This window comes from Amblyomma americanum, chromosome 6 (genome assembly GCF_052857255.1).
Source record: "Amblyomma americanum isolate KBUSLIRL-KWMA chromosome 6, ASM5285725v1, whole genome shotgun sequence".
NCBI lineage: Eukaryota > Metazoa > Arthropoda > Arachnida > Ixodida > Ixodidae > Amblyomma > Amblyomma americanum.
This window is the reverse complement of record NC_135502.1, coordinates 76,611,789-76,726,142: the sequence shown is the minus strand read 5'-3', so window position 1 is coordinate 76,726,142 and position 114,354 is coordinate 76,611,789. Positions and strand designations below refer to the sequence as shown.

At 47.9% G+C, this 114,354-nt stretch overlaps 1 protein-coding gene across 1 annotated transcript; it reads right to left on the bottom strand.

Moving 5' to 3' along the window:
• Window positions 1-23,505: 23,505 nt before the first annotated feature.
• LOC144093740 (uncharacterized) lies at window positions 23,506-104,217 on the bottom strand. The gene is made up of 8 exons (XM_077627419.1): window positions 103,680-104,217; window positions 49,794-49,884; window positions 48,052-48,915; window positions 44,850-44,932; window positions 40,993-41,099; window positions 37,133-37,407; window positions 26,016-26,170; window positions 23,506-24,062 (listed from the first exon to the last, which is right to left on the bottom strand). The coding sequence occupies exons 1-8, from the start codon at window positions 103,773-103,775 to the stop codon at window positions 23,904-23,906; spliced, it is 1,830 nt and encodes a 609-aa protein (XP_077483545.1). The 5' UTR covers window positions 103,776-104,217; the 3' UTR covers window positions 23,506-23,903.
• Between the last annotated feature and the right edge of the window lie 10,137 nt (window positions 104,218-114,354).

Genomic DNA, 114,354 nt, shown 5'->3' with positions numbered 1-114,354 from the left:
CGCTATCCGATATGTTGCGAAAGAACTGCACTTCAGTTTCGGACACGGTTTCTTGTCTTCCTCATGAGGCAGCATTTTCGAACTTCGAAACAATTCAACGCGCAGCGTTCACGGCGAGCATGGCGTCCTGGCTGGCATCCTCGTCTCGCTCCGGCGCTACTTCAGCAACGGCCAAGTTCTCGCGACTCCGCAGCATCGACACTTGGCTTTGTAAATGCAAGCGACATCTTTGTGTGAAAAGGTGACGTCCGTTCGTCACGTTTTAGTTCGGCCAGCGGCGATTGTTCCGCCCAGCCCGGACTATCGATAGGTGCCCGCGTGTAACTTCCGTTTTTGCTTTCAGAGCCTCGGTGAAGGTACCGGTAACGTTCTGAACGACTCCGCGCCACCAGAAGTGCAGCGGATCGAGTATTTTTCAAGACGGCCCGGAATCGACCTTGGAACTGCCCTGCGAAGTTGCGCAAGGTGTGGGCGATTTTTTTTTTATTTTACTGATCGTAAAAAGTGTGCATGCATGCAGAGTTCTGTAAATTTGAATATCATATTTTATTCCCCTATTTTCTGACTGAGTATACCGAATATTTTTTTTTGAATTTCTATGCGGGTCACTCAAATTTTTACAATAGATTTTTTACCCCGTAGTCAATAGGAGGTATTCACATGACGTCATCCGCAAGGGGCGCTAGTGGCCGGCGCGGCATTCGCCATGTTGGTGGTCGCGCGCGCGGTAGCCGCAGCATTTACCTGGCTTGTGATGTGTGAAATGTGAGTGTGTTTAGCGTCTCGCCGCAGATCATTTCTGTCCGACCCGTAACACCGTGTGACTAAGTGGATACGCCGTGAACTGCGCGATGCAGAAAGAGCGGGCACGCTGAAAATGTTACATTTTGTGAAAACGTCGACCCGTAGGAAGGTGCAGGTGCCGGCGTGGTGTGCGACGTACTACAAGACGGCTGCCGTGCGTTGACTTCACCGATATTGAGGTCCGCCTTGTGCACGGCGTAAGTTTGCCGACAGGCCGAGGAATTAAAGTATGCGAATCTATGAGAGGAGGCAATTGCTTGACAAGCGGTCGAGCCGAACATCCGTGCTGAGGGTGCCGACGGCCGAAGTGCCGTTTTTCACCTAGGTGAGTAGTTAAACGTGTATGTTCGTTTAGCTAGTTAAACTTGTCATCTCTGTCTGCTGAAAATGACGTGTTTCTACTGAATGTAGCGGAACTGCTGCACATCGCGTTGCTGCGAACCGGCCTACAGATTCTTGTGCACTGGAAGCAACGCTACGTTTCTACAATCAAACCTGCAAAACATTATTGCTGTCTGCCATTCGTGCTGCGAGTGCATGACAGTATTTGCTCGACCATTTTGTCGCGTAAACAAAGCAGCTATGACACAATATGCCTTTTTGCTGAAACAATGAGTATTCGGCGGTTCGCGGACTACAGCCGCTGGAAATATGAGTTTCTGCAGCGTCAGTTTAGGAATATGGGTAATTAATGATGTGCTGTGTTATTCACTGTGTGTGCTGCATGAGTAGCTGACAGTTATGAACTGATATTAAAAGATGCAAGTCGTTTACATTCTTGCGTGCAATGCAGCCGGCCAGTTTTGCTGCCGAGTTGCGGCACGCAGCTCAGTTAAATTACGGCACAGAATTCTGCCGCAAACTTAATGCACAATATGCGTTCCACAAAGAAAATTGGACGTTGACGCATTTAACAACGTGCAAAGACGTTACGGATCACTAACAATTCAGGCCGGATACCTCACGGCGTACCGTGACACTGCGCGAGCTTTCGTGAAACGACCACAAACATGGCGCGTTTGCCGCGGCGACGCTCGCGCCGTCTGGTAGCGCGGCCTCAGTGAATACCTTTTATACATAGCCTGTTTATTTCTTTGTCATTAAAAAAAGGTGTTCTAACTGCATTACAGTGTCCTGCGATAAAGCAAAGTTTTAAAAATTTATTGGTGCATAAATTTTTACGCACACTGTTGCAAGGAAAGAGTTGACTCTACTCAGGAACGAAGTGCCAAATGGTCTTCAACGGAGGCCCGCCGGCGAATGGCGCCAAAATACTTTCATGATGTCGGTGCGGGCAAGGCACTATCTATGGTCTTCTTACTTTTCATTGCTCATCCTAACGAACGTCACGAGGTCACTTTTAATCCACGCTAAATCGTCTTGCACCTGCTTGCCCCCTGGGATGTCACACTGGCAGGTGCAAAGTGATCATCCACGACATCATGGCAACGACGACACTGGCTGGAGGGCCTCCTTTGAGGGACATTCGCCACTGCATTCTTGAGTTGTATCCGACGGAAGCGTGAAGACAAGCGCCGCCCTCATGAGCGATCATGTCATGATCGATTTAATTCTTTTGATAACTACCGGTGTGGTCGAAGCTGTTCAGGTTTATTTATACTATTCATGCCGCCATTATACGCTAAGAAAGCAGTTAATAGCAGGATGCTATGCGAGGAAGAAGCCTAAGGCAGTTCGTGGACGAGACTCGCTTCTGGCTCCAGCATCGGTAAGTAGTAATCCGTGTCGTCATGTCTCTACTGTCTTTCACTCATTACTCACAACGTAATGTGTCATCGGCATTTTTAGGCCCGTGCCGGAACATGCCGCTCGTCGAATTTTGAAAGCGAGGTACGAAGTATCTAGTGCTTTCGTTGCGGGGGTTTCGCAACGTTTCAAAACCTGAGCATCTTCGAACTGCACTTGATCGAGTTGGAAATTTTGTTGGGGTATACTGGAGCTAAAAACCTGTAAATTTAAGCATGGTCACGCTCGGTTGGCCACACCACGTACCGTGGCCAGATGAAACAAAGTGCTCTGCAGGAACATTTTGCATTTAGATCAACAAAGGAATACGCACGGGTTCCACATAGTTTGAGTTGCTGGCCGGAATAACCTGCGGACTTTTATCAATCGCTTCAGTTCTTTTCACTTTCGCGAAAGCTGCGCGCGCAATTAGAATTTCAAACAAGACCCGGTGCAAGCGTGAGAAGGCCTCATGTAAAGCGTGTCTGTATGGTTCAGGTGTTTACAGTCGAGTTCACTTATAACGGTCACAGTTAGTTATTACGAGCGCTCGCTTGTTACGAACGAAGGCGGTGCTGCCGTCAAAATATGTATTAGGGCAATGGCAGTGCGTCTCAGGTACAACGAACACCTCTGGCTACGCAACTCGATTACGGCGAACGAGGAGGCGCTGTAAACTTGACCCCGCAGTCGAAACTTGACTCCGTGTCACATTCTTCCCCCTTTCTATGGAAATAACGCGGTGTTACTGAAGGGTTACTAAACGGCGTGACGCCCGCGCTAATCCCTTTCGGCTCGCCGCTGTACGCTTGCCGCCATCTCGTGCAGATACCTTATCGCTGCCCCCGCACGCTGATGGCCGTCTCGCCGTCTCGTCCCCTGCCGACCGGCCGTGCACGATGAGTTTCTTTTTACTGCCAGCGGAGACAGCAGAGCCGATGCGTGGGCGCCTTGATGGCGCCTTGATGGCGCCTTATGGGTTGCACATGTATCGAGCTGTGTACGCGGAACCACGCGCCCTGCACGTTCGAGGGGGTTCGGGGCTCCACAGAGTTGGGCTCTCGCGAGCCATGGGCCCCGCCCTTTTGTATGTGTGGTGCCGTTGTGCGGCTATGGGGAACTTGCGCTGAAGTTTGCGGTGCCGATTGCAGCGCCATAACACACTGCCTAGCGAGAAGAGCTAGCAGTTTTGGGTAGTACTCTCAGTAGTTTTCCGCGTCACCTTCAGGCGATTATTGGCGTGAGCCTCCGTGCTCTGTCGAAGGCGCACACGCCGTGCGTCATCTATCTGGGCTGCGCCGAGAGAAGCTAGGCAATGAGTGCTGTCAGCCAAACGCGGGTATCTAATCGCGCAGAAGTTGTTCTCGCGTTTGCAGCGGCCCAAGCGGCTGACGAAAGCAGTTTTGAGTCACCGAATGGAAAAATTGCAGTGCCACCTTGGCAGCGCAGGTTCCCCATTGCTAAGAAAATTGCACGAGAACGAGAAAGCGGCGAGGAAAGCTTATACCGAAGGCAAGACAATGAATTCTTGTACTTCGTAATGCTGCGCTGGTACACGATGCAGGTAGCGGTGGGTTGTATAGGCTGTACCTTTTACAGAGAATTAACTGCCACTATGACTTGCAATATATAGTGAAGTTTTATTTCAGTAGCTGTGCGCTACAAGCGACCACAAGGTGCAGCTCTTTATGACATGGGTCCGTAACTAAACCGGAACACCCACTCCGCAAGGTCTGGCAGCTACTCTGACAGCAGCGATGCCTGTTTGCGTCCATAGTTCAATGCTGTTGCGCGCCAGCAGCACACCAACCGCACAGCAACTGCACGTCGAGAGGGCATCAACAGCCCTCTGGCATCGTGCCGAGAGCAGTTGCGCACCCGGGGAGCGTCAGCAATGTGGGGAATTAATCGCTGGCTTCGTCAGATGTAGGAAACTTAATTCCTATATATACCATTGCCCAGCCAATCCAGACGTCAACGCCAATTCCTGCTGTAGCGGTCGGAGAAAAGCCAACTGGAGCGTCGTATTGCTTTTATGGAAACGGTATCCAGCTGAAAGAAAACTTTATCCCTGAGCAGGATTCGAGCCACCACCAGCGATAAGAAATCAGCTTCCTTCCCCGGTGCTCGGCCGCCTGCGTGCGTCATCATCATCATCATCATCATAATCATAATCATCATCATCACAAGCCCGACTACGTCCACTGCAGGACAAAATCACCTCTCATATCTGCCCAATTAACCCTGTCCTGTGCCAGCTGTGGCCACACTATCCCGGCAAACTTCTTAATCTCACCCGCCCACCTAACATTCTGCCGCCCGCTGATATGCTTCCCTTCCCTTGGTATGCACTCTGTTACTCTTAAGGACCATCGGTTACCTTGCCTTCGCATTACGTTCCCTGCCCAAGCCCATTTCTTCCTCTTGACTTCGACTAGGATGTCATTAACCCGTGTTTGATCCCTGACCCACTCTGCCCTCTTCCTGTCCCTTAACGTTACCATTTATCATTTTTCTTTCTCATGGTCGCTGCGCTGTCATTAAACTTAAGTTGAAACTTTTTCGTTATCCTCCAAGTTTCTGGCCCACAGGTGAGTACCGGTAAGGTACAGCTGTTATATACTTTTCTATTGAGGGACATTGGTAAACTGCCATTCATGATTTGATAGAACCTGCCTAATGCTCGTCACTTCATTCTTATTCTAATAGTTATTTCCCTCTCATGGTTCGGATCTGCGGTCACTACCTGACATGAGCAGACGTATTCCTTTACCACTTTCAGCACCTCGCTACCAATTTTAAACTGCTGTTCCCGTCCGAGACTGTCGAACACTACTTTGGTTTTCTGCGTATTAATTTTTAGACCCACATTACTGCTCTGCTTGTATAACTCTTTGATCATGTTTTGCAGTTCATCTCCAGAGTGACTTAGCAAAGAAAGATCATCAGCGAAGCGCAATTTACTAAGGTATTCTCCGTTAACCAATATCCCCAACTGTTCCCATTCGAGGCCTCTAAATATCTCCTGTAAACAGGCGCTGAATAGCATTGGCGAGATCCTGTTTCCCTGCCTGACACCATTTCTTATTAGAATTCCATTGCTTATATTATGGAGGAAAATGGTAGCTGTGCATCAGCTGTATCTTCTAGTATTTTTACATAAGGCTCTTCCACACCCCGATTCCGCGTGCATGTTCACGATTTATTTTTTTCTACATCAGGTTTGCTTCAGTCGCCAGGTGTGCTGAAGTACCTGAAACAAAAACAAACAGCAGTTTCCTACCCCTGCTTTGTTTGCTGAGATGAGAGTGCAGTCACGACTTATTAGGCACTACTCGCAGTCAATACTCGCATGCAGCCGGTCAGGATGCAACCAGTCAGGAGCAAATTGCTCACATTGAAACACGTTGCTTTCTCATTTATCACAAATGCCGGGACGCTTTGCGTCTATAAGAGGGCCGGGAGTGGTCTCGAAGGTTCCCATGAAAGGGTTCGGTTGAGGGGGCTGAAGACGTAATTGCAGGTTGTCATCATCGCCTCAAGAGGCCTAAATGCTTTTTGATGACACACGCATTGGGCTGCAGCAGAAAACGTCCCTCTTTGAAGAAAGAGGACGTCCAAGTGCAGTTTGTTTGGGAGCTTTCGCATTCACAAATGCGTTCCAAATTTAGGTTAGGCGTCACGGGAGGAGAAGGCGACGCAGTTTTTAACCGAATGCATGGAAACAGCCCGAAAGATGGGAGTGCACTTCCCGTCTGGCTTTCGGCACAGTGAAAACGACGCTGGCGGCTTTCTTTTTCATCTCGCGATCGGGATCTCAGACTTTCTTCTAAAGTAAAGCTGCTCGTCGAACGACCTGCGTAGAGAACAAGCAAAGACACACGTGACTCCTAGAGACGCTGCCTTAAGTAGAAAGAACCGGAGAGAGGGCGAGGAGATAAAACAAGGTGCGCGAAACGGCGCAAGCGGTGCACGGTTCGGCATGAGACACCGACAAGATCTGCATTTGCTCGTTCCTTGTGCGTACATTTCTTCTTCTTTAAACCCAGCTCCTCTACTGCGCCCTTCGGCAAGACACCGCAGAACCTGCTTACTGAAGAGGCAAACCGGGCGAGCTCTTGGTCTGTGGGTCCTTGCTTGTTCTTTCGTCTGCCTTTGCTACTTTTAGAACTGCCGCTTCTCGCGGTGACCGCCTTGTTTGGAAGCCGGTATTGGCCTTTCATGTTTCCTTGAGTGAAGAGCTCTCCATGGGGTTTTGTGCTGCGGAGGCACTCATGTCTTTGTGCTCCTGCACTTAGGTGGCTGCCTGAAGAAGGAACGTGGTTTTAGGAAGCCCATACCAAGAAAGCCAGCGCGTGATCTGAAGACAAAGAAACCGATACAAAGAAACACAGAAGGAAACCACACCTGTGCGGTTACACAGATATACATGCCTTGTGGAATGTGGCAATAGCGACATTACTTTTTACTCTGTTGTTGTCATCTAGCGGACATATCACTTCGACGATTGAGAATCCGTGAAAAACAAAACATGTATTGGTGTATACTGGTCAGATTGTACCTTGGGCACTCGCCCATGCTGAGACTGGTTGATTTATTTGGAATGCTATCGAAGCACATCCACCAATGAGAACATGAAGGGACGCTCCCTGCCTCGCGTCTATAGACATGTGGGGAAACTCTGTAGGTTTGTGCTCCTGTCGGCACTCGTATGTGCAGCATTGTGAAGAGACCTTGGGGATAACCTGAGACGATAATAATGAAGGGATAATGAGGCGATGTGCTACTGCATTGACAAAGCTCGATCAAGTCAATGATATTCCTTTCATATGATTAAGGCAAAGATGATTTCAGGTGTCTAATCAATACAAACTGCAAAGGCGTCTTCCTCTGCAGTTACTACCTATGAAAGTACGAGGCCTCTACAGTCGGTTACGACTTAAGTCTGTAATGAAGCCGCGCCCACATTCCGGATCGGCGCAAAGACTTCTTCCACGACAGAAAAGCAGTCCGTTGTTCAAACTTTTCTTGTAGCCTAAACAAGAAGCTAATCACAAGAAGAAATAATAAGCTCTAGAATTTTGATACCTGGCTTGTTTAATAAAGTAAAACATTAAAAAGCTGATTTCGTTCACTTTTATGACTGGCTAGCGGTGTAATACAGCTCGCCGAGGACCGTGGTCCAGTGTTACCAACTGCTGTTTTTTTAAGTTGCATCCTACTATATATCATAAACCTTTGCCTTTGTATTGCATTTTCTCATGCCTTTTGGGAAATTGCAGTCCGTGTGAAAGGTTACCCAACTGTAATTGTCCACCCAATTCAAAGTTTTCATAGAAGCAAGTAATCCTCCCCTCTAATTTCCGCATACTGTGTGCTTAATTCTCATGCAAATGCTACCAGCACCTCGTCTCGATAGCATTGCACGTGATGCTTCAGTGAGTGTATCAAAAAAGCTTAAATAATTTGAAGATTCATGCGGGAGTGAGATTGACTGATATGTGGACAAAGAGCGATCAACATAAACCTTTTCCTCTGCTTCAGAAGAAAAATGCTGTTTGGCGAGATTAAACCGGATTACTTGGCCAGGTTCAGTCTTGCGGCTAACCACCACGCAGAGCAAAGGACTCAATTCGTGCATAAATATTGCCGTTTATTATTTTTTAGAAGGTGATAACAGCGATCTACGCGAGCAGGGGGTGAATGAAATGTTTAAAAAAAAACTGCTCGTACAGTACTTTATCAAAAATTCAAAAGTAAACAGTTACTGGATATTCTATGAGGTACATTTCATGAACTAAGTGCAACTTCTGTTGCTTCCCTATATCTTGATATTAATTTTGGCTAACTTGTTTCTCTACAGTTATGCGCTACCAACACTTATGGTGAGGGGAATCGGGTAACAGTAATAGATGTTGCACTTAGGTTTACGCAGGGACCGCTCAAGCATCTCGCGCAGAGGACGAAAAGGTTCGCAAGTTTCAGGCTGCCCCTGATCGGTAAATGGAAGCCATGCAGCGCATGGTATGCTTTGCTATTTCTCAACTACGCATGCGCACAAAGTGGAAGTCATAATAATACTTCCGAAATCACTGCTGAATGCATACTGAACTTGACCACGCATCAAAGCAATGTAAACGCTCGCGGAAAATGCCTCCTCTTCCTCTTCCATAGCGTGTTTTTCTCCTAAGGTCGGGAGCAGCCTCTTTCGCTGTCTATCCTCCTCCTTTCCGCCGCAGTGAACGCGTTAAGAAGGAAACTGCGCGCATCGCAGTGCAAGCAATCCACGAAGACCGCGCAGTGCTTCCGTAGGCATTGGCCTCTTCGCCTTGCTCTTAAACCAAGACGCTATAACAGAGGCTGCACGGCCTTACCACCCCCGGAGGGGACATCGGCTGTGCATCAGTGGGAAAATGACCTCTGGCCGAACGGGACTGCCTGCAAAGGCGGCCTCCCCTCCTCCTCCCCCTTCTTACCGCATGCTGGCGTCACGACGGCCCAGGGGGATTTCCGCACGCACGTGAAGTTGGCGCTTTGGGTCATTGCTTTGTGCGCCCCCGTTATTCGTGGCGATTTGTTCTGCTGCCTCTCTCTCTCCCCCTCCCTCTCCCACCTCCTCCTCCAGAGCTTTCAGCTGGCCGCGGTGGCTGTCTTTTTCTGTTCCTGCTTCTTGCGGTCGCAGCGTCAGGCGGCGGCTGAATGCAAGGTCGCGGTCGGTGAAGGACGCCCTCCGGGGTCGCTCACCTGGAGACGGACGACCGTGACCCCGTGCTCTCGCTTTCTTCCGCCCCACGGGCAGCCCACTTCCGCCTGCTGTCCAGTTCGAACTGTAAAAGAACTTGTAGAAGGATGGATAGGCGGTCAAGTTGAGGATAGTTCACTGTGGGTGGTATACAACGTGAAACAGACGAAAGACAAAAGACAGCTCTCGTCTGTGTGGTCTTCCACTTTTGTGTCTTTTTCGCTCTGTATACCACCCACAGAGAAGAATTTGTTGCAGGACTTGTTTGCACATACATAAAATGAGGGTTCAGGCGCAAATAGGCGCGCACACAGCGCAGGAGACACATGACCCCTGTCCCTGGAGGACAGAGGACGAGAGAGTAAGCACCGCCGTAAACAAAAAAATATCGCTCATTCCAGTGGGAGAACCGGAGAAGAGATGTCAAGCCCGTAGGGAGAAATAGAGGGAGGGAGGACTTGCACTGCCAAAGGAAGAGTCACTGCGCTCCGAGAGCATGCAGTAAATGCCTTGTGACCACGCTTGTTTTCTCATCCTTCTAGGCGTGCGTGTTCGCTTCAACGTGACCGCCACCTACGTTTTTCAAATATGCTGGAGTTGGAAATCAACCTTTGCCGAAGACGAGGCCAAACTTGAGTCCTTGTTGAAAATTGGAATAATGCTGCCAAACTCATTCTCTATCAAACTTACCAGTTCGCTACCAAACGCATCTTCGCACTTCATACTTATCTGCAGAACGACAGCGGTTCGTCGACGTCATTGTGTCGCCGGTGCGTTGCATTTTCTCCAGCATTTCACCCCTGAAAAGCTGAGCACCAGGCCAGGGGCAAACATGCACGAATTAGACAAACAGTGGGTACCCAGCGGCCCTGGTGATCGTGCCCCGAACCTCCCGCATGGGAGGCACATGCCCTGAACAACTAAGCTGTCGCTGGGGTTTTATAAGGAAAGAACCCCTGCTGGTGCACTTGTAGATAAAAGCGCTTCCACCCGTACAAAAACTTCTTTAGACGGTCTATAGATTGTCTATTGACTTCTGTCTATAAAGTTTATAGACTAGCCTTAGAAAATTCCTAGAGAACAGCCTATAGATAATAAAAATCTTAGTTTATAGACAATCTATAGACTTATAGCCATACACTTTTTCTAGGCTTTTGTCTATAGACAATCTATAGACTATGGGTAGACAAAAAGAAAAATCTATAGCAAGGCAATAGAGTCCACAAAAAGTGTGTATGTAGACCATTTACATAAGGGCATGACCCAGTTCATCTACAGTAAGGCGCCCGCTCTCGCGAGAGCACTTTTGGGTGTTCTGTTAATTGCTCCTGTTCCGCGGCTGGAATACTCCACTAGTGTGGACCATAAGCATACTGTCCATAAGAACACTGTCTCTCTAGTGCCAAAAGACCTGGAATTCGTCGTGCTCATTTTTGAGAAACTACTTGTTTCAGTGATCACTGCCCTAACGCGTGCATGTTGTCCGTTAGTCTTTTTTTTTGCATCCTTACTTTCGAAAGCTAAGTAGTGAACTCCTTTTTGAGTGCATAAATCATGGAACTTGTCAAAGCCTTCTAGTGTTAGCTATGCTGGAAGGTGTCTTCCTCATTTCCGGAAAAAGACCTGCATGTCAAATGTCGCTACTGTAGCACGAATGTCCCCGATCCTAATCGCTTCCCTCTGAGGCCTGCGCTTTGGGTCTAATAGAGAAATAATGCTCTGCAGGGTGAGATATGGAAGTATACTTGCTAGAAACTGCAGTTTATGCAAAGGATGAAACTGTCTAAACTCGGTTTTAAGAAGTTTAAGGGAACTTAGAGTGGTAGTCCACAGAAGGCCGTGTAATTTTCAGTTTGAGGTCTCTTGGACATCAATTTTAATCGAGGTAACTGTGGAATATTGTGAGCGGCTGTTATGGAAATATTGAAGGTGATGGTCCATACCTACCATGCGTAGCAAGACTTTTCTTAAAGTTTGTACATCGCTGGCATCGAGTAGCTGAGGACTGCCATACAGAACCAATGGGGAACGTTTTTCACGATAGCAAAATACGTTAACAGCGAGACGTGCAAGCCTGTCGAGGAAATATCTGCATAGATATTGATTACAGAGGCTATGTTACGCAGCCATTCACTTCAAAATGGTGGCAACCAGTCCTCCCCGGTGTGAACGTCGTGAATTTAAATCCAGTGGCGGGAAAAAGTATAAAATCAACTTTCTGCCATAAACGTTTTTTTCTTTTATTTTTCCTGCAAGACTAACGTTAACATACCCAGAGAGAGTCATATAATCAATCTTTTATTAAGATCAATAACTAAATGGGGTTGTCCTCGGTGCCACTTTGAGTTATTACGCAGTCTTGCCGTGAATACACACGAATTTTGGTCCGCAGGCACTAATGCAATCGTTCTGAGCCTATCGGCGCGTGAAAAACGCAGGATCCAGACAGAACCCTGCACTGTTTTGCTCCTTGTCCCGCTATAGACTATGTAGTTGGATAAAACACGAGAACGAAACTGCAGATGCCAGTCATATGAGTCGCTCCAACCATAGGCGTGGACATATTTTCATGACGCCACGCTTAATCCCATTTCATCAGCTAGCCCCTGGGATGTCACGCAAGCAGTTGTAAGGGTATTTATTAATCGCGACGCCTTGAGAATCGGCCGACGCCATTGGCTGGAGGGCATCTTTGAGGGGCAGCTATGGCTTAATTCTTGAGTTGTATCCGACCAGTTATACAGCCCGTCTTTGCCTGTACCCTTGCTACGCGATCCTCTAGAACTCCCTGCCTCTTCCCTGGCAAACATCTCCGTTTGTAGTTTCACGGTTGTTACAAGGCCTCCCTGTCGAATGGACTTGCGACTGTAGGTTCGATTCCCACGGTACCTGGCACCTTCAGACATGAGTGTTGGCCAGACCGAAAAGAGCTTGTTCCATTGAAAATGTACTCTAGAAGTAGCACCGTAAGAGTAAAAAAAGTGCGCCTCCGAGTTTACAAAAAAACTCTGTGCAGGCCCTGCCCCTAAAATTCCCTCACTGTCTATACTGTTCTGTCGTGAGCGTCGTGAAACCAAAACGCTTGGTGGCCCCGGCGCTGTTTGATGCTCTCTAGTGCTTTCTTCATGTCTTCGTCGCGCCACTCGGCGATAAATGTTTTCTTTTTTACGTTCAGACCATCTTACAGAACAATAAAACGAGGTTAGGAGTAGGTAATAAATTAGTTATCGTTACTTTAGGCCCTAGGAACACCACAATGTTGCCCCACGTTTTTCCCCACGTGTAGCTTGCTGCTAAAACTATTCATACGTCATGACGTGCCTAGCAAATATTCTTAAATTTTGCGTGGGATAAGACAAATAGTTATAACCTTGTCAGCTTTAAGTTAAATTGCACTGGAGATGCGGCGGGCCATCTCAGCTGAATATTCAGTTAATGTGGTCGCAGGTTAAAAAGTTAGTGGCTCTAACAAAGTGTTGCATTTTGTTTGTATCGCAATCTGCCCATCTCGCCCCTAATTGGCCGCAACCTCTCCTTCCTCGTGTCTTCAGTCTTCGCGCTTTCATTCCTCGCGCTTTCAGCCTTTCGGAGAAATTTTAGACTTCATTTTTGCGAGGTTCATCTGTATCACCATGTCAACTTTGTTTTTCTTTTCTTCGCTGTGATCAACTTATTCAAGTGCCACTATAGTTTTGCCCAACGGTGCAGCACGCGTTGTATAAGTGTGGAACAGCCTTGGACACTGTTTAAAAGCGGAAACAATGGCCGGAATTTTAAGGTTTTTGTTTTGCCTAGGCACGAAAAGCAGTTACATTTTTTGTTAAATAGCGTAAATATTGAAGGCTGCCCAAGGTAGTTTGCTGAAGGGGTATACATGTTTGTTCGGTCACGTTCATTTTCTCTTTATTGACCATTTCATTATAACCAATAGTTACAGGATTAGGTCCTAATAAGATTTCTGTTTCTTTACTTTTTCTTGTTTTAGTAATAACCGAACATTAACAGCGCTAATTTCTTTGCTGCTCACATATAATTTTCTTACAATGTTCGGCCCCACTACACATCCGAGCAGCTAAACAACAGTTGTTAGTTCAGTGCAGTGCAGTGCAAAAAAAAAAAAAAGTACTGACGAGTGAAGGCATAGTATAAGACCGGCATGCCATTTTCAAGCACTAAACTGTGGTTGGAGCCTCAGTCCAACTGCTTGCTTGTATAAGATGCTACAGCCTAACACAGAAATAATAGCTGGGATGGCAGGTGGAATAGTAAAGATTAAATAAATAAACGAATGCCATGGGCAACCATAGCCGACACGCAGAATAACACATGTAGCAGTGGCGGGACTCCATCATACAGCACACCACTTGCCGTACTTTGCCGTTTTCAGCGTTCCGGCCTGTGAAACAAAAGCTTCGCCGCGGATCACGACTGCCGCATCCGAGCGTCTCATCGTCGCTGCGCGGGAGCGGCAATAACTGATCATTGTTGAAGAACCGGTTGTTTTGCCCGCGGCACGTGCAGCGCGCCAGGTCAGCCGTGACACGTCTCTGTCTTACTTCTTGGTCCGACACCTTACGCCGCGCCGCGGCAATTTGAATAGGGGTCCCGCACGCATGCGCAGCAGGTTGTATACTCCGTATCGGTCAGGTCGGCTCTGACCCGTTCTCCGTCTCATCGGTTACGTAGCAGTATGCCGTCTTGTTCGTTTCCCCCGACTGTGTAATGGACGACACTGACCTGATTTCGGGCTGCTCGACGGCGTCACATGTAACGGAAGGCAGCCTTTCCGTTCGTCTGCCTCGGGCGACGTTATTAACACGCATCTGGGCTATCCCCCCTCCCTCACTCTGCAGGGCTTCTCGCCTTCCCCTCCCGACCGCTTATTCTTCTGCTTTATTTCCGTTGTTGTTCAATACCAAGGAATGCGGGACGTCGCTGGCGCTGCTGCTGCCCCCTGGAAGGCAGTCGAAGAATTAACCCGAGGATGTGTTCTGGTTAAAATCTGACTCCCAGACTCCACGCTTTGCTAGACTTAACGGTGGTGCCCTACTTTTGCGTTCCAGACATAAGCTGCGCTTATATCGGTCCATATCTGCCTTTCTCCTTTCCTGTAGTTAGTCACGATAGCCTTTTTTGTTGGGCGTGTTATCTGTTCAGGCTTTATTATGTAGTCTTGTAATTAACCAAAGCACCACTTTAAAGCAAATAAAGACAAGACGAGGATATATATACCGTATACACTCGATTAAGGGCCACTCACGTATATGGGCTGCTTCCCCCAACTTCGGAGCCAATAATTTGAAGAAAAAAAAACGCAAAGAGCAACTGTTGTTCACGTGTGTGTAAATTTCCTTGCGCAGCAGGTTTCCCAAGAGGATGACGACAGCTTCGTGCTGTTAACCTTACTGTCATTTTATGATATGTGCCATTCATAGCACAATTAAGACGTGGCTGTACTCGAAGTGGATGGCAGTGCCTTATCATGAAGTTACGACTGTGCGGCTAAGAATAGCATCACTGCAGCTCGTGTGGTCGCGTATTTTGAATTCGTGCCGAGCGGTCCACCCGGACATTGTTAAATACTTTCGCGTTACAGAAATTTAGAACGCAGTGGAGCTTCGGCGAGTGGTCTGACGCTGGCACTCCCTTCATCTTAGAAAATTGGGTCCACGGCCCGCTGAACTATATGCTGCTCTTCGAGAGAGTTGCCGGGGTGAGTAGAATTCTCCCGTTCTCCAATCTCCTCGCAGCACACGGAAAACTGCGAGCTCTGTCTGCCAACTGTGCTCCTCTAATCTAGTTCCATACACAATCTAGTTATAGTTTTCGCCATATGATCGCATGGTTAAACCATTTGGCAGCACGCTTTTTTTTTTCTCGACGGTACCGACGTCCCACTGTTTTCACAAGGGCAAGCTGCGGAGAACGAAAGCTGAAAAATTTTCCTTCGTCCGAAAGGTGGTCATGTATTCAAAGCTTTCAATCTGACGTGCGCAATTTCCACAAGACACTTCTGTCATGTGGTGAAGAGCTGTGGCCAGTGTGCTTATGAGCTGTGCGGCGAAGACAAACAAAACAGATAATCGCGACGAAATTGCCGCCGCGCAGGCTCTTCTACAGGTGCCCGTATCGGCTTCAGCGCCTAGAAAACAGCGAAAAATATTCTTAATTGGTCTCTCCCTGTCTTCTAAGACATTAATCATCTAAGAGCGTCTTCTAGGCGCGGTAGTCCATGGGCCCGCGCATTGACAAATCTGACATATTCGGTTGGTGTACCGGCTTTATCAAATTAAACCAAGCAACGGAGTTCGCTTCTCAGCCGTTTGGAGTCTTTACGGTATTCGGCCGTTCCAGCGACGGTGGCGCCGCCACGCGGCCTCTTCCTGAAGCGGCGAGACGGTGATCACTCTGCGCGGCGCGTGCAATCGCAGTGGTTTGCAGCGTAATATACGCGTCAAAAATGAGCATATTATGTTATTCTACGATGCGCGAACATTCAAAACCGCAAACATGTTGTTCCTGCCAACACGTAAAGAGTTCAAAAGGCAGTGATTAAGTGCATTCTGTAGGTTGGTAACGAGTTTCAGCCCAATGACCCATCTCAGCGGTGTACTCTGTTGACGCCACGACACCTTGTCGTAATGTATTCCTATTCGGTGCTTTGTCCATGCGACCAACGTAGCGTATTAAAGCTGCATGAAAGCAGTGCTGTGCTTATGCACTGAGCTGACATGAAGTGTATTGGTTATGTTAAGGCGGACGTTTGCAGAAAACAAAGATTTTTCATCAAGCTTCTGTATATTCTTTCTACGACACAGATTGACACAGCGCAACGGAACGAGGACGAGAGGAAAAAACACGAAAACACAGGACGGGCGCTGTGTTTTCGTGTTTCTTCTCGTCCTCGTTCTGTTGCGCTGTGTCAATCTGTGTCGTAGAAAGTATACACCAACTAGCCCACACCAGAATCCTTTCAGTCCATTCTGGTCTAGATTAAACATGGCTTTCTGGCCACAACATGATTGCTAAATAGCGATATGAATGGCGAGAACTTCACAAATATACCTGCCTTTCTCGAATATGATGCGCAATGCGGATGAATAACCGCGAACGCTTCTTGGAAACTGTCGTCTCCTCACTCGATCACAGCGTTTTCCCCCGCTAGTCGAAGACACATTTTTAGCACTAATTTCAGCTGTATTACTCGAATGACCCCCTGGCTGCCGCTTCAAACAACAGTTACATTGCCTTTTCTATTGCCGCATATATGTGACCAACGTACGCTGCAGATGGACTGCAGAAGGACACAAATAAGTGTGCAGTAAAGCTCCACCCACATTACGGAGCACCGAACACAATTTCTCCGTGAGAAAATGTAGACCACTGGTAAAACATTTCAGTTTACCTAAACAAGCAGCCAATCACGAGTCGAAATTGTAGGCTCAAGGATTTTGATCTTCCTGGCTTGTTTGATGCAGCCCAACATCAAAAGGTTGATTCTGATCTTTGCCGTAATTGGTATGTGCAGTTATATTACGCCGCGGACCATGGCCAGTGTTACCAAATGCTGATCTTCTTTTCAATTGTGTCCTTATAAGATCAGCGCGCAATTAATACACATACCGTATTTATGCGGGTAAGGGCCGCACTAGTGTAGGCACCAAATATAGCGTCAGACTGTCTGGGTTATTAGAGTAGTTTCTTTCTGCTTTCAGGTAAGTGCCGAAAGAACAAGAAAGTGAACGCGCAAAAAATCACAGTTCAAAGTGTTTGTCGCACTTTACTAAGCTGAGTTCGCAAGTTTCAACGGAGCTATTGCGGAACTTACGAACTGGCGATTCCATGCTCATATCGATAAAAATTTATTTCTAGCCTGTAATGCAGCCAAACTTAAGCAGACCGGGATCTTATTAATAACTAAGGATAATTTACTGCTGCTTAACTAGGCTCTAAAAATCACACCAAAAGGTGCCACAATGTCAAGAAGCCGCTTTGCTTCTATAGAGACGCACGCTATGGCATCGGCGCCATCGCCGCCTCGTCCGCCATGGATGGATGGATGGATGGATGGATGGATGGATGGATGGATGGATGGATGGATGGATGGATGGATGGATGGATGGATGGATGGATGGATGGATGGATGGATGGATGGATGGATGGATGGACGGACGGACGGACGGACGGACGGACGGATGGGTGGATGGACGGACGGACGGACGGATGGGTGGACGGATGGACGGATGGATGGGTGGGTGGACGGATGGACGGATGGATGGGTGGGTGGACGGATGGACGGATGGACGGATGGACGGATGGACGGATGGACGGATGGATGGATGGATGGATGGATGGATGGATGGATGGATGGATGGATGGATGGATGGATGGGTGGATGGATGGATGTATGTATGGATGGATGGATGGATGGATGGATGGATGGATGGATGGATGGATGGATGTATGTATGGATGGATACGGCTGAACCCTTTAAATCGGGCGGTGGCTCAAGCCACCTAGCCACCATGTCGTACAGCCGCCGCGCCACCTATAGGAGCTGGAATGACCGAATCCATAAGCACCAAAAAGTATCGAAAGACGAGGGCTGGGGTTCCTCTTACCTTGCACAGATTTCGTGCCTGGATCGTGACATTAGTAACCCGCTACTTGATAACGCAGGCCAGAGCACGCGGGACCCATGAATGGACAACGAAGCCGTCCTCCTCGCGACGGCTAGGCGCCGGCTCCCGACAGACTGAGGTAGCAGCGTGTCCTCTTTTGTGTCGGGAAAGAAGGATCCGTCTCCACCTCGCCTGTAAACAACTTCGACGTGGCGGTCACAATAGCGCTAGACTGCGTCAGCAGAACATCCGGACTGCGGTGGGTGAGCAAGGGCCCTGTTCCTCCCCGGTGCTGAGAACAGCGCGGCAAGGGGAGCGAACCGTCTTTTCCGACGATCGATTCGCTGCAAATGGTAGCCGACGACCTCGTCCGAAGCGGCGACCGTTCATGGAAGGAGGCTTCAAGTTGACAGTGGTCAGCGCCCGGTTACGGCCTGGCCGGCGTTACCTCGTGTTGAATCACCGTCGCTGTAATAAGTGCTACGTCACGGTGTCATCAACGACGTCACCATCGGAATAAGAGACCTCACCACCAGATCCGCTGCGAAGCGGAAACGGTGCCGCCCACTACGAGGCTAGAGGAAGGCAGGCATGTAGATGCACCTACATACCTGCCTTTTGCGCGATAATGCGGGAATACCTGTACACATATCACGCCTTGTAACACTATCTCCAACTCTCCGAGACTGGCACGTGTTGCGAACCTCGAACTACAAACGTGCGTAGCCGCGATGTTACGAAATCCGGAGTGTACTATAATTCGGCGAGCCCTGACGAAGTGTTACCGACTTATATAGCACTTGAACTTGCGAGCAAAAAATGCACGCAAGGCGGTTCCAACGACCTAAATGAGCACATGGCAGAGCGCCCCACTCGACCAAATTCATTGGCTTCTATGGGTCATACTGCTGGCCACTGCGCTCTTTCAGCACGGTCACGTAGAACGATACCACCAACACGTAAACACAGAAAACCCAACACTGTAGCTTCGGGCTGCACTTGTTCTTCTTGTGTAGCCGAACAGCAGCATTGGCACATGGTTTCACTCGGTTGGCGTTGTGGTTCATACGGGGGGTACAGGCCGTCAACCACCATGGGTTCGTGCGAGCCGAAGGCCCCGACCAGACGTCACCACACGTACAGTGGGGCCCGTACCGCTGCGGCGCACGCAACCTCCCTGTGGAGGTTGCGTGCGAACACTGCCGCCACCACACCGAACACTGACCAAGGCCGCCGGAGCTGTGGCATGGCGTCAACTTGACTCGCACTTATCCTAACCTATATCACAAACACTTGTTCTTCCCCTCCTCTACCCGGACAAATGTCCGGGCTGCCAAGAACATCGACCTGCATTCTATCACTCCGCTTGGGCCTGCACAACACCACCCGGCGGCGTCCCAACCATAACCCTTCCCACTCCTTCCTCTTGGGAAGATGCCCTGTCATGCAGGGAGCCGACTGACCAGTGCCGGCTCATCCAGCGTGCGAGAAAATAGCGGTGGCAATCGAGGCCATGGATTGAGCCCTTCTTGAGACCGCTCTGACCGGCACGAACCCGCAAGACCAGCGACAGATGCTCTGGCGGGCCTGCCGGATCGCAGCGGCACATGGAGCCCTGGAATGAGGACTCCGCTCAAGAGGACGAGCAGAGTATAGTTTTGTAATAAAATTTTTTCCCTCTTCCTTCTCGTCCTTCACAGGCTACAGACAACCGGCTTACAAGTCAACTAAGGAGACGTTCATTCACGCCGCCCTCCAGCGACACAAACACTGTCACCCTGCCCAGAATGCTTCGAGTATACTTGTATGTTCCCATAACACGGCCACTCAATGCTAAACGTATTGCGATGACCCCGCAGTTATGTTGACCGTTTCAGACGCAGTACATACTCGTGCTTTTGTTACTTGCCTCGTAATCCGTTCTATGCACCGGATCATTCCATATCTGACGCAGGTCGGCATTTCTAACGCCTGATTCGAAACGATGCAGGCTGAACATTCTGCAGGTGCAGAGCTCACCACGTCGTCCACGTTGTGCACGTCGTGGACGTCGCACACAGCGCTCGACAACCCATGCAGCTGCTTCTTTTCCTCTGGCTGCTACTGCACCCGTAGCCAACGCAGTGGTGCCCAGAAGACTTCTTGTACTATAACAGGAGGATGACACGGACATGTTTAATCACTCTCGGAGGTTACAAAGCCCGCTTGTTGTGCATAACGCAAATGCACTTCGTGTGGTTTTGGTAGCCCGGCGAAAGATGGCGCTTGACGTCTGGATTTTAGAGCACGCTTGAACCGGTCTTGGTGCGAGAGTATTGCAGCTTTGCAATAAGGGCTCCCTGTGAACCTCTTCCTAGTACTGTGAAAGCGGAAGCGGAACTGGTTTCGACAGTCCAGAGAAGAGGCGTTTAGACAACTTCCTCACCCGACGCAAAAGCTGCAGATGAGCCAGTCGGCGTGCGACAGTTGCAACCAAGGCCACGTACCACTGTAACGAAGCAACGGTTAAGACGAAATTGTGAGGCCCTTGGTCTTTGTGATGACAAGGTTGACCTGTACAATGTATGCATGTATGCAGTTATGTATGTATGCATGTGTACGTCACGCGCGCACGTGGTTTGCTTTTCAGCTGTGTGGTAGATCAACTGTAGCACATCTTAAATGTTGAATCTTTCTAATCTAAGAAAAAACTCGGTATCGTCTTACAAGAGCTTTTATTTTACGGGGTCGGAGGTGCCTTAAGGGCTCCACTAAGGGCTCAAAAACAAAGCCACTCAGATCAAGGCTGTACGCATGTCAACAGAGTGCAGGAGGCACAAGTGTAGTCATATCGCATCCTTTCCCTCATCCGGCTCCTCGCCGACTCACCCAGCTTGGCATTGACGCTGGATTTGCAGTGAGCAATATTTGTTGCATGTCATCATTAGCCTCATGTTCACATTTTCATCCAGCGCAAGGAGTAATACGAACCAGCAGGAACCGATATCAACATCAAAGCTGTCACGGCGTGACAAACTTGCCATCCTTGAGCGTAGGGGAAATGCAGGAATTGTTATACTTCCTCGGTAAGGTGCACAGATATATTCTCGACCAATAAAGCTGTAAGGCAACATGATGGATAACTCTCGAAACAGTAACCTCGTGGCTGCACCAGAGCATTCTGATGCTCGCGCTATCAGCTCACGCTTGCTGCCCATGAAGACGTCGGGACAGTAAATAAAGTAGGGCTGCCTCCTGAAGAGAAGACGCCCATAAAGTCATTCTAACTCCACGGTTAACATTCTTGAATGCTTTTTCTTTTAATGCTGTCCGCACCAGCGCGGCGAAGAAAAACAAACAAAGAGCAATGTAAAGATAACCAGGTTATAGCGCATAGAACCATCGCAGTCGTAAATGTTTGATGAAAAGCAGGTATGAAACATTCACGCGATTGCCGCTTTGAGCTCCTATACCATGTCACCACTGGGGTGTGCTTCCCACAAACACTTCATGTGTTACTGAGGTAAAAAGGTACTCCGTACCTTTAATGCGGGCATGTCGTTTTCACTGTTCATTTATAATCATTTATACTGCATACAGCATCGACAACATGGCGTACGAGCAAATTAATTTTGTCCGTGGGCGTCCTTTTGCCCGCGTGTACATAATCCCTGTCATTCACTAACGAGAGTGTTGACTATAATGTGCTTACTGTTAAGCGGTATTTTCTTTATGTTTTTTGGTAGTTTGCAGTGTAAAAGTTCTATTGAGCGTGTACTCAAGCATAATGTGCGCTATGTATAATTCACAGTTTATGAACGACCAAATAGCGCTAATCTTGATCATGCGCTGTACCATTTCCGTCATTCCCTGTAGAATTTCACAACTTTCTATAAAGCCTGCGTTAATAATAGTAGCTCCTATACCTCAAGCTATACCACAACACAGCACAACACAACACAGCACTATATCAGTAGCTCCTGTATGAGCGGGAACGATCACCGGCGTTCATTCAATCATTACTCCATAAGTGAAAGCGGAATAAGCGAGGGGGCGGGGGGGGGGGGGGGGGGGGGGGGGGGAGGGACGTCACCTTGATCTGGGTCACCTTGGAATTTTGTAACGGAAACTTTCGGGTTTACCCCCAGCCAGGTGGGCCAGTGACTGAGCACTCTCCAGAATGTGTCATGTGTGATCACGGCAGCTGTGATCACAGTGGACGTCCTCGTTCGCAGTGCGACGCAGCAGCCGCCTTCACCCGTATGCCCGAGAAACATCCCCTCCCCCCTCCCCCCCCCCCCCCCCCCCCCCTACAAGAAAAAAAAATTGAGAGGCGATTAATTTGATTGGTGCTGTGGAAATGCATTAGCATTCTTCTTTCACTCTCCAATCTATTCCAGTTCTGATTCTATTCCCGTTCTGAGTCCATTGTTTTTCACTCCCCAATGCACTGCAGTTGTGATTGTTTTCCAATTCCAACTGCGCAAAATGCGTCACATTGTCATATCACTGCAAGTTCTCATACTACTACCGGCGCAGTGGCGCTGCAGTTAAGTGATGCTTTTCTGCAACCCAGGTGGTTGCTTCAAACACAGCAGCCGGTGCCGAACCCAGGTTGCTCTTCCCGCTCAACTTCGAGAAGGAATAGCACTCGCAAGCCCATTTTTTAGCACAGATAGTTCATCGGGCGGCTGTATTTGCCTGCTGTTGTCCGAGTCATTTTCGACCTTGCAGAGTCATTCAGCGTCCGGTGTCTCCTTCCTCTCCCCTAGAGGAGAGGAGGGTGAGGGGGACGGCTGACAGGTGGCAGGTGGAGAGAGGCGAACCTAGCAGATGGAGGCTTCACACACACGCGAACGAAGCCAGACAATTTTCGACTTCGTGACCCTTCTAATGCCAGGACATTAAAAGCGAGGACCAGCGACGTTTTTGTTTTTCTTCATGCTCTTAAGAAATGCTCTGGCAATGTAAGAGCGTTCCGGATTTTGGTTAAGAATCCGCCGCTGGTCACCAGAGCTAGATAGATATCGATTTTTGGCATACTTTACCTTCACTGCGTGTAATATGGAAGTCCAGGTGTCGGATGACACACACGCCGTTTCCAAAGTTGCTTAAATTTTGTATGATCCCCTTTAACACGAGCATGATGCGTCTTCTTCTTTCGCACAGTTAAGAACTGATTGCATGTTAGGCTTCCCAGGGCACTGGCGAGGAGGCTACTAGAAATCTTCCCTCTATTGCCGTAAGCTCTTCAATCCCCGAGATTTTGGGCCCACATCTAGTCGGTTGTCTTTAATATCCCTGTCACACGGACATTTCGAAGGCTTTCAAACCGATAGTCTATCGACTCAACGGCCAAAGGAACACTGCTAATGAACATTGCCTGCGTGAGAGGGGCGTAAGAATAGGTTGGAGATAGTGTTCTGTACAAGCAGTGCGGAAAATTTCCTTTATTATATTAGGTTCATTAAGTTGTCGTTTACTTGATTTAGCATGACACTTTGCATGTGGATTACTTACTTGTTTGTGCGTATCCGACGTCATGGTGTTGTGCGGCAACATTCAGAAATAGAGTTAGACGTCACAACACTCGAAAGAGGCAGAAGGCAGGAAGCAAATGAAAGAACTGAAGCAGTGTACTGCGCAGCGTCGCACACGTTGTCACTCACTTCACAAGGATAAAAAAGGGGAGGCATTCATTAAAGTCACTGCCAGCAGTCCGCGTAAAATAACGAGTTCTAGAAAAAAAAAAGATGCATCGTGTTCTGACTTGCGTACGCGTGGACATGTCGAGCCCGCATCGCTCTTGGGTGACGCAAAACAAGTACGAGATGCGCATTTTGTCTCTTCACAGCGTCCACATGTTGTTCACTCATTGCCGCAGACCGGGTCTGTTGGACTCGGTCCCACACGGCGCAGCACTCAGTGGTCGCCCGATATGGAAGGACGATAGAATGCACACGGGGTCTGTGGAGGGGGCCGCAGCACCACGACGGGTAGGCGGGTCACCGTCAGGTGGTGCTTTTGATGATCCACTCCTTGAACCTCGATATCCGGGTGCAGACTCCAGGCAGGTTGGGCTCGGCACAGCCGATGCCCCACGATATGATGCCTGCCAGAAACCAGCGGCCGTCTTTGGCCTGTATCTGCAGCGGGCCGCCGGAATCACCCTGGGAACATAGTGAGAAAGCATTGGAACGTGCTTGTGCGTCGTGCCTACCGGCGCCTTTGACCTTTTGTTTCCCTATAGTGCCATCAAGCTACCAAATTCACTGTGCTTTGCTGTGCACTCTGTCATAATATTTTTGCACGCCCTGCACAGTTTTTCTTTCATGTCATGCTATGCATTTATGACCAGCAGAACGTCACCGCAAATAATTTTCGCGGGTCCTAATACTAAACCTGCCTATTTGACCCCGGAAAAGAAAAAAATTTTCCACAAATTTTCTTCGCAAATAAAATTTATTTTGTTTCTTTTGTATGCATTTGGAAAACCAAAGATACGCTTCTTGCGAAAATTATAATACTCGATTTGATTTAGTTAGGAGTGGTCCTAATGAGTTTTCAAGGTGAAAACCAGCGTTCAAGACCGAAGGGTCGCAAGAATCGGCCCACATGAGCCCGAAAAATAAATCCCGCTCCCAGCACGTTGTGTGTCCACAATGCAATAAGAACCCTACACAAGAAATTACCTTGCGCCCTTCCCGAAAAGGAAAACCTTTCTACGTGCCTGATTCACAGACTGCGCTGTAATTCTCTTGTGACCGTACTGCTATCGACAGCTGCTCATCTGTCATTGACATATTATCCCGCCTGCAGCTGGGGACTCCAGAGTAAGGTGAGCCGATCATTTTAGGAGTTCTGCAGGTCCCAACTGTAGCGGAACGGGGTTAATTTATGTCATTAAGACGGGTATTAACCTGCTTTGAACGCAGTTAGGCTGATGATACTGATATCAGTCATATGCACAATCTATTAAAAATAAATTTAATTGGGACGAAAGCCATGTTCATTTTCCCGCCACGAACGGTACTATAATGAACCCTAGTACGTCCGGAAAATACTCAAGATAAGAAATGCAGAAAGTTGGGCGAGTTGGAGACAAGAGAAGCCACGCCTGAAAGAGAGTAAAATATTCAAGCGCGAAGCTGAGTATCATCATTAAAAACAGCCAGATTGGTTGTTTTGTGGACGTTAGATTTGAGGATACTTCCTCTGCACGGAGCCTGTAGTGTGTGCACTTGGCGTCTTGTCCACAGGAGGGTTCAATTCCAAAGACTGATCTTCTAACCTTTCTCTAGGAGAAGGAGGAGGAAAAACTATTAAAGTGAAGGAGAGTTGGGCGATCTTATGGGTGGGGCCCTCATTCCAGGGCTCCACTGGCTTGAGCTGCCCTGCGGACCTGTTGTGTGAGGGCCCGTTGGTCCTCCAGGTTATCGCTGGTCAGCAGCGTCTCCCACCGCTCAAAAGACGTGTTTTCCGTCTGTAGAGTCTTTGGTTTGGCCCCACATCCCCACGAAGTGTGGAAGAGTGTAGGGCGGGCCTGGCACCAGGGACAGGTGTCGGAGTATAATGCTGGGTGTATGAGATGTAGTCTATGGAGGTTTGGAAATGTGTTCGTCTGTATCTGCCGCCAAGAGACGGCATCTGGGGTGTCTAATTTCCTATGAGGTGCAGGGAAGTGTCTCCTTTGAACGCGCTGAAACTCGAGGCGTTCGTTATACCTAGAAGGTAGAGGGGTAAAAGCGGGCACGGTTTGTGGCCCCGCTCGGTTGATGATGACTCGAGCTATAGCATGTGCCCTCTCATTTCCCTCCAGTCTCTCGTGGCCTGGGAAATGTCACCAACAGCGCAAATGACGCGCTAGAAAATCCCTCCTGATCGGCGATGCTAATGCTGGGCCATATCGGAGTACTTGGCCAGCTTTCAGGTTTCATTCAAGCTGCAAGAACAATTTCGTGTTTTAAAGGCTGATAGTTATTCATTATTAACGTGTCAAGACAAGGAGAACACGGCTGGGCTAGATAGTACACCTTGCATCGAAGATAAGATTGAACAGCGTAACACTGACGTCATAAGAAAGGAGTCATGCCTTTGAAAACCTCAACACTGCGAAGGCTCACCTGGCAGGAGTCCCTCCCTCCTTCTTCGAAGCCGGCGCACATGAATATGTTGGGTATGTACTCATGCCTTCCCGCCGCGAGGAACATGTTTTTGCACTTCTCGTTGCTCACGATGGGCACCTTGACCTCTTGCAGCACGGAAGGAAGCACTCCTCCTGCACAATTCAAGATTGAACACAAGAGGTGGTGTTACTGGGTGTGATCTTGAGTTGGTCTCACTCGATACTCTGGTGCAAGTCACGGTTTTTGAAGGTAAACAGAGAGGTCACTGATCAACGCGAGAGAACAATGGCAACAAAACTGCACAGCTTCCTAGACAACTTCACGAACGCGAAAATAAATATCGCCTGTCAGTAGTGCCTACGACTGTATGTTTAAAGATTTATCTTTCAGGTATAGTTGGGCGCGTTGTAGACAGTCATTAAGCCCTTTGTAGAGCGCCCGCATGACTGTTACCATTTCTTGCCTTTCGCTCCATACAAGCATTAAAATTTATTCTCTAGCGCGCTCGAATGGTAGCATTTATTGCGGGGCTGTGCTAAAAGCCATCTGCATCAGGGCACATGCATGGAATACGACTATTGGCACATTGGATGTGTCATATATGCTTTGAAACTGACGTATTGAATATTACACATACGCATATAGGCTTTCAACTGGTTCTTAGGAATGTTCATACTCTCGGCTTACACATTTGTTGTATATGCAAAGACTTGACCATGCTGGGCCGATGTTTGTATGCTGGGAAGTCTTGCTTCATGCTATTTATGGAGAAAACCGAACAAGGTAGATGGTGGTATCAACTGGAGGGCTCCGAAATTATTCCAGAGCCCTCCACTACAGCACCTCTTTCTTCCTTACTTCTCTCAGTCCCTCCTTTATCCCTTCCCCTACGGCGCCGTTCAGGAGTCCGCCGAGATGTGAGACAGATACTGTGCCATTTCCTTTCCCCAAAATCCAATTTCAGTTTCACTCTGTGCGATTCAGGTGTTCAACCACAGACAGAGAGAGAGTTACCGTGCCTGTCGCGCCTTTATTTCATGCAGCCACCGTCTTGGGCCCACGCTCACTTGATGAATTTTCGGAACCACTGTATACATATTATAGCCCAGGCGACAAGCAATTTCTTTTGAACTGAAATATAACTAACCGCTACTTTAGCCACTGCGCATAACTGCGCGATATGCGCAAAAAAACTCAAGATTCTTGCTGTAAGCATCTGTTTAATTCTCCAGCATCAGCAGCCCGACAAGTGATGCCCTGCAGATACTTATGTCGGCTGGTGATACGTCCGCGCAGCTGGTACCTTGCACGAGACGCGGACGAGAAGGGATGGAAACACTGCGTCGGTGCTTCCTTTCCTTCTCGTCCTTGCATCGTGTGAGGTGCTAGCCATACATAAGAGAATTATGAAAGCGTTATGAAAGCGTTGTTCTGGGTACGTGAATGTCGCCCGCAACCTTTTAAGACGCATTAAATATGCTAACAGCTCTATGGTTTGCTGCACCTGAGTGATATCATTGCCTCACTCGAATTCAGCATCCATCTCTTTCTGTACCATACAGCGATCGCTGCAAATAATATTGAAGCGAAAAAATTAATGTGCATTATCTCAGCATGTTCTCGTGCATGTTCTCATGTGCATGTTCTCGACGGCGATGGCTTTGAGGAAAGGAAGGGCGCATAACTGGCTCCTGGATATGCGGACGGCTCATTCGTGCTTTGATGCATGTGCCGGTGCTGAGAAAGAGAGAGATGTGAACTGTATGCATTAGAGCTGACAGTGTTGTGGCTGACATTCGGCACTGCAGCAATAGCTAGGCCGCAGCGTTCATTTGGTGATCAATCTCTCGCAATCAACCATTAACTGCATGCCACCTCCCAGGTGGCAGGGAGGGCGCGCTGCCTATCCAGTGTGCGGAACGCAATAAAATCAGAATTTGCAGTAGGACACCAACGCCACATACATGAAAGCGAGATTGAGGTTTCCACTGGCCCACGGAGCCGATTGTGCGCCTTTCCTTTCGTGAAAATGAACGGCCTTTGCAAAGTTGTCAACGCCAATGAGCTCTATGAACACCGTCGGCTCACTTGTTTTGTTTGGTTGTTGAGGAAAGGAAATGGCACAGTAACCGTCTCACATATCTCGGTGGACACCCAAAACACGCCGTAAAGGAAGGGATAAAGGAAGGATGGAAAGAAGAACGAGAAAACTGACAATTGAAAGTTTGATTTTGAGGAAAAGTGCTGCACTGCGCTGCGCTGCGCTGCGCAGCGTAGCGGCGGAACATCTGAGGCTCGGTACTGCTAGTGGCGCATGCGCACTAGTGACTAGAGAGAGAGAGAGAACGGAGTCGGCGGCGGCCACCTGCGCCGTGCGTGACGTCACTTGTGCTCCGACATACGCCGGCTCGCGCGAAGCGCGGTGTTGAATAGCGTAGTGAAGCTTTTCGCTTCAAAAGCTTCACTGCGCTAGGTAAAACAGTCTTCGGATAGGCAGCACAACGACCTTGAACGACTTTTAGCCCAACCAAGGATCCCTTAAGGCGCGGTTCAGGTGTCCACCGATATGTGAGACAGGTACTGCGCCATTTCCTTTCCTGAAAAACCAATTTTTAATTATAATTTTCTCTTTCTTCCTTTCTCCTTTCCCTCCCTCCTTTATCCCTGCCCTTACGGCGCACTTCGTGTGTATACCAAGATGTGGCAATTACTGCGCCATTCGATTTTCTCAGAAACAAAACAAGTGAGCCGCCGGCGTTCATTGGCGTTGACAACGTTGTAGAGGCCGTTCATTCTCATGAATAGAAAGGCGCACAACTGGCTCCCTGGGTCAGTGGGCACTCTAATCTCACTTTCGTGTAGTACGCGGTGTGGTGTCCAACAGCAAAAATGAATGTGGATTAGCTCAGCTAATCCAGGATACAAAGCCAAAGATGTCGGCGTTCATTGTGTTATTGGTGTTGGCGTTGACAACGTTCTAGACACCGATTATTTTAAAGAAAGGAAAGGCGCATGCCTGGCTCACTGGGCCAGTGGACGCCTCAATCACGCTTTGCCGTACGTGGCGATAGTGAGAGAGATGGCAGGGTGGGCGCGCTGCGTATCCAGTATGTGGAACGCAATCAAAGCAGGTTTTTGCAGTAGGACACAGGGTTCGAACCCGACCGCGGCGGCAGCGTTTTGATGGAGGCGAAACGCAAAGGCGCCCGTGTGCTGTGCGATGTCAGTGCACGTCAAAGATCTCAGGTGGTCGAAATTATCCCGGAGCCCTCCGCTACGACACCTCTTTCTTCCTTTCTTCTTTCACCCTCTTCTTTATCCCTGTCCTTACGGCGCGGTTAAGGTGTCTGCCGAGATTTGACAGATACTGCACCATTTCCTTTCCCCCCAAAACCAATTATTATTAAGTTGGAACCCGCCGCGGTGGCTCAGTGGTTAGGGCGCTCGACTACTTATCCGGAGTTCCCGGGTTCGAACCCGACCGCGGCGACCGCGTTTTTATGGAGGAAACACGCTAAGGCGCCCGTGTGCTGTGCGATGTCAGTGCACGTTAAAGATCCCCAGGTGGTCGAAATTATTCCGGAGCCCTCCACTACGGCACCTCATTCTTCCTTTCTTCTTTCACTCCCTCCCTAATCCCTTCCCTTACGGCGCGGCTCAGGTGTCCAACGATATATGAGACAGATACTGCACCATTTCCTTTCCCAAAAAACCAATTATTATAATTATTATTATTATTATTAAGTTGGACACCAGCGCCACGTACATGAAAACTAGATTGAGGTGTCCATTGACACAGGGAGCCATTTGTGCGCCTTTCCTTTCGTGAAAATGAACGGCCTCTACAACGTTAACGCCAATAAATCCAATGAACGCCGTTTGCTCACTTGTTTTGTTTGGTTTTCGAGGTAAGGAAATGACGCAATAACTGTGTGGCATATCTCGCTGGCCCCCGAACCGGGCTGAAGGTTAAGGGGTAAAGGAGGGAGGGAAAGAAGAAATGAAGAAAGAGGAAATAATAATAATTAATAATAATAATTGGTTTTTTGGGGGAAAGTAAATGGCGCAGTATCTGTCTCATATGCCGTTGGACACCTGAACCGCGGCGTAAGGGAAGGGTAAAGGAGGGAGTGAAAGAAGAAAGGAAGAGAGAGGTGCCGTAGTGGAGGGCTCCGGAATAATTTCGACCATCTGGGGATCTTTAACGTGCACTGACATCGCACAGCACACGGGCGCCTTGGCGTTTTTCCTCCATAAAAACGCAGCCGCCGCGGTCGGGTTCGAACCCGGGAACTCCGGATCAGTAGTCGAGCGCCCTAACCACTGAGCCACCGCGGCGGGGCAAGAAAGAGGAAATAAAAATTTGATTTTGAAGAAAGGCGCGGTGCGGCGCAGCGGCGGAACGCCTGTGGCTCGGTGCAACTAGTGGCGCATGCGCAGCAGTGACAAGGGACGCTTGCCCGAAATGCGCCGCTAACTAGCCTAGTGTAGCTTTCGCTACAACAACAATAATAATAATAATAATTGGTTTTTGAGGAAAGGAAATGGCGCAGTATCTGTCTCATATATCGTTGGACACCTGAACCGCGCCGTAAGGGAAGGGATAAAGGAGAGAGTGAAAGAAGAAAGGAAGGAAGAGGTGGCGTAGTGGAGGGCTCCGGAATAATGTCGACCACCTGGCAATCTTTAACGCGCACTGACATCGCACAGCACACGGGCGCGTTAGCGTTTTTCCTACAAAAACAGCTTTGATTGCTTTCCGCACGCTGGATGGCAGCGCATCCGCCCTGGCACCCTGGCAGGTTGCACTTAATGGTAGATCGCGAGAGGTTGGTCACCCACTGAACGCTGCGGCTGCAGCGCCGCGTGTCTGACACAATGTTGTCAGCGCTAATCCACGCAGCTCACATCTCTCTCTCTCACCACCGCCACGTACCTCAAAGCGCGATTAAGGTGCCCACTGACCGAGGGAGCCAATTATGCGCCCTTCCTTCCCTCAAAATCATCGGAGTCTAAAACGTAAACAACTGTGCAACATTAAACTCCACTACGCGTAACCATGTGCGCAGAAGCTTTTCGCTGAATTCCAGGGCCCCCGCCACGGTGTCTCAGTGGTTAGGGCACTTGGCTACTGATCTGGAGTTCCCGGTTTCGAACCCGACCTCGGCGGCGGCGTTTTTATGGAGGAAAAACGCTAAGGCGCCCGTGTGCTGTGCGATGTCAGTGCACGTTAAAGATCCCCAGGTGGTCGAAATTATTCCGGAGCCCTCCACTACGGGACCTAATTCTTCCTTTCTTCTTTCACTCCCACCTTTATCCCTTCTCTTACGGCGGGGTTCAGGTGTCCAACGATATATGAGACAGATACTGCGCCATTTCCTTTCCCCCAAAACCAATTATTATTATTATTATTCCAGGGTTAGCCAAGTTAAGCCACTGCCAAATTTTCCCTGGCTGCCTTATTTGTCCGTCACAGCCAGCGTACTGGACATCCTTGTTGCTATTCAATAGTGAAAATGGCTGTACAGCTTCTTCTAAGCCTCGCAGTTGCGACGGCACGGTGGATGGCATACTATGGTACGTAGGAAGCGAATAAAAACTGTCTGGGAGCGACCAGAGTTTACTTGAAAGCAGAAATTAACGTCGCTTCATGCTTATGCGCTAACTTTGGTCTTTTCGTTTTGACAAGCATGAAGAAACGTGTGCTAGAATAGGGTGATTATGGTATTCCTATATTGATAGCTGTTAAGTTTCTCAGTGATCTGCCAACCTCACTGCTTTGAATGAGCAAGCACCATTCTTTAGCGGCTGCTTGAGCACACCAACAGCACTGCGCCTTTTGCGTAAGTTGCGGTTGTTAATTAAAAGAACACTTCGCACAAACAGGAGTGTTTTCTAGCCCCAGAACACATTCAGCGAGAACGCCTTTACCAGCCGCGGTGGATTCAGTGGTTAGGGCGCTCGGCTGCTGATCCGGAGTACCCGGGTTCGAACCCGACCGCGGCGGCAGCGTTTCGATGGAGGCGAAACGCTAAGGCGCCCGTGTGCTGTGCGATCTGAGTGCACTTTGAAGATCCCCAGGTGTTCGAAATTATTCCACAGCCCTCCACTTCGGCACCTCTTTCTTCCTTTCTTTCACTCCCTCCTTTATCCCTTCCCTTACAGCGCGGTTCAAGTGTCCGCCGATATGTGACAGATAATGCGCCATTTCCTTTCCTCAAAAACAAATTTTCAATTTTTCAACGCCTTTCACAGATGCGCATATGCATAAACAGGGATGAACTATGGCTTCATCTGTACGTGAATGAGGCCATACGTTTAGGAAACTATCGAGAAAAATGTGGCGTATAACGTGTTAAACTTTGTTTCTACGGTGGATATGGGCCGCGAGCTAATTTCTCGTTTGCAGGTATTGTGTTTTATTCCTGTACACTCGCCACTTCAAATCAGAGCGAAACCTACTGGCTTGCGTTGAGCATTGCTATTACAGCGAAGACCGCGGCGAGGGCTACCGCACAGAAAAAGGCTCCAGATGCGGACAGCGCAGAAAAATGTACACGCCATTCTCGGCATGGCGGTTTGTGCATCGTAGGCTTCGCTGCGAAGGAGCTTTCGTGACCACTGCCCAGCTGCACGATCGCCTTCCGTAGTTTACCAGTCCCCTCCTATTGTGCTTTTAGGCGGCTCTGAATACCGGTGGATCGTGTACAGTGGCAAAAAAAAACGAAAAAAAGACCATGTAAGTACATTTACAGGCGCCATTGTAAGCAATCTCGTGAAAAATTGGGGGAAAAGCTAAAATAGATAGGAAGCCAGTATGTTCTGAACGAAAGCATAGTATCCCCCGAAGCAAATATTTGGGAACCTAGCGCTCGACGCAACAGCGACCAGGAAGTATGCGCTGTGGCACTGATGGCACCAGCTATACAAATCTTGTATTTGATGCGAGAGAAGTGAATCCGCATGATACATTCGTTAAAAAAGCTGGTGAGGCCTTATTTTTTGAGGGTATTTGATAATAAAAGCGGAGCGTAGGTCGAATTGTTGGATTACATATTACAGGTGCGAATTAGGGGTGGATTCAAAGGGGGCGGAGAAGGGTGGGGAGCTGCACTGAGGAATTTGTTTTGAAGAACCAAACTCAAGTCCTCCTTCCCCCCACCCCCCCCCCTTTTTTTTTCTGCGAATAAAGTTTTAAAAATGCATGGTGCAAAAATTTGGAGGACGCTTAAACTTCGGCTTAAAGAGTGAGACGCGACAGCGTGTTTCAACGTTGCCAAGGGATGCACGGAACGCCATCGCCCGTTCGGCGCGACGCGTGGCTCGTTGGACAATTTAAGGAAAGGACGCCTGTCTCACATATCTCGGTGGACACCCGAACCGGGTCGCAAGGGAAGGAAAATGAAATGAAAATTGGTTTTAAGGAAAGGAAATGACGCCTGTCTCATAGTTCTTGGTGGACATCCGTACCATGCCGTAAGGGAAGGAAAATTCCTTCCTTCCCTTACGGCGCAGTTCAAGTGTCCACCGAGATGCGCCATTTTTCGCTCACGGCCAACGCCGCCGACGTCGACGACGCTGGCTTTTCTGCGACACGAGCTGCTTAACGCTGTCGCGTTAAAATCTGCAGTCCATCTCTCTCTTCTTCGAGAGTAGGTGTGTGGAAGGCGAACCACAATTATTGGAGTCCTGGTAGCCGCGGCTGGTGAGCCGGCGGAGCGGGCTGTCGACTTGCTGGCCAGGCCGGTTGCCGAAAGCGTTGTTCTTTTCTGCGCGAGGCAGGTCACGTTCCCAGTCTCGTCTTCATCAGCGCCGCTACAGGTGTAAGCATGAAATGCAGTGCTGAAAGGCGCATCAAATTTTAAGGATGCTCATAGCTGGTGATAGACGCACTCTTTCAGCGGGTATCTGTCAGGTTTCTTGGCTGCTGGACATGTCACCGCCTTCGCCTGCTTCTGTTTTTCGAGCAGTACGCTTGGTCTCCGTGACTGCTTTCTCGGCCTGTGCAGCCGCTGCCATCAACCTCTTTCTTCCAGCTGGACAAAACGTTCACGTTCTCTCTTTTCGCCGCTCGATGCGCCGTAGCGTTTGCGGCTTCTCTCTTGGCCAAAGAGAAGCGTTCGGCTGCCCCGGATAATAATAATAATAAAAATTGTTTTTTTTGGGGGGGAAAGGAAATGGCGCAGTATCTGTCTCATATATCCTTGAACACCTGAAACGCGCCATAAGGGGAGGGATAAAGGAGGGAGGGAAAGAAGAAAAGAAGAAAGAGGTGCCGTAGTGGTGGGCTCCGGAATAATTTCGACCACCTGCACGGGGATCTTTAACGTGCACCGACATTGCACAGCACATGGGCGCCTTAGCGTTTTGCCTCCATAAAAACGCAGCGGTGGCCAAGTGGTTGAGCATCCGCCTCGCATGCGGGAGGTGCGGGGTTCGATCCCCAGTGCCGCCGGGTACCTATCGGTGATACAATGGGTACAACATTTCCCCTGCCCGGTGCTCGGCTTCTTTAGGGTGAAATGCTTGGGAAATGGGTCTTTGACCCCACCTTGAGTAATCGAAAAACACCTTGCGCCATGGCGCTCTTTGGCCACAGTTCTCCTTGCGCCATAAAAATCCATCATCATAAAATCGCAGCCGACGGAAAAAAGGAATTTTTTTTTGGGGGGGGGGGAAGAAAATGGGGCAGTATCTGTCTCACATGTCGGCGGACACCTGAGCCGCACCGTATGGGAAGGAATAAAGGAGGGACTGAGAGAAGAAAGGAAGAAAGAGGTGCCGTAGTGGAAGGCTCCGGAATAATATCGACCACCTGGGGATCTTTAACGTGCACTGACATCGCACGGCACGCGGGCGCCTTAGCGTTTTTCCTCCATAAAAACGCAGCCGCCGCGGTCGGGTTCGAACCCAGGAACTCCGGATCGGGAACTCCGGAGCGCCCTAACCACTGAGCCACCGCGGCAAGTGCAGCGGGGATTGTACAAAGGCACTTTCGGTGAATGCCCTTTTACGCACCTGGCGCAAGGCGCGTTGAAAATTTTGTCCGTTCCAGTTTCTAACTCTGATGCTTAGTGCGTGTTCTCCTGCGTGAACTTGACAATTTGATGTGCAAGAAATTGAAGCTGGATTACCTTATAGCGATCCCGAGTATAAAGTTCTGTCTACGGCTTCAAGGAAAAGCAGCTTCAACGCCCGATTACGCTTGTTGGCTAGAATGTGACAGAATTACTCTCGAAGTATCACTATCTATGCGCGCTGAGCATTTAATAATTTAATTTCAACGTGCCTGCGGCTTGAAGACCAAGCAAGAGGGCCAAAATTTTGTTCACTTCATTCTGTGTCTTACGTTGATTCAAAATGCTATTTGTGTTTCTTCAATGAAAACTGTATTCGTAATATATTACTTCTGTTCTAGGTGGCTACAAATTTACCTACTTTGGCTACCCTTAGCTGGAGTGTCCAACGCAAGTTTCGATCCCCATCGTGCCCGTACGTAACCTGATAGTACATAATGGTTTTCCTTAACTTTCTTTTGACTGGAAAGATGAAAGCCAGCGTAGTTCTACGTTGCCCCCAGCCCATTGCTTATATCCGTCCATGACGCATTTGGTCTGGGTGCCCTTACGCAACACAGCTTGCGTGAGTGGCCCCGAGCCACTGTGCGTTGTCTTTACGCCTACATTTTCTGTGTCTCAACCCGATTAGTACCCTCCTTCAAAATGTGGTCAGGTGTTCACTCAAGATAAGGTACCCTCTACTTTCTTACCAAGCTTCTGCTCCTCCGGACGGCTTTCACTATTTAGAGCTCACGCTGTCGCTGCGGTTTTTGCAATCTTTATCGCTCTACGCTGATTAGATTTTTCACAGAGGTCCAAGCAGGGCTGCGAGCACTAATAGCACTTCGCATTCTGTGCTTCACGCATACGAATACTCATTCCAGAAGGACCTACTCATGGACGAACTACCTAAGGCCCCTGAGTGGAGCCAGTTCAGCGAACAACGAACAGCTAGCTGAACTGATACAGAGTGCTGTGCATATGACAAGTACTCTCGCGATCAAAAGTTTACGGGATGCGTGTTCTTGGGAAATAATCTATTAGTGCATATTAGGGCTCTTTGCAGCTCTGCCTCGCAACCGAGTCGAGTGGCATTGTTGCCAGCGGATAGAGCACGCGCATCCCCTCATACCGTGACGTATTTTAGGAGACTGGAGTACCTGATTGCGCCGTATTTAATTTTTTCAAACTTTTCTTGCTTTCTGTAAAGGTTTTGTCGCGATACTTCGTGCCCATACAATTTCGCACTTTCTCGGCAGCTCGTTTTAACAAGAACAAGAAGCTTTGTGATTCCCTCTTTCTCTCTGGGTGTTTGTTGAACGGATTGTGTCTCATAAAGCAGTCTTATTGAAATTTGTTTGCTCGCAAAAAAAAAAAAACTGAAGTGAAGAAAGACTGCAGAAGAATCTGGAGGTGAGCGGAACTGTGAAACTGATTTTGTATTTTTGGAATATTACAAGTTGAAGAAGAGCGCCTGTGTCGTCCCCACTTTATGCTAGAACAAAAGGTGCCGCCTGGTATAGCATATGGCTTCTGTCATCATCGCGATCTGTGTGTACCGTCGTCATACAGAATCCCACCCCTGCGAACAAGCAGAATTTTTGTTTATGGACATCCCGCGCGCCTGACCTGTACATGTCATTTTTGTAAATAGAATACTTGTGTATAGTTCCCGATATCTCTCCCTCCCCCTCCCTTATCCTTTCTGCCTGTCCCCTCACCTCTTTCATTTCATTACTCCAGTCTTCCTTTTATCCATTCCGCTGTCTCAGCTCAGGTGCTTCCCGTAGCAACAGGAAATGCCGGGGCTAGCAAAAATCTTTTCCTTCCTTTTCACAATTTTTAAATAAACCACTACTATTACTAATAGAAGCAGAAGTATCCAAGTAAAACACTACCGTCTTTGCCTTATGTGCTGTAATCTCTGATTTTTGTTTTCTTGCAGTCATGTCTGAGGAAAGAGCAGTGTAATGTATTTTTTCGGAGCCTGTGCAGGTCGAAGAAACATCAAGCTACGTCATCAGCGCAATGTGGATAAGCGCATGATATATATACCTTCGCTGAGGCGTCCCCATCCGGTGACGGTGGCGTTGCGACCGATCAGGTCGTCCGACTCGTTGTCGGGCGGCAGGCAAATGGGCGCGATGTGCGGCATGAACTCGAACGGCTCGTCCACCCTGACCAACGCCAGGTCGTTCTCGTAGGTGAAGAAGTTGTACTTGGGGTGCACTACCTTCTTCTTGGCGCCGCGCTCCGCGTACGGGTACGGCTCGAGCACGCTCGAGAAGTCGTACTCGCCCACCCGGATCCGTATCTGGCTCAGCAGCAGGCTGCAAAGGCAAAAGCAGAATGAATTGCGCACACGTACGCGTGGGGATTTCACGCCAAAAAGAAAGAGCGCCTTTGAGGGAGGTCAGCGTCTTTAAATAAATGAGGCCACCCTGGTCTATGCAGTGCGCTACAAATCTTGGTACGCGGCAGGGCTCTGCATTTTTCCGTCATGAGAATGCAACCGCCTTAGCCAGGAATCGTGTCGCCCACTGCGGGTTCAGTAGGAAACGGCCACCGCGAATAAAGGGGATTGCTTGGCTCTGTTTTATATGCGGGGCTCGCAAAGCAAGTAGGACCAGGGATTTTGGAATCCTTTAATGCTCTGCTTGCGAAGATCTAGACTCACGCAGGAACGCTGGAGGCTACGTCTGGCATGCTCCTAGGAGGTTACCAATTTACAAGAAGACAGTGATCATGGTGAAAAGCTAGCATCGTAATCGTTGATACGAGGGAAAACAGTGAGAATAAATAATCACATCTGAGATGAAAGGTGTAATGACATCCGTTTCTCAAAGCAAGGCTGACGTAATTATGCGTAAGTGAAATAGTATGCTGCCCCGTCAACACGTGCGGGACGTTAGTCTGATGCCGTTCAGCTCGTCGTGTTGGCGTAGACAGGTGCTGTAGATGCGAACTGCCCGAGTATCTTTCTCACCAAGCTTCCTGCGCGCTGTGCGGTATAAGTGTTTTTGCAAGGTAGGGGTTGACCAGCGAAGCCCGACATATTGCAGTGAAGCAAATGCGGGCGCTAGGATGGACTGTCCTTAATTCCTATATTAACACGTACCGGCAAGAATATTACCTTGGTTTGCTTGCTTCTTTTAGTCCAGTGGTCTCCAAACTACAGCCCGCGGGCGACATCCGGTCCGCAGTTATCGTTTCACGACAAGTTGAATACAAGTGTTAAAAATAAGTCAAATATATTCTTTATAGCTGGGGCCTGTCATTCTTCATTATAAGTTTTGTTTTGTTTATATCTGTTCATTTATTTTCCGGACATGGTCGCCATGAAAAATTTACAATCCGGCCCTCTGGCTGAAAAGTTTGGAGACACCTGTTTTAGTCCATACTGCAGTTTGGCTTGTCTCTACATAGCGGGAAGCGCAAGGCTGATCTTTGAATGACAGCTGTCTCGCCAAGTTCCAAAGGTCTGTGAGGCGGTGCGGCAGCCATTAGGAAACATCAGTCCCGCAAATAAAATTAGCCTTAGCACGATAAATAATTTTTAAAAAATGACTGATGTTTGGGTTATTTCAATTTCAGTATCTACGCAATGGTTATGACGTCAAAGATGACTACACGTCACCTGAGTGTACAATTAAACAGCGGTGTTATACCTTTTTGCCCATCCGTTACAATTTACGATTTAGGGCAAGCTGGCGCGAAAGCCATGATGAATTAAAGTCACGAAGCAGGGATTATGTCGCTGTTTTTCAGCATAGCGCGTATGACGGTGGCAGTCAGTCCACGCTGCTGTAGCTTTCTAGTACACGGTATCGCTGCAGCTTCTGGACAGCTCTTTCAGAGTAGACTAGAGCATATTTGCATACAGAACATTTGGCATATTCTTGAAGTGGTTGTTTACCTTTATAAATTTTAGTGGCGCTGTTCTCTTTTGTTGGGCGATAATAGCAGGCACTATCAGATAACTGAGCACAGTGACTCTTGTGCACGTCAGTGAGTGCCTTCAGCAAAGAATTGAGTTAAGAGAGGCAGAACTTCTACTCAGTGGTTCCTCAGTCGGTCCTTGTTGTGTCGTTTTTCATTACTTTACAATAAATGCACACCAACTTGTGCCACTGTGAATGCTCCATCGCATAAAAAGCAGTCTGTGTTCCGCTACTGTTCGTACCACCTCCAAAAAACAAAAAAACAAACGTTGAACAGTGATCGCCAAGCGCGCACGCAGGGTCACACACACGCAGACCTCATTCCCGTAGCAAAGTCTATTGATTGTTGTTATCTATTACTAGTAGTGAAGGTCAGCATCATGCCTTGCTGTTTATGCCGATATGCGATAAATGCCCTTCACGTGCTTCCTTGCGGAGCTTTAGGACACTCGGGAGAAGACGACCTCTACAAACAGTCTACGTGCAGCTGCACTGATAAACGAGTTTTCGCGTTTTGTCACTACGTGCTCTCCTTTCGGCCTCGCTGCTCAGGCATGCATACCCAAGAAGGCTCGTTTCCTTTCTTTTCGCGCTTTTTTATTTTCTCTCTTCTTTTCCCACGCCGCTCACAGCACAGTTTTCAACCAAAGCCGCACCTTGAACGGTGCCGCTATCTCGCGGCAACCGGGAGAAACTGGAGAACAGGCGGAAAGGAACAGCAAGAAAAACCGGTTCTTCCTTCCTCGCTCCGCTTGGTCGGGGCATCGCTAGTGGCCGTAACGTGCGTGCGGTGGAGCTGCTATCTGCGCTCGGAGGAGCCGGAAACCTGTGGGAGCGCGATTCAAATCTAGGTGGTGTCAACCATCTCGCCGCATGGCTAAATGGAGAGAGAACACGCGGACGAAACGGATACCCGAGATAATGCGTAATGGATTGCAATCCGCGCTGCCACGACAGGTCGTTGGTCTCTCGGGGCGAACAGGACATGCAGCGCGAGGTGACGTCACTCGCCGCCCGGTGTAGGTCCCGGTGATGCGCCTTGCTGTACACTGTTATTCGTGTCTGGATGCCGGAACGCTTGTAGAAGTGCGCGTCTCCTAAGGGCGAGGAAAATATTATGAGAAAAAAAATCGGGTCTGAATTATCTAGCCGCGGATTAATTATGCACTGCGTTCACTGCTGGTTAGGCCCTTTGATAACTGCAAACGACGTATTCATACCCATCACTGAAGCTGTACGCGTACGTAGTTCGAGTCATTAATTTCCTCCAGCAGTTAGGGCTACGCTTGTTTCTGTCGCCTTTTTCTTTTTTTTCTAGTTGATTAAGCCATTTGCTTTCCCGAGGAATGCTTCGCTTTTGTCGCAGTGTCTACGTTACACTTAGCGTTTTCAGTCTTTCGTAGCTTTCATCGTAGTTTTATAAAAAGAAAGAAAAGGAGCTCAACTACCAGGTTATGAGGTTTCTTTATTTTTTTTTCTAGGAATACACTGCTGCGAGTCGAAAGCGCTACCTCTTGGCTACCGCTTGGACACAAAGTTCAGAACATACCACACGACGACATGGCCACCCTAGCAGACCAGATACAATCTCCGCAGCCCATGCCATCGCAGCGTACGGCAGTGAGAGCGTCCTGCTTCGAGTAGTGTAAGAGAGGTCGACGGACTTACGACGCGCAGAAGAGCAGGCTATGGAAACGACCGACGAGAAGTTGCCTCTGCACCTACATCCCCATCCTGCCTAGTTCCCTAGCAGCTGCCGAGAGCCATCCCTACCTTGCAGTAAAGACTTTATTCATTCATTCATTCTAGGAAAACATCACGATGCGAATGAAACATGTTGTGTGTGGATACAATGTTCATATCTTGTGTATGCAAGGTTCCTGTCCACTGAGCTAAATCGCCTGAGCTGGAAAAACAAACTGTAGTCCTATAAGAACGCGTTTGGGCGAGAAGATGTAATAAATGTCACAGTACTCATCCACGCAATGCCCGGCCGTGGCGATCCAGTACTTGTTCAGGATGGCGCCTCCACACCGATGTGTGCTGGAAAAGCCGAAGAAGGACGTCCTTCGCACGGATACCTGCGATCAGAAAGGCAGCATGTTTAGAGAACTCGGCGCCACTTTGTTCGGTGTAACTGCGGAGTATTGTAATGATGACCAATGTTTTTGGCCTTGGATATCAGATATCAGAATCCACGATATGAAGGCAATTAGCGTTGCTTCCGGCATCAACTAGTTGCCGATAGAAACATTTCTTAATCCTGCGGCGAGAAAGTAGCAACCTGTCACCGAGGGCGGTCCACTGTGGTGCAACATATCGCGACGAGTTAAGACACTTCGTATAAGGTTGCTCCGATAAATTGAACTCATTTAGTCCCCTCATTTGTATTTTAGTATTCGGCGCACAGCTCTGTGCCAATAGAAATACAAAACTACACTGTGTCGTTTGAGAGGCGCTGGCCGCAGTAAAGCTGAGTACAGACTTCTTAAATCTTTCGGAACCGCTTCACAGGAGACCGGTCGGGGTGCATAAATACATTTTATAAATAGATATTAAATAGGCAGGTTAATAGGTAAATCGGCACGCTAAAAGCAAGAAACTGCGACAGTTTGTGCAGTGCAATGAAAGACATACGCCAGCACGGAGTCAGCACAGAGGCCCGTGCCTTCCGCAGTCCTCAGTAGCCCGCAAAACCTCTGTTCCCTGCTCACCAGTATACACTGTTCGAGCAACGGAGGCTGTTCAACCTACGAGGCCTGCAGCGGTGGCCTAGTGAATCGTACAGAGCCAGGTCGCGAGTTCTAACTCGGCCGAAGCGACTGGATTATGTTAGGGCACTCGAATGGTAATCTTTGGGCGCGTGTTCAACATAACCACGTGGGCGCAAATATTCCGAAGTTCCCACTGGGGTGGGCTTGACAGCAGCTCCATCGGCTTTGGGACGGAAAACACCATCGACTAGTTTGGATATGCTGATTAAACCGACGAAGTGACCGGGGCATTTGAGCGCGAAATAAGAGTTTCAACTTGTGTTACAAATCCAGAAGAATGTCCTCTACCGCCTGGAGTGCGCAAACTTCTTCATTAGATGGGTTCATCTGTGATATACAGTTAATTTTCATGAAGCTTTTCATGTTGTGACAAGTTACGATTGTATGTCCGCATGGAGGCTTCGAAATGCTGCTTATGAGCTATCAACACACTTTAGAAACTTATGAGAGGATTAGGCAACACTGTCGCTTGTGTTAAGAAAATTGAAATTGTCAACCGAGTTCTAAATCTTGATTTTGAGACAACCGGCGCCTTCTGTAGTCACTTTTCCCTTCTTATTGAATGAAAGTGAAAGTTTATTTTTTCCCCCTCTAAAATACTGGAAATGTGCCTCGGACAAAAAGCTAGGAGGGAAGTCTGAGAGGTGCCCGAGGATCAGCAGGGCAAGTTAGAAAAAAAGGCAGAGCAACAGAGCATGTGCACACTCACAGGCAAACATAAACATGAAGCACGTCGACGTGACGTAGTACAGAACAGCGAAATTTCCGCTCATGAAACAAAGAAATCATAAACATGGAAAGTAATAAGCCACTAGTAACCTTCGAATAGGATGCAACACTTCGTGGTTTAAACCTTGAGGAAAATAAAGACGGAGCTGCATGAAAGAAATACGATGTAAAGTCCTTCATTGGTGTTGAAAAAATGATAGGGCTGTTTACGCAATAATGATTTAGCGTGTATGGCAAAGTGAACCGAAGGCTCTGGTTGCCATATAGTGCCCTCCTTCGAGGAACGTCCCATTCTTGTTTGCTTCTGATGAAGAAGCGTTTTTCTCTAAGCCTAACTATAACAAGAATCTTCAGGAAGTCGGATACGCATTGCGGCGAGAATATAAGGCGATGCAGTAAGTGATACCCAAATGTGGCATGCACGCGTAATATCCGTATGGGCAGTGTGGCACGCACCAGCGATAAGACTTATTGCCTCCTTTTGGAGGGCGAGTTTTATATTTAGGTTTGTTAACATGTAGTGCACCAAACAAGGTGACAGTAATTTAGGTACGATTGAAATAATGGCGGTAAATCATAAACTTATGCTTCGGAGAAAACCCACTGCGACATCTAGAGAGGAAGCCTATAGATTTCGAAAGCTTGCTTTCAAAGTTCAGGCCATCTTATGCGAGAGTCGAAAACCACGCCTAGTGATTTAAACTTGTTCACGGTTTCAATAACATTATTTTCCAGCTTTAGTTCGTTTCCTGGAGTAATATGAAAGCTAACGGGACGAAAAAGAGCCTTATTCTTGCTGCAGTTAACTACCAAGCCATTAGCTCTGTACCATTTCTGCAGCCCGCAAAGCATCAGATTCCCTCTAGTAACTAGCTCGTCAGCAGAGGAGCCGCTAAGAATAAAACTTGTGTCATCATCGTACTGAATTCAACTTACGTTATGGGCTATACTTGCGATGTTGTTTGCATAAACATTAAAGAGAAACGGACCGCGAAGGCTACCTTGTGGGACGCCACATTGAATCAAAAGACACCAGATTTGTAATTACCGACCGTAACGACTTGCGTACGCGTGCTTAAGTAAGACCGAAAATTTCAAGAGAATGACCACGGATGCCGTAGCACTCACGTTTAGAGTAGTATTTTATGATTAAGAACGTCTAAAGCTTTGTTAAAATCGACAGAAATACTGGGCGTCTTTTTCTTCGCAAAAAAGAACAAAAGGTGAGTGCGCATCTCTGCAGGCCGAGAATCTGGTATCTGCTTAATTCCATATTGCGTTCTCTTCGTAGGCTTCGCAGGCGGCGACTATCACGAGTGATGGTAGGTTGTAAACTGCAAGCGTCTAACGTCACTTCATAGCCATCCCTCCGCACTACTGAATGCCTTTTAGCGACATCAGCCCTGAGGCATAAGTCACGTAATCAAAGCTGCGCATTAGTGGACTATCGCTGATGGTATTCTTAACGTAGACAAATCCGAGTTCACAATTGACTGAAAGGAGGTCCAAGCGAGACTCTGCAAGTTAGCAGCGAATGCGAAGCCGACCAAAAAAATAAAATTGCGTTACATTACCGATCTGGAATCTCGCTGAGATATAACAACTAGAGGCATGGAGCTAGTTTCAGATGACGATACTATGAAGGAATCGGCTTGTCAGGTTTAACAGACTTGAGCTCACTTAATATCTGAGCCACGTCAACACCTCGCTTTCGTGTACAAGTCTAGGCCAGTGATGTTTCATTCAAGGAATTTTCATTTTCTGGGGTAAATTTCGGTTTAAAACACGGCAGTTACGTTGAGGTGACACTAGTTTGAGTGATAAAGGCTACGTACGGGATAGGAGTCCCTATTAGTCATTCACATGCTTGTTTCCTTTGCTTCCATAAAAAAGATGATGCTAAGAATGACCTTGACTATTTTCTTTTCATTATACTTTGTTTGTCCTTGTGCACAAGGTCACATAGGCCACTTGGATTTTAAGGTCAGCAAAATACGCTACTTCATTAAATACTTGGATATTCCAGCGAGCGAACGTCCAGTGAGCATAATACAGCCCACTTATTGAAGCGAACTGAATAGTTACACTACGGGCTACCCCAGCCAAACGTGAACAGAAAGTCGAATATACTACTGGTGCAAGTTTCGCAAAAGCATCTGAAGCAGAATTATCGGTTATCGCCCAACTGAGCACCACGAAAACAAGAGACACATATTCGTTTTCCTCCTGAGAGCACCCATTCTTCAGGCTCGCTGAACTTGTGGCGAAGCTTCAGCATGCGTGTTCCCCGTCCACAAATGGACCCACCCTGGTGGTGCGTATACGTACCTGCCACGGCCATGCTCCGAACGAGGCGCTCTTGCCTCCCACAACCTTCGTCTGCGGCAGGATGGACGGAACGCCGCACTCCCCTGTTAAAATAGAGAGAAAACGGAGTCAACGCAGGGTATACCTTAAAGAAAAATCTTTGCCGCAAAGCACCTTACCGAGACAAAGACGTTCGACAGTCATTCGCAATTACTAAAACGAGTGAGCATGCAGGCAGGAAAACCAAAATCATGAACGGCACCTTTGTTAAATCAAAAGTGGGTCTTCTGCCATTCTTTTTATCTTGTTATTTCCTTGTTCTTTTACAACCCATTCTGAGTTTCGTTTTGCTTTGCGGACGCATTATGCACCTGTCCGCAAAAAACAGCAATGCATTACAACAGCTGCGATGCTACTACACCTGGTTTACCTGCATGAGTACTGTTGAAAATACAGAGGAAAAGAAAGGAAGGTTTTTATCCATGAAAAACTACTCTTTCCGGCGTACACTATCGGCCGAAATGCGCGTGGAAACCTAGAGAAAAGAAAGTTTTTGAAAGACTAAGACTTCAAATAAAATCACGAAGATAAATGAGTCAGGTAAACAATAGATGCCAGTCAAAGAAGTTTGAAAGTGATGCATTTTATACGCTGCTACAGACACAATTCAAAGCTCCTCGAGCAGGCCAGTGTCCGGAAGGTAGAAAATGAATAGCTAGAAACGTCGGTTTTGCTGCCAAAGGCGGCCTCCTCTTAAACCTGTTTTTTCTTTACTGTGCACGCTGAGCGATGTAGCCATGGCTCCCTCGCGGTATACTGTCTTCAGGTGAAGACCTCACGTGAATATATTTAAAAGAGCCTGCCAGACTGTAAATGTAGCATCACCAAACCTGCACCCGAGGGCTTTTCGTTGTTGAGGTATTTTTCCGTTACAAGATTCAGGGGCTACATGACACGACAGTGAAATGAACATGCAGCATTTAACACTTTACCCGCAAAGTTCGACCAGCTGCCTTCATACAACACCCACGTACCAGTTATGGCATCGTTGAGCGAAGTCCTTTGGTTTCGTGTAGAACGATGTTATTCAGAATATATGTGAGGTAATATTTCTCAGAAAGGACACACCAGTGCGCGGCATCGCGTGGAGTTAGGAGCAGACTGGAGGCTACTTGAGGGACTCGGAAAGGCGGTACGCGCAGGCGATTCCGAAAGCGGTGCATCTTGCGAATAACATCAGCTTAGTTCTCTCACACAACAGAATTAGCCCCTAAAGTGGCTCGGAAATGAACTGAGAATTACAGCAAAGCTTGCGTGCTGCCACTTGATAATTGCACGTGAGAACTGTGTGAATTCTGTGGGAACGCCTCCCACACCCCGAAAGGCGTGAACGTCATGCTTGACCGCCAGACACGCCGCGTGCGTGAAAAAGCTTGCCTGCAGGCTAACAAAGTTTCGGCACTGCGCAGAAACTGAAGGAGTTGTCAAACACCTTACGAAAATATAATCACGGAAATTTCGGCGTCTTTTTTTCTATTTTTTAAACAAACAACTCAAACAAAAGTGACAAAAACGCCGAACGGCGTTTTCTTTGCAAACCAAGTCCTTCCTATAGCTGAGATAGAAGAGTGATGCCTAACAAGCAACCTCCTAAAATTAATTCCCTGAATTCAGCGCGAAACAAAAACAAAAAACGGACCAGATACCTAACTTCAGGGGAACGTACGAAAATTTCGAGGGATGGACACTGCTTCATGAACACTGCGCAACGGCTGTTGCGAGCGTCACGCAACGGCCGTTACATTTACCGCCTTGCGTGAAGCACGCTCCTCTACTTCTCACGGTCACTGAAGCTGTCTTGATACGCGGACGTGATCTGCGTAACACTGAAAAGCTTGTGGCTCGGCGGTGGTCACGTCGGATCCATTTATGCTTATTCGCAGATTACCCCCATTGTCTTTGCTGCATTACCCCGGGTTGCTGAGATTTTTCTAAGGCTACTTTTTATATTTTATTTTTCTCAACGCGTGCTTGCAGAGCGGTTAGTGCACGGGCCTACCGTTTGAGAACGCGCTCTTAGCGACGCTATATCCGTACTGTTTGTAGCGGATCTAAGTGCTTTTCGTTACGCTTGGGAGAGCGTAACTGCAGAATCTTCCTTTAGAAGTAACCGCCGTTGTTATGTGCGGTCCTCCGAAATAGTGATGTTGAGTCGTTTCTTGCTGCTTTTTACGTTACCTGCTTCTTATCGCTTTAGTCGAGGTGCATTTGTTTTATTGTTTTTTCAGCGTGCAAAACTTTGCTTCCAGCACAAATACTTTTAAGCCAGCCATTACATTCGACAGCAGTTGTAGCTGGACATCTGAGAAAACAGAACAATTCCTACCGTATAACTATAGCCAACCATGTTTTTGTGGGGCACAAGAAATTGTGGCTTACGAATGACATTTCATTTTTAGGATTTAATAATTTCGCCAAATCTGACCCCTGAGAGAGCATGACTTTGTGACGACAACTTATCCGGAAACAGATCGTTTATAAATAAAATCAAATTTCAACTCACTGTGGCGATGAATTGCAAAGAAAAGCGATTTACAACAAATTCCTTGCAATCAGAAGTCGAACACGTGCAGCACACATAACTAGAGATAATGCCGCCAAAGGTTTGCAAGCAATACGCCATTAATATGTTAAAAGTACGTCTTTTTAATTCCATTTTCCATGACTTGTTCATGCACAACCTTGGTTACGGTTGCATGAAGATGCATTAGCTTCTTCTAAAATCAGTTGGGATTTAGAATAAAAACTGCAGCTCTTTCCAGGATAAGAAAAAAAATTCTTATTAATTAAATCACGAGCGGCCGTACTAAAATTATTTTGCGCGTTCAACACGGCACCTAATTTGATCGAAACATAAGCTTTTCAAGAAAGACAATTCAACGTGAGGTTTTCTTTCTCTTTAAATTATCGTAGGTGCTGGAAATAGGATAACTAAACATACTTTCTCATTCTGGCTCGTATATCGATATCGCTTTTGGGGAAAGACCACCGGAATCGTTGTTGCTACCCCACTAAGGCAACGTTTTGTTGCTATGAAAGCTAGGTAAGGCAGAACAATGCAGTGACTTGGTTTACACCAGGCCCTAACCTTTTTATTTTAACTCGCAACACTTGCGTTTCTTTAGATGCGCCATTTTAGTGTTCTTTCGAGGAGCTTCCTCACCCTTGGGCCTCTTGTTGAGGAGCTGTGTCGGAGGTACAGGCCTCTTGGAGCCTCCGGATGTCGCCGCGTTGCTAGCCTGCGCCGCCACCGTGGCCGGCGGCTTCCTCGTCGTCGGCCTCCCGTGTGTACCGTGCGGGGGCCGCTGAAGACCCGGGGGGCGACCCGCCGCGGGCCTCTTGGTCGTCGTAGTCGTGGTTGTCGTGGTCGCCTTCGTCGTCGTCCTCCTCTTCGTCGTGGTCGGCGGTCTCGTAGGTGGCCGGCGGCTAGGCCGGAATGTGATGATGGGCACCAGCGTTGGGCGTGGTCTGAACAGCGACCAGAAGGTCGTGATCCCCGGCGGCCGGAACGTCGGCGGCCAGCGAGTGGCCGTGACCACCACGCTGGCCACCGTCGGAGAGGTCGCCGGCGTCGTGCTCGTCGACGCCGGTCGCGTCGAAGACGTCGTGCTTGGTCTCGCGGAAGGCTTGTACGTCCTTCTCGTCGTGGGCCTCTTAGTCGTGGTCGGCGTCGGTGACGTGGGCGTCAAGTAGATGAGCGTGAAGTTTCGCTGAGGGTAGCTGGGAACGGCGATGCTGTTTAGGCTGGTGGTTACTGACGGCTTGTTGGGTGGCTTGGTTTGCGGCGGTTTGGGACGCTGCTTGTGCACGGGGGGCAGCTCTGTGGACGTCGAGGAAGGCGGCTCCGGCGCCAGGCCTCCGGCTACGCTGTTTTCGCTGTCGTCGTACTCACAGCAAGAACCGTACAGGAAGCCATCGGTGCAGGTGCCCAGGTGCTTGCCGTCCAGCTTGATGCACTCCCACACGAACATGCACGTGCCCCGCTCGCCGATGGCGTTTTCGCATGACTTGGGGCTGATCTTGAGACCTGCGAAAAAGACGGCGCACGTCATGTTAAGTCTCTCGGACGTTTAAACTAGTTTCAATTCGGCACGCAGGCACGATATCTCTGCATGGTTGATGGTCAGTGAGATCTCATCGCCGAATTGCCGTAATAAAAGCTCTTGCCTTGAGATATGAAATGCAGTGATTTCCTTGTTTTTTCTCTCATGGTTCAGTCTCTTATGTGCGTGCCGCCGCGGTGGCTCAGTGGTTATGGCGCTCGGCTGCTGATCCGAAGACTCGGGTACGATCCCGGCTGCAGCGGTCAAATTTCGATGGAGGCGAAATTCCGGAGGCCCGTGTTCTGTGCGATGTCAGTGCTCGTTAAAGAATACCAGGTGTACGGCGTCCCTCATAGCCTGTGTAACTTTGGGACGTTAAACCCCCATATATAATCTCATATGCCTAATTTTGGAGTTCAGAATGTTCTGCAGGCTCAAAATTTGTAATTTTACTCGTAGCTGTAAATGAGGGTCTCGAATGTGGTGCTTTCTCTGCGATAGTGCTGAACAGTGCGTTCGTGATAGTAGTCAGGAGGAGCAATAAAAGAAGACATAGTGACGGCCAGGAGGTAGCCTCCAATGATTCGAGACGCGTCTCGTCCACAGCGTCAAAGGAGGAAAGATACGAAATGAAATAGGTTTTATAATTCGAGAAGCAAAGAAAAAAAAATTATGGGAACGCAAACACTAAAAAAAAACAGTATGAAGAAACCAGTCATAGAAGCCTACTCGTACTGGTAAAATATTAAACACACAGTGCCTTTGCCAGTGATTAGAGAGGGAAAATGTGTTTTCGAAGATTAAGTGCAGGTGTCGTTCTCTCAATGAAATGTGTTAAAAGCTTAACGCAGAATGCACGTACCTTTGGCGAGTGATATGACTGAGAATGTGAATACTAAGACTGGAAGAATCGGCGTGGCGCCGCCCGTTTCTGCTAACCGCCATCGAATGCCCTGCAAAGACACAAAGAGAGACAATGATAATGAAGCGGAAAGTATGCTTTCCAAGTACTTCACGTACACATGCACTATTATGTATTACTTAGCAGGACAACGTTACGCCAGAATACTTTAAGTACTTACGACGCTAGATATAACAACGCTGGCATTCTGATAATACCGTTTTTAGCAACAAGCAGATCTTTCACGGGAAACCGTCACGAGTATTGCGATTTCATCTATCTGTGTTCATAAATGTTTCGGTTGCAGTGGGACCTGGTGCAATCAACCCAGTCGTTGTACCAGGCTGCAGGGTTGGGCTCATCGGTGGGTACTACAGCGCTCGCTGCAGTGGTACCGTAAACGCGGTAATCAAGGAGGAGCTTATTGCGGAATACCTTGGAAGTCAGCTTATTGAATCTAGACCTGGTAACCTATTTATCATATCATTCGGTGCGGGAAGTCATGAACAAAATCAGAGGTAGAGTATGATGATGGCGAAAGTAGCGAATATACCGAAGCGTGATTGAACATGATTTATAAACCATCTCCCCTGAATTTACAGTTCCAGCGACTAATTTCGCTACAGCTGGCCTAAAGCCTGACCAGGGTATATTGAAAATAATGTATGGAACTCCATGACGGTTAGACCAAGTTTGGCCAAAGAACACAAATAAAAAGTAAAAACAAAACGCCATGTTCTTTTGAAGTATGCTGAATGTGAAATCGAGGACTATCTACAAGGCCACAAAAATAAAGATTTTGATATTATTAGAAACAATATATTTTGCAAGATAGTTATATATTTGCCGATGTGTGCTGGCGCATTGTGGCCAGCGTATACCGGTGCGTCCAAAACTGGCGTTTCGTTAAATACTTGTGCTCGCGACGGAATCGTCACTGGCCTGCTTTTACCGCGACCCATGTCGGCTTCAGCGCCGAGAAGACAGGGCCAAAAAATTTTGCAGACCTCTTTTCTTGACCTCTACAGTATTATTCCTCCAAGGGAACTAGTCACGCGCCTAAAGCCCTCTACACGAATATACCAAGCATCGCCAATGCTCGCCCGTTTCTAGTGTGGCATGCATAGGCTTCGGAGCCGAAGAAACGGGCCTTGGAGGAACAATGTCGCAGAGGATAGCGAGAGACTTACCGAAATATTTAACCCCATTTTTTTGGCGCCAAATCCTATACGGCCGAGGTAAAAGCGGCCGCAAAGCTGCGATTCCTCCGCGAGTGCCGTTTGCTTGCCTCGCCGCATGACACACGAATACACCGGTCAGTGCAGCCCAACCACACGGCTTCACCTCACGATCGCCTTGTGTTGTGACGGAGCATAGGTATATCAGGCGGAAACCTTTAACTGCTTCGGTCATGACCGCCTTTCGGCCAACGGTAATCGTCTTGAGCTTTCATTCTCCGCCGCTGGCACTCATCTTGGCCTTGTGTAAGCAGCGGCGGGAAGTGGATAGCGTTAAGCGCACGAAACACTGACGAACAATAAGACTACTTGCACTGTGATTACGAGTACTCTTAAATGGGAGTAAAAAGGCAGCAAGGACAGCTTATTCTCTTTTTCACTCCTTTAATTCTGTTTAGGGTGTACGCGTGTGACTGTGCCGAGAACACGGAAATATCACACTGCAGCTGAGAAGCGTAGCGTGCTCGTAGCGGACCGTGTGTGTAGCGAAGTGGTTTGGTGAACGGGAGAACTCCAATTACTTTGGCAAAGCGAACAGTGCACACAGTGTTGCATGACGTTGTTCAGTGTGTGGGACGTATCCGAGAACCCTGCGCCGTTGGCGTGTCGATAAAATACGGATTGATCGACAGGGTTGTGACGCCACAACAACATGAGCTCGCGGGGGTAATTCAAAACCCCACAACGATCGTTCAGTAAAACAGCGGTGACGTCACTACACAATTCCTTATTTGTCTACAGGGCAGTGACGTCTTTCCACCACCATTACTTAGTGCCTCTGAGGAAAGAATAGCAATTGTTTTGAAAAGAAAAATGGTCGAGCCGGCGCTCTAACCGTTGCCTGTTGGGTCGTCAGCCAAGGCGCTTTACCCCTCGACCAGGGTGGAATGTTCGTTCGACTTGTGTGGTCTTCGACGTGTGTTCGCCTTGTGTGCCTCGTGGTAAATTAAAAAAAAGAGAAAAAAGAAAATAAGGAACCGTGGCAGTGTCCGCGAAGTGGTATGCAAAGAGGACTCCAGACCACTGAAGGTACCTATTAGCGTTATCGCTAAGTGTGCCCCGAAGTTTTGCCACGCCGAAGCTTACGAATTGTCCAGAGAGACAACCGTACGTGCGGGCCCCGGTTGAGGCGGGAAAAGTTTTGAGGCACCTCACTGAAGAGCTAGAAACGGAGCCTAGATTGGGAAAGGTACTGTCAAAGGCTCAGGAAAGACCTGGGCGAGTTGAAGGAACTTACTGAATTCAAGCAGTATTGTGGCGCAACGACGTTAAACTAAAAGGGGTACCAGAGTCAGAGAATGACAATATAAAGCGACACAATGCAGAAGGTGGCCAAATGACTGAAAATACGGCTCTCTGCATGTGACATAGGTGTCGCACATGTAGTTACAACTGAAGGATCTGGACTGCCAAATAAATTGTGAAGATCACTTCAAGGTGTATTCACTGCCAGCGCCTACGAGATCCTTGCTGCCGTCTAAAGCAGGAGTGTTAGCCCCACAGTGTGTAAATAAAGTTACTGATGACGATGATGATGATGACGACGACGATGATGATGATGTGGGACAAGTTCTTTCAGGCAGCAAAGAAAAACCGGTTGAACACAACAATGCTTGGTATTGAGAAAAACGAGGCAGCTTTTTGTAAACGGCCACCTATTTTCTGAAAATCAAATCTTGATAGGCTAGGCCGGGTTGAAACAGGAAGAAGTGTAATCTTGGAGAGGAAAGCAGGCAATTTGAAAGTAATACATCTTACATATTGAAGATGATCTTGCAAAAATTGTCTAGTAACTCAAATATAGCCGCAGCTACTTCAGGGCTGAAACGTCACTTTAACGAAGAACGACAACGGTAGCTTGCACATGATCCACATAAATATACGTGGTATAAAAAAACGAACTTGCTGTTTGCCTGTCTTCCTCAGCACACACACACACACACACACAAAACCTCACAATGTCATTGAAATATCCCAAATATCCGAAACCTGGCTCAAAAAAGGCGAGGATGTTATTATTCCTGATTACCTAATAATTTCACAATCGCCTGATTCATTTTCGCTTGGGTTTGGTGTAGCTCTTTGTGTTCACAACAGTCGCACTTATCTGCCAAACTTCTCATGCAGTACGCTTGATTTCGAAACACTATTTAACAGACTGGACAACTCTGGGATCCTAGATTTCGTATACAGACCCCATAACGCAGCTGTAGCTTTATTTATTCAAAAACTTGTATCAGTATTCTTCACCCTAGCAGCAGAAGACAAGGAGGAGGAGAAAGAGGAAAGGTGGGGAGGTTAATTGGTAGACAAAGACCCGATTATAATTAGCGGCGACGTTACTATTGATACACGTAATGCAAAATGCAATGACTACACGTATCTATCTGCTAACAATAGTGAAAACAGCGCTAAAGAGGAAGCCGGAAGGCGAAACGAGGAAGTGACAGGAAAGAGCGCTGACTGACAACTGAATTTATTGAGCGAAACTCGCGCAATATATAGGAAGGCAGTGGCAAAGATAGTCAAATGCAGTCAACGTCACATGATGCAAAGAGCCAAAAAGCGATAAAAAACAAAACAAGATGATAAAGCCAACAGTGAACTGAAGCTCAAAAGGGGTGGTAACAAAAAGGAAACTACACTCAATGACTATACACAGTTAATGTCACATGGTGTAAAGAGCCATAATAGCGATAAAACCACAACAGGATGAAAAGGCTTAAAGTCCGCAGAAACTCAAAGGGATGGTAACAAAAACTACATGTTGACTTAAACAGTTAATGTCACAAGGTGTAAAGAGCCATAAAAACCAATAAAACATCCATAGCAGATAATAAGGGTAAAACCGATAAAAACTGAAGAAATGGAATTGTGGAAAGAATAAAAATTGACAATGTAGCAACGTAAGGGTAAAAAATTCACAGACCATAACAAAAAAACGATGCAACAGTGACACTCAGCGATTGAAACACGCGTAGTTAACAATAAAAAAATGTTTTAGGAATGTTGTTCCAAAAAGGCACGTTCACTTCCGTACAAGGATTTAGACGCGTCACTGACACATTCCAAGCCCTTTCTTTTTATAAAGAAAGCTTCCTTCAATTCCCGGGCTACACTGTCTCTACTCCTATCAAGAACTACAGTTTCGCGTAAACGAGGCATGCATTTACACTCCTTGCAATGAACCGCTGGCACTGGCTCTAATCTAGCGGTTCATTGCAAGGAGTGTAAATGCATGCCTCGTTTACGCGAAACTGTAGTTCTTGATAGGAGTAGAGACAGTGTAGCCCGGGAATTGAAGGAAGCTTTCTTTATAAAAAGAAAGGGCTTGGAATGTGTCAGTGACGCGTCTAAATCCTTGTACGAAAGTGAACTTGCCTTTTTGGAACAACATTGCTAAAAAAATTTTTTATTGTTAACTACGCGTGTTTCAATCGCTGAGTGTCACTGTTGCATCGTTTTTTTTGTTATGGTCTGTGAATTTTTTACCCTTACGTTGCTACATTGTCAATTTTTATTCTTTCCACAATTCCATTTCTTCAGTTTTTATCGGTTTTACCCTTATTATCTGCTATGGATGTTTTATTGGTTTTTATGGCTCTTTACACCTTGTGACATTAACTGTTTAAGTCAACATGTAGTTTTTGTTACCATCCCTTTGAGTTTCTGCGGACTTTAAGCCTTTTCATCCTGTTGTGGTTTTATCGCTATTATGGCTCTTTACACCATGTGACATTAACTGTGTATAGTCATTGAGTGTAGTTTCCTTTTTGTTACCACCCCTTTTGAGCTTCAGTTCACTGTTGGCTTTATCACCTTGTTTTGTTTTTTATCGCTTTTTGGCTCTATGCATCATGTGACGTTGACTGCATCTGACTATCTTTGCCACTGCCTTCCTATATATTGCGCGAGTTTCGCTCAATAAATTCAGTTGTCAGTCAGCGCTCTTTCCTGTCACTTCTTCGTTTCGCCCTCCGGCTTCCTCTTTAGCGCTGTTTTCACTATTGTCAGTATGGACCAACTAGCCCAGCAAAAAGTTCTGCTAGATTATCTATCTGCTAGTCCGTCAATTTTTAAGATTTCGATGATTATCTCCACTAGAACAACAAGCGCGTCTGCAAAGGTCATTATTGATCATATAACGTTTACAACTTCGGAAATTATTCCGGGGGCATGCAACCAACCCATTTCAGATCATTACCCACATGCGTCACGATCAAAAACATCATTAAACTAAAGCATGCCAACGTAACTACCAGAATTTACTATGTTCTACTGGGAGTGAATGTGTGCATAGATGGCGACTACGGGAGTGGAATGTACTATTATAAGTGACTGTGTGCATAGCGGGGTAGATCCGACAGGTTGTAGGACATTATTAACAGATAAGTGACGCTACGGTGGAGCAGTTGCCGGCAGAATAAGCAAGGCTAATCCCACCTGTAGCATTCAACACCTCAGCTCAACTCAATCTAACATCCAGTCAATCGGCACTAGTAACATATACCACGATGACGTTGAAACTGAATTCTTCAGCCTAACCGAAACCCTTAGATGCGTTACAATTCACAGCAGTACTAAGAAATTTGTGCGCTGATATAAGGTGCCCGTTTTGCCCGAGATGACAAATTCTAGCACTGTTGCAGCAGAAATGCTTGGGATCTTAAATGAAAACAGCATAACGATAACAGAATATAATAAATTGGTGGCAGTTATGCGCAGAAAAAAGAATTTTATATATGCCTAATCGAACATATCGCCGGTAAATCAAAAGTATGTCGGAAATTGCAAACAATATTATTGGAAAACCGCGGCAACAACAGGTGTTTCCCGGCGCCGTTGATCAGAACGTTGTCATCATCATCATCATCAGCATGACTACATCCACTGCAGGGCAAAGGCCTCTCCCATGTTTCTCCAATTAACCCTGTCCTTTTCCAACGGCGCCCACCCTATGCCTGCAAACTTCCTAATCTCATCCGCCCACCTAACCTTCTGCCGCCCCCTGCTACGCTTGCCTTCTCCTGGAATCCACTCTGTTATCCTTAAGGACCAGCGGTTATCTTTTAGGTAGGTTTAATTCATATTTTACTACAGCTGAAATTTCTTCGGCTACCAATGTAGCCAACACAGATATAAATTCTTTGTTCCTGAGTTAACTGCCAAATACATTTTTCTGGATGACGTTGAGCTTAACGAAATACATTCTGCACTGGAAACTACGGCTAGTAACAAAGCCGCAAGAACACGTGAAATAACAGTACGTACGTTAAAAGAAAGCATCGATATTCTGGCTGCTATATTAAGCCACGTCCTCAATCTCTTACAGCAAGCCACCATGTACCCGACGCCGTTCACGAAAGCCCGAGTTGTGCCAATATACAAGGAGGGAGATCGCTCAAACCCTTATAGTTATCGACCTTGGTCAGTTCCAACAATATTCTTTGCGAAAAAATGTTTGCGAATCAAATTAGTAGATTTATAGCATAATACTGAATTTACTAATTTTCTAATTTACTAATTTTCCCAAAGCAACACTGTTTCCGGCTGCATCAGCTACGTAGTCGTTAGCACAGATCATACACTTCGCTTTAAATGACAACAAACTTGTGGCTGTAGACTTTATCGATTTAGAAAGGTCTTTTGATACGGTCGACCATTCCATCCTTTTGTGCAAATAAAGGATGATGGTTTTAGAGAACGAATTTTCGAGTTGTTTTCCAGTTACTTTAATGAACGTCAACAGATAGTTGTACTGAATAATGTATCACCGTCACCACAACGGATACATGCAGGCGTGCCCCATGGGGTTTTTTTTTTTTTGCTGCTGCTTTCGTTTTATATATTTGCTACCTTCTCCGTGCTTATATTTGAGAGATATGCTGATGCATGCAGATGATGGCGCGATAACAATTAAAGTAAATCGATCGGGACGATCGAGGAAATGGAGTGTAAAGAAAAATTGAAATTGTTCGCAGCTAACAAGCAATCTGTTAACGTTAAGAAAACTAAACGCGCTGCATATTAGTCCCGTAGTAAACGAGTAGACATTAACTCTGTAAGCATTAGCGTGGTCAGCTCCCTGCTAGAATGTATTCCCTGTTATAAATTTGCCATTGAAAGCCATATGCACTTTTAAAATTATTTATTAGCAGTGGGGGCCAAGTTGGCATTCTGGAGCTATAAACTTCCACAGGCACGTACGTTCTTTGACATGTATACATATACATTACGCATTTTATATTTCTCCTTTATCGTCAACCATCTCTCACACTCTAGACTCACGAGGACGGACGTAGAACAGTTACATCGACCCAATACAAAAATTATTGTGACGATCGTCAAGAATCATAGCGCATTCTAAGCAGGATCAGCCAGCAAAATTTTGTGCTCAGAATTTTGCACCTACTGTAAAAGTTCTTTCAGCACATACATTCTTTATGTTAAGCGGTGTGCATCCGTTTTTACACTGAAACTGAACATGCACGATGTATGTTGAATATATGCGATGTTCCTTTTTGCGTTTTTTTTATTTTCATTTATGCATAATCTCTCTTCGCTCTGTTACAAATCAGCATTGTGTATGTGATGAAGTGTCCTCTTGATTGTGTTTGATTTTTTGGACCAATACCATAACTAGCCAATGGGCAAGGGTCGAAATAGTTTTTGGCACATCTTTAATGCGATTTCAAGCATAAATAAAGCATTTGAGACTAGTCTTAATTTTTACCGCTCAGGTCTTGAATAGCAGCTTATCAGTATTATTCACGATGGAAGTGTTTAATAATATCTTGTAAGCACTCATGACTGAGTCAGAAACCTGGCGGCAAAAGAAAATGGTTATGGATAGAAAAATAGATGTAATGCTGTCCATCAGTGGACGCAGTTAGGCTGATGATAATGAATGTTGAGTGATGAAAGATATCCTATCCGAAACAAAAAAAAAATGAGCGTGGGTGGAGTGCGTAATGCGAAGTAAAGATAAGCGTTGGTCCCTTAGTTAGGTAATGGAGTGGATTCCAAGAAAAGGCAAACTCAGCAGAGAGCGGCAGAGAATCAGATGGGTGGATGATGTTAAAGGGGCTCTGAAAGGGACTCCAATAAAGTTGTGGTGTGCCTGAGATGTTAGACGCCGCTTCGCGAATGATGTCCAGCAAGAATGTTTGTAATACGCGTTGTAGAAGCTGAGTTATCTGTAGTGAAAATTTGAATTTCATCGTCTTCGCGCCTTTCCCTCTCTTCTCATCATTTTTCGGCCTCCTCCGACGGCCTTATACATCAGGGTGCGGAGCTCTCTGACCCGCCGGAGCTACGCGGCTTACTGGCCGCGGCCATGGCAGCTGCCTGACGTCTGAAAGAATCCAACCAATAGCCACCTCTCAACTTATACGCAGGAGCGAGCGACGGAGGAGAATGCGAGCATGAAAAAATCACCAGAAAGGGCTCGCCAACTTTCGCGCGTGGTTGTGGGTTCTCTGTTGCGCGCAGAAGTGTATTATTTGGCTCAGGTGTTACATGATGACACAATGTGGTGACTGAGCGATTGATGTGCTCCCTTCGAAAGGTGTTTCAGTGCCCCTGTAAGGAGTTTTCGGTACAAGGAGGCCGCAGTTGGCACAGTACGAGGACACCTGGAGGGATACGGGAAAGCCCTTTGTCCTAGAGTGGACGTTTAGTTAGGCTGGTGATAATGAAACTTAGTGTGCTGGTTCGCTGGCCCTTTAACATTCTTAAACTCATTCATAACTTCACTTCATCCCCGTAAAATGGTTTACCAGAGATAAATATTTTTCAAATTGCTGGCTTTCTTTTGCAACGTGACCCTTATGCTTGATTCAACTTGATTTAAGTTCATAATATTCTGCCCTCAGTCGGATAACTGCGAAATAGTCGGCAGGCTTTGGATTTCTCCCTCTCGCTTGCATTATTGATTCCACCGCAAAGTTATTATTCCGGTTTTGAAAACATAAGTCTGCGGAATTAATTTAGATGCAGCACAAGCTACAACGACGTTAAATAAATAACTGCCCTATGTCTTTTGAACAATTAGTAAAATATCGGTGCAGATAACCTAGCTCTCGGAAGCGTTTCCGCTCGGCATATACGAATTTCCATCTCGACAAAAAACTTAGAGCTGGCTTTACTGAAGCCTTTTCTTTTAGAATCGTTGAAAACGGGTCATTCCTGTTATGACAACCAGTTCTAAACAAGGTAAGAGCCAAAGCGAGCCCATGGTTAGGTTGGCTGATTTGGAAATTTCTGCGTGCTGGATTGTAATACGACCAAAGCTTACCACTTATTGACCTGACAAGTGTCTAATGACGATAAGATTCCAATTACGCTCGAAAATTGAAGTTGCAAATTATGACGTCAAATGTATTTAATGAAATTTTCAGAGATGAGTATACTTTAATTGGAAAGCTGTATTGCTCTCCTTTATAGCCGCATGACTGGTCTCTAGTTTATTCTAATCAGTTTATTACGCCCTTACTGAAACTTCATTTTCGGCGATTCCCTCAAGCACGTTAAGCTTACACCGTTCCTACTGGAGTTTTTGATAAATTCAGCCGTGGACTGATGCCCGCTGGTCGTCCCAGTTAGCTGGCCGCTAGAACAACCCTGCTATTTAGCGCGACTACTATGTCCTCTCAATAAAAACACCAACTATCCCCGCTTTCTGCCTTAAGAGCAACCGCCCCAGAAAGGCGGTGACCATAGTGCAATCCCGTTACCAGGACGAACTTTTTTCCCATCTTTGAAGTTTTTGAGAAAAATGTGTAGCTTTCCTGTGGAGCCGCATGCGCTAATGTGGTTGTTAACAAATAATCACTCCTTAATTGCAAATTATGATTGAAACAGCCCCTAAATAGGCCGCACGTACTGTCGCGGACAGAATAATATGGACCACGCTTCCACGTTCAAACTCTAACATGGCAGTTAGGGCTTGTTGATTTGTCATGACGGAAGCGTTTAGCGCACTAATGAACCATGTGTCTTCGTCCCTTAGTGTGCTGTAGGCTTCTATTATGATGTTCAAACTCTTTTGTGGCGTTGCGTAACGGAAATGGTAAAGTTTGCTGCCTTTATGCTGAAGGCCAAAAGTAAAGTTTACTTGTATGTGCATCAAACCAAGAAATTTCTTCCTGTAAATAACGCGCTAGCAGGCTTAGACCACCGAATCCTGGTCCATATTCTTTTGTCTACGACTGTATATCGACGGCGCCTTTACAAGGAGAGTAGATGACAACAGAGTGACCTGCGTCTCCTACTTTAGCTCCCGCATGTCTTTTATTCGCCATATTCATCGATCGGTGTGCTTCAGAGACAGAAAGAGTGAGTAAACCATTCTAGTTCATCAAGCAACGATCACATTCTTTATCATTGACTGCTTCCTTCGAATGTATTCAAATGCATGTTAAAACTAGCCCTTTATTTCTCTACCCTTGTCTTTTCAATAGTTTAACGAGGCTCTCGGTTCTGGCAGTCTTGATGCCACAGGTGGCATAAGAGGGTTGTCTAACAGCTGCCGCCCTCACTGTCTGATCACTTTACACGTGTCACTTGTGTTCGTACAGGACGTTCTATGTCCGCCGCTATGGCCGAGCCGAGGGTGGCGCTGGTAAACACTCTCAAGTTTAGATTACTCGCAGCATTAATACCCCCAAAGAAGAAGGTTGGACAGCCGCCGGCGTTGCACTTGTTGGTAGAGCATCGCACAAGATATTGGAGACCATAGGTTCGGATCCCACTGGCGGCTTGTGGTTGTTTTGTCTTCGACTATTTAACCAATTAACTTTCAGGCATAAAATGATAAGATTACTAATTTCCCATTGATAAACACCAGAGGTAAAAACAAAAGAAAAATTCTTCCATGTTTTCCTTGGTTTCGGTGACTGTCGGCTTTCTTCATACGTGTGGCATAACGAGCCCTTCATTTCTGGGTCTTAACTGCTCAGATTTGTAATGTAAACCATGCTACGCATGGTTAAGCACCTCTGCAGATGGCATGTATGATTTTCAGTGTTTTATTGTACATGCATGCCTGCAGAAGTGCAGGCCAAGAGTAGAATTGGTTACACTCCAAAATATTTTTTATTTGAAAGTCTGGGATATTCGGATGATGTGCACAGATCATGGGTCATTTGATTCCTCTGGTGTGTTTTTTTGGCCCACTTACATATTTCCGTCATGGCTTTTGGTCCCTGTGTTTAACAACGGCGGCTGCTAAGCGCCCGTTCCTGGATTTCGCGTCGTAGTAGCATGTCGTAGTGATCGGCATAACCGGTGGGTGCGTTGCCATGAGAATCACCCGGAGGGTGCACGGTTACCGTGCCGAGAGAAAGGTATGACGTGAGCGGAGAAATGCGTAACCGGTGGTTGGTTACCACACGAACCAATCAGGAGAGCGGAGGGTATCCAACCGAAGGATGGTTACCGTTGAAGGAGGAATGTATGGCGAGAACGTAAGAAGGCGCATTCGGTCGGCGGTTGCCACAGAAACCACCCGGAGGGTATTTACCGTGGAAGAACGAAGAGGGTTACCATTGAAGGAGGCCGTATGGCGAGAGCGTAGGAAGGGCTAACCAGAGGATGGTTTCAACGATAACCGTTCTCGAGGTGGTTACCGTGGAAGCAGGAGGGTGTGCCGATATAGTGTATGGGGGTTTAACGTCCCAAAGCTACTCAGGCTATGAGAGACGCCGTAGTGGAGGGCTCCGGAAATTTCAACCACCTGGGGTTCTTTAACGTGCGCTGACATCGCACAGCACACGGGCCTCTAGAATTTCGCCTCCATCGAAATTCGACCGCCGCGGCCGGGATCGAACCCGCGTCTTTCGGGCCGGCAGCCGAGCGCCGTAACCACTCAGCCACCACGGCGGCTGGAGGGTGTGGCGAGAGCATGAGAACGCCCATCTGGTACCTGGTTGCCGCGGGAAACAACCGGAGGGTAGTTGCACTAGAAGAAGGGGGTTGCCGTGGAAGCAGAGTACGGCGAGCGAAGGAAAGTATGGCGAGAGTGTAGGCAGGCGTACCACGGTAACCGCCCGGAACGTGGTTACAATTGAAAGAGGAAAAAAGGTACGGCTAGAGCGGAGGAATGTAGCACGGCCCATCTGCGACAGGTGCTGCTAAACGTGCCGTCCGAGGAGAGGACCATCGGGGGTGCTGCGCTTCTACAACGGCGGACTGGAGAGCCGACGTAGATGGAAAATAACTATGTGTTGAAAACTAAAACAGCGCCCTACACACATGTGAGGTCGCTCTCATATTGTCTGCCACAACATATCGTCAAGTATAAATATCTTAATGGCTGTCGCTGAATCTCGCGTTAATCAGTGGCAGTCGTCCTGTAAATTTTATTTTTATACAAAATACCAAACAGGTTGAGCAGAGGCGTTTAAAGACTGCACAAATGAAATTCTACAACCAATATATAGCACACTTTCACAAGCAAAGAAAGCAGCATGCTCAGGGTGTCGTTTAAGTTGCACGGCGTCACCATGAACACTCCACGCCTCTTCCCTTCATGACCGCTGCAGAAGAAAACGTATTTTTATAATCTACAGCCACCTCTGCACTGCACCATGCGCGCGAGCCCTGCCCCTACAGATTGCCCAGTCTCATCGCGCTATCTCCATACCTGCCAACCTTTGGCTCTATGCCATGTTAGTAATTACATCGCCGCTGATTACATCATTTATGCGGAGCATGTACCGCCTTCGCCTATTTCCTCTTTTTATTTCAGTTATGATTTATCCTTTACTCGAGTTCGCTATCTGAACCACGACTTTCTATTCGTATCTCTTAAACCTTACGCTAGCTTTCTATTTTCTTTCTATTTTTTTTTCTATTTTCATTCTAACTTTCAATTTTCCTTCTAAAGGGAAGCTGAAATGGTTGTTTCTGAATTCGAGCTTATTCAGGAATTCGAATCTATGAAGCTTGTAGGTAAAAGCATGCCAAGTAGTTTAACGCTGGCACTTTAAATGGCGACTTAATCGCTGATTAAAACCGCGACGATGTTCAGGCTTCTCCGCCCTGCGATAGAGAAGTGCGGGGAAACTCGTGACGACGTCATTGTTGCCGAAATTTCAGTAGTCCGCTGCCTTCGCCAACAAGCTGCCGTGCGTTGTCCGGTGCCGTCAAGCAATGCATCATGGCTTCACCTTCAGTGGCATTGGTTTTATTTCTTGAAACAACTGTTTCTTCGCTGCAAACGTCGCACCGCCCTACTTCCCGTCATCATTGCGGCCTGTGCTTGTTGCTGTGCACAGCAGAGAAGCCTGAACGCCGGCGTGGTTTTATTCGGCGATTAAGCCATCGTTTCAAACGCGAAAACAAAGACTTCGCACGTTTGACCTGCAAGTTTCAAGCATTCGGCCCTTTAAGCTCGTCAAATTCTAGCACCTCTTCAGTTTCGTTTAAGACGTCGCTGGTTAAGTCTGGGCGTTTGTTTGCATCTCTTATTGGGTGTCGTCAGATCTAGCGGACATTGATTTGTGTCCCGATAAGGTGGGATAGCAGTTGAAGTAGCTGCGGGCTTAGCAGAAGAAGCAGCGGTGGCGAAGTTTGCGTTCTCTGCATGCAGTTATTAAAAGGTTGTTTCCTGAACCGCCGCACAAACGGCCGAACAACGCCGGCCTCATTGATGCCGCAACGCGCTATTATTCGGAGAGATAGGCACGCACACATACGCGGATATGTATTAACCCATGTGTTTAGGCATTTTTGTCATTGTACTTAAGGTCTTGCATAATGCAGGGCGCCGTATGAATTGAGAGGTACGACTGCTACGTATAAACATGAGGCGATACCTAGAACGAAAGCGTGGCGAGCGGATGGGAAGGCAAACATCCGGAACTCGTAGTGCGTTACAACTTGCGTCCGGCCAAACCATATTTGTGTTTTCTTCGCCGATCAGGATTGGGCCGCTTTGTGGCGGATTCGGTTGCTCCGGTGCGGATTCAGTATCCTGCTCCAATTAGACCAGAGAAATGTTTCATTAGAGATACGGGCCTATAGTCGATAGGCAACCGGAAAAATAGCACTAATGGTGGGAAAAGTGCACTTGGGGTCGGTTACATTCAGTGTACAGGCATTAAAATCTTACTGACCACTAAAAGCTACAGCAATGAGAGTTTTCTAGCAGTAGTGGCGGACATTATGCGTTCTTACTTGTTTAACTCTTCTACTTGACCACTTGACTAATAAATGATCGCGTCACTAGGTCGCACTAACCTTAATAAGCTAGAGTCAAGCAACGAATACATCCGTTCCGGTCGAAATATGCAGATGTATGCAAAACTGAGACATCGGGTACGATTTTTATCACATTACCTGATATATATGCTGAGCATAAAAGGGTCGACCCATGTTAGTACCAACTGACGAAAGCAAACCGCTTACTGAGCGCTGTATTTTGTGATTCCGAGTTGGGACGCGGCCACAGGCTGACCACTGGCCGACATCATCATTGTAAGGCTAACCCAGCCTGCTCCTTAAAACAAACAGCAACCTACCATAGCTGCTGCAGCTAAGCGTAAGTGCTGTCGGCATGTCTTTGCGAGGCTCGTGTGGCCGCGGCGAGAGCGTTGAGCACGGTCTGCTGCACTGGAAGAAATTAAATGCATGACGAGAGGATCGTGGCGTTCTTCTAGAAATCGCAGTGCCCTCTATGGGTGTGAGTCGGAGTTGTTCGAGAGGACGATAAAACATTTAAGGCGCTCTCGTTTGTTCATTCAAAAGTATGCACAAAAACCATCATACGAGTCGGAGTTGTTCGAGAGGACGATAAAACATTTAAGGCGCTCTCGTTTGTTCATTCAAAAGTATGCATAAAAAGCATTATACACCACAAAAGCACTCTCTTGATGAAGCCGCCACGGTGGCTCAGTGGTTATTGTGTTCGGCTAGTGACCCGTAAGACATGGGTTTGATCTCGGCCGTGGTGGTTGCATTTCGATGCATGCGAAATGCTAGATGCCCACCTACTGTGCGATGTCCGTGCACGTTAAGGAACCCCAGGTGGTCGAAATTATCCGGAGCCTTCCACTACGGCGTGCTTCATAGCCTGAGTCGCTTTGGAACGTTAAACCTTATAACCCAAACGAAACGAAAGCACTCTCTCCTGATGTGTAATGAAGTGCACACCGCAGGTCCCGCTGGCGCTTGACAACTTACATACTGCGCTGTTTTCCTAGCTCGTAAGCAGTGTTTTCGCCTCTTTTCATCTTCGGAAAGCAAGAGAAACCGAGGCCACTGCCTTTTTCCTTGCGAGCGGCGCATTCCGCTGCACAACTTCACGGCATCGACAAAAACGCAGCTAAGTGTCGCTCTACAAGATCTAATATACACCAGCACGCAGCCAACAGCCGAAAGTTTTGTGAACCAGTGCAGACCACGCTGGCCGCACGCGCACTTGCGTGCCATCCCCGATGCAGGCCGGGAAGGTTACTTTGGTATAGCCGTTGTTGCCATCCTGAATGGCAGAAAGTGACTAGTTTTCTTTAACGAGGACAGACAATAAATTTTTGGTTGAATGCTTTCTTGTTTGTAACGATGCGTAGGGCATTAGTATGCCCGGAAAAACCTCTTAATATTCGCGTACGACGGCAAAATCATTTATAATTTAATTTCTTCTCTCAGCTCTTTCCATTTCAACAGCCGAACGATGGCTATGACGCCGAAGGTCTGTGTAGGTCACATGAGGCATGAAAACAACTGCGATATAATTACTGCTTTGTTTTCTTTTATTCACTACAACTCTAAAGCCAGCCTACCTCAATAGCCGGAATCACAACTAACGAATCACCGATAATACAGCAGCTTTCTTCATTCCTCGCGTAACCTACACTAACCATTCACCGAAACAGATGTGGGAACAAGTTCAGTTACAAACTATTGAGCGGTTGTAGCGAATACCACGTGGTTTTCCACGCATTGTAATGTCTTAAGCATCATTACAAAGACGAAAACACGCAGCCTTAATTTGGTGTCTATGCTTCTTTAATATTAATTTTAAGCCTGTCTGTAGTTTAGGTATTACAACTTTCCTGCGATGGGTCACTATAGCGGCTGTGAATCACTGTATATTTACTGTAAAGGGAAGTCCATTTGCTAGCATATTAATAAGACAGCATTGGAGCTGTCATCGTCACACCAACCCGCCGTCAGGTGTCAGGAAATTCCCTGATTACGAAATGAGATTCAAGTTGCCCCATCTCCAAAATTTAGGACCCCTAAATTTAAGATAGCGGGAAAAATTCGACCTACACTGGACTTTGATGGAAAAAATTGCATAGGTATAACTTCAGCGCGGTGGCGCGAGCGGCACTCGCCAGCGGCCTCCATATCCCGGTTACGTCATGCGTAAATGATTGCGGATGTTTCAACGAAGTGAAATACATTTTCGCAATCCATGAAGGGCCGGGGGCTACTCATATTATGTTCATATTTCTTTCAAAGATACATACGCTATAGAGCGACTCCATCCAATTATTGTTCTCAGTAAAAATAAATCTTATGGCTCTTCCTGGGCATACTGATGTTTGTCCGCCAGCAACAGGCGCATGTATTGCTGTGAAAATCGCATTTAAAAGTTTTCCTGCCAGCCGATTCAAACCAGTGACGTTTACATCGAGAACACCTTCGTTATCGCCATTTAAAAGTAAGTGCCGATGCGGCCTAGCTCCAGGATTGCGCGCCCAAAAACTAAGTCGACGTACGCATAAAGTTTCTCAATATTGCCCAGAGGGAAAGCACATCCTGCGTGAGTTTCTTAAGAGAGCTCTTCATCCAGCGCGGGAATTCCGGGAAGACGAGGTTTCTTATTTGACTTGGCTATAGTGTTGGGCCTCTCAATCGGCAGTTTCGCCGCGATCATGCCGTGATATTCACCTCTGCGCGCATGTTACATGATTTTAATATAGCGTTTTTCACTTCTCCAATAAATTTAAGCCAAGTGTCAGGCTGTTATGGAAATTCCACGGCATTTCTTGGAGGTCTGCCGCTAGAAGAGCCTTATTTTTACGGCTGAATTCACGGTTTGAAGCCCAATAATAACCGAGCCAAATACGAGCCCTCATTTTCCCGGCATTACGACGCCTCTGAACTGCAATGCCGCCTGCTTTACTTCTAGGAAACACTGAGGAAATTTATGAACGTACAGAAATTTACCCACCGCCCCTTTCGCGTTCCTTTTCGTAAGACTATTTGCAACAAAACAGTGCTGCAGTGCATAATAATAATAATTAATAATTGGTTTTTGGTGGAAAGGAAATGGCGCAGTATCTGTCTCATATATCGTTGGACACCTGAACCGCGCCGTAAGGGAAGGGATAAAGGAAGGAGTGAAAGAAGAAAGGAAGGAAGAATAGGTGCCGTAGTGGAGGGCTCCGGAATAATTTCGACCACCTGGGGATCTTTAACGTGCACTGACATCGCACAGCACACGGGCGCCTTGGCGTTTTTCCTCCATAAAAACGCAGCCGCCGCGGTCGGGATCGAGCCCGGGAACTCCTGTTCAGTAGTCGAGCGCCCTAACCACTGAGCCACCGCGGCGGGTACAGTGCATAACTGTAGCATCTGAATCAGTAGTCGAGCGCCCTAACCAGAGCCACCGCGGCGGGTACAGTGCATAACTGTAGCTCTGAATCAGTAGCCGAGCGCCCTAACCAGAGCCACCGCGGCGGGTACACTGAGAAACCGAGCGTACAACTTTGCTGCTGGTAGTTCTCTCAGAGTATGGCGTAAGACCCTCATACCTGGCACCCTGAAGCGAAACGGAGGAGGAACTCAATAAAACCTGAAGCGTGTATCAGATACTATTTTCGCCGCTTAAATTTCTTTCAAGCAGAAGCAGTGCATAACTGTAGCATCTGATTCTGCTTGAAAGAAATTTAAGCGGCGAAAATAGTGTCTGATATACGCCTCAGGTTTTATTGAGCTCCTCCTCCGTTTCGCTTCAGGGTGCCAGGTATGAGGGTCTTAATACTCTGAGAGACCAACCAGCAGCAAAGTTTTACCCGCCGCGGTGGCTCAGTGGTTAGCGCGTTCGGCTACTGATTCGGAGTTCCCGGGTTCGAACACGACCGCGGCGGTAGCGTTTCGATGGAGGCGAAACGCTAAGGCGCCCGTGTGCTGTGCGATGTCAGTGCACGTTAAAGATCCCCAGGTGGTCGAAATTATTCCGGAGCCCTCCACTACGGCACCTCTCTCTTCCTTTCTTCTTTCACTCCCTCCTTTGTCCCTTCCCTTACGGCGTGGTTCAGGTGTCCAACGATATGTGAGACAGTTACTGCGCCATTTCCTCTCCCCAAAAACCAATTATTATTATTAATTTCTCAGTGACGCAAGACACGCATTAATGCTTGATCATCGCCAGCGCTAAGCTTTCATTGGCTTTCACGTACTTGAGACCCAAAAAAGTGCAGCGAGAGGCGCCGCACGATTTCACCTTGCCTCATGCCTCGCCTGGAGAGGAAGGGATTCGGCGCATACTGATGCTGTGGTGGGACGGCACCGATAAAAAATCTTTGGACGCCACAACTCCATTAAAGCGTGTTCGACGCCATTTAACTTACTTTCGGTTATCCCGATTTGGTTTAACAAATGCAGTGTCGCGATGCTTTCTAATAATGTTTATATGAACCCTTATATTTCTCGACTTTTTCACGGTCTGTTGGCGGCCGGTTCACTTTCCTATATATAGCGACAATAGACTGCGCCGTTTCTTCACCCCATCTTCACGTGGGACGTAAAAAAATAAGATGGCTGTAATATAAAGAGAGAGAGATTAGGAAGGATTGCAGCGCAAATCGGGGAGAATGCAAAAGCTTTATTGCTAAAAGCCCGTTTTTATTGGCAAATGATTATCACCTGAGGTCGGGCATCAGGAAACATTACATGTCTTAACTCTAGAGTGAAATGTGTTCATGAACGTGGCTGCGTGGACACTTCGCAAAGCCGGTTCTGGCCTTCCGCGTCTGGCGGTGCAAAATTCCTTGCCTTGTTGTGCCGACAAAAGTCTTCTTTTCGAAAATATAAAAATGGTATGGCTGTTACTAACGACGAGTTAAAAGACTTTACTTACATGGCGGTCGAATTTCGATGGAGGCGAAACGCAAAAGGTGCCCGTGTGCTGTGCGATGTCAGTGCACGTTAGAGATCCCCAGGTGGTCGAAATTACTCCAGAGACCTCAGCTACGGTACCTCTTTCTTCCTTTATTGTTTCACTTCCTCCTTTATCCCTTTCTTTTCGGCACGGTTCGGACGTACACCAAGATATGTAGACAGGTACTACACCATTTCCTTTCCCCGAAATGAAAAAAAAGAATGGTTTTACAGATTTCACAACTTAGGCGAAAGGTTTCGAGTCCTGAACTCAAGCTCCCATGGATGAAACCCCCACTGCGGTGGCTGCATTTTGAAGTCAAGTCATGATTTTGCATTTTGTGGTGGCTGCATTTTGAAGTCAGAGAGAGCACAACATTAGAGTTAGAGTGCGACGTCAACATATCAGCAATCATTTTGACATGAAGCGGCAATACGTGCCTCATGTCTCGCACAATTCATGTTTTCGATTTAATAATAATAATAATTGGTTTTTGGGGAAAGGAAATGGCGCAGTATCTGTCTAATATATCTTTGGACACCTGAACCGCGCCATAAGGGAAGGGATAAAGGAGGGAGTGATAGAAGAAAGGAATAATAGGTGCCGTAGTGGAGGGCTCCGGAATAATTTCGACCACCTGGGGATCTTTAACGTGCCCTGCCATCGCACAGCACACGGGCGCCTTAGCGTTTTTCCTCCATAAAAACGCAGCCGCCGCGGTCGGGTTCGAACCCGGGAAGTCCGGATCAATATTCTATTTCACCTCGCAGTTTTGCGCGAGCTCTAAAAGTGAATAAGAAAGACTCACATGAATTCTTATCTGTGTAGCTTAATTCTACGTCCTTTCAATGAGTGCTTCTGTTAGATAATTTTTTCAAGTAAAGTTGCGTTGCATACATGGTCACATTGAGATCGAGGGAAAAGAGTTTGTTCATCAAAAAGCCCTCCAAATCAACATCCAGGCGTCTTTGATCCCCTTGCCAAATCCAACGTCATTGGAAAACTCCGCAACAAAGAGCAATTAGCTGAACACTACTGGACCACCAGGGACAATCGCACAATTTTACCCCAACGTCACCCGTCACTGAACACGGAACAAGTACATGTCCTTCGCAAAGTTCAAACTAACACTCTCCTAACTCCACTAATGCTCTACAAATTCGGATGGCGTGACACAGCTCACTGTCCCAGCTGTTCTGAGATCAATGCAGGCACAGAAGACATTCTCGACTCATGTAACGCTGTCATTACCTCCTCTTATTTTCCTTACCCGACCCCTCCTTCCTGGTGTGCTTGGCTTCACCAGCGGTCCTTGACGGAGCAAGCGCTCTTCTTCACTGGGCCTTAGTGCTGGCCTCAAATAAAGCTTTAACGCGATAGCGTAATACGTCCCATTACCCAGAAAATCCGGCAACGCCGTTGTCGGCATTGTGAGCGAAAAATCATGAGACTGACTCTTGCAAGTGGTGTCCACAGAGCAACCTACGAGGAAGGTGGGCTACCTATGTCACGTGACCTAGCGTCGTCGTCACAACCTGCCTACTCGATAGTAAGCAAACTGCCCACCATGGCGAAGAGCAACCTTGGCCGCACATGGCCCATGGCTGGAAGTACCTGCCATTGCAGGACAGTGGAGCATCGCTTAACCGCTGCACCACTGCGCCAGGAGGGGCATGAGGACATCCAGGGTTCTATGAATGTAAAGTAGAGAACGACCTTCTGCATATATGGGACTTAACCCATGACGCTACAGCGTCATATCTTTAAAGTGAAGCTTAATTGCCCCCTCTAATCTTTCTTTGCCTTGTGTTGTACCCAGTAGGGCGGAATTTTTTTTAATATTGCCGACAGCCTTCCTTCTTAATTCCACAATGTTAAAACGCAGTATATGGTGAAAACAAGGTATTCGTTGAAAAATAATATGGGGGGGGGGGGGGGGGTCAATTGGACTGATGCGGAAGAAACACGATAGCATTCTTCTTTCACTAACCATTACAGTCCAGTTCTGAGTCCATTGGCTCTCACTCCTTAATCTACTACAATGCCGATTCTATTCCGGTTCCGACTGCGTAACTAAGCAAAATGTGTCACATGGCTAAATCGCGGTTAGTCTTCCTAACACTGCCAGCGCACAGGCGCAGTGGTTATGCGATGCGACACTGCACTGGCAAGTGGCTGTTTCAAGCACAGCCATCGGTGGGGTTTGCGAAACCGAGGTTGCTATCCCTGAGCATTATCGAGAAGGAACCGCTCCAGCAAGCTTAATATTTGCTCTCATAGTTTTTCGGGCGGCTGTATACTTAGCACGTAGGCCTGGAGTTGTCTCAGTCATTTCCTTCCTAGTCACTTTCGTTTCTGCTGAGTAATTATTCGTCCTGCGTCTCTCTCCTCTTCCGCACAGGTGCAGATAAAAAGGAGAGAGGGGAATCGTTGACAGGTGGCAGGTGGAGACAGGCAAATCCCCATAAACAACGCCTAGCAGATGGAGGCTTCGCACAGACGACCACGCCGCCCTAACAATTTTCCTATCGCATAAAAAAAAAAAACATGGTCCTTAGTGGGACTCCACCTTTGCGTTCCACGATGCCACAAAATGGGACGCGTGGTTCCCGCCCTCTCGGCTTTACTGTATACTTCTATGCAGAGGTGTGTCCAATCAGCCTGGCAGAGGTTCACCAGAGACTCCCGAAAGTCTCCCGTTCCCAGAGTGTCTGCCATTGACTCCGAAGGAAGGCACCCAAGCTCTTCACTTGGACAGTGGCAGACCTGTGGGAAGTCTGTGAATGCACAGGGTGAGCCCAGCGGCTCGGTCTCAGCCGTTTCTTTGGAAGCGACGCCAGTGTTAACACTGTAGCAGAGACCGGCATGTATAAGCACAGGGCATATACGCATACTGGCCAACACGAACAGACATGTAACCAGATTAGTCTGCCAAGTTGACCCTGCCACTGGACCGGGTTCCAGCCCTCACCTTTGTATATATGGCCACCAACCTGGGCTTGATTACGCAATCCCATCGGCCGCGTGTTTGGATCCGGATGGTGTCTTCCCGTGTCCGGATGTGACGTCGTCACAACCTGGCAATCGTTTTCTGAGCACCCACCAAGATCGTAAACTACGCAGCCTCCCATGCAATGGCGCGCAGACGAACGCGCTTAGCCACTAGTCTGGTGGCTACTATTAGGTTTAACTTGGTTAAATATTAGCATGTTAATGCGGTTGTAGTAAATGATTTTGAACCCTGACTCGCTCCGGCTTAATCTACCTTCTGCAAGGCGCATTGAGTAACTGGCCCCTTCGTGAGTTCTGCTCCCCATGAAAAACTCTTGAGGCCCACGCAACCCGGTGACTCCGCCCGCTCCCTGGCCCACCTGGAGCAATTGATCACGCGCCATCGCCCGCATGATCACGTGACCTCCCCCTTCTCTTCCCTGGACCTGGCGCAGGACTACACGGCAAACACTGCATTAAATTTTCGTTTCTCAATATGCCTGGCAAGACATACAACACCAATCCCGATGGCAACAGCATTTAATGAATGAATGAATGAATGAATGAATGAATGAATGAATGAATGAATGAATGAATGAATGAATGAATGAATGAATGAATGAATGAATGAAACTGGTCTGGATTTCTGGTTTGATGCCACAGTGACGGTCAATTTGCGTAGTTAGGCTGAATGCGAATTTGGTGCGCAAGGATTGTGCGGTGGTTGTTTTGCATTGTTTATTTTTCTGTTGAATTGTTTATCGTGGTTATGCCTTGTTATTCATGAAGTTAATATGTGATTAAAGGGGTACATGAACTGTATTCTGCGCGCTTGTGGCATGAATGAAGCATAGTAGATACTGGCACAGTGTTCGCTACAGTCGCTTTGTGCATGCATACGAGTAACGGCTCCAGTTGTTCAGAAAATCCTTTCATCGTCACAAGGTCACGTGACCTTTTGACATCATCCACAACCTGCCCAGCGTGGCAGGTGGAAACACCTGTTAACTGCGTAATAACTACATTCTTGGGTGTAACGAAATGCAAATTGCACTTGGGCACACACACATATACACACCTGGGCAGGTTGCTACCGGGCAGGTTCGGATGCTTCAGAACGCATGATGGGTTCTTCGCTGAGTGCTGGCTTAAGTGCTACCGCATCACGAGTCGCTTCGCTGTACCTCATTCGAAAGGCTCCTCTCACTCGAGGGAACCTGCTGGATGTACTGGTGGAAAGAAAATAGCACGGCTGTATTTCGTATGTTGCAGGTGTGCTTATTATCACGTAGGTAATCATATCAGCATTATTCCAACACCGAACTCAGAAGGATCCAAATAAGCCCACGCGTGACGCTGAAGACGTAGAGCGCATAGCGTGCTTTGTGTAGCAGACCACGGCCAGAGAGTGTAATGTCACAGCCAGAGCGTGTAATGATCTGCTACTGGCGGGATCCAGTATGTGTAGGCCAGTACGGCTGCCTGTATTCTCAAAAGGACAGGATGGCAGGAGCATATTTCCAGTAACTGGAATTCATTTGTGAGGTAGAGTAGAAATAAATATCGTCAAGACACTTCAGAAAAAAAGGCTTTCGCGCATGCGTAACATATATGACACCTGAGAGTAGACAGGAAATAATGAGCACCAAAAAGGGTAGTAAGAAATCCCTTTTGAACTCGTGAACAATATTATATAGCTCCTGCGTCATCGATTCAGAGCCTAACGCTGTTAACATGTTGTGGGACTTTGGATAATGAGAATTCTGGTGATGCTAGAAAGCCATCTCTAGTATGCCGATATGCGAATCTGGTGGCCTGGGAAGTCTTGAAAAAGCCGGTAAGGCCTGCAGATAACTGCTAGAACATTTCATAGGTTACATGCATTTCATCATTATCATGATCCTCATCATCAGCCATACTACGCTCACTGCAGGACGTACGCTTCTCCCATATTTCTTTTTAGCCCTGTCCTGTGCCAGCAGCGGCCACCGTATCACCGCAAACATCTTAAGCTCGTCCGCTCGCCTAACTATCTGCCGCCCCCTACCACGCTTGCCCTCTCTGAAGTGATCTAACTAGTAAATTTCGAGCTTTGGTATGTTAACCTGTCACAACATAGAAAACGTCCTCTCTTGCAGCGCTCTTACCGCTATAAAAAAGTGCAGCAGGTAGTGGCAAGCCGTTTTAGGCGACGTCGGTCAACGTGCTCGGAACCGCGACCTATAGGCGTGCGTCGACAAAACAGATAGGATGTCGGAGCGAGACAAAGACCCCTTGCCGCCATGATTGGCTCTGCCGTCCCGAGCGTGATGCGTCTGCGTCACTCGCGGGACAGCTTCGATTTCTCGTACGTCGTCCAGCCGTGCCAGGTGACCTCAGCGCCATCCCTTGCGGAGGACGCTCGCCGTGCGGAGCGGCCAAGGCCCGGCGGCGGCCTCCGTGTGAGGTCCCCCAAGGTCAGCCGCGTGGCATCGTTTCACGGCCCCGGCTGTCTGGGCGAAGATTTGATGCGTGTCAGCTGGCGCCGGCAGCACGGTAATGAATCAAACCCAATCGGACGCCGACCGACCCGCTTCGCGCTGCCCGCTGGAACAAAGGATCGTAAAAGAACCCTCCGCAGTGTACGTGCGCCCGATGCTTCGCGGTGCGGACGCCGAGCCCGGCTTTGGCCGTGCTTCGCTTTTGGCAGCCGTGCGCGCTCTGTACGCGTCGCGCATGACGATTGCCTTGATAGAAGGAGGCTGTGACTTAAGGCAAGCTACTTTCTTGTGGACCCTTTACGTAATACGCGTTATCAACGGCCACTTTACTAGCACTCACGAGAAGAGAGCGATGACAGGTTTTCTGTATCACCTGCCAAAGGTGAGTAGTTAGCTTGCGCGCTCCTCAGGGCTAAATCCGTGCAGCTATGAATACGAACAGTATGGTGCAACATGTGCGGCGCTGCATAATCAAAGAGCAAACTGCTTTTGCTGTATACCCTTACCGGCACCCAAGGAGGGTCTGTCTAGCGGCTTCTTACGAAACAAATGCAGCTGAACCTCGTTGTAACAAAGTGGAAGGGGTGCGGCGATTACTTCGTTATAGCCGTGGCTTCGTCCCTTAAAGCGCGTGTTGACCGAGCTTCCAAGGGGAATCGTCATTCCTACGTTATATCTACTATTTCGTTATAGAGAGTTTCGTTATTACGAAGTTCGGTTGTAGTCGAAATCTGCTGTGAAGAACATCAGGCAAGACAGGTGAATTAAGTATGGCATTCGTTAGAGGAGAAACGCTCAGCACGCTCACGTTTACGACGATACACGACAGGAGATTCGTGCATACATCCACGGCTGTGGCTCAGCGTACGTATGTGCTGCCCACCTACCGAGCATTAGTAGGCTGCGCCGGGCGCGACGCACCGGCAGCGGCGGTTTTATTCCTTGATGCGAAATGCAAACTGTTTCCTTAGTGCAGCAACAGTTTCTAAAGATGTTGGATGTGCGCCCCTCGAAATATTTTTTTACCCGCGTCGGAGCGGCGCAGCCCATTGTATCTCTTAGAGGACCCATTTTTTTTGGTCAATTACATATCCTTCCAATATATTTCCATCTAAAAATTTGTGGTTTAGCATGCTCGTTTAATCTTGCACTGCTAAATGTATATGCCGTAGGTGTGCATTTAATCATTTATGTTTATCTAGTGATTTTATATAGCGGCATTGGGAGGAAGCCCAGCTTTCAATTCCTCCCTTTCCCTTCCCCTTCTAGCTTATTGCTCAATCATATACTGCAGTTCTCGCGTTAAGGAAGACGCCGCTATCTTGTACTGAGTCGATTTTTCTTCGGTAAGCCTGATTCTTTTAAGTCAGTTGCTTAAATATACGCACTCTTATAACACTGGCCTCTCCTATTTTGCATTTTTGCTTACCGAGGTTCGAGACTCGCCCAAGTGTATTCACTTTGACGGCTATCCCAACAACGCACGCACTTGCCCCAAAACATCTAGTACTCCTTCTTTCTTTACTCACCCCCCCCCCCTTTCCGCCCTCTGCCGGGTTCATCCTAAAAGCAGTGGTTGGTTCTTCCATAATCAGCTGAAGTGGACCAATTCTTCAACTCACTGTTTATCCATTTATCCATGTAAACTATAAATAGAAGTCGACGGATAAAGCCCGTGATCAACCCCTGCTTAACCCAACCTCGCACCATCAAATTCCCCAGTCCAAAGGCAGAATTCTTCTCAACTGAGATGCTTCCTTTCTCTTGGTGAACTTCTCCACGCTTCATACCAATGAAATATGAAAGAAGTGTTCATCATAATTATTGATCACGTTGATTTAGCTGTAGAAGTTAATCAGAATCGGCTCTCGTTCCCTGGCACACAGCCTCAAGACTACCAAATGAATCCCAAACACCTTCCTTCCCTCCTCTTCAGTTTCTATGCTGGAATGCAGCTTGCGCGGGAATTCATGCTTTCAAAGCAGTTTGCGCGCGATTCTGCAAGACGCGCCGCAGTCCGAAGCCGACAAGGCACGCGGACGCACGGCCTGCCCCGAAAAGGAGCCCCGTGAACTCTCCACATCTTGACACAAATAGCGCCGTCTCCGCTGGGCGGGGCAGCGGCGGCATTCGCTAATTAATTATTCGGTGGCCCCCTGTTTAACGAACGGCCTGTCAGCCCGCGCCGACCAGAGACGCCCCCAGCATTCATCACGGGCTGCCGTCGCTAAGCGAGCCGGACACGTGCCCTGTGCACACACGCGCTCCACGTCCCTAGACATCGCGAGGGACGGTCTCTCACCGAGCAGTGGGCAGTGTCCCGAGACCCTGATAAAGTGCTCTGCCGTGTATAAATACCGCGGCGGCGGCGGCAGGACCCGTGCCCTACTGCACCGATGGCCGCTGCCATGCTGCGCCCGAGTTCGGTCGACGCATGCCATCGTGCATGCATGCAACAGCGACGGCCCGGGGGATCGAACGCTCGGATTCACAGCGTGGCAGAGCCATGTGGGTCATCTGAGGCTCGACCGCCAGTCGCGAAGCAGCGTGGTTTTGAGGCGCGAAAAGAAAGACTTTGAACACGCGAGCGAGAGCACACTTTGGAAGTGGGTCGAATGATGAGTTCGATGCGACGCCGAGGAAGCAGCAGCGTCTCTGAGCGTGTGTGTGTGCGCGCCCTGTCTCGATCATTTGGTTCGTGCATTTCTTTGCGTGTGTGCGCGTACTCAGAGCCGGAGTGAGACCGGTTCCGCATAATCTGGGGGCTTGATCGAAGGACTGCATGCCGCATCACTTCCGCGCTGAGTGACACGCCAGCGGCTGTCCTTAGGTGGCGTTGTAGCCATATAACGCGCGAAATAAAAGAGCAAGTTCAGATAGGTCTAATGGAGGTTCCCACTTCTGTAGACATCGTTCGGCGCTGCCGCTTCATCACTATCTATCACAATGGAGCTAAAATATTGGAAAGTAATCAACAACTACACTTCGTTAAACGAGTCGAATTCGTGGTCTGGTGCATTTTAGCGCGTCCTGTGATCACTTGTCATCCAGCGTAGAATAGATTACAGGCACCAATGTACATGAAAGGTCATGACCGCAGGGTTGATGCCACATAGGCCGGCTAAAACTTGTAGCGCAGGACGTAGACCTAACCAAAGCCTTACAGAAATGACTTTTGAGCTTCAGTTCATGCCTTGTTGACCTCTTGTTGAATCAACTGCAAACCAACATGAGCCCAATGTATGTTGAGCCTACTCAACATCTGCTAAACAAAATTTGGTTGGTTAAACTCAGCATAGTCTATATCGGAGAATTCAAGTTTATTTTCGGCTTATGCAGAGCATCTAAATCGTAAATTTACGCTCATAGGTGCATTAGCCGAAACATGGAAATGAACTTTCAGAAAGTGCTCGATAGGGCAAGTACTCCTCTGCATTGCATATTTAGGTAGATTAGGGGTACGATCTCACATCAATGACAAGTTACGCGAGAACCGAATATGTTAATTGTGATAGTAATAAAAGTACTGTGGAACATGACAATGTTCTGTGCTAACACATGGCATCATCTAACTGTTCATAATGAGCGGGCTTCTCCAAGAGAGAAAATATCTTGCTGCTTGCATATGTAGTTCTCGGTTTTCGAAATCCTGCTGCAGCCCACCCATTAATATTTTTCTAGCCAACTGCAATTCAGGTAACATAACTGAAAACCTTGAATATTTTAATTTAGTTAAGCTAAGTCTGCGCGAATAGAGCAAGGACAAGAGTAAAAAAAAACGATTACAGCATCACGCGTGCGCTGGCGTAGTCTTCGTTTCGTTGCCTCTTCGCCAATTCTTAAGTTTCCTCGAAATGAACCAATAAGCTCGCAAGAACGTTCCACTGTAGCTTTAATTCTGTTTTCGGCTTTTCTTTGGAGGCTCTGTGAGCAGCAAATTACCAGGGGTTGGCTGGTGATGACGATGATGTGAAAAACAATGTCTTCTATGGTCACCAGGGAAATCAAGAAGATCACGCATGCTCTACTTGCACGATTCCTTTTAGCATTAGCATCATCTGCATCACAACAGCAGGTGACCAAAGCCAGCAGGCTGTTGACCATAGTCATGCCGATTTCAACAAAATTTTTGTTGAACGTAGTCGACACATTAATAGTTGAGTAATTTCTGTTGAATTTATGTTGAATCGTGTTGAACCGTGGCAGTCGTGTCTAAGCCTAACTAAATGAAATCAGGACTGACTTTGACAAGCGTCGTGTAAAAAGAACCTTATCACATTATGTATATTAAGAAAGCATTCAGCACCTGTTAAGACTCTTTTCTTCCACAGAAAAAAGTGCCAGTGGTGCAATATGCTCTTTCAGACATACATTCTATGGAGGATTTGTACGTGCGCTGTGTATGTATTTATGTATACATACATACACACGTGTGTGTTAGTGCGTATGTGTGGAGCACTATATTACTGAGGCTGTCAACATCACGTCAACGTGAAATTACAGCAATAAATATGAACATACCGCCCAGTATTGCATCGGTAGTTGGTCATCTGGTGCAATACGAATCTACTCCTAGGAATGTTTTTTTTACCACAGCCGAGATTCAGAATGATTTGTTGAACCACCCCTGTAATTTCAACATCAATTCAACATCAAAGCAATGCAGAAATTGTGTTCAGAATGCTCAACTCTAGCACGGTGGCCACTTTTCTGTTGACATTCTACGCTGCCTCAACAATCGACCAACTCAAGCCCTTCCTGGCCTCAACATGATTTCAAGATAGCATATTGAGCCCGCTCAGAAGAACGTCAACACGACCTCAACGAGCAGTTTTGTAAGGGAAGGCTTGCTTCAAGCCGGTCAGAGTAGTGTCTGAGGAAATCAGATATCGCGAAAATCATCACGCAGTGACCAGAGCATTCCACTAAAGTCCACAGACATCCGCTCGTTTATGCTCCGTCGTGAGCCGTATGCCAACGCAAAGGGGTATTTGTCTACACCTCCGTGCGGGGGAAGGTAATAGCGTCCGAGGCCATTGCCCCAATGGGAACAGAGCTGCTTGGGAGACCATGAGTAAGCGTCCTTGGCGGGTCCCAGAGGCGGAGAAGGTGAAGAGCAAAGCAAAGCGACTCGCGGGTAACACACTGGCTCGCATTCAACCCGTTCCTCATGGACAAAGACCATCGTCGTCGTTGTCTCCCCTCCGTGGCGGAGAAGAAGGGGTGCTTCGGCAGCGCCGCTCTCCATGGGTGCTCCAGTTGCTTTCTCAGCCCCGTGCGCGGCCAGCATGTCGGACACGCACTCGCGCGCGGAGGAGAGTCGCCCTGGTGGGAAGAAGAGAGTGGTGTCCCCGAACGCCACCGCACCGGGGACGACACACGCGTGCGCAACGTGCGCCGTCGCCTTCTCAAGTTCAGTGACCGCGTGTCGCATCACGGATCGGCCGCCAAGAGGAACAGGCAACCGGACCCCGCAGTACTCATGCGGTGCGTCGTTTCGCCAGCGGGCATCCCGGGCTTGTGAAAGCGCAAGCGAATGTCGTTATTATGGTGATGAAGAGCCCCCCCCCCCCCCCCCCCCCAACCCCTTCGCGACATGCTTGCGCTAAGTCTTTGCCGAAGAGTGCGGTGTGCGTATGTTCTTTCTTCGATGTGTACTGCGCATTTTTTTGTTGTAGTTCGTTGAGGATAAGTAAGATGAAGTCGTCTGCGGGTTCCCATGGGGTCTCCTACCCCTCAAAGAAATTGTTCGTTATCTGTAGGCAAAGAAATTACTCCCTTTGCGCTCTGCGAAATGCGAGGAAATAGGAGGCAGCTTCTCTGTCCATGTAGTCTTCTCGCTATCTATGCGTTTTCATCGGTGTCCGCGTGTTCGTTTTATTTTCCCGGGAAGGACGTGCCCATAAAGAGGTGGTTTCGCAATATCTTCTTTTTCGACGGCGCGTTCCGCTGTCGCCAGAGTATCCTTTCTTCCACAAAATAAAAAAAAAGAAAAGCTTGGGCTTATGCATTCTTTTCTTCTCGTCCATACTGTTATGCACGTAGGGATTGAAATAAGAATGAAGTAGTAAAATACACAAGTATTGCGGCGGCGAAAAAACACGTTACGATTCAACGTACGGAATTCTCTCCATACCATCGAACCCAAAGACGTGAAGCTGAACTTAGCATCCTTCTATTCAAGCCGACGTCATAAGCCGTGTGGCGGTCCCTTTGTCCTCTGAGAGACAATGGCTTCTCACAGTTTCGTAATGTTCACTGGTCTATAAGGCAACAACAGCATATTCTTCCATCCTTTTCTCGAAGGTGTCTCATACATTACATCCTTTCTGTGCTTTTGCTTTATCCCCTCTTTTCGCACGTTAGCAGTGACGGCTTTGCGGACAACTCCTTTGAGAAGTTGTGGACCACCTTTCGTCGGGTGTTGCAATCCCGGTAGTGGGCGCGCGTTTGTTAGCCTTGCCTACGGAGGAAAAAGGAGGCAAAGCGCCGAATAGCAGCCAGCTGACAGGCCCGCCTCATTTCTTTCAATGCCGCCCCGCACAGCGAGTTCTGGGAAAGCCCAGAAAGGTTTCCACAATGGTCCTCGCACACTTCGCCGCACCATTTGCTGGCGTAATCGGCGGACCGCCCCTGTAATGTCACGACGTGCGGCTCCAAGCTGTCTTGCGACCCTTGACCGTGACCTTTGTAGTGTGCTGAAGTGTTGGTGCACGAGTGAATGAGAGACTTTTGTCTGCTACACAAAGCACGCTATGCGCTCTACGTCTTCAGCGTCACGCGCGGGCTTATTTGGATCCTTCTGAGTCCGGCGTTGGAATAGTGCTGATATGATTACCTACGTGATAATAAGCGCACCTGCAACATACGAAATACAGCCGTGCTATTTTCTTTCCACCAGTACATCTAGCAGGTTCCCTCGAGTGAGAGGAGCCTTTCGAATGAGGTACAGCGAAACGACTCATGATGCGGTAGCACTTAAGCCAGCACTCAGCGAACAACCCGTCATGCGTTCTGAAGCATCCGAACCTGCCCGGTAGCAACCTGCCCAGGTGTGTATATATGTGTGTGCCCATGTACAATTTGCATTTCGTTACACCCAAGAATGTAGTTATTACGCAGTTAGCAGGTGTTTGCCACCTGCCTCGCTGGGCAGGTTATGGATGATGTCACAAGGTCACGTGACCTTGTCACGATGAAAGTATTTTCTGAAAAACTGGAGCCGTTACTCGTATGCATGCACAAAGCGACTGTAGCGAACACTGTGCCAGTATCTACTATGCTTCATCTATGCCACAAGCGCGCAGAATACACTTAATGTACACCTTTAATCACATATTAACTTCATGAATAACAAGGCATAACCATGATAAACAATGCAACAGAAAAATAAACAATGCAAAACAATGACCACACATTTCTTGCGCACCAAATTCGCATTCGGCCTAACTACGCAAATTGACCGTCATTAAGGCATCAAATCAAAAAACCAGACGAGATTAATTAATTAATTAATTAATTAATTAATTAATTAATTAATTAAATGCTGTTGCCATCGGGATTGGTGCTGTATGTCTTGCCAGGTATATTGAGAAAGGAAAATTTAATGCAGCGTTTCCCGTGTAGTCCTGCACCAGGCCCAGGGAAGAGAAGGGGGAAGTCACGTGATCATGCAAGCCATGGCGCGTGATCAATTTCTCCAGGTGGGCCAGGGAGCGGGCGGAGTCACCGGGTTGCGTGGGCCTCAAGAGTTTTTCATGGGGAGCAGAACTCACGAAGAGGTCAGTTGCTCAATGCGCCTTGCAGAAGGTAAATACAGCCGGAGCGAGTCAGAGTTCAAAATCATTTACTACAACCGCATTAACATGCTAATATTTAACCCAGTTAAACCTTATAGTAGCCACCATACTAGTGGCTAAGCGCGTTCGGCTGCGCGCCATTGCATGGGAGGCTGCGTAGTGTACGAACTTGGTGGGTGCTCAGAAAACGACTGCCAGTTTGTGACGACGTCACAACCGGACGCGGTATGACACCATCCGGATCCAAGCACGCGGCCGATGGGATTGCGTAATTAGGCCCAGGTTGGTGGCCTTATATACAAAGGTGAGGGTTGGGACCCGGTCCAGTGGCCTGGTCAACTTGGCAGACTAACCTGGTTACGTCTGCTTGTGTTGGCCAGTATGCGTATATGCCCTGTGCTTATACATGCCGGCCTCTGCTACAGTGTTAACACTGGCGTCGCTTCCAAAGAAACGGCTGAGACCGAGCCGCTGGGCTCACCCTGTGCATTCACAGACTTCCCACAGGTCTGCCACTGTCCAAGTGAAGAGCTTGGGTGACTTCCTTCGGCATCAATGGCAGACACTCTGGGAAAGGGAGACTTTCGGGAGTCTCTGGTGAACCTCTGCCAGGCTGATCGGACACACCTCTGCATAGAAATATACAGTAAAGCCGAGATGGCGGGAACCACGCGTCCCATTTTGTGCCATCGTGGAACGCAAAGGTGGAGTCCCACTAAGGACCGTGTTTTATTTTTTTATGCGATAGGAAAACTGTTAGGGCGGCGGCGGCGTCTGTGTGAAGCCTCCAGCTGCTAGGCGTTGTTTATGAAGATTTCCCTGTCTCCACCTACCACCTGTCAACCGTTCCCCTGTCTCCTTCCCCTCTGCACCTGTACAGGAGAGGTAGGAGAGGCCGGACGAAGAATGACTCAGCCGAAACTAAAGTGACTAAGAAAAAAATGCCGGAGGCAACCGCAGGCCTACGTGCTAAATATACAGCCTGCCGAGAAACTATGAGTGCAAAAACTAAGCTTGCGGGAGCTGCTGCTTCTCGATAATGCTCGGTATTAGTATCGCATACCCCGCCGGTGGCTGTGTTTGACGCAGCCACCTGCCAGTACAGTGCCGCATCGCATAACCGCTGCGTCTGTGCGCTGGCAGTGCCATGAAGAGTTACCGCGATCTAACCAAGTGACATGTTTTGCTTATAGCTTCGTAGTCGGAGTCGGGATAGAATCTGCATCGTAGTAGATTAAGGAGTGAAAGACAAATGGCTCAGAACAGGAACAGAATTAAAGGTGGATTAGAATGGCGCGTGCAAGAGGAATGCTACCGCGTTCCTTCCGCATCAGTCCAATCGACCGCCTCCGAATATATTTATTTCAACGAATGCCATATTTTAACCTTATACTTTGTTTTAACATTGTGTAGTAAAGAAGGAAGACAGTCATAAATATAAATAAAGCTGCGCTGCTGGCTACAACACAAGGCAAAGAAAAATAGGAGGGGACACTCAAGCTTCCCCTTAAGGGAATGACGCGAGAGCGTAATGGGTTAATTCTCATATATGCAGAAGGGCGATCTCTATTTTAAATTCATAGATTCCTGGGAGTGCACAGTATACCCCTCCTGGCGCAGTGGTGCAGCGGTTAACCGATGCGCCACTGCCCTGCCATGGCAGGTGCTACAGCGGTGGGCTTTGTGTGAATCAGGTTGCTCTTCCCAAGCGAACAATCATTCATTTAACTGCCACCTGCCACGGCGGGCAGTTTTCTCGCTATCCAGAGGGCAGGTTGTGATGGCGCCGCAAGGTCACGTGATCTAGGTGGCCTGCCTGACTCCTAGGTTGCTCCGTGGGGACCACTTGCCAGAGCCATGGCCGTGATTTTTCGTTCACAAAGCTGACGCCGAAAGCTGATTTTCTGTAGAACGGGGCTTTTAGAGGAGAGACAGCACAAGCGCGAAATTACAACTGTTAGTTACATCTCTCTGATAGTTTTTCTTTTGCCTGTATGGCCGTTCCTCAAGGTAATCGATGGTTTATAGCCTTTTCTTTCTTTTTTCTTAAAATACTGGTAAACCCTTTTTTGGTGTCGTGTGGCTTCCACCTAAGAAACACTCAGAGCGCGGCAAAGCAGGAGATGCACAATGTATACGTCTATTCCTGTACTATCTTGACAACTTTTCCGCTTGCTGCGCATACTGCGAGAAAGATATCCGCGTCTGACGCACGTTAGCAGAACCTGCAGACTCTTTGTTTCTAAACCGGAGTTTAGGACTAATTATTCGACTCTTCCATGCGTTCACGTAGTACACACTCCGAGGTGCTGACAGTATAGGGATGGTGCGCGCAGCACGGTTCAAAGGCAACTCAATGAAGGCAAAATATGTACAAAGCAGCGTAGCCTGCAAACACGATACCAGCGACTAGTAGAAGACGCGTGACATACACAGGTGCAATACGTGTTCGTCACAGCCGCGCCGTCCGAGCTGCTGATGAGCTGTAAGAGGATGAGGATGGATCGCTACCGTAGTGGACGACAAGTGTGAGTGAAGACGAGTGTCAAAACCATTATCCGCGCGCACACATATTGTTGTAGAGGACGGCACAGCCGAACAGCGCTCAGAAGGCGATGCCGGGACTGTATTTGGAAACGCTATACATTTATCATGAGATGAAATGAAGGTGAGAAAAGCGAATACAATAACGATTAGGACAATGACAAGATACAGGCAAGATATGAGCGTCGTTTGTGATCGAACGACGGCGGAGGTGGGTTGTATCAGTTCACCAAGAGATTTCACAGCGCTTAGGTTTGGCTCTTGGCGTTGAAACAAATGCGGACAGTCATCGTTGTTGCCGCGTAAAGTAGTGCCAGAACTCTTTCCAGTTATCCTAATTTAGCCTTCAAGGTATTATGCTATGCAGAGTTTTAGTGTATTACAGAATTTCATGCACTTTACTGAGCTGCATCACAGATGTGCCCGTGGACACAATGATAACTTAAATAACATTGCTTACTACCCCATCGCGGTGGCTCAGTGGATATGGTCCTCGGCTGCTGACCCGAAAGAAGCAGGTTCGATCCCGGCCGCGGCGGTCGAATTTCGATAGAGGCGAAATTCTAGAGGCCCCTGTACTGTGCGATGCCAGTGCACGTTAAGGAACCCCAGGTGGTCGAATTTCCGGAGACCTTCACTACGGCGTCCTCATAGCCTGAGTCGCTTTAGGACGTTAAACCCCCATAAACCAAGTAAACCGTTCCTTACCACTCTTTCTGAAATTCATTCTAATAACCATCGAAGTGCATGGCATTACCGATGCAATTGTTCTCTTCCCAGAGCAAAACTCGTAACACCGTCACTCGAGCCTAGCGAGCCCGTTGTGATGCTGTTTTCGTCACCTCTTTAATTCGATGATGGAAAACTCCAGGACATCGTTGTATAGCGCGGTGCCAGATTACACACTATGGGAAAGCTAGTGGGCAGAGCAGAAGCCTTCATTATAAGAGGCGGGAAACCGATCTGATCTTCACCACTGTATAGTGGAACTATTCTTAGGCCACGCTGTACAAAGTATATTGTAAACCACGGGCTGGTGCGACTGGCGTGATATCACCTTAAAAACCGTCATGCTGAATATGAACAACTCAAACATCCCTGATCACTGAATACTGAGATAGTAGTCTTGTTAATTTGCCTCATTCCGTAATTGTCTTCAGCTGTTCCTGGCCTTTGTTGCGTGCAGTACAAATCACCGCGAAGTTTCGATCTTGCTGTGACACACGAGAACTGCATTTCCGCCATTGTCACTTTTATAGACTTATCACTCGTATCAAATTTCCGCCTTCTCATTAATTTGGTTGTAACGAAGCTGCGCTGATCACGGGGGAGGTTACATGTGCCGATTCATGCATACTTGCCCAAGTATATGAAACAGTGCATAAAGGAAGAGGAGTGTGCAAGGCGCTGGGCAAGCTCTTTGCCGCCTTGTAGCCAGCGTTGTCAGCGCTTTGCCCTGTCCGGTTGTTTGTCCCGTCCCGGTTCGCGCCGGTTTACATTCTTGAGGTAATCACTGTTTCGTAGTTTTGTATGACCACTATCATCGTACAAAACGTTCAGGAGCTTCTGACCAACTGCGCTCACGTTGCAATATGTGGCGCGGATAATAGCGTGGCCTCGATCACACTTCGCGTAAAGAGGCTGCTTCTAAATAGGAGAGGAAAAAAACAAAAAAATATTCTGACATCTGAGCGCCATCTTTTCACCCGGGAAAAGAAATACGGTCGCAGTTGTCACGGCGCACACTTTTATTTATTTATTTATTTATTTATTTATTTATTTATTTATTTATTTATTTATTTATTTATTTATTTATTTATTTATTTATTTATTTATTTATTTATTTATTAGTACCTCAAAGGCCCCATTGAAGGGGTATTACATGAGGGGGGGGGGGTGGAATATTCAGCAGTACATTTCTTCCATAGACGATCTGAATGACGATGAGTCGATCTGATCCACGATGGCGTTTGGCAGGTCATTCCAGTCCCTTTCTGTATGAACGAAAAATGATGACAGATGCGCAGAAGTGCAGGCAGGTGGAGGGTAGACTGCCTTCCCGTGGTTTTTGTGCTTGGAGATGCGATGAGCGGGGCTGATAATAGAGTTCAGGCGCTCTCGAGTTTTTATATTCTGCGGAGCGTTCTAAATAGACAGCACTCTTTTTTTTTTTAAAGAAAACACCGAAAGAGTTTTTTCCTTAAATAACAAAAACATCAAACCAATTCTGTTCGGCGCTTGATGGCCTGATTCGCTTATATATGCATCAACAACAACTAGCGAGGGTCGTGCATCTTGCATTCAGGAAGCTAATATTTTTTTTTCTTCACGTGATTGAACCGGATGAAGAAGCGCGAACGCCGCTGCTACAAGGATGGTGCCGGACGAACGGAGCCGTAAGAATGAAAAGGCCTTTGCAAAAAGTGCCGGTCGCACAGATTTCTCGGTCACTTGAGCAGTGAGTCACGGATCGCAGCCGCCTTTAAGAGATAGCAGTGCCGCAGGCGAACAAGGAAGTCTTGCTCTCGTTCTGTACCCGGCCGCCCACCCGCGGCGTCGTTTACATAAGGTCACCAGAGACGAGGTCAAGCACAATTCGCCTTCACCATATATAGTATCCTCTTTCAGGCCCACTGCCTATATTCACAGACACGAATACGCGCATCACGAATCTTGCTAACGGTGCAGTATATGCCGCATATTCGACTAGCTTCCTCCTGAGTGTATTACTTACGTTTAGGCTTGTTATACAGCAGTTATGAGAAAAGAATTCTGAATACTGCCACTCGTGTTGATGATTGCCTCTTCGTTTTCGTTCAGTGATTTCGCACACTTATACGTGTCCTTGGTGCGTTCATGGATGCATATCTTCTGAGCGGCAATAGCAAGCATTACACGCATGCAGAGGCTAGCCATTACAAAAATTTCTTCAGACAGTGTATAGACTGTCCATGGACTTTCGTCCGTACGTTTTTAGATTTTCTGCGGACTAGTCTATAGACAATACAAATATTGCAGACAGTCTATAGACAATCTATAGATTTATGAACATGCGCTTTCCGTAGACTTCGGTCTATAGACTATGAATAGAGAAAAGGAAATATATCATGATGATGATGATGATGATTTTTTATGGTGCAAGGGCATCTATGGCCAAAGAGCGCATTGGCACAAGGTATTTTTTCAATCACTCAAGGTGGGGTCAACGACTCATTTACCAAGGATTTCACCCCAAATAAGCCGAGCACCAGGCTAGGAGAAAGCTTGTACCCATTATATCACCGGCGGGTACCCGGCGGCACTGGGGATCGAACCCCGCACCTACCGCATGCGAGGCGGGTGCTCAAACAGGAAATATATATATGAAGGCAATAGAGTCTATGGGAGTGTATATATATATTTTTATATAGGTTGCCTAGGAACAAAACGGCAGAAGGACGGAGAGTAAAATAAGATTTTAATTGACTGCAGCTACCTAATCAATGTTAGGGGCTAACAAAATCTGAAATCAATCAAAGCAGCTCAATACAGGAAGGCACAGCGCTTAATCCGAGGAGCAAGGAGGGCACAGAAAAGAACAGCCCGTTTGAGCGATGTTCAGGCCTCGTTGTTTTCATACGCGTGGAGACAGCGCAACCAGTGCCGCAGTTATCATCGTTCATTCGACCGGAACGTTCCAGTCAAGCCCATTGAATGGCTATCGCCTTTTGGCGTAGCCAATCTTCTGCACCCTTGTACTCGAACAGGAAGTTATCTCTTTCTATTATAGTGGAAAAAAAACAACAGCGCAAACTGGACGAAACACAAAGAGAGAAAAGACCACACACGCTGCGGAGTCGTTTTCTGACTGTGTTTCGTCGAGTTTGCGCTGTCTTTTTCCCAATTATGAATTGGCACCAGCACTCTCTTTCTGTCAGTCTGCACAGAGGAAACGGCAGTTTGAAAATTTCATAGCCCTAATTCCGTGGCCCGGTACCGAATAAAAATACGCGGTTAACGGATACAGCCGATGTTTAGTGCGTGATATCTTAACACTTTCCAATGAAATTAAAGACCGCTTCTTCTTCCCGGGTAAATAACGCTGCTGTCTGCGTCGTCACTGATGCAAAATGACATCAACAAAAGCTCGAGCGCTCGCCTGCTGGAATTTTATCTAGGTGCTTCGGGAAGCCGTGTTAAATAAAGATACCGTGGCGATACCTTCTCGTTTGGCAAGGGCGAATTCCCTTACAAAATCTTCTTTAGAATGTCTATAGGCAGACCGTAGACTTTTGTCTATAGAGTCGATAGACTCTATAGACGAATTCTAAATAACAGTCTATAATCATTACAAATCCTGTAGAGAGTCCATAGACAATCTATAGATTCATAACCATACACTTTTAGTAGACTTTTGTGTATAGACAAAAAGAAATATCTAACATAATCAATGGTTCGACGAAAGTTGGTCTGGTCAGGCATTGTATTAAAGAAAAAGGAATGCGGTCACTGACCATGTCATGAAATTCAAAGACGTTTCGGAACCTCGTACGGGTTCCTTGATCACTCATCAAGGAACCCGTACGATCAAGTGATCAAGAAACCCGTACGAGGTTCCGAAACGTCTTTGAATTTCATGACATGGTCAGTGACCGCATTCCTTTTTTCTTTAAAGAAATATCTATAGGGCGGCAATAGAGTCTATAAGAAGTCTATAGACTGTCTATAGACCATTTTTATAAGGAAAGCACGTCTGCCTATGCCTCCATTCTGCCCTTTAACAGCCGCATAAACATTATGTGTTCAGTTCCATTCACATGGCAGCCACGGTGACAAACAGCCTCAAATGCTGACATTTGAAGCACAGAAATTCGTTCAATATGGCGCTCGCTTTTTTCATGACAGTGTGACTCGGGTTTCTTCCCTTGTTTATCATAGAACGCTGTCATGAATCAGCTTGAGGGCCACTTTTTCAGTGCCATGCTTTAGCTGGCGATCGGTGCCAAATAGCGGCGCGCCATCCTGTCACCACCACTCACGAGTCGCCGCGCGTGGCATGCCCGCGGCACTTCGTTTCTTTTTCCTCCTTCTTTCCATCTTTTTCAGCGTGGTGCCTTTCCATGCGCGAAAGGAATGCATAATCGAGTCGCATATATCGCCCCGCTCGAAACTGCTGGGAAAGCAGGATGCGGATAACTGGAGCGGCTGAATGCGAATGTCCGCATTGAATACGCGCGTCGCGACGACCCGGTCTGCACCTACGCGAGGTCACTCGTATAGTGAGTCAGTCAGCGGAGGTCAGTTTGTTCTCTTCCATATCTGACTGCTACCTTTTGGTAGCGCGCTATTCCATGCGAACAAATGCTGTTTACAGTTTGTGTCGCATATCTAAAAACGTCAGCGTTGTTTCCTCTGTTTACGCGAACACGCTTGCGTGTGCTTCTGGGCCGTGAAGATGCAAGACATGAATTCATCTTCAGAGAGATGTACCTGACAGCTTAAGATGTGGATTGAAACAGCGGGTGAGCTGATATGCGTGAGACAGGTTGTATGTATAGATAGAAAGCGATTAGCCGCTTGCATGAGTTAAGCTCCACCGGGCTTCAAGTGTTTCTGGTCATCCGTTATTACTGCAGGTTGAGACAAAGCTCATGACATTAGCATCGAAAAGGAGCGTTCGTATGCCACATACCTCATGAAGATTCAGAGAGCTCAAGGCACTGGTCCCAAAGTAATTGAAAACCCGCAATGTAGACCTTTCGTCTGCCTCTTTCACCTCACCCTCTTCCCGCCGTCTTCCACTGTGCTGAGCTCCTCGTCAAGCCCACACTTCAAGACTTCATCACGAACGGCTCGCGCAGACGACGAAGACGTCACACCGAGGAGCGCTGGCCCGCACACAAGGTGAGCGGCTGCCGCTCCGGGCGCAGTTGGCGCACCACCTGTTCCTCCCCCGACCTTCCGCACTTCTCGGCGAGGCCCAAGGGTGAAGCGGAAGCGCCTTCACTGGCTTTTCGGCGATGACGCCCGTGTGTTACCCCGAACTTGAACGGTTCGTACGCATCCTTGACGGCAACGGGTGATGTACGGCCGCAACGACGAAGAAAAAAGGAATGAAGGTGCGCGCGCACTTCCACGTTTCCCTCTGCAATTTCTGCCCGGCGCCACCGCGCAACAGACCGCTAGTAGGGGCTCGCCTGTCGCCGCGCACAGGCCTCGTCTGGCGAGGATATCGCGAGACGGAACGAGTTTAGGAACGAGTCTTCCCTTACAGAAATTGCTTTAGAAACTCTATAGACTGTCCGTAGGCTTCTGTCTGTAAAGTCTATAGACTCTCTATAGACAAAGCCTAGAGAAAAGTCTATAGGAAAAACAGTCTGTAGACAATCTATAGATTTAAGGCCATACACTTTTAGTAGGCTTTTTTATATAGAGACTCTGAATAGACAAAAATAAATATCTATAGAAATGCAATAGAGTCTATAAGAAGTCCATAGACTGTCTAAAAACCATTTTTACTAGGGTTGGCCCTCCTTTGGCGTACCGGAGTGCTTGCTGCATGAGCTGGGATCTCGGACCTTACAATTTCCTAACCCCTTCCAGGAGACAAACGTGTGCCTGCTGCTGGCCTGTGATACCGTGAAATGACGTAATTATAAGGAGCAGTCGTAACAAATTACAGTTACAGAAGCCTAGTTGATTCCACGCTGGCAGCTAATGTCTTTATATTCTACGCGTAGTCACGTGTGGTTAGAGCACCGCGAGGTAAAACATGAAATAAGCGAAGCATTTTTGCTCCAATTTCATTTGTGTTCTCTCGTGATGAGGACCATCTTTTTATATATTATTATCGTAGGTCGGCACCTTTTCGACTAACAGCCAGCAAACTCCGCTATATCTTTAGACGAAATAACAGTTGCTTCAGTGCCCCCCCCCCCCCCCCAATCTTTTTCCATTTTTTTTTTCATGTACCGGCTTAGTGTCGTTGTGCATCCGCAAAATGAGTGTACTCGCTACCCCATTATTAGCAGAAGCAGCGCATGCGTTTTTGACCCCATAAATTGCCGCCTATTTAATATCAGGGTAAATGCTACGAGGCGGCTTAAACGTAATAATGCCTTACAAAGCCCCCGCCAAGAATGTATAAAAATGCAAAGACCGTAAAGAACGACTTTGTTCCGCTCTTTCTTCTTGCTATCCAGTCGTATATATGCGTACAAACATACAAGCGCTAGCCTGCAGGTTATGCGAGCGCCACTTTGAGGCTATTCCAACTCGCCTTCCGGAGTCAAAATCTTTTCGGTGCGTACTGAAATGAGCTCCGTAAAAAGACCTTCTTCTCAACACTCTCTGCACTCTACGTCGAGGCTCCGAGAAGCTGTCGGCGTGTTTTCCTAGAGGAAATGCTGCTTGTCGTAAATCAGCATGGACCCAAACGACTTTAAGAACAGCACAACAATTATGGCTCTTCTTTCGTGCCTATTGCGTCTATTCTCTGTGCTTACTTTTTAATTTTTGTTTATTTTTATCACTGCAAGTCGTTTGCGAGGGGTTTACGAGCTTACAAGTGGACACTCTATGTTACATTTGCGCGGCCCACATTTAGCAGGACCCAAAAGGAATCCGTAGAAGAGTATTGAAAAAAATAATAATAATTAGGCCTTGATTTATGGGGAGGCCAGGTTTTAAATCGAGGTCAATGGGTTGAGGTGGTCGAAACACCGATCCTCCTGCTCGCGACGAATGCCTTCCACACCCGGTCCTGTGGCAACGGGGCGTGAGCTGTTTATTTAGACGCCCCACTCTTTACGTTTTTTGCCGGCCATGTCGTTCCGTGAGGGCATAGCTGGACAGCACGTTATATATAGGTCGTTGAACCGTGTCCTCCCTTACCTTGTCTACTTTTCTTGTTGTTTTCTATTACTTTTCGTGAAGCTTTTTTTTTCGTGGTCTAAAAACGCGCGCATGTCCGCGCCCTTACTTTATTTTTTTTTATTACTGTTTACCGGTTTCTTCGCAAGCGCAAACAGGTCAAGCGCACGGACGATAGCCTCCGGCGGAAACACTCTCGTTGGGTGGCCGGGGTACAAGCCGTTAGCGCGGCGATAATGGCCGCGCTTAAGGCTGGTGCGCGCAGCAGCCAGGTTTCGCTGTGGACCCCGAAACGGGTACAACGAGGTTGCGTCATGAAAGTATGCCGGCTGGGCTATACATACTGTTGTTATATGCGTGTAACAGTATCTGACCTCCATCGAAACACATTTCGGTCGGCGGTTTTTTTACTACTTGCGCCACTGCGCCGGTTAGGTGTCTTTCCAGGCAACTCGTATATACTCACCTTTCCTTATTTCTTTTTACGGACCATCGTAAGCACGTAGCGAGAGGGTCGTCTGGCGAGAACGTAATTGCCAGTATGTAACTGACCAGGGCTTAATCCTGCTCCCGAAGGCTTGCGAGATGATTTGCATAGCTTGTATAGCCTGATAACACTAGCAGACTTCAGCGATATATGAGAGCTGTCGGTTCTGCTGAAAACCACCTATGGGTTCGAACCCGACCGCGGCGGCTGCGTTTTTATGGAGGAAAAACGACAAGGCGCCCGTGTGCTGTGCGATGTCAGTGCACGTTAAAGATCCCCATGTGGCCGAAATTATTCCGAAGTCCTCCACTACGGCACCTCTTTCTTCATTTCTTCTTTCACTCCCCCCTTTATCCCTTCCCTTACGGCGTGGTTCAGGTGTCCAACGATATATGAGACAGTTGCAGCGCCATTTCCTCTCCCCCAAAACCAATTATTATTATTATTATTATTGACGGTGCCCTCGACGAAACACATTAGCTCACAAATATGCTACAGTAATTAAAAAGTAACGGATAATTTTTTTCTGACCTCTAATTAAGTGAAAAATCGTTTAATGCAACCATTGTGAAATGCACATTGAGAGAACCTTTTTCTTTTAATGCGAAATCGCTTAGTTTGCCAAATTTTAGAGAGACGGGAAAAAGTAGGGAATGTGATAATGAGGACGTAAAAATCAGCTCTTGACAACAAGCTAGAGCTCACTTAAAGCGGCTACACTTGCTCCGTGTGCTTCCTTCCTTGCACCGATTTGGAATTTGCGGAGTTTTTAAAATTATTTTTAGCTAAGGCCAAAACTTGCGATAGTTGGACGAAACTTCTCATGTGCTTCATAACTAGCGAATTTTCAGTTATCTAGCTCTTATGATCCAGTTTCTGAAGATTAGACTTGATGTAAAGCACATTTTGAGCATCCTGCATTTAACTGTATTTGTTGTCCAATTCAAGGTAAGGCGTAGGGACCGTCAACGTGTAGTAGCCTACCGGACTGCTCGGAATTTATAAATTATTAATTTGTCGTGAATCAACCGGCATGAGTATTGTGTAAATACCACCTGCAACTAGCTCTTTTTTGGCGTGAAGGGAGTCAATTGCATAAGTGTGGTTGTGGAAAAAAGGGCTGCAAAACCAGAACAACCACATGTGACCTGCGAGATTATCCACAAGCAAAACTTCTTCACCGCTCTGAGGGTGTCACTTGTAAAATTCTGCTTTCCTAGGGACAAGTATACAGAGGCCAGACGGGGCGGTGTATTTACATATGTCTGAACTAACATCAGAATTCCTTGAATCTAACCCTGTCCATCAATTTAGGTAACCAATGCTGAAAGTGAAAATCATGTTTCACGTTGTTCTAAAATATGGGGTTTTCTTGTTCAAGCACACAGAGCGGCAGACACGAGAGATTTGTGCGGCATAGCATATAAAGGAAACGAAGCTATGTGTCTGCCAACCATTGGTCTTGCTACGTGATAAAGGATCCATTATAACTGTCAGCAACAAATTAAAATGCAAACAATGCGAAAACAAGAATTTTTAAACACGACCAGCTAAATGAGAATACGTAAGCCGGGGAAAGCTGAATACTAGCGCAGGTTAATTAAGCCTATAGAATGCGTGAAGGCTGTCGTTTAGAACTGTTTCCTTTCCAGGAGCTTTTATATTTGTGTTTTTGTGTCGGCACTGCAGTTCTCTTGTTCGCGTTTCATTTGTTACTGAGAGTACCTTGATTTCAAATAGTAATACGAACGTTTGGCTTTCGTGTTGTTTTTTTCCTGTTCATTCGCCACCCAATTGTCATATGTGTACACCACCGTTCTCGTTAAAAAGTTATTTTGAGTCAGCGCTCGTCCTGCGCATCTCTCCCTCATGTCCACATCCTTCGCGCTGTTGCTTGACAGTGAGTCACCAACCCGCTTGTCTATAGCTACTGTGTTGAAGAACTATAGCTCATTTTATCGTCTTAGTGATTGCAAAGCACACTGGCGTTCCTAAGTTCACCGGTAGGAGCATGACAACTGCTACATTTTATCATGCCGTCTTATTGAATACAAAGCACACTGACTTTTCCTAAAGGCATCTTTGCAACATAGATAAAATTTAGCCTTCAACCGTACCAAATCCAAGTGAGGTCGATAAGTTTCAATGTGCACCATTGAGAAACGAATAATAGATTCGCTTATGCACTATCTTGCATTCACAAGCAGGGGTTAACTGTTATGCCAGAAGCGTACGCTTGCTAGCACATGCTAATTGAGTGACGGTTCTCTCTAATGAACCGCAAACACTTTTCCGAATACAGGACACAAATTTTGCAGGTACCCGCAAGAGGTGACAAGTTCTTTTCCGCGAAGCATACGGGAGACTTACACCGAGATATACCCAGTACATTACGAAGCGTCAGGCTCCAGTACTTGCTCTCACCACGTGGCCTACCTATATCCACTCCTTCAGAGAATTGTCCTTCGGCCTGGACCTCAAAAAAGAATTTTTTTTTCGCCCGGCCTCGACAGAGACAAGACCCAGTAGTTGGAAGGCGTGAACACGGACGCTCGATAAGATGCTGTGGGATTTCCTGCTTTTACTCATCAATAATGCTCTGGGCCCATACGCAAGAGCCCAGTGGTATTGATTTGATTGTAGAAGCGAGAAAGAACATTTATGTTTTCGTTCTCCCTCAGCGGCATCTGTGAGTGCTCACTCTCAAGCCATAAAATAATATTCGTCGTCAAGCAGCGTACACCATTGACCGATGTAAATTAATGGGTTTATTATCCCCAACGTCGACCTGATGGAAGCGATAAGGCTACGAAGGGAAGCCACGTGAATACCTGAAACATTCGCCGTATAAGAATACTCGGTCCTGATCCGAGGCTCCGAGCCAGGCACCACCGTCCTACAAAGACAGTGTTAAACCAGGCTTTTTTCTAAACTACGAACGTTCGAGAAAGGCTCACACTTAACTTTCGTTTGTCGTCGTACAACTGCGTTCATGTGAATACCAGTGGAAATTGATTAATTGTTTAAACTCTACTCCACTTCGGCAAATTACCCCCGGACGGATTAAACTAAATGTCAGCGACGCATACTTCGATGCCGAGATACCCCCGCCTTCCGGGCAGCGGAAAGATCCCCGTGAACTCCAAGCAAGGGCTGTCCCCTGATAGCGAGAATTTTCGCACGGTCGCTGCTTTGTAGCGCGAAGAGAATGAAAATAAAATAAAATAGACCTAGAGAAAACAATCAAAGGTGCGGGGTGGGGGGGGGGGGGGATATTGAGAGGGCAGTGCAGCGCCGCCAGTACAAATTGAAGACCCCGATCCGAAGTTATACCGCAACCTTGTTATCGCAGTACCCACGCAGTTTCTAGGTCACACACACACTGTGTTCGCCGCTTCCTTCGCGGCCATCGCGCGCGCAAGGTTCCTGCCCAGCACTGTCGTCCCTAATATATCGCCCGCGCACGCGAAACTCGATCCTGCAGTTACGCCTCCTCGGAGAGGATCGGCACGCGCTGCTTTGTAGCAGCGTTGCTGTGAGCGGCGATGCCGCTCGCTTCAGCTCGCAAACTGCTCCCGCTGTTGCCTCCACCTTTCGTGGCGCCGGCCTCCGGCGCGCTCAGCGGGCGAGCTTTGTAATTGCCCGAGAGTGGCGGCGTCCTCGTCTAACGCCTGCAATCTAAGAGGACGCGCGTGCGTACGGAAGGGGTTGGTTGGCCGCCGCTGTGCCCCGACTGTGCATGCGTTCGTGATTCCGGCCTTATACCACGTGCACGCTGCCGCGTTCGTTTGGCGAAGCGCAGTCTTAGTGGGGAGCGGTGCCTACGCCGCGGGGAGGACTGCCGGTTCCCGAAGAGGAGGGTGGAAGGCAGTGCGGGCGGGGATTCCTAGGCAGTAGAGAGAAGCGGTGGGAGGACGGAAGGGGGATACCAATCGTACCGCCAGGCGTCGCTTGAGGAAGAAGTGATGGTGGCAATTACACTAATCATTAACGCGCCACCAGAGAGCAGCCTTTAACAACTTCATGTCGCGGTTGTTTTCTTGATGCATGCGATGCGTGTACAGCTTTCTCGTTACTGCCGCTTGGCGGGAGGTAACGGTGCTGTTAGAAAAGAGCCGCTCTGAAAGAAAGGGAGAAAGAGCGCTCTGCCCAGCTAACCCCGCAGATGATTCGTCGTCCGACTTGCTCTGTCTCCTGATTGTTATTAGGAGCCGACATCGCTACAATCACGGCGGATTAAGTACGCAATTTCGTCGTCAGGGGCGTTCCTTGTCGCTTTCATATGACGATGGAGATTGCAAAGCTTTATCAAATGCAGAGTCATTGGACTGCTGGTAGGCTTGAGACCAGGCGGGAAGGCGTTTTCCTCTGGAAACTTGCAGCAATTTTGCGCTAAGACTCACCGCGAAGTGAGAGAGAGGGGGGGGGGGGGGGAATTGTGAAAAACGAAGCGAAGACGAGCATCTTGTAGTCGCTTACGCAACTCGTTTATCTTTTGGAGAGCCGCGTTTCTGACAATACTTAATAACACCACTACGTATCGGCAACGATTTGTCGCACTGAACTCAGGAGATTCCAATTTCGCTCTCAGTGCACTTAATTACACCGCGGCAAACAATGCTTCAATTTGCCTGCCGGGAAGATCATCATTTTCCAAGAAGCAAACAGACCAAAAGAGACTTTACCAGAAGCTGCGAACCACAGCCCCTGCTGCCTCCAAATTGGCCCCGCACCCAGCCACGCATAAAATGTTTCGCAGCGACTCGAGCGCTACACTCGGCGGGCGCACGTGCGTTTGGCGCATCCCGTGAATCCGTGTGAGCTTCACGCGCTGTGCAGACAGTCGGCAGACAGCGAGGCGGCGCGCGCGCACCGGGTGGCCTGCAGGGAAATGCTGTGGTCCGTTACGGAGCCGCGGGAGCCCGTTTCCTCCATCCGTACCGCGGTTTCCCCATCATTTGCCTGCTGCTGGATCGTGACTGAGCGGCAGTGCGAGAACTTGCGCGCTGAAAATGCGTGCGGGCATAAACCGTGCGGCCGTCACGTGGCACTGGAGGTCACGTGACGGCACTCTACTCGTACACTACAGCTGCAGTATCGTGTGCGCACTGCGGGCGCTTCTCTTTGCGGAAGACGGTAATTTTCGAGCAAACGAAGCAATGCAAACGATGCAAGGAAAAGGAGGCACTCTTTAATAATCCCTTGATATCATGTTTCAGAGAGGGCAGGTAAATGGATTTTTTAGCAACACAAAGTTAACAAGGGAGAGGGAGGCCTCAGGGTGCTAGCTAGCCAACGTTTCGACAAGAGCAGTTGTCTCCTTTTGGTCGAAGCGTTCATCATAGGCGATGTTTAAATAGGGTTTCAATCCGAGGAGGAAACCCAGGTGAGGGAAAGAGGATATGAAATGGGAAAGATGTTAGGATGGTGAGCGTGAACTTGAAAAATCTTGTCCATGTAGGATAGTTGTTAATCATCCTTAGCAGCCATCCTGGCTGGACAAGATTTTCAAGTTCACGTTCCCTATCCTAACAGCCTTCCCACTTTATCGCTTACGTTGCGATATGGACAAAACACATTGGAATAAAAAACTTCACCATCTACTAACCGAGTATTTATTGGCAAAAAACACGGAATACAGGCTATGGGCAGAGGAGAGGCGTCCAACGCATAACGCGAAGAGACGCAAGGGTCATACGTCTCGAGCCGACAGATAAAGTGTATCCCGTTTTTTTTTTTTAATGAACCCTCAGTTGATAGGCAACATTAGTCGTGTATTTTCATCACAAGCGATTCTTTTCTGTCGGGCTGTAAAATATGATTCCAAACAAACTTGTCCACCTATCCGCTTTTGGCAACCTGCACAAACCAGCTTCCCCTTCTTCGGTTGTTTATCTATATTCAAATGTCGTTCGCTTTTGACGCATAATCTACCAACCGGTCAAAAACACGTGACCTCTTGGCATGGGCCGCTGGCTGCCGCTGCTTGCGTACGCGGTCATTTCGGTGCGGAATAGCGAATAATCCTAACCAACACTCATTTTAATTTCAGCAGCGAAAGTGCGTAAACCGTGGTCACCTTTTGATCTGTCCAACCGTTACAAATGGCTCCTTCCTTTTCATTCTGCTTTCGTCCGACAGCCTTTTTACGCGGGTGGACCGAAATAAGACAAACAAAATGGCGCTGCTGCAGCGGTCATTCATAAGCCTCGGTATCGAAGCCTTTCTCGAAGACGGCAAGTGATTTGTAACTGTGACGATGCACTAACGGAGCGCGCCTTGCAGATAGCGTGCGTGTATGTAATCTAGCCCATGCGATTCCTGTCCAGGCGGGTCTCGATCGGACTTTAAAGCTCTTACCCGACGAATAAGATAGCGGATTTTTGGTTCACAAAAAGTTAAAAGGTAAAGGAAGCTGTACATGTGAAAAGCAACTGAAAGGTATTTTCTTTCAGCTTCGCGTTGCGGTTGCGTACGTGCTCGCCACTTTTAAATGGACTAAATAAAGATCTATGAGCGTGTTTCGAACATATGTACATGAAAGTGTATGGGCACGTAATGCTATGCAGACTAGTTTGTGGAGGAGGTTCATACACTTGCATGAAGACTTTTTTTGATTGTTTGTTTGACAAGTTAGAGCTCTTAACTTAGATATGAAGAAAATGCCACCGCCAAAAATGTAAAAAAAATCGTTTTTTTCCCCTCCCAGCGTATTTTCTGTTAGGGGCCAAAGAGCACTCCAAGCGATTACCAACGGAACACCCATTTTTCATTTCACTAGGCAGAACGTTGTGCGTGCCGGAGAATTATTACTCCAGGGTTAATCTGCAGTATAAAATTAAACGCATTCGGAAATACTTTGGTCTGAGTCAGCATTGGATATTAGTGTGCTTTGATCGACAGCAACTCAATGGACATTTCCTCAAGAGAAGCACACACCGAAGTAGTTGTCCAGGTTATCGTAAGAATATTCGTGAAAGCACTAAAACAGTCCGTGGCATGCCCACTCTGGTATGTGCTGGATTACTAACTTAAGTATAAAACCGGAGCCTGATACTGAAAGTTCGAGAGACACTGCATAAATTTTGCTGCCATAGGCTACTGTGACGAGCACCAGACCATAGCAACGCCCTTGTCAAAACAACACTTGTGAACAGTGGCGAAACAACGACAGTGCTCGCGCTTTGGTTGCGTTACTTCATGGGCTATGTTGCATACACACAACGCTGCATCTCCAGCTTTCTTGAAAAGTGCGTGTAAACGAGTCCGACGAACTTCTCGTGCTTCTAAGGAAGCGAACGTTTTACGAAACCTGTGGGTGATTGCGGGCTTCACCTTCTCCCGTGCTGACTTGTTTGGTCCCATTGTTGTTGTTTTCTCGACATGATAAAGTGAAAAGAGGGATCTATGGAAACCAAAGTTGACCATACCTAACTTCAAACGTCCAGAAGAAAAAAAAATGCAGACGGATCATACCAATCTTTCTAGCTAATCGTTGAGCTGAAGAAGACTGCTTTCGCGCAGCAATTGAGCTGACTGGTGCTTTCACAATAATTATAGGCAGACATCTACTAAATTCGCAATACGGCTCGTCATTAAATCTAGAAGGTCTTCTCGACGTAGCCGCCCCTTCTTCTTTAAAGCCTTTCGATTACATCACAAAGGGGAGAATCCGCTTGACATCAGACACGACTAAACCGCCGTGTGCGCCGCAACACGACGTGCCATCAGAGTAACACGTCCTTGCACACATAACCTTCCCTTTCATCCGAGTCCGTTACACTCTAACTGAACAGTCCGTTGACCATGAGCTACGACCAAGCAACTGGCGTCTTCTGGGCGAAACCTATTATTTGGCCAGAAGCAGTCCTGCCTTCAGCTAAACGGGAGCTTGGTTACGCACCCTAACCGATGCACACCCACCGATCAGAGCTAGCGGGCCCGCCACAGCCGCGTACACGGTCGCAATGGGACGTGTCATTACGAGGGAGCCAGGGCGGGCGGAAAGAAGGCATACACAGCCGTGGCCGACACGCTGTCTGCCGCTACGGCGGCCGCCGAGGACGTGTCACCCGCTCCGCGCGCCAGAAAGGCGAAGCCCGAGGAACGAGCCGGCCAAGAAGCCCCGCAGGGGAGCGTTGCCTGGCCGCAGGGCGTTTCCGCGGGTCGTGCGTGCGACCTGCCGGTGTCGCGTCACACGCGCCTCCTCGGCCGAGAAGTGGGGAGAGAACGTAAATGAACCCAGCGTCGCCGCCGTCTTCCGGACGAGACACCGCCACTCCGCATCAACCCTCTCTGCCTGCTCCTCCGTTTCGGCCTCTCGCGACGCGTTCTGCCCGGCGTGCCTTGCTTATTTGTTTTGCCTCGCTTCATCGCCGCTTGACAGCGCGAGCAAGGTCCCGCCGCAGCCGCACCTTCTCAGGTGCCGTCAGCGAGGTCGTTCCGATGCTCGAAGCGCGCTCCTCTGTCTCAATACGTGTTGCGGCGCCGGTGAAGCATTTCGGCGCCTTCTCAAGAAGAGCGGCTTGTGAGCAGTCGCGCCCTGGCTGCGGGAAGCTTCGCTGATGGTAGAAAAGGCTAATGGCGCGTGAACAGTAGTGAAGACATATAATGTGTAATTGAGGTTGTCGTATAGGAGTGGCTTAGTAAGATAAAAAAATTTGTGCAATGATGCAAAAAGGGTGAACAGGGAGGTTTCCATACACAGAAAGGTATGACCGTGCGCAGGGCCTCAGGCCAAACACTCTGGCCGCCGTCGTAGGAACATGGTATTAGTGAAAGTTATGTGATTGATTGACGAAGGGAATTGAAGTGATTGGACGTCAACGATCGTAATAATGAAAACGCGCAAATGCTTGCCTTCTTCTTTGTATTTATTTTTTATATGAAGGTGCGGCCAGAAATCACGAAACGTTGTTCGAGTATCTTTGTGAAGCTGTTTCTTGAGTGCGTCGGGCTTTCTTGATTGTGCACTTCTTTCCAAACTCCATGCGCACCTTCTTTTTTTTTCGTTTGTTGTCACGTTCTGTATGAACCGTCATCATTCTTGTTGACCTGTGTTTTGTTTCTTTCCAAGTAGACAATTTTTACGCTTTACTTGAGCAGTAATCCACTGCTAAGTGACCTGGTTGACAGAGGGCATCGGACGAACTTGAATTGTACGTTCTGGTGGACATTGCGCTCAGAAATCGGATTAACGCCGTTGGTAAGAAGGGATAAAAAGCTAATGAAGGAGCGTTTATTATTGTTCTCATTCAGCACGTCATATCTAACTTTTTGCGTATGCGGTCGCATAGTTTTGAGTGAGCTGTTAATGAGGACGTGAGATTTATCTAATGATTACTCTTATGCTTGAATGGTCAGTGATGGGGCCTCATCCAAGTCAAGGCTTGCTTTTTAATATTACTGTCTGATTTTTTTCCAACAAAAAAAAAACGCGAATCCTGCAGTAAAACCCTAATGTCCGCCTCTGGAAATGAACTGAGGCCTCGCAAGGTACTTGTAGCGGTGCATTGTTCATAATAAGAGATAATGAAAGGTGACAGTAGGTGACAAAGCTTTTCCTGAGAAATGCGCACATATAAACAAAGAAACCTTCCTCATAAGCAAAATGAGTTCATTCATCAAAGATGCAGTATTCAGCAAGATTAGACGTTATTATGCACTTGTGACAAAAGCGTTATTTAACTTTTGAAGCGGCAAAAGAATAAGTAGTTATCGCGGCTTAAGACCGCGGCTACAGCTAGCCTGCTAGCATCGTAGCGAGACCTCAGAGAGTTTCATATCGCAACAAGTCTTATATCATCTAATAACTAAACAGCCGGATATGCAGTATTCGAAGTGATATCGGAGTATTCAATGCCCAGGTCACAGAAAATTATGGGTATCGATTTCTCACGTGCCTAGACGAACAAGTGCACAGTAGTACTCCCTGCGAAACTCTAAAAAAATGCGAGCATACATGTTGGTGGCAATCTTTCTAGTGATATAAAATTGATTTTTTCACATCTGAGCAACGCAGGTGATTCTCACCTGCACTCAGCAGCACACTCTGCAGATGTTTCTGCCGGCCAAAGGTAGCGCCATTAAAAGGCACCTTTTAGATGTGTGAACTTGCTAAATGACCCTGAAAACTGCCACAAATCAGCGAAGCTGATCCTACTACAGGTAAAAATATCATCGTTCATAGGGTACATACTGCTGGCATGAAAGCAGGCTCCTTATGCTGCAGCATCTGTGCATTGTAAGGACACATTGTGATATAAGCACTGTTCCAATAACTGCGATCCTAGTCAAGTAAGGATGGGGTCTTTTGCTTCGGCAAAGCATGGGTTGCACTTACCTTGGTCGCCTTGGCCTTCGGTCGGCGCGGGGGCGAGTATCCACTGTGCTCGGGAGCCGGGCTCGCATCACGCCAGCGCTCTCCTTCAGGCGTCATCAGATCGGCAGGCACGTCGTACGACAATCCAAGTCGGCCAGTGAGCGCGCGCGTCAAAGCGCGCGCTCGGGGAAATTACCGGAGACGACAGAACCAATACGTCAGACGAGGACGGGGACAACCACGAACTGCGGCACCGGCTGTCCGCAGGTCTCGGCGCACGACACCCGAAGCCACATCGCAGGGAAGCTGCCTTTCTTCGATTCAGGCCCGGTTGCTGATGCTGAGGCTGTGTGCCGCTGATCCTCCTAGCCTGTTCTCCGCTCTTTCTGCGCCTTGGGGGCAATACCGAAAGTGGTCTCCGAAGGCCGGAGAGTGACACACGGGCCCGCTGGTATGTACGTAGGAGCGCGACCGGCACACGGACACCTCGGCGAGACCGTCTCACGGCGTGGGTCCCGTTACGAGACTAGTACTGCCGCCACGGCACAACGCCAGAGGTGTGCGGGGAGCATTTTGACTCTGTCGAGATGCGGCCGGCTCGGTGAGTTCTCCGGGATCCTCTCTCCTCCGGCGGTGCCCTCTCTCTTTTCTTTCTCCTTCGCCTCGCCTGCGGTCCATCGCGCACTCTCTCAGCCTCTCCCCCTCTCCTTCTGTTGGTCCCTCTCCTTGTGTTGTGGGCTGCTGCTCCTAGCGCGGCCGCAAAGGAAAACAAGGGACGCGCGCGCTGCCGACGCTGCTGCTGGCGGTGCTGCGAGGGGAACAGAACCAACAAGCCCGTGAACACAGTGAATACTATCATCCCCCCCGTAGCCGGCCGCTCTCTCCACGGCCTCCCCGAAAAAGAGCCGCCGCCGGTACGAGTCGGTGCTTCACTGCTATTCGTCGTAGTAGTCGGCGCTTCGAGACTCTCCGAGGCAAATCATGCTTCTTTTAAGCTGTTTTCTGTGCTTTTCCATGTCTCCTTTCTTTGTGCCTTCATTCGCTTCTGTACTGAAGTGCCGGGTTTCGTCGCTCGCCGGTCGTTTCGTGCGCTTGTTCCCGTTCTCTCCCCGTTGTCGGCTTTCATCAACGACGAGGCGCATTCCGCCCGGCGGTTGTCAGCGGCTGCACCGCCACCGCGCGAGGGACTCGACGGCAAATTGCACGTGGTCCTTGCGCCGAGGGGCGGGGCGTTTCTGGCATGCCGTGTACTTCGCGCCTCGCGAATGACGTCCCTGTGGGGCCCGCTGTGTGCGTTAATGCTCCCTTCTTTTGTGCCTGCTCCGCAGTACGTGTTTCTTTCCAGCCGGAGATGATGGCTGCGTAATTTTTTTTTTTTTCAAAATGCCCCAAAAGAAGGTTCGGCGGAGATGCTCTATCGCAGCAGTACGGATTGTTCACAAACCATTGTATAAGCATAGGGAGTATACGTGAGTTGATGTTCTAGTTTAAAGAAGCAGAAATCGATGTGGGCACGGGCGATACGCGCGAAATGCACTGAAGATATATCAAGATTTTTTTCTGGAATGACGGAGCGGGTACAAAATTAGTTCTGCAGATGCCTACATTGCGTAATGAGGTCAGGAAGTTTGATGGGTTAGGGCACATGGCAGAGATTTTTGGTGTACCTTTTTCCTGCGATGGACGTTACAGTACGCATCCTCTTCAGTCGTTTTGCAGTTTGTAATATTCTGCAAGTCTTTCTTCAGAGGCAATTTATTTATTCCTTTTTGATACTGTCATTCTTATCTGAGGCCATGGCGGGCAAGTAAACGAAATGGGGAAAAAATGAATAGTTCAAACTGTGCTCACACGGAGTACCTGCGAATAGTCAAACTTAAAAAGAAAGTGATGTTAGTATCTGGGGCATCTACTTACCATAGAAAGATTGACTCAAGATAAAAAATATTAATTAACGGGCCATCAGCATTTATCCGCAGGTACTTACAGCATTTGGCAGTTTGACTTCTTCGCATGATCGAGAGATATATATTTTTTTACATCGTAATACGAGATAACAGTGTCCTTTTTTGTGCTCCACATTCAGTCCCGACCGCTACGGCCGCGTTTCTATAGAGGCGAAATGCAGAACGCGCTCATGTGCAGGGCGTTGTCGGCACTCGTTAAAAATACCCATGTGGTGTAAAATATTCCTGAGTCCTCCACTGCGGCGTTCTTCACTGTCCACGCATCACTTCGGAACGTTAAACCTCACAATGTGCAATTTTCACGTTCTTTTGCAATCAATTAAGCACGGCTCTTGCACATGTATTGGGTGAATGACCTACCATTGGTAATTAACATTCGACCGCTTCGCAAGGCTGCTACTCTTACATGCATTTTTTCTATCTTCATCAATGTTTCCGTCCTTTGCGAATTTCATTACGCCACAATATCTGACATCTGATTGTCCACGGAACAGCCCACGCAAAAAATTATGAGAAATGCATGTTCCACATTGTGGGACATCTTCGCCCCACTTGAGCTGCACTTGTCAGCACTCACCTCTTGCATTCTTTGAAAAAATAAAAAAAAGAGTTAAACTCGCCATGCCTTTTGTAAGGCTCTAGTGACAAGCTTCTCGTCTGCTCTCCGCGTCAGCCGCCCTACAGCGCACGCAAGGAAACAGCCCTTCTTTGCGTCGTTCGTTGACGTTGTGTCGTCCTCGCTTCGCCCAGTGCGGCCTCCCATCCACCCGTAATGAAGACGAATCAAAGAGGATACAGCGCGGAATAAACGGCTGTTCGCGTGACATACATATGACGAATGCAATCCGGCCGCGCCATCCGTCATCACCGGAAGGCTTCTCAGCAATTTCGCCGCCGGGCCGGAACGGTCGACGGGACGTCGTGCAGCGCCCCCTTACCTGGACATCAAACGCGCATCTATCTGTCAATGTCTTGCGTGTCCCTCTCTGATTGATGACCGCGTCCCTGTCCGGCACGTGCCGAAAAGCACACCTCGGCGCGGCTTTTGCGGGTCATAAAGGAAGAACTGGGTCAAAGTGTCTGTCGACGGGACGGGGCGAAAAGAAGAAACCGGGCTTCCTAACCTCCCTCCCCCTTCTTCTTTTTCTTCTGCCTTTTTCTTCGTTTATTCAATTCTTTTTTGTGTTTGTTTGAAGATCGCCGCCGCATGGCCTTGCCTTCTCGGAGTAGGACCGAGGAAAAACTGTGCTGCGCAGTGCACGCGGCCGCGGCAGTGCAGTGGAGTTGCCGACCGATATAGTCTGTATACGTGCGGGCTTTCTAATCGAGCTCTCCTTTTTTTCTCGCCGACGTAGAGAATGAAACCGCTGAACTTGATTCCCGTGAGATACTAATGACATCACGTTTCTTTTGGGCGCTGAGCGAGGTTTTATTTTTTCGTTGAGGTTCTTGCGTGATGATCTAATAGTGGAGTAGTTGCGTGTTTGCCGTGGAAGAAGCACTGAAGGAACGGAGGTATACATGCTAATTGAGCTGCTGCTGACTCGAGCAGCGCTGTTCCACCGCGTGGTTCTGCAGTACGTTTTGCACATAAGTGACGTTTCGGAGCGACTAGGTGACCGGGCCTGAACGGACCTGACATCTTGCAGCAGTATAGCTGTTACGACTGTGCTGAGCGGAACTCGAAACTTCAAAAGAGGCGAAGATCGGAAACCTTCATGCACAGATGTTATTCCCTCGTCAGAGATTAAGGAAGACATGGGGTTCCCCGCAGTACCTCCGTGGTGTAGAACTTCGAGACGTAACTGCAAGACTAAATATATTTTGTCAAATCTCATTAATAGAGAAACGAGCTGCGTTGTTTTTTCTCTAAGTGAACTTTGTCACCTCGCCTCCTTGACTACAACGAAATTTGCTTTGAGGCAATTCAATACCGCAGTGTTGCATGGCCACATCGGGTGAGTGCGCGCAAACTGTACAGATTATCCTCATTCATAGAATCGCTATTTTTTGGCAGTAGCAGTTGTAGCTGGTGCTATCTGTGGCATAAACGGCTATGACGTCATTACCGTTGTATGTCGTAGCAAAAATCTACCGCACTCACCTGCATGGCCCATGAAGACGCCATAAAGGTAGGTCAGTTTCAACAGCAAGGGATTGTGGGCCGGGCAGCGCCCATGTTGTTCAGAATGTTGCTTAATCCAAGTCTGCCTGTGTCATAAGCTAGTCCGTGCTAAGGAAATGGGTGGTCTCGGTAATGTGTTCAGTTGCAGGCGCCGCAAATTTACGGCGGAATACAGACACACAAGGGCACGAGACAAAGTGCTCCTGTCAAAGCATTTCGCCGAACTGAATGCAATCAAATTTAACTTCTTTGCTGAAACGAAAGTTGTTTTTAGTAGTCTTGTGTGCTGTGCCTGGCATAAATACGAAGCCGGAAGAGCTGTGCTCCACGAAGCATATTTTGACCCTGGCAAAAGCACTGGTCAGTCGCAATTAGATTAAAAAGAACAAATCTAGAACGTGGCGTCATATACCGCTGAACGACAGCCCTTATCGCTCGACGTCTTTGCACTGAACAAATCGCCGAATACCAGACGTCGGCACTCTGCCTGAACGACGTTCAGCAACCCTCTTCCGGCCCCCGAAACGCCCTTGACACTTTTCGCTTCCACAGTTCCGCGAAGCAAAGCTCCGCAAGCGGACCGGCCGAGTTCCTTTTCCGACGTCACGGGCCGCTCTGTCACACCGTGGCTTCGCGCCGGCGGGACAGGTTTGCCGCCCCTGACAGCCGACGCGAGTTTGTTGCTTGTTTGGAAGAATATTTGGGTTCGTTAGCACGTTGTTACGTGTCGACGACGTTTCCTGACGAAGATGAATGCCCCCTTCCGACTGCGTTCCGCGCCCTCTGGGAACCCGCGGCAGGTTCATTCCCAGAACGCTTGTGAATGAAATGTCCCGCAAGGGGTGTACGCTGGGAAAGCGCGTTGCGAGAGTTGCAGGTCGGATTCCAGCTCGGTTGATGGCTGTCAGCGCCCGATAATTTGGACTGCGAGTGTCTTGTCATTCACCGAATTGCGATCCCGGGCAACCGCAGAAAAAAAAAAAAAATCTGCACCTTCTTACAATGCGCGACGGTTCATGCCAAGATGGGCGATCACTATGCACGTATCGATTGTACCCTTTGACCAGCAAAAATCTAATCTCAGTGATCTGATTGGACATGTTTTTGGAGGTATAGTAAATTTCGCGTTCTTTTTTTCTTGCTATTTGCTAGATATGCTTAGAGTCTGGAGTATATATTCAATATACATCTAGGGATCCTGGAGTTTCAGGTGTGGAGACAGAAAGCACAAGAACTGGTCAGTAGTAAACAATCAAAGGTGTGAAGTGTGGCACACGTTCTGCATAATGTAGTCAATTTTTCTTTGCAAACATTTCGAAGATTTAGAAGCCACATGGTAACTGAAAAAAGCGCGCCTCAAGGTCTTTAAGATAAAAGTCAGAAGCTGCCGAGGTGGCTCAATGGGTAGGGCGCTCGACTACTGAGCCGGAGGACCCGGGTTCAATACCTGCCGCGGCGGCCGCGTTTCGATGGAGGCGAAACGCACAAGGCTCCCGCGCCGTGTGCGATGCCAGCGCGTTAAAGAACCTCGCGTGGTCTAAATTAATCAGGATCCCTGCACTACGGCGACCCTCAGCTCATATCTTGCAGCAGGGCGTTAAACCTCACCATTCAGTTCGAATTATGTCAACAGGGGACAAGGTTCAAGACGCATGTATTGAAAATAAAGAGATAGGTGACAGTAAACGCTATCGTAAATCTAATGTTATCATAATATGGCTGTGTCTCCAATATGGGGTTGTACGAGACCCTCTCGTTCATTATCACAGTGTTGACAGTTTGATGACAATGATTTTTTTTCCTTTTTTGAGTGAGAGCCGCTGACGAGGCTCCTTCCTCGTAGCCGACTTACGCTCAGCTCTCCCCGCGATCAGGTGACCATCCTGTTCACAGAACCCGTGCCTCGCGTCTCGTGCGACCTTTCATTGCCATCGAGGGCGACGCGTGGTCGTAAGGCGCGGCCTAACACTTCTAAACTCTGTACGGGTCTGTGTAGGGATTATAAGTTGTTATTAAAAAAATGGCACGGTAGCAGTCTTGCAAGGTAAACACTGGGTGGACACTGGGGTCGTAACGGGAAAAAAATGGATTAAGGAAGAGTTTACGATGACATCTGCTGTGGTTAAATTGCGAACCAACGTAGAATAGCGTAAGCGCAGTCATTTTGTTTAAATATTAGAGAGATCTAGCATAACAGAGACATACTATATATACAGCGGAGTCGGATACCGGATTACCGTCTGCCTGCTGCGAATGCGCAGTGTCAGGTGCGCAGTCGGATGGGGTTTTGCGCGTGCGCAGAATTCCTACGGTAATCCGGTACACGTCTCAGCTAGTACGCCCCTGCTGGGCTGAATCTCTCTATTGACCTCTTTATATCAATAGCTTCTCTGTTTGTACTCCAAAGAGACTTGGAAACCCAAGTAGCACGAACACTAAAGTAAAGTTGTGTAAGTTGCAGTAATGTTGCATGTTGCACTGGAACGTTACTTTCATGTCGAAAATGAGCAAGTAATGCTAAATGGTTTGTCGTAAACAATAGTTTAACATAGGAGGGAACATTCTGCTAATTCGTGGTTAATATAACGTTAAAAATTAGCAAATAAGTTTGGACTTGGCACTGTTTTAAAATTGTGTTCTAAGTGTTTTTATATTTTTAAACAATAACTATAAAACAACATTACGAATATATTTCAAGCGTTGTGACCCACACTTTTCCAACTGTTGTTAGAGTAAATATGTTTTTCAACTAGCAGTACGTTGCAACGAATATTTCTTAGATATTGCCTGTCAGATATTGCATCACAACCCCGTTATTTTGTTATGAAACTTTGCTTATTACCCGTTCACCACTGTCTCTCGAGCGACACCGTTCAGTAATAACATATACAATCTTGCCTCCATGGGTTCGGAGGTGATCAAATTGCGTGTATTGGCGTACTGGTGTATTGACGTGTATTGGTGTACCGCAGAACCAAAGTGACGTCTTCGTTTTAGGTCCTTGCAAGGCGTTGAGCTAGTAGTGTACCTGCACAAATGTCGGGCTGGCATGCTCTTGCAAGGTTACTGTACCATTTTAGAGAAAGTTGCGTTTATGTTGCTCAAATGTTTAATTAAGGTTAGGGCAAGGTTATTCCCGAGTTTATATTTAACATTTCAGAAACGTTAGGAAAAAAAAGAACATTAAGAACAGTTTATTAACGTTCGATGAAAAGGAATAACTAACAATGCTGTATAACGTTTCGATGCCACCAAGCCTGTAGAAACGAATTCTTCAGTCAAGAAAAACTCCCGGTGCGTTTCCGCGATTCCTGTGCATCTTTCACTGCAGTTTAGTTTTCATTATTGCACATTTTTCCTTCTTAAACGTCTAACCCGCCTTTTTGGCGTTGATATACACTGTTTAGTCACTTGAGCACCCGTACAACATCCTAGTAAGCATCCGCAGCATTCTGTGTATGATGTCTCTCCAGTTCTTTTTTTTTTCTTTCTGGAACCTTATGCTACTCCTAGTAACGGTAGAGAGAAACATTCCCAGAGCGACCTTGCCAGCAGGCGGATAGTTTCTTTTTTCTTGTAATTACTCTTCCGAAGAACCGCCAGCAAATATCGCTGAGCAACGCCCAGCCGCTTTCAGCCTCTCCACATTATCGCAACGACGCTTCCCTGTTATTGATGTAAGCGCAGTAAGAAGCAGGCCCTCAATTGCAGGTCACTGTTCCGCCTCTTCCACTGCGGAGATTACGGGCACGTCTTCTCTTCCTGGAAACACAAGGCCTCGTACGCACACATACACAGCGGAACCGAGTGGGATTGTTCCTAGGCGCGCTGCCCTCGCCCCTTAATTCAATGTCAACGCTCCTAAGAGGTTCCGTTGACCCACACAACGAGCTACACGGAGGGGCTCGCATCGAGGTTGCGGCTTCCCCGCAACGTTTTGGCTCGGACGCGGGCCCTGTGGGAAGGAGCGGCGGCGGAAGGCTCTCGGTTCCTCCCCGCCAACGGTCGCCGGCGAGTAGTGGCCAGAAACGGGCACGCTGAAAGTCGGACGGCGCTCGAGTGACACGCAAACACCGCGTGGCCCCTTTCGGCACGCTGCGCCGCTGGATATATCGCCGGCACTGGGGATTCATTCGCCGCGAGCTGGCGTGCGTGCGTGCGTGCGTGTGCGAGCGCGCGCAGCCCGCGAGGCGACCCTGGAATCGAGTTCAATTGACTCGACGTCGCCGTCGTTGGCGGCGCTCGCAGCGGCAACCGGTCGGGCCAGCGGCGGCAGCAGCCCACATCTGACCCACTTCCGCTGTCTCCAAGACCGCCGCGGGATTTCCGAAAACGTCCCACTCGGGAACCGGGCGCCGGCCGCTGCTCGCGTCTTCGCTTATCGCGCGCTGTGGCGGCCGAAGCCTGTCCCTCTCGGAATGCGGCTCGCGAAGCGGAGACGCCACAACGAAACCGCGGGCCTAGAGGCGCTCGGAACGAGGATGAGACGGCCTGCGCTTGACGCACGAGCAGTCGAGTCTGCTTCGCAGAAAACGGTGCGCAGAGGTCGTCTGCACGCGAGCGCAGAACCTCGCTGAAGCGAAAGGGGGCGTGGTACCGACGCCATGTTCTTAAGTTACTAACCACGGTACCCCGGTTACCAACGACAGGTGCCGTTGTCTCGTATGCCCAAAGTGTTTCTTATCGGTCCCATGCGTTCGACGACATTCTGCTTTTTTTCGTCGAATTTCTCATTCGGTTTCAGATAACTAAACCGTCGAGACACCCACCGCTCTAGCATGAAGCCTCTCTTCAGGATTACCGACTTATCGCGAAATTATAGCCGTCATGACTAAGCATTGTTTTTTGGAGGTGCTCAGTTTTTAACCAAACTAGAAAACAGTGGAAGCCCGGGCGAGTGCGCTTCTTCGAGGTCGTCAGTGAAGCGATGCGATAACGCGCATTGTCGAGCGCACCGAAATATGGGCGCATCTCAGCGATCACGAAGACTCACGCGTGTTTGGCGGCGCCGAAGGCACGTGGCACGCATCTCTGATGAACATCGAACCTCGATCGGCGTCGCTGAAATACGCCGAGGCTCACCGAACGTGGGCATGCGCGCAGCTCAACGGGTCAGGACGGACGTCTCCGAATACCACTACCACCGTCCGAGCCCCGCGGCCACTGATAGGCGGCGACCCGGCGGTCGGGCGACGGCTGGGGCGCGTCCGCGCAGCCTGCGACATGTTCCCCCAAACCGAGAAGCGGTCCTCTCACCGGGCCGGCTACTTTCGCGGCCCGGCGGCCGGTCGTCAACTCGCTTATCGCTGCCACAGCGGAGGCTTGGCTCTGCCCGCAAGTCGGCGATGTCTCTCCGTTCGGGAAATTTATGCTATTGGGGGTAGAGACTCGGAAATGATACGGAAGAGCTCGGGCGCTTGTCGGGCGGTAATGTTTTTTCTGCGAACGGAACGTCGCTTGTAAAGCCTCCAGATGCGAAGTGTCACAGAGTGGGCGCAGCTGCTTCCGATAGTCTTCCGGCTGGAACTGTTCTTTCGAGTGGCTAAAGTGGGGAAGATTTCGGGTCTGTTGCGCCATCTTGAATATTTCCAGATGTGTACCAACTGCAGGCGGGCAAGCCACTTGCTTTATGAATTTTCTCATCTTGCGGCTATGTCGCAGGTGAAGTAGTGCGCTGTGTGAAGGTATTTAAAATGGATGCTTGGGCGAGTTGGTAAGTCATTTTAAACGGAACAGCGCGCAGTTTGACAGGGACAACGAGGGAGACACGACACAGACGAGCGCTGACTTGCAACTGTTGTTTATTGCTTGGAACGAGGCATGGAAGAAGAAATGGAAAGAGTTTTCTCATTTAGCGAACACGACGGCCGACTTCTTGTGGCAAAAAACCGTTTTCCAGCTCCTGGCATCACTCCCCAGAAAGAATACAAGACGGAGAATGTCATCCACACCGCAGGGAACGTGTCGCTGCCCACAGAAGTGCATCGCGTTCCTCTCCCAGGGGCCCAAGTACGCCACGGAACCCAAAAGGTCGCCTGCTGAACTTCTGAGCATGGTGAGGCAGGTGTTCAGGCTGGCACCGGCGGCTGAATCCGATAGGTGCGTGTCTGAAGGAGTGGACGCGTTGCTGCGTTGCAAGGCTCCAGTGAACACCGTCTCTGTTCGGCGAACCGTCTCGTATTTGAAGGTACATTCGTTGCGTTTGCTCACAGCCGACAAGAAAGGGGAATTCCTAGTGTTTCCCTCTCAACTGTACGTAAAGAAGGGTAGGGAAGCTATTTGTCTTCGTTTTTTGTGGCCAAGAACATTTACTTGAAAATAAAAAATAAAGCTAAGGCCAAGAAAGTGTGAAAAAAACTTAACCTTGAATTGTTAACGAAAGGAGCCGATAAAAGTAAAGGACTTAGTTTACAAGTGTTTTTTAACGCAAAGACCCACAAACAAGAGTGTCCAATTCGTGTGATCGTATCTGAGAGACGCATTTGGCAGAAAACTATAGCCGTTTTTCTAAAAAAAGATTTTAAATTCGTTCAAGTTGGACGATCCGTACCAGGTAAAAAAATCGCAGGATGTAATCCAGTTATTAGAAACTAACAAGAACAAG

What these genes read in the sequence shown, in the direction of transcription:
- LOC144093740 (XM_077627419.1), bottom strand. Translation starts at nt 103,775, where the DNA reads ATGACGCCTGAAGGAGAGCGCTGGCGTGATGCGAGCCCGGCTCCCGAG. An exon ending in TCGGAGCATGGCCGTGGCAG is followed by an intron (nt 41,100 to 44,849) that starts GTACGTATACGC and finishes TTCTGATCGCAG; the next exon opens with GTATCCGTGCGAAGGACGTC. An exon ending in ATGGGGACGCCTCAGCGAAG is followed by an intron (nt 26,171 to 37,132) that starts GTATATATATCA and finishes TGAATTGTGCAG; the next exon opens with GAGGAGTGCTTCCTTCCGTG.